Here is a 144,179-nt window from a genome sequence, read left to right as displayed (position 1 = left end):
TTTCCCAGAAGCATAGAGGGATAGGTTAATTAATCTTTACATTTTACCTACTATACACCAGACACTTTACAGATATTATCTCCTTTAGTCCTTACCACCACTCTGCAAAGTAAATATTACTATCTCCATTTTATAGATGAGAAAACTGAGGTATACAGAAGTGATGTACCTTGCAACAAGCCTCCCAGTTAGTAAGTGGTAGAACCAAGGCCTATCATCACATGAGAATTCTCAATGCTACACAACATTCCTCACAAAAAGATAATGGGTCTCAGAAGATTAACTTTCTTGTCCCACCTTATCACCAATGTCCTGGGACAAATCCTTTACTTCAATTTCCTTAGCGCATATAGACATTGTGTCTTCAGGGTTGCATCACCTACCTCATGGATAGAGACAAAATTAGAAGGGTAATGGTGAACAGAAGACAAACCATGCACTTCCTCGAAGATGGCAGAAGAGACACCATTTCTGAACACAGAATGGCATTTGGTAGTTGAATTGAGACATTGAAAAATTAATTTCAACTAACGACACTTCCGATGGTTAAAATTGTGTTCTGCAAAATGGAAGATCTTTGGAAAATAGAATTCATAGCTTCTTTTGATCCAAAATAGAATTTTCTGAGAAAGAAAATCCTACAAAATGAAATAAACTGAAAAGTCAGCCCTGCAAACGTGCTTTATTTTAAGTTTATATGTACCTAACACTCTTAAAGTAAACACAGAGAAAATCAGCCACATTTGAACCCACCTGAGGGATCTTTGGATTCACTGACAAATGTAAGACAACTTCCCCAAATGTCCATTTTAAACCAATATTTCGGTAAGATTTTTTTTTTTTTAACTTTAAGACATGCAAAAATATTCTAGGGAATACAATACAATAATTACATGAAATTTAAAGATAAAATTCAAAGCTTTTTGGCTGGTAGCTTCTTAAAAGGCCCCAAGACCCCCTCAGAAAAACGGATTTGCACATCCTGCTTCCCACAAAGGTACTTCCTTGGGAACCCTGTGGAAGTGAAGTGCTAGAATGGCCTTTCCTTAAGAACAAGAGGAGAACTTTGAGAAAGGAATCAGGATTAACTCAACCACTTAGATGAGGGAGCAATGGACTGGTCCACAGAGCTCATTCATGGTTTTCCCACAAAAAAAGATTTTTTCCGGTTGGTCAGAGTGGCTCATGCCTGTAATCCCAGCACTTTGGGAGACCGAGGCGTGTGGATCACCTGAGGTCAGGAGTTCAAGACCAGCCTGACCAACATGGTGAAACCCCCGTCTCTACTAAAAATACGAAAAATTAGCCAGGCGTTGTGGTGGGGGCAGGAATATCGGTTGAACCGGGGAAAGAAAAGTTGCAGTGAGCTGAGATAGCACCACTACATTCCAGCCCGGGTGCCAGAGCAAGACTATGTCTTAAAAAAAAAAAAAAAAAAAAAAAGATTTTTCCAGACTGTGTGCCAGAGAGCAGGAGCATCCCAGAGGAAGGAAACTAGGAGAGGCTGAGAATTTCAGGTGTCAAAAGTGACAAAGAGGCCGGGTGCAGTGACTCACGCCTGTAATCCCAGCACTTTGGAAGGCCAAGGGAGGCGGATCACGAGGTCAGGAGTTCGAGACCAGCCTGGCCAACACAGTGAAACACTGTCTCTACCAAAAACACAAAAAATTAGCTGGGTGTGGTGGTGTGTGCCTGTAATCCCAGCTACTCGGGAGGCTGAGGCAGGGGAATCACGTGAACCCGAGAGGCGGAGGTTGCAGTGAACCGAGATCGTGCCATTGCACTTCAGCTAGGGCGACAGTGCAAGACTCTGTCTCAAAAAAACAAACAAACAAAAAAAACAAAAAACAAAGATTATTTGCTTGGTGAAAGTTTGGTCAGGAATCCTCTACTAGGCCCATCTGTGCATTTCCTTGTAAAATCTAGCTTTAGAAAACTAGCTAAGTCACTTTAGCAAGAATCCCCATCCTTGATATCTGATTATCCTCAGTGATTATCTGATCAGGGTCCTCAATCCTCCCTCATTCCCCAAGGGATGTCTTATCACCCTGACCTGCTTTCAGCAAGAATCCTGTTGGGTTGGTTTAGCCAGAATACCCCTGCCCCTGCTGTGGCTTCTTAGCAATTTTCCATCCTGTGACCACCTCCACCCTGCTGCTTGGCTATTCCCACTTGCCCATGCACTATTTGGAGTTGAGCCCATTCTCTCTCTTCCACCTCAAGGCTCTGTTGCAGTGTACCTGTTGCCATGGTCCTAAATAAAGTCTTACTCATGGTGCTTTAATAAGTATCGTTGAATTTTTTAACATAAAAAAGGATATCAAGAATTATAGTTGGGGACCATGGGCATCTTATGTGATTGCTGCAATTTTATAACTTTCCCAAGTTAGTTATTTTTTGCTTACCTACTTTTCATAAGTAATTTGCTATAAAACTTTTCCAGTTTTATTTTGTAGTATTTTGGAGGCCTAGACTCCCTTGGAAGATCTGAGGAAGGCTACAGAACCCTTCTCACGCTTACTCTCATCCCTAAAGAATGCACAGAAACGCAAACAACAATTTGCATGCAATTTCCGGGAGTTCCCAGCCCATCTAAGAACTCCAGGTTAAAAATCCCTGTGGTGACATACTTAAAACAAGTGCCAGCTTAAGATAACAACGTGCCATTTTCAATTATCAGATTGGTAATAGTAATAAAAGGCACAATAATTCCCAGTGTGGAGAAACAAGCAAGTTCACATGCCACTGATGGGAGTATAGATTGGTGACAACTCATTGGAAATTTCTTTTTATGCACACCCTCTTTGAACTAGCATATCCAAGGATGAGAAACATCAATGTGTACTAATAAGAGGGGTATTAAATAAAGGCAGGAATAGCCATACTTGTAGTGACAGTGTTCGTTGCATTGTTAAGCAATGACACTGTCTCCTCTCTCTATAATCATTGTGGTGAATGGCTGGGGGTAAGAGAGGCAGAGTTGGTGGTGTGAAAAGACCACATTAGGTAGAGTTACCTGAAGTTCATACTAGGGGTTTAGTTGCTGAGTTACCTAACATGCCTCCATATTAGGTAATTCATGAGCCAGTGAGAGTAGTGGCTAGAAAGGAGAGCGACTGTGGTGCAGTCCTAAAGGGCTGTACTAATTAGGAGGGCAAGCATTTCAACAGTGGTTCTTAATCTTTTGGGGTTCAGACACTTCTTTGATAATGTAATGAGAGCTAAGGACCCATTCTCTGGAAAATACACATATGCATATTTTTTTGCATGTAAGTTCAGGGGATTTTTGGATCACCTGAAGTAGCAGGCCTTAGGTTTAAAACAAAAAGTTCCTTTAAGAGCAATAGACAGAAAAATAACTGTAAGTATCTTAGGACAGAGAATCCCCCCAATTCTGGGCAGCAAGTTTTCCTTAAAATTCATGATCTAAGTTGGCCAGGCGCGGTGGCTCAAGCCTGTAATCCCAGCACTTTGGGAGGCCGAGACGGGCGGATCACGAGGTCAGGAGGTCGAGACCATCCTGGCTAACACGGTGAAACCCCGTCTCTACTAAAATATAAAAAACTAGCTGGGCGAGGTGGCGGGAGCCTGTAGTCCCAGCTACTCGGGAGGCTGAGGCAGGAGAATGGCGTGAACCCGGGAGGCGGAGCTTGCAGTGAGCTGAGATCCGGCCACTGCACTCCAGCCTGGGCGACAGAGCTAGACTCCGTCTCAAAAAAAAATTCATGATCTAAGACCTCTAATGACCCCTCAAACATTACCCAGAAACCCTACTGTATCACTTTAGAAATATCTCCTTCCTACTTTTCAAGACAACTATTTCATGCCTATTCCAACATCCTACCCCCCCTCAGCTGTAACCTTGCTACTTAACTCATTGACAAAATAGAAGTCATCAAACAAAAATGACTTCTCTTTCTATTACAAACCTAAAAACAGAACTACACCTGCCCCCATATTTTCCTCTTGCAACAACTGAGGAAATGCCCCTCCTGTACAAAGCAAAGCCTATCACATGTGTTTCTGAATTCCTCCCTCACCAACTTTTCTCAAGGTAAAAATAAAGTTAAAATTAAAAATAAAGTTAAATCTCAATCAAGCCCTACAAGGACAGCACGCAATTTGATTTAAATTTGACAGACAACAATCTTATTTCTGTACATAAATCTGGGACAAGAAAGAGATCTGAGAGACTAGATACTTATTGAGCACTTACTGTGTATGTCTCAGGCAATGTTTCATCCTGGGGAAAAAGTAGTGAGCAAAACCAGTAAGGCCATTGTCTCATGGAGCTTCCAGTCCAATCAAAAAGCAAAAGAGCAAGGTGAAGGGGGGCTTTAAAGCCTCCCTCAGGCTCTACAATGTGTTCAGAACTGAGCAAAGCAAGGGAACCAAATAACAGATTCCACACTCTTTCCTGTAAAACAACAACATAATGTCTAACAGGCAAAAAAAAAAAAAAAAAAACTTTTTAATGTGAGCAAAGGAAAAAACACTAAAAAATAAGTATTAAACATACTAATGCTTTAAGTAGTGTATAGAAGTCAAGATTATAAGGTATTTTAAATTGTATTTTTTGTTTTACATATTTTCTAACATGTTCATTCTTTAATAATTTTGAAAATGTTAAATGTATTAAGTACTCCATGTAGAAACATAAAAAATGCTGTTGAGAAATAGAAAAAAAAATTCTAAAATTTGTATAGAACCAAAAATAAGCCTGAATAGCCAAAGCTATCCTAAGCAAAAAGAATAAAGACGGCAGCATCATATTATCTGACTTCAAAATATGCTAGAAGGCTATCATAATAAAAACAGCATGGTAAAAATAGGAACATAGACCTATGGCACAGAATAGAGAACCGAGAAATAAATTCACTTCAAGTTTACAGCTAATTGTTTGGTGTTTTGTTGTCGCTGGTTTGTTTGTTTGCTTTCTTTTGAGATAGAGTCTCACTGTGTTGCCCAGGCTGGAGTCCAGTAGCACAATTTCAGCTCACTGCAACCTCTGCCTCTTGGTTTTAAGCGATTGTCCTGTCTCAGTCTCCCGAATAGCTGGGACTATACTTGGATAATTTTTTGTATATTTTGTATTTTTAGTAGAGACGGGGTTTCATGATGTTGGCCAGGCTGGTCTTGAGCCCCTGACCTCAAGTGATCTGCCCACCTCAGCCTCCCAAAGTGCTGGGATTACAGGAGTGAGCCACCATGCCCAGTCAGCTAATTGATTTTTAACAAAGACGCTACGAAGATACATGGGGAAAAGGACCTCCTCTTTAGTAAATGGTGCTGGAAAAACTGGATATCCATGTGCAGAGGAATGAAACTGAATCTCTATCTCTCGCCATATACAAAAATCAACTGAAGATGAATTAAAGATTTATATGTAAGATCCAAAACTACTAAAAGAAAATATTGGAGAAATACTTCAGGACATTGGTCTAGGCAAAGATTTTATGACTAAGACCTTAAAAGCACAAGCAAGTAAAACAAGAATAGACAAATGGGACCATATTAAACTAAAAAGCTTCTGCTCAGCAAAGGAAACAATTAACAGAAGGAAGAGACAACCTGTTGAATAGGCGAAGATATTTGCAAACTATTCATCTGACAAGTGACTAATACCCAGAATGTACAAGGAACCCAACCAACTCAACAGTTACAAAAAAAGAAAGAAAAAAAAATAAACATTAAAAAGTAGGCAAAGGATCTGGATAGACATTTCTCAAATAAAGCCATACAAATGGCCAGGAAGTATATGAAAAAATGTTCAATGCCACTAATCATCAGGGAAATGCAAATCAAAACCACAATGAGTTATCATCCTACCCCAGTTGGAATGGCTATTATCAAAAAGACAAAAAATAACAGATACTGGCCAGGATGCAGAAAAAGGAAATTGTTATGCATTTTTGGTGAGAATGTAAATCAATACAGCCACTACAGAAAACAATATGGAGATTTCATAGAAAACTAAAACTGGAACTACCATATGATCCAGCAATCCTACTACTGGATGTTTACTCAAAGGAAAGGAAATCAAGCGTATCAAAGGGATACTTATACTCCTATGTTTATCACAGTCATATTCACAATAGCTGAGATACAGAATAAATGTAAGTGTCCATCAATGGATAAATGGATAAAGAAAATGTGGTAATTACATACACAATGGAATACTATTTGGCCATAAAAAAGAATGAAATGCTGTTATTTGCAGTGACATAGATGGAACTGAAGGTCAATATGTTAAGTGAAATGAGTCAGGCACAGAAAGACAAGTATCACATGTTCTCACTCATATGTGGGAGCCAAAAAATGAATCACATGGAGGTGAAGAGTAGAACGATAGATGCCAGAGGCTGGGAAGGGTGTGTGGGTTGGAAGGGCAATGAAGAGAGGTTGGATAATGAGTATACACATAACAGTAAGAAGAAGTAAGTTCTAATGTTCCATAGCAGAATAGGGTAACTATAATTTTTAAAACATGTACTGGATATTTCAAACTAGCTAAAAGAGAGGACTTGAAATGTTCTCAAAACATGGAAGTGCTAAATACTTGTGGTCATGGATGTCTAAATACCCTCACATGATCATTATGCACTCTGTGCATTTAATAAACTACCACAGGCCGGGCACGGTGGCTCATGCCTGTAATCCCAGAACTTTGGGAGGCCGAGGTGGGTGAATCACTTGAAGTCAGGAGTTCGAGACCAGCCTGACCAACATGGTGAAACCCCAACTCTACTAAAAATACAAAAATTAGCTTTGCCTGGTGGCGTGTGCCTGTAATCCCAGCTACTGGGGAGGCTGAGGCAGGAGAATCACTTGAACCCCGGAGGCGGAGGTTGCAGTGCGCCGAGATCACACCACTGCACTCCAGCCTGGGTGATAGAGTGAGACTCTGCCTCAAAAAAAAAAAAAAAAAAAAAAAAAAAAAAAAAAAAAAACCACACACAAGTACCAGACAAATATGTAAAAATATTATGTATGAATAAGAAATTTAATTTATTTTAAAATTCTTTTGATATATTACATGAAAAGAGCACATTATTTCAGCATGATTATAACTGCATAAACTATAAATAAGCAGACAAAGATTTGTAGAGTGATAGAAATGAAATTAGCTGTGCTAAGGCTTCAGAGTCAGAATACTTGATTGGGCAGGTTTCTTGCTCTCTTTGTACCCCTGTCTGTCAATTTTCCCATCTGAAAAATGGTAATAATTGTCTCTACCTCAAAAGGTTGGTATGATAATTAAGTTAATATATTAAAAATACCTATGCAGAGCACAGAGGTTTTTTAAGTGAAACTACTCGTATAACACTGTAATGGTGGATACATGCCATTATGCATTTGTTTGAATTTATAGAATGTACCACACTGTCTGTTTGCATTGCTGTAAACGAATACCTGAGGCTGGGTAATTTGTAAAGAAAAGAAGTTTATTTGGCACATGGTTCTGCAGGCTGTACAAGAAGCATGGCACCAGCATCTGCTTCCTAGTGAGGCCTCAGGAAGCTTACAATCATGACAGAAGATGAAGGGAGGCCAACATGTCACATGGTGGGAGATGGAGCAAGAGAGTGAGAAAAGAGGGAGGTACTAGACTTTTTTTCTGAGACGGAGTCTCTCTCTCTGTCACCCAGGCTGGACTGTGGAGTCCAGTGGCACAATCTCAGGTACTTCAACATGGGATTTGGAGGGGACAAATATCCAAACTATAGCACATACCAAGAGTAAACCTTAATGTAAAGTACAGACTTTGGATGACAATAATGAGTCAAAGTCAGTGCATGGATCACAACAAATGTACCACTGTAGTGGAGGATGTTGATAGTGAAGGAGGTTATGCATGTGTCCAGCATGGGATATATGAGAGCTCTTTTTGCTCAATTTTGCTGTGAACCTGAAACTGCTTTAAAAAAAATGAAGTCTAGGGCAGGCGTGGTGGCTTATGCCTATAATCCCAGCACTTTGGGAGGCCGAGGCAGGTGGATCAGCTGAAGTCAGGAGTTCGAGACCAGCCTGGCCAACATGGTGAAACCCCATCTCTACTAAAAAGACAAAAAATTAGCTGGATGTGGCAGCAGGCGCCTGTAATCTCAGCTACTCAGGAGGCTGAGGCAAGAGAATTGCTTGAACCTGGGAGGCGGAGGTTGTAGTAAGCCAAGATCGTGCCACTGCACTCTATCCTGGGCAACAAGGGAGAAACTTTGTCAAAAAAAAAAAAAAAGAAAGAAAGAAAGAAAGAAAGAAAGAAAGAAAGAAAGAAGAAAGAAAGAAAGAAAGAAAGAAAGAAAGAAAGAAAGAAAGAAAGAAGAAAGAAAGAAAGAAAGAAAGAAAGAAGAAAGAAAGAAAGAAAGAAAGAAAGAAAGAAAGAAAGAAAGAAAGAAAGAAAGAAAGAAAGAAAGAAGAAAGAAAGGAGGGAGGGAGGGAGGGAGGGAGGGAGGGAGGGAGGAAGGAAGGAAGGAAGGAAGGAAGGAAGGAAGGAAGGAAGGAAGGAAGGAAGGAAGGAAAGAAAAAATGAAGTCTATTTTTTTTTAAATTAATATTATACTTTAAGTTCTAGGGTACATGTGCATAACATGCAGGTTTGTTACATATGTATACTTGTGCCATGTTGGTGTGCTGCACCCATCAACTATTTTTAAAATGATTACTATACTGACTGGCACTTAAGAAACATTCAATAAATGTCAGTTAAAATTTTCTTACTATCATTATTATGTTATAACACTCTCTGGGTCCTGGTAGGTGTTCAGTTAAGTGTTATTAATGAATAGTTGCCAATGTGGTTACTTTCTTTCCGTTTAGACCCCTGTGCTGAGCTCCAGGGCTGATCATCCAAGAGGAATTCCCACTAAGCCATCCACCCCGCCCTCTCCATTGTCTGTGCTCCCAAGTTATCTAGCAGTTGCCACTTGGAGCACTTAGGTCTCCCCACTGTAATTATCTGTTTTCCTGCCTATCTCCTCCATGCCACTCCATTGCAGTCTCCCCTGGGGCAGTGATGTTCCTCATTCTTCTCTGTATCTCCAGCTCCTAGCTCAAAATCTGAAACCAAAGCAGAGACAATAAAGGTTTCATTGGAAGAATAAATGAAAGAAAAAAAGATCAAATGAATAAATGAATAAATAGCAGGCTCTGTCACTGCATGTTGAGTTGAGTCAATCTGAGCACAGTCTGAGCAGCTCTGGCTCAGTGGCCTCCACAGTTCCAACGCCTATCTAAAGGGTAAAAATGTCAACCAAGCATTGCTGAGGGTGCCTTTCCCTGCTGGAGAGCACTTTATTTTACAGTTCATAAAAAGCAAGAGATCCATTTTTGGTATTTGTGCCTATGAACCCAGATTTTAACTTCCCTTTACTACCCCTACCACATGGAGCAGCTCTGAGAATGTGACCTAAGAGTGAGCAACCTCCTTCGGAGCCCTCCTCCCAGTGAGACCATCATTATTATGCTCTCTGTGGAGCACTAAGGAGAGAAGAAACAAACTGCAAGATTTTTCAAGGAAATGGTCTGTATTACTTGCCTACTTCCAGCAGTGAGAGTCCCAAATAAAAAGACAAAGACTTTCACACTTCTCTCTCACACGCACACACATACACACCTTTATATGTATACATGTAAATTCGTATGTTTGTGTGTGTAGACGTATATAAAGGCACATGGTATGCAGCTATGTCATGGCATTATGATTCAGAATTGCTTTTGTCTCTGTTTTTCAATTTCTCATATTCCCTAATGTTTCCACCATAGGAAAGGCTCAATCAAAATAAAAGAGAATTTGACATAGACAGAGAGTAAAGAATAAAACCATAGTAGACAGGTAGGGCCATGGCAGGGAGAACAGATGCATGAAGGTTTAAAACAAACAAACAAAAAGGCATATGTCTTGCTATCCTTCAAGCTTGAACAGTCCATGTCCAGAAAGGCAGTTAGGAGAATGCTGAGGAAAGTTCCCTGAGAATTGGGAACTGGACAAACTGAGTATGGCATCTATTTCTGTAAGTTATTTAACTTCTCAGAGTCTCAGTTTCCCCATATGAGGATAATAATACTTCACAATATTACTATGATGGATATACAAAATGTTTCTAAAACATGCAATGTAGAGAGCTTTTTTTTTTTTCTGACAGAGTCTTGCTCTATCGCCCAGGCTGGAGTGCAATGGCATGATCTCAGCTCACTGCAACCTCTGCCTCCCAGGTTGTAACAGATTCTCCTGCCTCAGCCTCCCAAGTAGTTGGGGTTACAGGCATGCACCACCACGCCCAGCTGATTTTGTATTTTTAGTAGAGAGAAGGTTTCACCATGTTGGCCAAGCTGGTCTCGAACTCCTGACCTCAGGTGCTCCAACCAACTTGGCTTCCCAAAGTGCTGGCATTACAGGCATGAGCCACTGCACCCAGTCAATGTGAAGAGATTTTTTAAAATGTATCTAGATTAGAGGTTATCAAACTTTGGAATTTGAGAATACTTTTTGAATGTGAGGATATTTTATGGAACCGCCTCCTGCTATCCTACACACAGAGAATAGTAAGAACATATGCAACAAAGAGCTACTATGCACCTCCCACCTACTAAGATGGCTTACAAAGAAAAAAAAAAAAGAAAGAAAAGAAAAAATAACAAGTGTTAAGGAGTATGTAGAGAAATTGGAACCTTCACACATTGTTGGTGTGAATGTAAAATGGTACAGCCACTGTGGAAGGCAGTTTGGTGGTTACTGAAAGTTCAATATGCAATTACCAAATGACCTAGCAATTCCGCTCCTAGGTATATACCCCCAAAGAATTGAAAACAGAGACTCAGGCTTGGCATGATGGCTCATGCCTGTAATTCCAGCACTTTGGGAGGCCAAAGCAAGAGGATCACTTGAGCCCAGGGGTTCAAGACCAACTTGGGGAATCTAATGAGACCCCATTTCTACAAAAAAACACAAAAATTAGCCAGACATGGTGGTGTGCATCTGTGGTCCCAGCTATTCAGGAGGCTGAGGTGGGAGACTTGAGCCCAGGAGGTCAAGGCTGCAGTGAGCTGTGTTCGTGCTACTGGACTCTGGCCCGGCTGACTGAGTGAGATCCTGTCTCAAAAAAAAAAAAAAAAAAAAAAGAAAGAAAGAAAAAGAAAACAGGGATTCAAAAAAATAATTATATGCCAATGTTCATAGCAGCATTATTTACAATAGCCAAAAGGTGGAAACATTCCAAATGTCCTTCAACAGATAAATGGATAGACAAATGTGGCCTTTCCACACAATGAAATATTATTTAGTCATAAAAAGGAGTGAAATTCTGATACATGCTGCAACATGGATGATCCTTGAAAACACTATCTTAAATGAAATAAGCCAGACACAAAAATACAAATATTGTATTCCACTTACATGAAGTATATAAAATAAGCAAGTTCACAAAGATGGTAAGTAGACAAGAGATTACCAGAGGCTGAATGGAGGGAAAAGTGGAGAGTTGTTTAATGGGTACAGAGTTTCTATTTGAAATGATAAAAAAGAAGTTTTGAAAACAGCAGAACAGTATTGCAAATGCAATTAATGCCACTGAATTGTACACCTTAAAATGGTTAAAATGCCAAATTATATGTCTTACCACCATTTTAAAAAACAAATAAAAGAAGCTACTATGAATTCATAATACATTTATGTATGAAAATGAGATATACTGTTTAGTCAATTTGCATATGAATTTGTAGAGTACTTATATGGAATTCCTGCCTCCCACCTCTACCACCCACCTACCCTCAATAGAGAAGCATGGATAGAGATAATTCAAGTTAATACAAAAGTTACATCTCAAATGTCTGGATAATAGCCTCAATTATTCACTGTGATGAGAACACAGATTTTGCCACTGGAGTTTGGTACAAGGCTTTACACATGGCAAGTATTTACTAAATTCTTTCTAAATAAATGGGCCTCTGCAGTACAATACCAGGCACCAGTTCATATGAGCCAATTAGCGAGTTTGTGAATGAATGAGTATGTGTGTATGCATGTATGTGTGTGTGAGTGTGTGTGCGTGTGTGTGTATTCGGGGGAAAGGAGAAGTAGGCAAGAAGTGTTAGAAGAAACAGAAAGGGCCTACCCCTGAATCCTGGTTAATTGTTTCCTTTCAGGAAAAGCACCAAGGATGGAGCAGCCTGGCCTTTGCCCCACGCTGGTTCCTGCAGGTGCAAAGGGAGAACTACTGCTAATGGGACAGAGAAGGTCCATGCTGCACATGGTGCAGAGATCAACAGGTCTTGAGCCTCCAGAGCTGTCAGCCTAGTGCTTTTCATGCGTCTTAATAGTGAATCAGAGAGAAAACAAAGAAGGGTCACTCTTGAGATCTGCAGTCCCTGGCATAGCTGGAAGTAAATATGAAGCATCTGGGAGAAAGAGAGCCTATATTCAAAAGTTTGCATAAAACTGAACAGAGGAGGGAGGCGGAGTGGGTTGGCTGATGATGTTCCAGAATAAAAAAGAGAGAGAATCCTTTCAAAATATATTGAGAACTCCTACAGTAAAAGCTAATGGATCTAAATGTTCTCACAAGATAAGCTTTACTTCAAAATGATCCATTTTTTCTTCACTTTTTAAAAATTAACCAAAATCACAAGCTGATTTCTTTGGCCTAAATGAGTTTGATTTTTCCTCTCAAAATGCACGTGAAATGTATGCAAATAAAAAATATCATCGATTAATCTAAGTTGTTTCAAGTTGCTTTCAATGGCCATACCTTAAAGTGATCAGTCATTATACATTGGAGCAATTCAGACACATCATATTGTTTTCTGATCTCAATAAAGCTTAACCTATTAATAAAAGAAGTATATTTATTTATAGTTAGAAGAAAATTTGCCAATACATGAAATTCTGCTAAGTGATACCTATTTTTTTCCACTCATTTACATCATAGGATTAGAGACTGTTTTACCTGAGGGGGCATGGATCCTTCTATAAAATTAAATTGCCCTTTATAATATAGCAATTCTCTTAAAAAACTACTCATTTCTATATATGTCTATGTGTACACAAAGAAAGCTCTGAAATAATACACACCTGACTTTACTGTTGTTACTTCTGAGAAAGCAGGTGAAATTAGGAAGAAGTCTCAGTGAGATGTAAATGGGGACCATTTACTATTTACATATTCTGTATTCTTTGAATATTTTCATAATGAGCATGTGTTCCTTTTATAATTAATAATTTAAAAGTAAGGCCGGGTGTGGTGGCTCACGCCTGTAATCCCAGCACTTTGGGAGGCTGAGGTGGGCGGATCACCTGAGGTCAGGAGTTCAAGACCAGCCTGACCAACACGGAGAAACCCTGTCTCTACTAGAAATACAAAATTAACTGGGTGTGGTGGCGCATGCCTGTAATCCCAACTACTCAGGAGGCTGACGAAGGAGAATAGCTCGAATCCGGGAGGTGGAGGTTGCAGTGAGCCGAGATCGCGCTATTGCACTCCAGCCTGGGCAACAAAAGAGAAATTCTGTCTCAAAAATAAATAAATAAATAAATAAAAGTAAAGACAAATGAAGTCCCATGGGTGAGGGTAAGCTGATAAAACATTGCCTATACATCACGCAAAGTAATTCACAATTTTTTTCCTTTTTATAAAATATTAGAGAATAGTATCATGAACCCTAATGTATTCACTATCCAACTTCAACAATGATCACTTCCTGGCCACTGGCATTTCATTCATGGTCCCTCATATGCTTAAACACACAACATAGCTAAATTTGCTAAAGCAAATCCCAAACATTATAGCCCTTTATCTGTAAATACCCTATACTTGTTAGCTGAAAGTTAAACTAAAGAACAGTACAGGCCGGGCGCGGTGGCTCACACCTATAATCCCAGCACTTTGGGAGACTGAGGCGGGTGAATCACTTGAGGTCAGGAGTTGGAGACCAACCTGGCAAACATGGTGAAACCTCATCTCTACTAAAAATACAAAAACGAGCTGGGTGTGGTGGCCTGTGCCTGTAATCCCAGCTACTAAGGAGGCTAAGGTAGGAGAATCACTTGAACCCGGGAGGCAGAGGTTGCAGTGAGCTGAGATTGCACCACTGCACTCCAGCCTGGGTGACAGAGTGAAACTCTGTCTCAAACAAACAAACAAACAAACACACACACACAAAAATACAGTACAAGCAACTTTTCAGGATCATATTGACTTCCTAAAGATTTGTTTTCAAAACAAATGAGAAGACAAGTTTTATAAGAATGGCAAAGTGATTTTAAGAATCAACACTGTCCCTCTTATTCATAGAGTAAATTATTCAAATCCAGTCTACTTAATCAATAACTAAGAAAATATAATTAAATAGGACAGAACAAAATAACAGCAGGTAAGTTAGAAAAATAAGTTCAAGAAGGTACATCTCTCCATCTGCCATTTCTGAGCCTTAAAGCAGAGTGTAGAAGTGCTCACCTTCACCTTCTTGTCAGTTAATTCTTTTTTTTTTTTTTTTTTTTTTTTTGAGACGGAGTCTCGCTCTGTCACCCAGGCTGGAGTGCAGTGGCCAGATCTCAGCTCACTGCAAGCTCCGCCTCCCGGGTTCACGCCATTCTCCTGCCTCAGCCTCCGGAGTAGCTGGGACTACAGACGCCCGCCACCTCGCCCGGCTAGTTTTTTGTATTTTTAGTAGAGACGGGGTTTCACCGTGTTAGCCAGGGTGGTCTCGATCTCCTGACCTCGTGATCCGCCCGTCTCGGACTCCCAAAGTGCTGGGATTACAGGCTTGAGCCACCGCGCCCGGCCTTGTCAGTTAATTCTTAACAGCTAGGTCTAAGAATTTGAGAGAGAAAAACTGGTTGCTGTAACTTGACAAAATGACTGGTGAATTATTCATGCAGTTGCTGAACTGAAATCTGCAACCTATGGCTTCCCTGAGCTTCTGCGTGACAAATGACTCTAGCACCAAGCATCTTTTACAATTTAAGCCAGGACTCACACCTATAAATTGCATTGCTCATCTTACCAGAGCTAATGACTTCAAGGGATCTCTCTCAAAGCTGAAGAGTGCCTGGTTAGATGACCAGATTGTCCTTCCCACCATGCACCACTACCTCCGCTCAAGAATCAATTTATGGCCCATAGCTACTGACTTTAAAAAGACTACCTCTTCTCTTTAAAGCACATGCAGCCCTTAGTCTGGGGATGCTGCCCTGGCACACAACCTTCTAACATTTTGCCCAAATGTGAATGTCTTTTGGCTTTAAAGTTTCAAAAATTCCTTGAGTCTTTTCCTTAGGCTAATAAAGCTGGCAGAAAAAATAGCTCATTTTACCATCATCCCTGATGTGTATCAAAGCAACAATTACCGACTCAGACATTTGTCTAACGTTTGGCCTGTGTCAAAGGTCTTTCACATACACCATCATTCATCTCATTGACACAATTCTGTGGCACAATTATGGTAGGCATTTTTTTCTCTATGTTACAGAGAGGGAAAAAGAAGCCCACAGAGTGTAAACTAGTTCAACCATTGGGGAAAACAGTGTGGAGATTCCTCAAAGACCTAGAGGCAGAAATACTATTTGACCCAGGAATCCCATTACTAGGTATATACCCAAAGGAATATAAATCATGCTATTACAAAGACACATGCACGTGAATGTTCATTGCAGCGCTATTCACAACAGCAAAGACATGGAATTAACCTAAATGCCCATCAATGATAGACTGGATAAAGAAAATGTGGTACATATACACCATGGAATACTATACAGCCATAAAAAGGAACAAGATCATGTCCTTTGCAGGCATATGGATGGAGTTGGAAGCCATTAGCCTCAGCAAACTAGCACATGAACAGAAAACCAAGCACTGTATGTTCTCACTTATAAGTGGGAGCTGGATGATAAGAAAACATGGACACATCAGGGTGGGGAACAACACACATTGGGTTCTGTTGGAGGTGAGGTGGGGCCAGGGAGAGCATCAGGAAGAATAGCTAATTGACTCTGGGCTTAATACCTTAAACACACAACCTGGCTACATTTGGTGGTGGTGGGATGATCTGTGCAGTAAACTACCATGGCATACGTTTACCTGTGTAACAAACCTCCACATCCTGCGCATGTATCCCCAGAACTTAAAATAAAAGTTGAAGGAAAAAAAAAAGGAGCCCACAGAGATGAAGTGACTTGTCAAAGACCTCACAGGTATAGGGGATAGCATGCTTGAACCCGGGTCTTCTGATTTCTAGTCTACTGCTCTTGCTACTAAATGAGAGATTAATAATCTCCAAGCCAAACCAAGCCTCTGAGCGTGCACTGCCAGCACCTAAAGATCAGGAAGTTTTTCAGAAAAAAAATCTGGATTTTCAGGGGTTTTTCATTTAAATTTTTAATTTTTGTGGGTACATAATAGGTGTGTGTATTTATAGGTTACATGAAGTATTGTGATACAGGTATGCAATGTGTAATAATCACACCAGGGTAAATGGGGTATCCATTCTCTCAAACATGTATCTTTTGTGTTACAAACAATCCAATTATGCTCTTGTAGTTATTTTTAAATGCATAAGTAAATTATTTTTGACTGTAGCCACCCTGTGGTGCTAGCAAATACTAGGTCTTATTCATTCTTTCTATTTTTTGCACCCACTAACCATCCCCACTTTCCCACTACCCTTCCCAGCTGCTAGTAACCATCCTTCTACTCTCTATCTCTGTGAGTTTAATTGTTTTAATTTTTAGCTCCCAGAAATAAGCAAGAACAGGCAAAGTTTGTTTTTCTGTGTCTGACTTATTTCACATAACATAATGACCTCTAGTTTCATCCATGTTGTTGTATATAACAGGATCTCATTCTTTTTTTTTTTTTTTTTTTTTGAGACGGAGTCTTGCTCTGTCGCCCAGGCTGGAGTGCAGTGGCCAGATCTCAGCTCACTGCAAGCTCCGCCTCCCGGGTTCACTCCATTCTCCTGCCGCAGCCTCCCGAGTAGCTGGGACTACAGGCGCCCGCCACCTCGCCCGGCTAGTTTTTTGTATTTTTAGTAGAGACGGGGTTTCACTGTGTTAGCCAGGATGGTCTCGATCTCCTGACCTCGCGATCCGCCCGTCTCGGCCTCCCAAAGTGCTGGGATTACAGGCTTGAGCCACCGCGCCCGGCCAGGATCTCATTCTTTTTTATGGCTGAGTAGTACTCCATTGTGTATGTGTACCACATTTCTTTATCCATTCATCTGCTGGTGAACATTTAGGCTGCTTCCAAATGTTGGCTATTGTGAACAATGCTGCAACAAATATGGGAGTGCAGCTATGTCTTCAATATACTGATTTCCTTTGTTTGGAGTTTATATATATTTTTTAAATGATAGAGAGTAGCCACACAAGACCCATATTCCCAAAAGGCAGTCACTTGGCTGGGGTTAACGAATTTCTGGCCTTTGAAGATAGGACACATAGTCTCCACTTTGTCCCAGTCTTCCCTCAGCCCACTTTTTTCATTTACATTCCTGTCCTAGTCTAAAGGCCTGCAGGGGCAGGCCTTTAAGACCCTGGCTTAAAACCAAGCTTCTTATCAAATTTGTAGAATTTGATTTTGGAAACCTGCATGCTAAAAATATGAGGTGACTTTATTGCTCAATCTACTTTCAGTTTTTTCTTTCATGGCATATAAGCAAATAACAAGCCCGAATCATATGAATTTAGACCCTTAAGCTAAGAGCACATCCTAAGTGCCACATTGCAGACTTGACTCCTGCAGTGATTACAATGATTGCAGTAGTTTGGATAGTTAGGGAATCTCAATTTGTCCTTGTTAACTCTGTAAATTGTATGCTCTTGAAAGTAGACTTTGCTACTGCTTGGTCATTAGAATACTTTTTGATGAGGAGGATGATTTACCACAAGTAGACCGTCATTGATACCTGAGCATCCAACAATATGCTAGAAATGCACCCCAAAAAAATGGACACCAAATCAATAAATAAGTCTCCACTGCAAGGAGGCATTATAGACTCATAGCTGCCCATAATTTAGTTATCAATCTGGACAAATATACAAATGTTTTGCTCCCCAGTCCTGCTTAACCTGGCCTCTCTTGCTTCCAATGTAGCAAAGACTTTTTGACAATGTACTCTACACTTCCTCATGGAGTGCACGTCAGGAGTTAAGGATTTCTGCAGACCTGCCTAAGATGCACTTACGATGACAAACTGCTCTCCTAATTGGAGAAGAAGTAATAAGTGATAATATTTCTGTGCCCACATGAGTCACCAGGGTTTTTTGGCTGACAAATGCAATCCACATCACCTTCTCATTTCTTTTCTTTTTGTTTTATTTTCTTTCGTTTTGTTTGAGATGAGGTTTCACTCTGTCACCCAGGCTGAAGTCAAGTGGTACAATTATGGCTCACTGCAGCCTTGACCTCTCCAGCCTCAGGTGATCCTCCCACTTCAGCCTCCCGAATAGCTGGGACTAGAGGCACGTGCCATTATGCCCCACTAATTTTTGCATTTTTTGTAGAGACAGGATTCACTATGTTGCTCAGGCTAGTCTTGAACTTCTGGGCTCAAGCAATCCTTCCACCTCAGCCTCCCAATGTGCTAGGATTACAGGTGTGAGCCACTGTGCTTGGCCCCCCTTCCCATTTCTTTCACAGGCCTTGTGATCATAATGAGGACAGGGGTCAGCGTTTACTTATCAATAACTCATCAAATTATACAAAATTATACAAATTTAACACTATTGTGTTGCTCTAGCTATGGCTCTCACCTTTGATTTTTTCCAGCATGGTATTTGTTCCAGTGGAGAGAATCACCTAATGATGAAGTCATGTGACAATGTCGAAAGAGTCAGGTTGACTTTAAAAGGATAATTTGAGGCCAGGCACAGTGGCTCACACCTGTAATCCCAGCACTTTGGGAGGCTGAAGTGGATGGATCACTTGAGCCCAGGACTTTGAGACCAGCCTGGGTAACATGGTAAGACCCTGTCTCTACAAAAAATACAAAAATTAGCCTGACATGGAGGTGTGCATTTGTGGTCCCAGCTACTTGGGAGGTGGAGGTGGGAGGATCACTTGAGCTCAGGAGGTTGAGGCTGCAGTGAGCTGCGATTGCACAACTGCATTCCAGCCTGGGTGACAGAGTGAGACCCTGTCTCAAAAAAAAAAAAAAAAAAAAGATAAAAAGGAAAAGAAAAGGGATAATTTGAAACAATTCCTTTATATGAATCGTTTAAACACAGATCAAAAGCAAAACAAATTAGCTAATAGTGAAGTCATGCTCGGTCTTTGCCTTAGTCCATTCTGGCTGTTCTAACAAAAATACCTAGTTGGTGGCTTATAAACAGCAGAAATTTATTCTCACAGTTCTGGAGGCTAAGAAGTCCAAGATCAAAACAGATTCAGTACCTGGTGAGGCTCACTTCCTGAATCATAGGGTGCTATCTTAATGCTCTGTTCTCAAATAGTGGAGGGCAGAAGGGAGTTCTCTGGGCCCTCATTTATAAGGGCACTAATCCCATTAACAAGAGTTCCATCCTTGTAACCTTATTGCCTTTCAAAGACTCCACCTCCAAATATCAACATATTAGGAATAAGGTTTCAACATATGAATTCAGGGGGAACACAGTCAGTCTATAGAAGTTCTCATGCCCCTGGGCTATATAATATAGTAAGTTTACTGCGGAGTAACAAACAAAAGATAGTTGTCCTCAAGGGTCAATTCCAAGATACACCCATGCCACCATAAAGTTGTCACACTTAGGGTGTAGCTCAATGGGTCACCAGAACCTGTAGGTGTATAACTCAGATACCGATCCTTTTGGAAGTTGAACACTAGTGCCTAGGTTCTATCCCTGATATTTGGAAAAACACCCTGGTTGCTGTAATTGAACCTGAGAAGGCCTATGCATCAAGTAAAAAAGAATCATAGAGCTTCGGCATAGACATGCCCAAACGTTTCACAAATAATGTATGCTTATTAACTTATTTACAAAGAATGCCCTGCTACATTGTATCGCTTTAGAGTATTCAATAGCTGCAATTGCTGAAGTGAGAGAAAAACTGGTTAAAATTTCACTGATTTTTGTGTGTGGGATGGTTAATTTTATGTGTCAACTTGGCCACAGGGTGCCCCATCACCTAAATATCTATGTACGTATGAGGATGCTTCTGGATGGAGTTAATATTTGAATTGGTAGACTGAGTAAAGCAGATTGTCCTACCCAGTGTGGGTGAGCGTCATCCAATCTGCTGAAAGGCTGAATAAAACACAAAGGTTGAATAAGAGAGAGAGAGAGAATTCCTTCTGCCTGACTTCCTTCTAGCTGGAACATTAGTCGTTTCCTACATTCAAACTCTAACTGAAATATCAGCTTTTCTAGGCTGGGCATGGCAGCTTACACCTGTTATTCCAGTACCTTGGCAGGCCAAGATAGGAGGGTTGCTTGAGGCCAGGAGTTTGAGACCAGCCTGGGCAATATAGTGAGATCCTGTCTTTACAAAAAAATTCAAAAATAAAAAATTTAACCAGGCATAATGGCACATGCCTGTAGTTGCAGCTACTTTGGGGGCTGAGATGGGAAGATTGCTGGAGCCCAGGAGTTCAAAGCTTCAGTGAGCCATGACTGTACCACTGGACACCAGTTACAGAGGGAGATCGCTGTCTCAAAAAAAAAAATAAATAAAATAAAAATTAAAAAATCAACTTTTCTTCAAACCTGCTGGCTTTTCAACTGGAACTATATCATTGGTTCTCCTGGGTCTCCAGCAGACCTTGGGACTTCTCAGCCTCCATCATCATGTGAGCCCATTCCTATTGGTTCCATTTCTCTAAAACACCCTGACTAATACAGTTTTGGAGTACCTAAAAAAATTATGGAGTACAAAAATTTATAAATTTTAGAAATAGATTCATACATTTAAACTCTTTATCATGTGTCCACTATGTGCTAGGCACAGAGCAACTTACTTAAATAAGGGTGACCAAAACATTGGTCCGTCCATCAAGGAATTTACAGTCTAGTCAAACATCTGTGAGAAATTCATATAAGACAGAAAGATATATGTACCATAAGATGCAAAGTATTCAGAAAGCAGGGAGACCATTTCTGGCTAAAAAGAATAAAAAGAAGCTTCATGGAGGAGTGGCATTTGAGCTTTCATTTAATGAATTAAGAGGCCCAACACATGCAGTAATGGAATAAAATGCATTTTAGGTGGAGAAACTAGCATGGACAAAGACAGAAAGGTGGGAATGCATAGTCCTTTCATGGGGGAAAAGAGGACAATTTAGTACTGCTGGATTGTCAAGTCCATGTAGAAGTAAGAAACAAGGCTGGAGAGATTGGTTCAGGTTAGATTTTAGAGAATCACAAATGCTAGGCTAAGCAGTTGGGACTTTATTAAATACCAGGGGCATACTGAAAGGTTGGATCATATTTGTATAAAGGAGTCACAAAGAGTCTAGGCTAGTACACTAGTCTAGAAGAGAGATGAGATTCTGAACAAAATTTGAACAAACCTACCACTGTGTTGGATGTGTTAAATGAGGAAAAGAGAAGAATTTCAGATGGCTCAGGATTAGACTCTGAATCTAAGCATCGGATAATGCCCTTGATGTCATCTAGTCTTGTTCTCTGACTCTACAGGTGAGAACTCTGAGGCTGAGAGAGGTCAAGTGATTTATCCAGAAAGCAAGTAGGGAAGTCAGGACTAGAATCAAGATCTCCTGATTTTCACCTGAGGGCACGATAGAAACACTAATAAAAATAGAGAGAACAGATCTGGAAGAAAAGATGAGAAATGTATTTTGAATTATTTGAATTTGAGATGCCTCAACAACAGTGTGTTCAATCTTTTGGCTTCCCTGGGCCACATGAGCCCCAGGTTGGACAAGCTGGCTCTGCAACATCCAAGCAGAGACATGCAGGGCAATTAGCTAGGCAAATCCCGTATTAACCTCTGTAGGCCTACCTTGACACCTTCAGGAATCCCATCTCTCCATGTTGCACTCTGTTGTATTTTTAGCTCTTTCTTTTTATTTTCTTATAAGTAGTAAAGATGTTTATATCACTCTCTTGTTAACAACAAAAAACCATAAAAACAAACCTTGCTATCACTCTCTGATTGATTGATGCATTCCTTTATTGAACACATCCTTATTAAATGGCTCCTGTATATCCAGTACTGTTTTAAGCACTAAGGATAAAGCAATAGCAAGTCAGCCATGGTTCTTGACATCATGAAACTTAAATTCAAAGACAAATTTTGAGAAAGGAATTTACCAGACTGTTGAAAGTTAGAAAGCATGCTTCAGTGGGTCCTCATTATATTGCTCTCTTTACATTTGAATATGTTTGAAATGCTTTTACAATAGTGAATGTCTTAAATAAGAGATGCTAGAGGAATATATAAGAAAGGGATTTAATCTCAGTCTCAGTGTAACTCTCAGGGAAGACTTCTTGATTGAAGGGAATTTTAAATAGGGCTGTGAAGGATGAGTAGGAGCAAAACCAAAAAAAGATGGAACAAGAAGAGTATTCTGCAGTGGGCATAATAAATGGGAAGACCTTGAGGCAAGAAAAAAATTCTTTCACTAGCATCTGAATATTCAGTCATTAGTTCAATAGGATAAATGAGGGAACTGAAAGCCTTGCTCAGCACGAGAAAGGAGAGAAAGAGACAGGTACAAAGACACAGTGAGACTGACAGAGAGAGAAAACAGGCCTGGATGTGAGATCTTAAGGGCTTGTATCTTTAAAGGTAGAAAGGGATGAGGTCATTTGTGGGCCCTATGGTCAAATATAAGCAGTTGACCTTCCATAATCATGAGTTCCATATTCATGGATTTAACCAAACATGGATCAAAAATATTCCGAAAAAAATAACAAAACAACAATTAAAAAAAATTTTAAAACAGGCTGAGCACAGTTGCTCATGCCTGTAATCCCAGCACGTTGGGAGGTCGAAGTGGGCAGATCATGAGGACAGGAGTTCAAGACCAGCCTGGCTAACATGGTGAAACCCCATTGCTACTAAAAATACAAAAAATTAGCTGGATATGGTAGCGAGTGCCTGTAATCCCAGCTACTCAGGAGGCTGAGGCAGGAGAACTGCTTGAACCCAGGAGGTGGAGGTTGCAGTGAGTTGAGATCACACCATTGCACTCCAGCCTGGGCGACAGAGCAAGACTCCATCTGGAGGAAAAAAAAACAACAATGTAACAACTATGCACATAGCATCTACATTGTGTTAGGTATTGTAAATAATCTAGAGATTATTTGAAGTATGTAGGAGGATATGCATAGGTTACACACAAATGCAATGTCATTTTATATAAGGGACTTGAACATTTGTGGATTTTGGTACCCACAGGGAGTCCTAAAACCAATCCCCCATGGGTACCAAGAGACCACTTTATTTTATTTATGTATTCATCAACTATCTATTAATATGTGATGTATTACATAATGTGCATATTTTACATAATATGTAATTTATATTTTATGTCCACATATATGTGCCAAATTTCCCTATACTTGCTCTCCAGTTATATTTTAGATTAGAGGAAATGTGCATTTTTGCACAAACGTTTTTTGAAAGGCCTAGATTTATAGGCTGCAATGCATTAATTCTAGTCGCTTGTTAGTGCATTACTAAAAACTATTCAATAAACGTCCTAGGTTTTCCAGCTATTAGGCACAGGATACTAGAGTCTCAAATAATAAATTGCATATTGAATGTTTGAAAATATTAAAAGTTCTTTCTTGTAAAGACTCCTGACTCTTTCTTTTGAATACTGCTGCTGTCCACCCTCCCGTGGAGATGAATTGGTCTTCTTACCAAGTGGGAACACAATCCTGTTGTGAAACTTTCCTAATTGATTAGTGGCTTTTCCCTATCACATTTAGAATATCATGAGTGCCACTTTGGCATTAATCAACCACAAAAGTCATGTTTACTATAGGTACTCAATTCTGAATTGGTAACTCTTGAGCACCTGTAGTGAACTGGCTCAAAATAATCATTATTTACTTCTAGAGTCTAGACTTTATAAAGATGGGTCAGCACAAAGTAAAATATCTAGATCATATCATTTGAATATCTTTGAGAAACGTCTACACTGTTAAAAATTTTAACATTTTACCTTCAATCTTGCATTTGAAAGACAATCCATTTATTTAAATAGAGTTGCTGTACCTTCTGCAAAACTCTCACTGAAGATATTGTTTAATGTTATTCAAAGTGGTTTATAAAAGAACTGGTGAGATAAATTTCCTTTTGAGCTTAATCTCAGGAAAGAAAAACTGTGTGCACCCATAATTTTGTAAAATAGCTCTTCTAATATAAGGAAAACTGCAACCGAAACTATTTCCCTTTTTACCTTTGTTGTTTGGAAATAGCTCAGTTCACCTACCTGTCAGCATCTACTCTGCCTAATTTCTGTAAAACGCATCTGTTTATACCTGAATTTTCTTGTTTTGAACTATGTAGAAGACTGTAACTTGCATCACAACCTTGCTAAAGTATACATCTTAATTCAAAAATCTCCTCAATTTGAAACTATAAATACAACAGTTTTGACCTGCCCAGGAATCAGCAGAAATTAGCTATTAAGAAATAAAGCAAGACACATGACTGAGATCAAGTTTAGAAAATGCATTTCTCATTAAATGAAAAGCAGGCAGAAATTTTAACTTTCACAGTAATTTCTTAATTATCTAAATACTGATTATAAGGAGAAGAGGAAAAGCAAACACAAACAGCAGATCATCTCAAATTAACTTAGTTTAAATTTGGAATCAACCAATACATATTTCCTGAACCTCTGCTGTGTGCTCAATCCAGGCTAAACCCTATGTGCAATGACAAGAAATGTTTAGGCCTGGCCTCAAAAATTTACCATCTAGTTTAAGAGGCAACAAATCATTAGCTGTTTGAAAAAAAACAAAAAACCAAAACAAAAACAAACAAACAAAGAAAAAACAGTTAATTGGGAGGCAGTTAGGCTGAGAGAGCTCCAGCACCTTGAGTTTCTGGCAAACCAAAACCCAATTTAATGTAAATTATAAAATGAAACTTAAGCTTAACCAATTAGAAGCAACCAGTTAGCCTCAAACTAGACTTTACCAATCAGAAACTGCCAACTAACCTCTAAATAAAGACTTTCCACTTTAATCAATCAAATATTTTATTCACCCTATTTCTCCAAACACCTTACAAAAGTTGTCACCTCATGCCCCTTAGTGGAGTGCTGAACCTCTTGTGGTCTGGTGCTGCCTGATTCATGAATTGTTGACTGCTCAAATAAACTGTTTAAAATTGTAATATACCTAAGTTTATCTTTTAACAGAGCAAATTTAACAGCAAACCTGCCACATTCAACAAATATTAGCAGCCATAATATAATTAGATGCAAAATAGTATCTATAGGCAAAAAGTCTATTGGCTATTAGATAAGGGGGAGGTGGTCAATAAGGCATAAAGATAGAGATCTATATACCCACAATCATATAGAACCTTACCTACATACCCCTTGTCTCTACCCCATATTGCCTATGGGGAAAACAATCACTCCCTTTCCTGAATAACCAGAGAACTTAAAACTATTTACATAGGCATGTAATCTGGGGATGTGGGGACTTATCTGTCCTGCACAGGCACCTGCACACACCATCCAGGGTCCTGAGGACAGGACTGGCCTACCCACCATTACTACCACCTGCACCCAAGCATGCCATTCAGGAAATGGGGATTGACCCACCCCTCCTGCTGCATCTAGCAACTGTGTGCACTATTGAGAAAACCAGCAGATAAGTCTGTGAGCCCACCACTGGTGGCCATGCATGTCATCCAGAGGTCTAGGGATTGACCTGCCTGACCAGCCACCACAGATATTTGGAGACCTGGGGATTGACTGGTCTTGTCCACCACTGCAGATGCCTGCAGGCATCATCCAGGGACCTGAGGACAGGCCTGCCCCACCCACCACTGCTACTGCCAGTGCCTGTGGGCATTGTCTAGGGCCTGAAGAAAAGCCTGTCTCATCCATCATCAAAGCTACCTGCACCCAAGCATGCCATCCAGGAACCTGGAGATCGAACCACCCCGCTTGCTGCAGCCAGCACTTCTGCACACTACTGGGGAAGCATAAGGACAGGTCCATCCCTCTGACACTATCATCACTGGTGCCTAAGGACCAGTCTGCCCGGAGTTCCTGTCCCCAGTAAAGCCTTACCACAGTGTCCACTAATAACCACAGTCTAAGCTATTGATGAACTCACAGATGCCACTGGTGCTGATTACAGCCAAAGAAGTCATATAGAGACAACACTACTGTGGCCACCTGGAATCAAAGCCAAACCACCCTACCAAACCAGCACTATAGATACATCCATGGGAAAAAGTATTTTCCTATGAAAGCAAAGCAATAAAATTGGAGTGACTGTTACACCAGATGTGCAGATATCAATGTAAGGACACAAGAAACATAAAAAAGCACAGAGACATGCCATCTCCAAGAGAACACAATAATTCTCCAGCAACAGATTCCAATGAAATATAAATCTATGAAATGCCTGAAAAACAATTCAAAATAATGATATTAAAGGTCAGTGAGATACAAGAAAGCATAAATAAACAATGCAAAAAAACACAAAAACAACTCATGATCAGAATGAGAAATTTAAAAAGAGATAGATATAATAAAAGAGAATCAAACAAAAATCCAACAACTGAAAATCCAGTGAATGAAATTAAAAATATGATTATAGTTTCAACAATAGACTAAATCAAGCAGATGAAAAAATTTCTGGACTTGAAGACGGATCTTTTGGAAGAATTCAGTCAGACCAAAAAAAGAGAAAAAATAAAACCTGCTTGATATATGGGACATCATAAGGTAATTAAATACCTAAATTTTGGGTGTTCCAGAAGATGAAGTGAAAGCCAAAGGCATAGAAAACATATTTACTGAAACAATATCTGAAAATTGCCCAAGTCTAGCAAGAGATTTAAACATTCAGACATAGGGAGCTCAGAAATCCGCAAATAGATACAACCCAGAAGGTTTTCTTTCTTTCTTTTTTTTTTTTTTTAGACGAAGTCTTGCTCCTGTCCCCCAGGCTGGAGTACAATGGCGCAATCTTGGCTCACTGCAACCTCCACCTCCCAGGTTCATGTGATTCTCCTGCCTTAGCTTCCCGAGTAGCTGGGATTACACACACCTGCCACCACGCCCGGCTAATTTTTGTATTTTTAGTAGAGATGGGGTTTCACCATGTTGACCAGTCTGGTCTCGAACTCCTGACCTCAAGTGATCCACCCACCTCGGCCTCCCAAAGTGCTGGGATTACAGGCATGAGCCACTGCACCCCGCCTCTTTTTGTTGTTGTTGTTTCTGAGATGGAGTCTCGCTCTGTTGCGCAGGCTGAAGTGCAGTGGTGCAATGTCAGCTCACCACAGCCTCTGCCTCTCAGGTTCAAGCCATTCTCCTGCATCAGCTTTCTGAGTAGCTGGGATTACAGGAATGAGTCACCACATCTCGCTAATTTTTCTGTATTTTTAGTAGAGATAAGGTTTCATCATGTTGGCCAGGCTGGTCTCAAACTCCTGACCTCAGTTGATCTGCCTGCCTCAGCCTCACAAAGTGTTGGGATTACAGGTGTGAGCCACTGTGCCCAGCCGCCAAAAGGATTTTCTCCATGGCACATAAAATTCAAACTGCCAGGCCAGGCACGGTAGCTCATGTCTGTAATCTCAGCACTTTGGGAGGCCGAGGTGGGTGGATCACCTGAGGTCAGAAGTTTGAGACCAGCCTGGTCAACATGGCAAAACCCCATCTCTACTAAAAATACAAAAATTAGGCAAGCATGGTATCAGACACCTGTAATCCCAGCTACTCAGCAGGCTGAGGAAGGAGAATGACTTGAACCCAGGAGGCGGAGGTTGCAATGAGCCGAAATTGCACCACTGCACTCCAGCCTGGGTGACAGAGCAAAACTCCATCAAAAAAAAAAAGAAAGAAAGAAAGAAAAAAAAAGTCAAAATGTGAAAAGTCAAAGACAAGGAGAAAAGTATAAAAACAGCAAGAGAAAAGCATCTAGTCATATATAAGAGAACCCTGATCAGACTAATTATGGATGTCTCAGGAGAAACCTTTTGCCAGGAGAGAATGTCATGATATCTTCAAGGTGCTGAAAGAAAAAAATAAAACTGTCAGCCAAGGATACTAAAACAAGTAAAGCTAGTCTTTAAAAAATGAAGAAGAAATACTTTTCCAGACAAGCAAAATCTGAGGAAATTCATCACCACTACACTGGCCCTGCAAAAAAAAGCTTAAAGGAATCCTATATCTGAAAACAGAAAGGAAAAAGTCTACCATTATGAAACTATAAAACTCACTGATAAAGCAGATACACAAAAGAGAAGGAGAAAGGAGATAAATATCACCACTGCAGAAAACCATTGAACCACAATGATAATTAATAAGAGAGGAAAAAAAGAACAAAAGATATACAAAACTAACAGAAAAAAAATAAAGTGATGGAAATAAATTCTCATCTGTCAATAATAACCTTGAATGTCAATGGGTTAAATTCCTCACATAAAAGATATAGACTAACTGAATGGACAGAAAAAAATAAAAAGATCCAACTATATGCTGCCTACACGAAATTCACTTCACCTGTAAAGACACATATAGGCTGAAAGTGAAGATATGGAAAAAGATATTCCACACCAATGGAAACCAAAAGCAAGCAAAACTAGTAATACTTTTATCAGATAAAACAGACTTAAAGTCAAAAACTTTAAAATGAGCCTGGCGCGGTGGCTCAAGCCTGTAATCCCAGCACTTTGGGAGGCCGAGACGGGCAGATCACGAGGTCAGGAGATCGAGACCATCCTGGCTAACACAGTGAAACCCCGTCTCTACTAAAAAATACAAAAAAAAACTAGCTGGGCGAGGTGGCGGGCACCTGTAGTCCCAGCTACTCCAGAGGCTGAGGCAGGAGAATGGCGTAAATCTGGGAGGCGGAGCTTGCAGTGAGCTGAGATCCGGCCACTGCACTCCAGCCTGGGCGACAGAGCGAGACTCTGTCTCAAAAAAAAAAGAAAAAAAAAAAAAAAAAAAACTTTAAAATGAGACAGAAAAGGTCATTATGTAATGATAAAGGATCCACTGAGCAAGAGGATATAACAATTTTAAACATATATGCACCCCATAACCGAGCACCCAGATATATAAAGTTAATATTATTAGATCTAAAAGGAGGTATAGACTCCAACAAAATAATAGTTGGGAACTTCAACACTACACCCTCAACATTAGACAGATCATCTAGATAGAAAATCAACAAAGAAACACTAGATTTCAAATGTACTTTAGACCAAATGGACTTAACAGACATTCACAGAACATTTCATCCAACTACTGCAGAATGCACATTCTTCTCATCAGCACATGGAACATTCTCCAGGACTGACCATATGTTAGGTCACAAAACAAGTCTCAACAAGTTTTAAAAAAATCAAAATTGGGCCGGGCGCGGTGGCTCAAGCCTGTAATCCCAGCACTTTGGGAGGCCGAGACGGGCGGATCACGAGGTCAGGAGATCGAGACCATCCTGGCTAATACAGTGAAACCCCGTCTCTACTAAAAATACAAAAAAAAACTAGCCGGCCGAGGTGACGGCGCCTGTAGTCCCAGCTACTTGGGAGGCTGAGGCAGGAGAATGGCGTGAGCCCGGGAGGCGGAGCTTGCAGTGAGCTGAGATCTGGCCACTGCACTCCAGCCTGGGTGACAGAGCGAGACTCCGTCTCAAAAAAAAAAAAAAAAAAAAAAAAAAAATCAAAATTGTATCAAGTATATTATCAAGCCACAGTGGAATAAACCCAGAAAGAAGTAACAAGAGAAACTTTGGAAATTGTACAAATACACAAAAATTAAACAATATGCTCCTGAAAAGTCATTTGATCAATGGAGAAATTATAAAGGAAATCTTTTAAAATGTGAAACAAATGAACATGGAAATACAATATACCAAAACCTATGGGACACAACAAAAACAATGCTAAGAGGGAAGTTTTTTTTTTTGTTTTTTTTTGTTTTTTGTTTTTTTTTTTTTTTTTGAGGCGGAGTCTCACTCTGTCGCCCGGACTGGAGTGCAGTGGCCAGATCTCAGCTCACTGCAAGCTCCGCCTCCCGGGTTTTGCGCCATTCTCCCGCCTCAGCCTCCCGAGTAGCTGGGACTACAGGCGCCCACCACCTCGCCCGGCTAGTTTTTGTGTTTTTAGTAGAGACGGGGTTTCACTGTGTTAGCCAGGATGGTCTCGATCTCCTGACCTTGTGATCCACCCGTCTCGGCCTCCCAAAGTGCTGGGATTACAGGCTTGAGCCACCGCGCCCGGCCAAGAGGGAAGTTTATAGCAATAAAAGCCTATATCAAAAAAGTAGAGGCCAGGTGTAGTGACTCACTCCTGTAATCCTTGCACTTTGGGAGGCCAAGGTAGGCAGATTGCCTGAGCTCAGGAGTTTGACACCAGCCTGGACAACATGGTGAAACCCCGTCTCTACTGAAAATACAAATAATTAGTCGGGCAAGGTGGTGTGTGCCTGTAGTCCCAGCTACTCATGAGCCTGGGTGAGTGAGTGAGACTCTGTCTCCAAAAAAAAAACTAAAACAAAAAGTAGAATGATCTGAAACAAACAACCTAACAATGCACCTCAAGGAAATAGAAAAGCAAGAACAACTCAAACCTTAAGTTAGTAGAAGAAAAGAAATAATAAAGATCAGAGCAAAACTAAATAAAATTGAAGACTACAAAAACAATAATAAGGATCAATAAAATGAAAAGTGTTTTTTTTTTTTTTAGACAAAGTCTTGCTCTGTTCCCCAGGCTGGAGTGCAGTGGTGCAATCTCGGCTCACTGCAACCTCGGCTCACTGCAACCTCTACCTCCCAGGTTCAAGCGATTGTGTGTAGCTGGGATTACAGGCGTGTGCCACCACACCCAGCTAATTTTGTGATTTTTAGTAGAGATGGGGTTTCACCATGTTGGCCAGGCTGGTCTGAAACTCCTGACCTCAGGTGATCCGCCCGCCTCGGCCTCCTGGATGACAGGCATGAGCCACCGCACCTGGCCAAAAAGTTGTGTTTGTTTTGTTTTGTTTTTAAAAAAGAAAACAAAATTGATAAACTGCTAGTTAGACCAACCAAGAAAAAAGATAAATGATCCAAATCAGTAAAATCATGAATGAAAAAGGAGGCATTACAACTGATACCAAGTAATGCAAATAATCATTAGAGACCATTATAAACAGCTATATGCTAACAAATTTGAAAACCTAGAGAAAAAAAGATAAATTCCTGGGCAAATATAACTTATAAAGATTGAACTAAGAGGACACAGAAAACCTGGACAGACCAATAACAATTAGTGAGATTAAATCAGTAATAAAAAGTCTCCCAAAAAAGAAACGCCTAGGACCAAATGGCTTTACTGCTGAATTCTACAATTATTCTCAAACTATTCCAAAGAATTGAAGAGAAGGGAATTCTCCCTAACTCTTTCTATGATGTTAGCATTCCCCCTTACCAATACCAGACAAGGACATAACAACAAGAATGAAAAAATTGTAGGCCAAAATCCCTGATGAATACAGACACAAAATTCTCAACACAATACCAGCAAACTGAATTCAATAGCATATTAAAAAGACCATTCACCATGATGAAGTGTGATTTATCCCAGAGATGCAAGGATGGTACAACATATGCAAATCAACAAATGTATACATAGTATTAGCAAAACAAAGGACAAAAATCATGAGATTATCTTATAAATGCAGAAAAAGCATTTAATAAGATTCAACATCTCTTCACAATACTCTCAACAAACTAGGTGTAGAAGGAGTATACCTCAACATACTAAAAGATATATATATGAAAAACCCACCATTAACTTCATCTTGAATGGGGAAAAGCTGAAAGTCCTTCCTCTAAGAAGTGGAACAAGACAAGGATGCCAACTTTTACCATTCTTACTCAACAGAGTACTGGAAGTCCTACAGAACAATCAGTCAACCAAAAGAAATAAAAGGCATCCAAATAGGAAAAAAGAAAGTGAAATTGTCCCTCTTTGCAGATAACATAATCTTATATATACAGAAAAAACCTAAAGACTCCACGAAAAACTGTTAGAACTGACAAACGAATTTAGTAAACTTTCAGAATATAAAATCAGCATACTAAACTAAGTAATGTTTCTATACATCAATAACAAACTATCTGAAAAAGAAATCAAGAAACAATCCCATTTACAATAGCTATATAAATACCTAGAAATAAATTATACCAAGGAGGTGAAAGACCTCTGAAACAAAAACTACAAAACACTGATGACAAAAAATGAAGAGGACACAAACAAATCAAAAGATATCTCATATTGTTATAATAACCGCATTCCCTAAAGCAACCTATAGATTCAGTGCATTCCTTAAGAAAATACCGAGACATTCTTCACAGAAATAGAATAAATAATCCTAAAATTTATAGGGAACCACAAAAGACTCCAAATAGCTCAAGAAATATTTACCAAAAAGAATAAAGCTGGAAGCATCACACTACCCAACTTCAAAATACACTACAAGGCTATAGCAAGCAAAATAGCATGGTATTGGTATAAAAATATACACATCAACCTATGGCACATAATATAGAGCTGATAAATAAATTCATGTGTTTACAACTAAGATTTTTGACAAAGGCACCAAAATCATATGTGGGGAATGGAGATCCTCTTCAATAAATGGTGTTGGGAAAACTGGATATCTATGTGCAGAAGAATTAAACTGGACCTCTATCTCTCATTATATACAAAAATCAACCCAAGATGGATTAAAGACTTAAACATAAAACCTGAAACTATAAAACTACCAAAAGAAAGCACAGAAGAAATACTGCAGGACGTTGGTCTAGGCAAAGATTTTATGGCTAAGACTTCAAAAGCACAGGAAACAAAAACAAAAATAGACAAATGGGACTATACTAAACTAAAAAGCTTCTCTGCAGTAAAGGAAACATTCAACAGAGTGAAGAGACAACCTGTTAAATGGGAGAAAATATTTGCAAACTATTCATCTGACAAGGAACTAATATCTAGAAGATACAGGGAACTCAACTCAACAGCAGGAAAACAAATAATTTCATTAAAAAGTGGGTAAAGGATCTCAATAGACATTTCTCAGAAGATATACAAATGGCCAATACACACATGAAAAAATGCTCATCATCACTAATTATCAAGAAAATGCAAATCTAAACCACAATGAGATTATCTCACCTCCATTAGAATGGCTATTATGAAAAATGCAAAGAATAACAGCATAGAAAAGGGAACTGTTATAGACTTTGGGGAATGTAAATTAGTATAGCCATTATGAAAAACAGTAAGGGGATTTCTCAAAAAATTAAAAATAGAGCTACAATATGATCCTGCAATCCATCCACTGGGTATTTATCCAAAGGAGGGGAAGTCAGTGTATCAACTGGATATATGCACTGTCATGTTTATTGCAGCACTATTCACAGTAGCCAAGATGTGGAATCAACCTAAGTGTTCATCAACAGATGGATGGACAAATAAAAGAGTTTATAGATACATAATGGAATTTAGCCATAAAAAGAATGAAATCTCATTTGCAGTAACATGTCACCTGGGCTGGAGTGTAGTGATGCAATCATAGCTCACTGTAGCCTCAAATTCCTGGGCTCAACCTCCTAAGTAGCTGGGATAACAGGCATGAGCCACCATGCCCAACTAATTTTTTTTTTTTTTTTTTTTTAGACAGAGTCTTGCTCTGTCGCCCAGGCTGGAGTGCAGTGGCGTGATCTTGGCTCACTGCCACTGCAACCTCCATCTCCTGGATTCAAGCAATTCTCTTGTCTCAGTCTCCCGAGTAGCTGGGATTACAGGAGTGTGCCACCATGCCCAGCTAGTTTTTTCATAATTTTAGTAGAGATGGGGTTTCATCATGATGGCCAAGCTGGCCTCAAACTTCTGACCTTAGGTGATCCTCCCACCTTGGCCTCCCAATGTGCTGGGATTACAGGTGTGAGCCACCATCCCCTGCCTTTTTTTTTTTTTTTTTTTTTTTTTTTGAGACAGGGTCTCACTATGTTGCCCAGGCTGGTCCTGAACTACTGGCCTCAAGTGATCCTCCCACATCAGCCTCTCAAAGGACTAGGACTGTCATTTCATTAAGTGAAATAATCCAGGCATAGAAAGACAGGTATTGCATATTCTCACTCATATGTGGGAGCTTAACAAGTTTATTTTATTGAGATAGAGAGTGCGGCCGGGTGCGGTGGCTCACGCCTGTAATCCCAGCACTTTGGGAGGCCGAGGCGGGTGGATCACAAGGTCAGGAGATCGAGACGATGGTGAAACCCCGTCTCTACTAAAAATACAAAAAATTAGCCAGGCGCGGTGGCGGGCGCCTGTGGTCCCAGCTACTCGGGAGGCTGAGGCAGGAGAATGGCGTGAATCCGGGAGGCGGAGCTTGCAGTGAGCTGAGATCCGGCCACTGCACTCCAGCCTGGGCGACAGAGGGAGACTCCGCCTCAAAAAAAAAAAAAAAAAAAAAAAAAAAAAAAAAAAAAAAAAAAAAAAAAAAAAAAGAGATAGAGAGTGGAATTATGGTTACCAGGGGCTGGGAAGGATAGAAGTGGGGGGTTGAGGAAAGGTTGGTTATTAGTTAGAAATATACAGTTAGATAAAAGGAATAAGTTCTAGTGTTTGATAGTACAGTGGGGTGACTATAGTCAACAATAACTTGTTATATATTTCAAAATAGCTACAAGAGAATAGATGAAATGTTCTCAATACAAAGAAATGATAAATGTTTGAGGTGATGGCTATCCTAAATACCCTGATATGATCATTACACATTGCATGCATGTATCACATGGACCCCATAAATATGTTCAGTTATTTATGAATTTAAAAAGAATATTTAGGCCAGGCGCGGTGGCTCAAGCCTGTAATCCCAGCACTTTGGGAGGCCGAGACGGGCGGATCACGAGGTCAGGAGATCGAGACCATCCTGGCTAACATGGTGAATCCCCGTCTCTACTAAAAAAAATACAAAAAACTAGCTGGGCGAGGTAGTGGGCGCCTGTAGTCCCAGCTACTCGGGAGGCTGAGGCAGGAGAATGGCGTAAACCTGGGAGGCGGAGGTTGCAGTGAGCTGGGATCCAGCCACTGCACTCCAGCCCGGGCGACAGAGCGAGACTCCGTCTCAAAAAAATATATATATATATATATTTATACAGGTAATACCAAAAAAGTAAAAATTATAACAGTGTAAAAGAGTGTTTAAATAAAAAGACAAGGCCTCTTTTATTTCCTTCACACCTCCAATCCTAAAATCCAGATTTACCTACTATTCAGTTTTAAATTATTTTTACCATGTATGAATAAGTATATATGGATCATACTACTCTCCAGTTGCCTTTTATGTTGTAGTAATATATACATATATATATCATGAAATTTACTGTTTTTGGTCGGGCGCGGTGGCTCAAGTCTGTAATCCCAGCACTTTGGGAGGCCGAGGCGGGCGGATCACGAGGTCAGGAGATCGAGACCATCCTGGCTAACACTGTGAAACCCCGTCTCTACTAAAAAATACAAAAAACTAGCCGGGCGAGGTGGCGGGCGCCTGTAGTCCCAGCTACTCGGAGGCTGAGGCAGGAGAATGGCGGTAAACCCGGGAGGCGGAGCTTGCAGTGAGCTGAGATCCGGCCACTGCACTCCAGCCCGGGCGACAGAGCGAGACTCCGTCTCAAAAAATAAAAATAAAAATAAAAATAAAAAAATAAAAAAAGAGAAATTTACTGTTTACAGTAAATTTAAGCCATTTACAACAATGGCTTAAACAGCAAACATTATTTCTTATGATTCTGCTGGTTAGCTGGACATGATATTCTATTCTAGGCTGGCTCAACTGGGACTGGATGGTGTAATAAAGCCTCATTCACATTTCTGGGGTCTTATCTGGGACAGTTAAGATGACTTCCATAGCCAGGGCCTCTGTCCACATGATCTCTCACCTTTTCAAAGTCTAGCACAGGATTATTCTCACAGTGATGGATAGTTTCCTAAAAGTGGGAGGCAGAGAGTATCAATGTGCAATAATTTTCCAAATGTTTCCTTATGTCACATTTCCTAACGTCTCACTGACCGAAGCAAGCCACAAGGCTAAGCCCAGATTCACTGTAGGAGTGGACTACCCAAAAAGGCACGAGCAAATTGGGGCTACTGCTACAACTATCTAGCACAGTGGCTACATCTAGTTCTGAGGTTTGGCATTCCATAGTTACATGCACCTTCAAGATATAAGCCATGTCTTCTGACTTCACCATTTGTGAGAAATAAAGGTGACATTTTAATCTCTAAATGGAACTTCTTCATCTCTTTGCTTTTTTCCAAAAATAACATGAATTATTTATTGGACCCCCACAACTTCATTTTCCTTTTTATATAACTTCTAATAAGTGATAACATCATTTATTCATTCAACAAACATGTATTGCAAATCTATTTTATGGCAGGCACAAGAGATATGGTGGTAAGCTAGTAAAACATAGTCCCTACCCCAAACACGCTTATATTCCAACTCCCAGTTTAGAGGTCAGGTGATGATGAAGACGAACTGCAACTGGGGATAGCGAAGGGCCTAATCTTTTCATAATTTCTCTCAGTCAGCCTTCCCTCAGTGCCAATAGAAGAAAAGACAGAATCTGACTGGGCGCAGTGGCTCACACCTGTAATCCCAGCACTTTGGGAGGCCGAGGCGGGCAGATCACCTGAGGTCTGGAGTTTAAGGCCAGCCTGACCATCATGGTGAAAACCCGTCTCTACTAAAAATACAAAAATTAACCGGGCATGGTGGCACATCCCTGTAATCCCAGCTACTTGGGAGGCTGAGGGAGGAGGCGGAGGTAGCAGTGAGTCAAGATCACGCCATTGCACTCCAGCCTGGGCAATACAGTGAGATACTGTCTCAAAAATAAAACAAAATAAGTAAATAAAAGACAGAATCTATGAAAAAAGTGTGCATATTATGTAAACAGCCTCAGATCTAATATCCTACCCCCTTCCAACCAGATCCCTTCCCAAAGCCACTTCTACATGGAAATTCTAGAGTGGTCAACAAATTCAGTATTTCCTGAACTGTTTTTATGCCCAAATTACTTTGGAGGCCATGCAACTGCCCAAATTGCACCAGTGATCTAGTTTCACCACAACTTGAAATGCTTGCCACAGGGTAATGCCATAAAGTCACGATTACTTTTTATTTTCCATTTTTTGCAACGGCTTTGTTGAAATGTAATTCACATACCATATGCCTCACACACTTAAAGTTTGCAATTCAGTGTTTTTTGTATATTCATAAAGTTGTGCAACCAAAGCTCAATCAATTTTAGAATATTTTCATCACCTTAAAAATGAAGTACCGTGCTAATAAACAGTCACTCCTCATTCTTGTCCCCCAGCAATAAGCAACCACTAATCTATAATACTTTCTGTCAGTATGAATTTTTCTATTCTGGAAAAATTCTTTGGCCTTTTCTGTGACTGACTTCTTTCACTTAGCATTATGCTTTTAAGGATCATTCATGTCGTGGCATAAATCACTGCTTAACTTTTTATTACTGAATATTGTGCTGAATAGATAGTCAACATTTTGTTTATTCATTCATCATTTGATGGGCATTTAAGTTGTTTTCACTTTTTGGCCATTATGAATAATGCTGCTACAAGCATTCGCATAAAGTTTTTGTGTGAATATGTGTTTTCATTTCTCTTGAGTATATACCTAGGAGTGGAATTAGTGGGTCATATGGTAACTCTATGTTAAACTTTTTGAAGTACTGATAAACTGTTCTCCAAATGACTGTAACATTTTACATTCCCAGCAGCGGAGTATAAGGGCTCTAATTTCTTCACATCTTCAACAACGCTTGTTGTTATTAGTCATCTTAGTCAGTGTTTGCCTTTAATTTTTACTATGTACTAGCACCTAAATTATGGTCATCAACTTAAATGACTATACTCGAAGACCTTACTACCTTAAAGTGTGTTCTATGGCCCAGAAGTATAGACATCATTTGGGAGCTTGACAGTAATTCAGAAGCTCAAGTCCCGACCCCAACCTACTGAATCAAAATATAAATTTTAACAAGATCCTCATGATTTCATGTACATAAAATATCAAGATCAGATAAATCCATAGAGAATAAGTAAATCCATAAAGGCAGAAAATCAATAGTGGTTGCCAGAGGTAGACTAAATGGTGAATGAAAGCCACTGTTTTTTGGGCATGAGATTTGTTTTGTGGGGATGAAAATGTTTTGGAAGTAGATGGAAGTGATGGTTGCATAACATCGTGAGTGTCCTAAATGCTACTGAATTGTTTACTCTAAAACAGTTATATCTATGTTATTCACTTCAATAAAAAATTATTGAGCTGGGTGTGGTGGCTCACACCTATAATACCAACACTTTGGGAGGATGAGGCAAGGAGTTCAAGACCAGCCCTGGCAACATAGTGAGACTCTGCGTCTACAAGAAAACAAACAAACAACAAAAAAAATTAGCCAGGTGTGGTGGCATGTGCATGTGGTCCCAGCAACTCAGGAGACTGAGGTGGCAGGATCACCTGAGCCCAGGGAGGTCAAGGCTGAAGTAAGCTATGGTTGTGCCACTGCACTACAGCCTGGATGACAGAGCAAGACCCTGTCTCATAAAAAAATACATATATATACACACACACATATAATATATAATACATACATGTATATTATATATAATACATATATAATATATAATACAAAATAAATGTATATAATCTATATACAAAGAGAGAGAGAAGTTACATTGTATTCAGCTCTGTATTAGGGCCAAGGTAGAATCCTCGTATTCAGATTTGGGATTTGGAGAGCTAAATATTTACTTGTGGGAATAAGACTAAAACACATGAAACAATCTGTTAACAAGCCAGAAGTGTGGGGGTAGACAAGGCTGACTGATGCCAAGAGCCCAGCACTCATTCCTACATTCCTCTAATGTACTTTCCTGTACAGCAGAAGATGAAAAGCAAAAATAAGAAGAAAGAAAAAAATTATTGTGTTTTCCAGACACCTTTGCCACTAGCATTCTGTATACAAACTGGGTTCTGCCAATTTGATGCACTCACATTATATTTGGAAAGCAGAAGAGATGTGGAAGCCATGTGCCTGCTATTGCAAGCACACTTGTGGAGATGTGAGTTGTCCTCACAAATCACATTTCAGTATCCAGTCTCTTGCTTATTGGTAACTGTAGGCAGCTACTGGAGTGGTGATGGCAAGAGTCAGCATCCTCATGCCCAGTCACCAAATTCACAGGTGTTAAGAGACAGCAGAAGCAGTGGTAAAAGCCTCATGATCAAGATTTCCTGCTCCCGGCAGGGCGCGGTGGCTCACGCCTGTAATCCCAGCACTTTGGGAGGCTGAGGCAGGTGGATCACGAGGTCAGGAGATCGAGACCATCCTGGCTAACATGGTGAAACCCCGGCACCTGTAGTCCCAGCTACTCAGGAGGCTGAGGCAGGAGAATGGCGTGAACCCGGGAGGTGGAGTTTTCAGTGAACGGAAGGTCGTGCCACTGCACTCCAGTGTGGGCGACAGGGTAAGACTCCATCTCAAACAAAACAAAACAAAACAAAAAATTTCCTGTTCCCTATATTGTGGCTACAGCAGTAACTTCATGAGCTCAGTACTTCCAGTGGCACCCTCCTTTCTTTCCACCACCTTGACTGTGGCAGAGGTAGTGTACCTCCCATGATGGGAGTCATTCTGAGAAGTCAACTTGAACATGTGCTGCCAATCCTGATCACAGACTGCCAAACTGGATTTTATGTCAGTAAAATTGCAGCACTATTTACAATGAAGAAAAGTGGGAAACAAACTTAACTGTTTCTTGGTAAAAGAAAGGAAAAGGAACCTGTGATGTATTCATACAATGGACTACAATATAGCCTACTGAAATATATGAAATAGGCCAGGCGCAGTGGCTCACACCTGTAATCTCTGCACTTTGTGAGGCCGAGGTGGGTGTATCACCTGAGGTCAGGAGTTTGAGACCAGCCTGGCCAACATGATGAAACCCCATCTACTAAAAATACAAAAAAAAAAAAAAAAAAAAAAAAAATTAGCCAGGCGTGGTGGCACGCACCTGTAATCCCAGCTACTCAGGAGGCTGAGACAGGAGAATCACTTGAATCCGGGAGGTGGAGGTTGCAGTGAGCCAAGTTTGCGCCAATGCATTCCAGCCTGGGCAACAAGAGCAAAACTCCAAACTCCACCTCTCCCTCTCTCTCTCCTCTCTCTCTTCTCTCTCTCTCTATATATATGAAATGGATCAACACATATCAACGTACGTACATCTCATAAACATACTGAATGAAAAACTTAAATTGTGAAAAAATACAAACAGCATGATTCTATTTGTATGCAAATTATTAGAAACAACAGGGCTAGAAAAACATCCAGAGGTGGGAAAACTAACCCCCAATGGCCAAATCCAGGCCTCAGCCTCTCTTTGTATGGCAAGAGAGCCACGAATGCTTTTTACAGTTTTGAAGGGTTATAAAATTTTTTCTAATTTTAAAAGCAGAATATTCAACAGAGACCTGCAAAGCCTAAAATATTTACTATCTAGCCCTTTACAGAAAAAGTTGGCAGACTTCTGTGTTTTGTGGAGACACATGCATATATTGGAAACATACATGAGAATGATACTCGCTGATTTCTGGATTAGTGGTTACCTCTGGGGAAAGAAAGGAAAAGGAAATATATCCGCATCATTCAGTTTCTTTACAAAAAGAGATCAGAAGCAAGTATGGCAAAATGTTAACATCTGTTTTATCTTGGGGCTGCATAGGTGTCTGCTATATTACATTTAGTTTGAATGTTTGAAATGCTTTATAATTAAAAGTAACATTTTAAGAAACAAATGAATAAATGCATGCAAGAATATTGAAGCCAACAAACAAAAACTGGAATAAGAGCATAAAAAGTTGAAAAGTCACAGAGGCCAATGTTTCTGGAGAAGTGTGGAGAGCTAGGGAAGAGGGATGGAGATTAAGAGGGGTTTCGGGCCTTCTGGGTGTCCTGTAAGAAAGGAGGGAGCAGGTGCGGGAATTTCCCCAGCTTTCTGCCATTTTGTAGTTTCCTGGATTACTGTTTTTCTCACTTCTTATCTGCTTCTCCTTAGTGATTAGTTATACAAACCTTATTGTGCTTTTCAAAATACAACTTTCGATTCTCAAATCCAATTTGAGAAACTAGTTAAAGCTGCAGGTGCCTCTGCACAAGAAGAATGTATGCGCCCACTTCGCAGGTGAAGATTTACATAATGAGACTAGAGGAAAGAATGTTCCACCTGGCCCCAGGAATCACAGAATTTCACAGGCTGTGAGTCACTTCCTTTCACTTTCATTTGATTTCTCTCTTGGCAGGTATACAAAAAACAAAACAAAACAAAACAAAACAACCCTGAGGGGCCAGGCTTTCCCAGCCAATTTCCCCCCCCTAGCGAAGTGTAAGGGGAGAATATAGAAGGTGTCAATTTCTCCCCTTTCCGGGCCAAACACTGCCTGGAATTCCCTTTTTTCTTCCACTAAGGGCTTCTTGTCAGCCCCAAAGTCCCACTCTCACCCTGGACTCTAGTGTTGAGCTGGGAACTACAGCAGCACATTGCCACCTCAGCCTCTTTACTACAATCACAGAATTGGAGAGAGAAGGAAAATTCTAGTGGGACAAGAGACATGTTTCCCAGATGGTCCAGTTGTTTGACAGATGCTGAAAACTTCAATGAGCACCTTTCTCCCTATGGGATGCATATGTTCATGAACTACACATCCTGCTGGTCTTGAAAGCTTCTAAAGAAGTTTTCACAAGTCCTTTTGGTACCTTCCTCAGTGTTGAACACTCCCTCCCTGTCCAGAACTACTTTATGAATACCAAACGTGATTGTGTGTTTTGTTTTGTTTTGTTTTGTTTTCTTTTTTCTTTTCTTTTTTTTTTTTTTTTTTTGGCAATTCCAGTCCATAGCCTTTAAGTTCATCATTACTCAAAATGAAATAGACTCTCTTAATATTCACTTTTCATTACTAAAGCCACTAAAGAGTTAACTCCCTGAGTTTTTCTTCTCTTGGTTTAATAGACCTCATGCCCCTAGCCATATTTTGTTGCTTTATTTTCATCCTGGTGCCTAGTCCGTTGGCCTCTCTCCATATTGTTCATGTTGATGCTAGAACCTGTATGGTGAGGTATTATGTGACAAATCGGGCTTGGTCTGGGAATTTGAAGGCCTGGGTTCTAGTGCCAGCTCTGTCTCTTCCTACCCGTGGGAACTTTGCCAAGCTATTTAAAAATTTCTGAGCTTCAGCTTCCTCATCTGTAAAATTCAAATAATAATTGTCCTTACTGGGATACAGTCCAGACTAAATCAGAAAACAGAAATAAAGGGGCTTTCTGAACTAAAGAGCATTATAAAGGAGTAAACTATTACTCTAAAGTAAAGGTCTTTCCAGTGCTAAATAAAATAAGCATCAGATCTCCACTGCTTGTTCACACAGTGATAGACTTGTCTGATTCTGCTCAGCACATTTTTTGAGCCATGGTATATTCCTTCCTCACAATCAGATTGCGGTTTGCCATGACCCCTCTATTGGAGACAAGATTAGAAGCTGCTAAAACTTATTGTTGGAAAGATTAGAAGTTGTACTATTTAAAGCTGTCCATCAAGGTGATGTATCTTGTCATATATATATATATATATATATATATATATATACACACACACACACACACACATATATGTATACACCTGTGGCTGGGCTCAGTGGCTCATGCCTGTAATCCCAACACTTTGGGAGGCTAAGGTGGGTGGATCTTTTGAGGTCAGGAGTTCGAGACCAGCCTGGCCAACATGGTGAAACCCCGTCTCTACTAAAAATGCAAACAAATTAGCTGGGCATGGTGGCACATGCCTGTAGTTCCAGCTACTAGGGGAGGCTGAGATAGGAGAATCACTTGAACCCGGGAGGCGGAGGTTACAGTGAGCCAAGATCACGCCATTGCACTCCAGCCTGGGTGACAGAGCAAGACTCCGTCTCAAAAGAAAAAAAAAAAAAAATATATATATATATATATATATATACACACACACACACACACACACATATAAGCATAAATATATTCCTTGCCCACCAATTAACATAGCTATTCTCTTTATTAATAACTGTTTAAGATGTCTATGTATCTCCTTCTCTCCATCTCCATCATTCTCATTTTACTCTAAGCAGACAGCCAATAAAGTCAAGATAAGAACAATATAAGAGGTTATTCCATGTTTTCTAGGGTCTTTCCATGTTTTTGGTGGTTTCCTTTTCATGTTTTCATTTCATTCATTGGGAAACAGCATTTTAGCCTTTTCGAGGTCCTCTTCTTGGAAGTTCATTCTATCTACTTTTGTCACCACTTAGAGCAAACCCCATTTCTCCTTTGAGAAGTTGACCATTGACCTAATATTCAGGTACAATTTCATTTTTGTTCCACTGTACTGGAGGGACAAATTGCTTTTCCATAACCCTTCTTTTGACATTGACTCTGAAGAGCCTATATCTTACAGGAGCAGAACTTGACCAACTTCATCTTCTCTTTTCATGATATTACCATATTAATCTCCAGAGGCTTTAGTCCTTAAATTAAAACATAGACTCAGGGGGCTCAGGAGCATTCATATACTCTGTTCCTATTAACAATTGGGACTTTTCCTTGAGTGCCCTTTTGGGACAGGATCAAAGGGTCCCCATTCTAACACCTTTGACTACCACCTAGCATCTGCTTCTAAACACATCCCTGTCATAGATGAGTACACCTTCTGTATATCCTTTGATGGGATGAAAGTCAGGTAACTTCAGATAGGTAACTGGGGAATGATCAAAAGTTCTAAAAATTCTTAGGCTGGTGCCTCATGAAGAGTAAACAACAAATGTCATCATGACTGCTCTGGGACCATTTGCTGCAGAATGCATTTACCTAAGCTGCAGGAATTAATGGTATTTACAGCATTGAAAAACACAAGAGTTGTATGCCTTCTTCTTGAAACATAATTAGGGAGGGAAAAAGGTTGTAAGATTCACAGTTAAATTGTTTTAGGTGGCCATTACTAATGACCTAAAGAATGTTAGACAATACTTTTTTCTTTGGGCCACCTGTAACTCAACGGATTCCAGAAAGTAGAAATGCAGAAACAGCTAAAAAGAAAAGGCATATTCAGAGGTTCATAAAACAAAACAAAGAAATTAAAATAACTCATATTGGCAACCTCCTGATAGAGCAGCCAGCTCAAACTTTGAAAAATACAGCTATCACTTATTGAAAGACTGAACATGTCAGTCTTCACACCTACGTATTAACTACCATCAAGTTTATCTTGAGGTTATCTGAGCATTCATAGACTCTGTATATAATAACAATTGGGATCTTTCATTGAGTACCTACTATGTAGCAGGCACGTTAGTAACATCATCTTTGTTAAGCCTCATGAAAATCATCCAATTTAGGTGATGTCAGCCTCATTTTACAGACGCAGACACTGAGGCTGAGCAAAGCTTGCCCAAACTTCTACAGCTAGACAATGGATTTGCTGAGATTCAGGACAATTTGACCCCTAATGTCCATGATCATTCCACACTGCCCTTCTACCTCTCTACCCTACTGAGACAATAATATGCAGAAATGTACTGTTCTTTCTCCAGGTTAACTTATAAGCTTTTAGAGAGCCAGGTCCCAGGCCCTCAATTTTTTCTCTCTACCCTGAAGTACCTGATTTAGCAGCAGACTCTATCCTTGAACTGCTCAGTCATTGGTGAGTGAGTGCTGCAAATAAGAACTAAGTCCTTGTCCTCCTAAGAACTGTCTCTACTCCTTTGCTCAGCTCCTGCCATCACTTCTTATCTCTAGGGATCTAACCTGAGCAAAAGAGAAGAAATGAGGGCATCCATGAGCTAAAAGAAATATGTATAGATAAAATATTCTTCATTAGGTCAATTGAATTCCCATTTATTTGTTTTGCTGCGATTTTTTTGCCATAGCCCCTTTGGCCTTCTGGTGAAGTACATTGACCCTATTTTAGTCCATTGGGGCTGCTATAACAAAATATCTTAGATTGGGTAACTTTTTTTTTTCTTGAGACAAGGTCTTGCTCTGTCACCCAGGCTGGAGTGGTGCACTGGTGCGATCACAGCTCACTGTAACCTTGACCCCCCCAGGGCTCAAATGATCTTCCCATCTCAGCCTCCCCCCGAGTAGCTGGGACCACAGGTGCATGCCACCACACCTGGTTAATTTTGCAATTTTCTTTTTTTACAGATGGAGTCTCACTGTGTTGCCTAGGCTGGTCTTTAACTGCTAGGCTCGAGTGATATTCCCACCTTAGCCTCCCAAAGTGCTGGGATTATGGACGTGAGCCACCATGTCCTGGTGGGTAACTTATAAGTGACAGAAATTTATTGCTCACAGTTCTGGAGGCTAAGAAGTCAAGAACAAGGCACCAGGAGATTTGGTGCCTGGTGAGGGTTCACTCTGCTTCATAGATGGTATCTTCTAGCTGTGTCCTTACATGGCAGAAGGGGCAAACAAGCTCTCTGGGACCTCTTTTATAAGGTCACTAATCCCATCCATGAGGGCTCTGCCCTCACGACCTGAACACCTCCTAAAAACCCCACCTGTTAATGCTAGTGCATTGGGCATTAGGTTTAAATATGAATTTGGGGAGGATACAAACATTCAGACTATAGTAGACTTCTTCTCAGAATAATCTTTATAAATGAATAGGGTAACACAAATAGAATTATGAAGGAAACTGATTATATGAAAAAGTTTATCAAAATTATTTTAAAAATCAAGTTTATGATATAGTAATATGTGTGCTTCTTTTGTAACACATTAAATAATAACGATAATTATGGCCGGGCATCGTGGTTCACACCTGGAGTCCCAGCACTTTGGGAGGCCGAGGCGGGTAGACCACGAGGTCAGGAGTTCGATACCAGCCTGACCAACATGGTGAAACCCCATCTCTACTAAAAATACAAGAATTAGCTGAGCGTGGTGGCATGCACCTGTAATCCCAGGTACTCAGGAGGCTAAGGCAGGAGAATTACTTGAACCCGGGAGGCAGAGGTTGTAGTGAGCCAAGATCTTGCCACTGCACTCCAGCCTGGGTGACAGAGTGAGACTCTGTGTCAAAAAATAAAAAATAATGATAATTAAAGACCTAAAAGCAAGTGTAATAACAACCACAGTTTCTAAGTAGTGATGAGCAAAATGATATTTAGGTGTCTTTAACACCCTTAATATGATATGAAAATATCTGTGGTTTCCACTGGTGTCAAAGTCCTAGGCACTGCTAATATTATTGTAGTCTCTTGCCTACACTTTTCAAGAACCCCTAAATTTTATCCATGGATCCTTTGGAAGTGGATGGATCCCAGGTTAAGTATCCCCGGCTTAAAGAATAATAAGGCAAAGGCCTTTTCTGCATCTATTGAGATAATCATGTGGTTTTTGTCTTTGGTTCTGTTTATATGTTCGATTGCGTTTATTGATTTGTGTATGTTGAACCAGCCTTGCATTCCAGGGATGAAGCCCACTTGATTATGGTGGATAAGCTTTTTGATGTGCTGCTGGATTTGGTTTGCCAGTATTTTATTGAGGATTTTTGCATGATGTTCATGAGGGATATTGGTCTAAAATTCTCTCTTTTTTTTTTACTGTGTCTCTGCCAGGCTTTGGTATCAGGATGATGTTGCCCTCATAAAATGAGTTATGGAGGATTCCCTCTTTTTCTATTGATTTGAATAGTTTCAGAAGGAGTGGTACCAGCTCCTCCTTGTACCTCTGGTAGAATTCGGCTGTGAATCCGTCTGGTCCTGGACTTTTTTTGGTTGGTAGGCTATTAATTATTGCCTCAATTTCAGAGCCTGTTAGTGGTCTATTCAGGGATTCAACTTCTTCCTGGTTTAGTCTTGGGAGAGTGTATGCATCCAAGAATTTACCCATTTCTTCTAGGTTTTCTAGTTTATTTGTGTAGAGGTGTTTATAGATTCTCTGATGGTAATTTGTATTTCTGTGGAATCAGTGGTGATATCACCTTTATCATTTTTTATTGCACCTATTTGATTCTTCTCTCTTTTCTTCTTTATTAGTCTTGCTAGAGGTCTATCAATTTTGTTGACCTTTTCAAAAAACCAGCTCCTGGATTCATTTATTTTTTCAAGGGGTTTTCTGTCTCTATCTCCTTCAGTTCTGCTCTGATCTTAGTTCTTTCTTGCCTTCTGCTAGCTTTTGAATGTGTTTGCTCCTGCTTCTCTAGTTCTTATAATTGTGATGTTAGGGTGTCGATTTTAAATCTTTCCTGCTTTCTCTTGTGGGCATTTAGTGCTATAAATTTCCCTCCACACACTGCTTTAAATGTGTCCCAGAGATTATGATATGTTGTATCTTTGTTCTCATTGGTTTCAAAGAACATCTTTATTTCTGCCTTCATTTCATTATGTACCCAGTAGTCATTCAGGAGCAGGTTGTTCTGTTTCCACGTAGCTGAGCGGTTTTGATTGAGTTTCTTAATCCTGAGTTCTAGTTTGATTGCACAATGGTCTGAGAGACAGTTTGTTATAATTTCTGTTCTTTTACATTTGCTAAGGAGTGCTTTACTTCCAAGTATGTGGTGAATTTTGAAATAAGTGCGATGTGGTGCTGAGAAGAATGTATATTCTGTTGATTTAGGGTGGAGAGTTCTGTAGATGTCTATTAGGTCCTCTTGGTGCAGAGCTGAGTTCAATTCCTGGATATCCTTGTTAACTTTCTGTCTCATTGATCTGTCTAATGTTGACAGTGGGGTGTTAAAGTCTCCCATTATTATTGTGTGGGAGTCTAAGTCTCTTTGTAAGTCTCTAAGGACTTGCTTTATGAATCTGGGTGCTCCTGTATTGGGTGCATATATATTTAGGAGGGTTAGCTCTTCTTGTTGAATTGATCCCTTTACCATTATGTAATGGCCTTCTTTGCTTCTTTTGATCCTTTTTTGGTTTAAAGTATCTTTTATCAGAGACTAGGATTGCAACCCCTGCCTTTTTTTGTTTTCCATTTGCTTGGTAGGTCTTCCTCCATCCCTTTATTTTGAGCCTATGTGTGTCTCTGTACATGATATGGGTCCCCTGAATACAGCACGCTGATGGGTCTTGACTCTTTAACCTATTTGCCAGTCTGTGTCTTTTAATTGGCACATTTAGCCCATTTACATTTAAGGTTAATATTGCTATGTGTGAACTTGATCCTGTCATTATGATGTTAGCTGGTTATTTTGCTCGTTAGTTGATGCAGTTTCTTCCTAGCATTGATGGTCTTTACATTTTGGCATGGTTTTGCAGTGGCTGGTACCAGTTGTTCCTTTCCATGTTTAGTGCTTCCTTCAGGAGCTCTTGTAGGGCAGGCCTGTTGGTGACAAAATCTCTCAGCATTTGCTTGTCTGTAAAGGATTTTATTTCTCGTTCACTTATGAAACTTACTTTGATTAGATATGAAATTCTGGGTTGAAAAGTCTTTTCTTCAAAAATGTTGAATATTGGTCCCCACTCTCTTCTGTCTTGTACGGTTTCTGCCAGACATCCGCTGTTCGTCTGATGGGCTTCCCTTTGTGGGTAACCCGACCTTTTCCTCTGGCTGCCCTTAACATTTTTTCCTTCATTTCAACTTTGGTGAATCTGACAATTATGTGTCTTGGAGTCGCTCTTCTCGAGGAGTATCTTTGTGGCATTCTCTGTATTTCCTGAAATTGAATGTTGGCCTGCCTTACTAGGTTGGGGAATTTCTCCTGGATAGTATCCTGCAGAGTCCATTCAACAGCCCTTCATGCTAAAAACGCTCAATAAATTCTGTATTGATGGACATATCTCAAAATAATAAGAGCTATTTATGACAAACCCACAGCTAATATCATACTGAATGGGCAAAAACTGGAAGCATTCCCTTTGAAAACTGGCACAAAGCAGGGATGCCCTCTCTCACCACTCCTATTCAACATAGTGTTGGAAGTGCTGGCCAGGGCAATCAGGCAGGAGAAAGAAATAAAGGGTATTCAGTTAGGAAACGAGGAAGTGAAATTGTCCCTGTTTGCAGATGACATGATTATATATTTAGAAAACCCCATCATCTCAGCCCAAAATCTCCTTAAGCTGGTGAGCAACTTCAGCAAAGTCTCAGGATACAAAATTAATGTGCAAAAATCACAAGCATTCTTCTACACCAATAACAGAGAGCCAAATCATGAGTGAACTCCGATTCACAATTGCTTCAAAGAGAATAAAATACCTAGGAATCCAACTTACAAGGAATGTGAAGGACCTCTTCAAGGAGAACTACAAATCACTGATCAGTGAAATAAAAGAGGACACAAACAAATGGAAGAACATTCCATGCTCATGGATAGGAAGAATCAATATCGTGAAAATGGCCATACTGCCCAAGGTAATTTATAGATTCAATGCCATCCCCATTAAGCTACCAATGACTTTCTTCACAGAATTTGAAAAGACTACTTTAAAGTTCATATAGAACCAAAAAAGAGCCCGCATTGCCAAGACAGTACTAAGCCAAAAGAACAAAGCTGGAGGCATCACACTACCTGACTTCAAAATATACTACAAAGCTACAGTAACCATGTGCTGGGCGCGGTGGCTCACGCCTGTAATTCCAGCACTTTGGGAGGCCGAGGCGGGCGGATCACGAGGTCAGGAGATCGAGACCATCCTGGCTAACACGGTGAAACCTCGTCTCTACTAAAAAATACAAAAAACTAGCTGGGCAAGGTGGTGAGCGCCTGTAGTCCCAGCTACTTGGGAGGCTGAGGCAGGAGAATGGTGTGAACCTGGGAGGTGGAGCTTGCAGTGAGCTGAGATCCGGCCACTGCACTCCAGTCTGGGCAACAGAGGGAGACTCCGTCTCAAAAAAAAAAAAAAAAAAAAAAAAGCTACAGTAACCAAAACAGCAGGGTACTGGTACCAAAACAGAGATATAGACCAATGGAACAGAACAGAGCCCTCAGAAATAATACCACACATCTACAGCCATCTGATCTTTGACAAACCTGACAAAAACAAGAAATGGGGAAAGGATTCCCAACTTAAAAAATGGTGCTGGGAAAACTGGCTAGCCATATGTAGAAAGCTGAAACTGGATCCCTTCCTTACACCTTATACAAAAATTAATTCAAGATGGATTAGAGACTTAAATGTTAGAGCTAAAACCATAAAAACCCTAGAAGAAAACCTAGGCAATACCATTCAGGACATAGGCATGGGCAAGGACTTCATGTCTAAAACACCAGATGCAATGGCAACAAAAGCCAACATTGACAAATGGGATCTAATTAAACTAAAGAGCTTCTGCACAGCAAAAGAAACTACCATCAAAGTGAACAGGCAACCTACAGAATGGGAGAAAATTTTTGCAATCTACTAATATCCAGAACCTACAAAGAAAAACAAATTTACAAGAAAAAAACAAACAACCCCATCAAAAAGTGGGCAAAGGATATGAACAGACACTTCTCAAAAGAAGACATTTATGCAGCCAACAGACACATGAAAAAATACTCATCATCACTAGCCATCAGAGAAATGCAAATCAAAACCACAATGAGATACCATCTCACACCAGTTAGAATGGCGATCATTAAAAAGTCAGGAAACAACAGGTGCTGGAGAGGATGTGGAGAAATAGGAACACTTTTACACTGTTGGTGGGACTGTAAACTAGTTCAACCATTGTGGAAGACTGTGTGGCAATTCCTCAAGGATCTAGAACTAGAAATACCATTTGATCCAGCCATCCCATTACTAGGTATATACCCAAAGGATTATAAATCATGCTGCTATAAAGACACATGCACACATATATTTATTGCAGCACTATTCACAATAGTAAAGACTTGGAACCAACCCAAATGTCCATCAGTGACAGACTGGATTAAGAAAATGTGGCACATATATACCATGGAATACTATGCAGCCACAACAAAGGATGAGTTCATGTCCTTTGTAGGGACATGGATGCAGCTGGAAACCATCCTTCTCAGCAAACCACTGCAAGAACAGAAAACCAAACACCACATGTTCTCACTCATAGGTGGGAATTGAACAATGAGAACACTTGGACACAGGAAGGGGAACATCACACATGGGGCCTGTCATGGGGTGGGGGAGGGGGAGGGATAGCATTAGGAGATATACCTAATGTAAATGACGAGTTAATGGGTGCAGCACACCAACAGGGCACATGTATACATATGTCACAAACCTGCATGCTGTGCACATGTACCCTAGAACTTAAAGTATGATAAAAAATTAATTAATTAAAGAAAAGAATAATAAGGCAAGAGGTTCAATTACACAGTTTGTATTCAGAATAGTCCACCCCATGTTCTCTTGCCTCAAGTAATTTAGAATTACAGCTCCCATAATTTTCATGCTGTTTCTTTGGATCTCTGAATGTTGTGAAAAGACAGTCTGAGATTTACAGTTGTCTTTGATTAACTATCTCAGTTTAGCCTGTGTTCTGGGAGCATTTTTAATGAAAGTAGCAGCCAGTTGTCTTCATTTCCTACCACATTTTTATTACTGCTATTCAAATATTCCAATCCTGCCTGGCCCTGATTTTCAGCTCAGCCTCCAACTTCCTGAAGGGGTCATTTAGAAAGCAGGTAGGGTCTGTATCCCCCTGACACAGAGGCAGTGCTGGGCCCCAGAAACAAATTTAGGATCTGAGATAAGAAGGCCCAGACTTGAATTCTAGCTCCACCAGCTACTCTTACGGCTGCAGAACTTTCTGCAAGATTCTTTGAGTCTCAGTTTGCTCATCTATAAAATGGACACATTAGGAGTACATATCTCACAAAACTGTTGTCAGGAATCAAGCACATGCAGACACATAGTACATAGTAGCTGGCCATTAGTATTAGCAGCCCTCTTTGAGCCTCAGTTTCCTCTTCTGTAAAAGTGGAAATATAAACAATGTGTTATACTGGCAAGTTTTGAAGTCAAATTGAATGTACAGTGTTCCCTCCCCGATGGGCATATAACAAAACAATCTTTCCCCTTTCTCCAGGAGCTAGGGAAATGTTTTGTTTGTTTGTTTGTTTTTGTTTTTGTTTTTAAAGCAAAGATGAGGTTTTAGAGCCTTATAGAGAAGGAGGGAGAGGGTGGATGGATGAGGTTTGGGGGAGGGAGCAGGGAGACATTTATTGCTGTAAGCCTCTGATTCCTCAAAGCCTCTCTGAGGACTGGCTACATTAGCATCACTGAAACAGCTTACTAAAAAGATTTTCATTTGGGTGCAGTGGCTCATGCCTGAAATTTCCACAACTCAGGAGGCTGTTGGGAGGATCACTTGAGCCCAGGAGTTGAGGCCAGCAGGGACAACATAGCAGGACCCTCATCTCTTAAAAAAATGTTTTTAATTGAAAAAAAGATGTATTTTCAGATTCTTACCCTAGTGATGATGATTTCTGAGCCCATTCCTCAAAGTAGGGACTAGTACTTTAGAAACCAAATCTGTGATCCTTAACCAAAGTTGATCCCACTTTAACCCCAAGGGCCTTGTAGAAATGGACATAAGGCATTTTTGTTTGTCAGAAGCAGGGACACTAAGAGGGCAAGGCCAGTGCTAAATGCCATGTATATTAGTCAGGGTTCTTTAAAAGCACAGAACTAATAGGATAGGTGTATATACGAAAGGGAGTTTATTAAGGAGTATTGACACACATGATCACAAGGTGAGGTGCCACAACAGACCGTCTGCAAGCTGAGAAGCAAGGAAGCCAGTCTGAGTCCCAAAATCTCAAAAGTAGGGAAGCTGATAGTGAAGCTTTCGGTCTGTGGCTGAAGGCACGAGAGCCCCTGGCGAACCACTGGTTCAAGTCCAAGCGTTCAAAAGCTGAAGAACATGGAGTGCAATGTTCGAGGGCAGGAAGCATCCAGCACCACAAGAGAAAGGTGAAGGCCAGAAGACTTGCAAGTCTGCTCATTCCACCTTCTTCTATCTGCTTTTTCTAGCCATGCTGGCAGGGGAGGGGATTGTGCCCACCCAGATTGAGGGTGGGTCTGCCTCTCCTAGTCCACTGACTCAAATGTTAATCTCCTTTGGCAGCACCCTAACAGACACACCCAGAAACAATACTTTGCATCCTTCGATGGGATCAAGCTGACACTTAACATTAACCATCACACAATGCAATGAGCAGGATAGCCCCACACAATGAACAATTGTTCCACCCAAAATGCCAACGGTTCCTAAAATTATTTACCCACCATTAAAAGGGTACTTTCATTGAAAAGCTGAAGGATAAGTTTTGCTCATAAGGAACTAACTGCAGCTATTTAGCAAATATACCACAATCCACCCATCTAAAAGAGAGCTGTCCTCTTGAACAGAGTCCCCTTGCAAAGCTGCACTCGTATTCCATATATACTTGCAGTAATTTTAACCTTTAAAAAGGGTTTTCTTTTGGAATTAACCAGTCTACTCCCCAATAATTGTTACAGCTTTCTGTTTTTTGTGGTTTTTGTTTTGTTTTGTTTTGTTTTGTTTTTTCATTTCTCTCAATAGCTAGCAATTATTCATGATTTTGGGATGGTTTAAATTTGGGAAATATTCAAACCTCATTCCAAACACCAAAGATAAGGCTAGGTGACACTGTTTAGGGTCCAAAGGAAGTATGTCTAAAAAATGACAAGATAATTTTTGTTTTCCCCTCCTGCAGCATGTAAACTTGCTGAGATGTGGAAAAAGCTGGAGAAACAGTATTAAATGATGATCCAAAAGTATATTAGCTGTTGAAATCATCAAGATTCGGCTATACTTACTGTTGGGGTTAGAATGACCACGCAGTAGACACATTATAGTTGGTTTTCAAAATTTTTTAATTTGTATACCCTGGGATTTCCTGGTTTTCCCATAATTACCGTGTACTACTTTTATAACAGGGGGAAATAGATTCAAGTCATAAAGTAATAGTATTTTTCTCGGTATGTTCCATCCTTTCTTTCCCACCCTCCTCTCCTTCACCTTCCAGAAGGGGACACACCATCATGATAGCTTGCATTACCTACCGCACACCACCATAGGAGAATGGCTTAATAAAGGAGCACACATCTACTCACTGTGATGTTACCCAACCATTAACATGATCATTTTGAAGATTGTGCAGAAACATGGGAGCACATATGTTTAAGACAGAATGCAACAGGAAAATTCAGACTGTACAATATTATTTATCTAATGGTTGCAATCATGGAAAAATATGCATATGCATAAGTAGTCTTCAATGATACTAAACAAAATTTAAAATATTATTAATAGGTTCTGGCGATTGTGGGTGGTTTTCTTGTCATCAAAATTGTCCTGAATATTTTATATCATCCTTCTACTTATATTTTGAATGTAAAAGGGAGATATCTGTGTTCATTGTATTTATTCCAATTATTCCAATGAAGCATTTTTGCCATTTAAAAAATGTCCAATGACTGATAACTCAGTATTAAATTGGAAAATACAATGTGATGATTACATGGATTCATTTTATGTAAAAATCATAATAAGTTAGTGAAACATAGACTGTAAAACCTTCTACTTTACCTACCATGGAAAACAACATTCTCTTCTCTTTCAGTGTATCTGGGGGCTGAGTGTTTGTGCAGTACTTTTACATTTTACATTTATCAATCTTTGAAAAATAAACAAAGTGATTGAAAATAAAGATGCCACAATAGCAAAGACTTGGAATCAACCCAAATGTCCATCAGTGACAGACTGGATTAAGAAAATGTGGCACATATACATCATGGAATACTAGGCAGCCATAAAAAAGGATGAGTTTGTGTCCTTTGTAGGGACATGGATGCAGTTGGAGGAAACCATCATTCTCAGCAACTATCACAAGAACAGAAAACCAAATACCGCATGTTCTCACTCATAGGTGGGAATTGAACAATGAGATCACTTGGACACAGGAAGGGGAACATCACACACTGGGTCCTATTGTGGGGAGGGGGTAGCAGGGAGGGATAGCATTAGGAGATATACCTAATGTAAAGACGAGTTAATGGGTACAGCACACCAACATGGCACATGTGTACATATGTAACAAACCTGCACGTTGTGCACATGTACCCTAGACCTTAAAGTATAATAAATTTAAAAAAAAAGAAAATAAAGATGCAAGATTTTTGCCTATTTTTTTGTGTTTGTTTTTCCCTTGAGGACTTTAAACAATCCACATGAAAAACAGAAGCAAACATGACTGTCTTTGAAAAGATCAAAGCTCAAATCAAATTATGATTTGTTCTCAGTATTACAGGAAGTGTGGCTTAGGGCAGGGCGTGGTGGCTTTTGGGACCAGGCGCGGTGGCTCATGCCTGTAATCCCAGCACTTTGGGAGGCCGAAGCGGGTGGATCACCTGAGGTCAGGAGTTTGAGACCAGCCTGACCAATATGGAGAAATCCCATCTCTACTAAAAAATGTGCAAAATTAGCCAGGCTAATTTTGAATGTAAAAGGGAGTGGTGGCTCATGCCTGTAATCCCAGCTACTCGAGAGGCTGAGGCAGGAGAATTGCTTGAACCTGGGAGACAGAGGTTGCAGTGAGCCGAGATCGCGCCACTGCACTTCAGCCTGGGCGACAAAGCCAAGCTCCATCTCAAAAAAAAAAAAAAAAAAAGAAAAAGAAAAAGAAGTGTGGTTTAATTACAAAGAAGGAAAAGACGATTTATGATTTCCATTTTCTAAATTATCACTATCTTTTTTCATGATTCTGTGATCTTAGAGTAGCACAAACTTTTGGCTTTTATTTTTCTCTGCTGAGACTACAAGTAACTAGAAATGCATATCCTTTTAATGTGATTTACTATTTGAAAAGAGTCATATGGTAATACATCTATTAACAAGGGAGATATGTGCCAGTCCCACATTTTGCTGCTAAAAACCTCATTACCAAAGGCAGAGAAAATATCCAGGATGAGGGAATGAGTCCAGAATATAGATTACCTCCCTGTCATGCCCTTGCAAACCATTGACCACTTTCCACCTAACTCCAGTTGGCACACATCAGCCTCTTCACAAGGTGGAGAAGAGATAACTTCTACTTCAGCACAGGTCCCTACCCATCAGAAACCTCAGGTGGGAACCTCTTTTCCCCTAGTTGCCACCACCCTGACCCAACTGCAAACCAACTGGTATTTCCCCGAGTGCCTTCCATGCCCAGGAAGCCTCTGTAAAAAGGTGCTTTCTTGCCAGGGGTGGTGGCTCACGCCTGTAGTCCCAGCACTTTGGGAGGCCAAGGCAGATGGATCACTTGAGGGCAGGAGTTCGAGATCAGCTTGCACAATGTGGCAAAACCCCGTCTGTACTAAAAATACAAAAATTAGCTGGGTTTGGTGGTGCGTACCTGTAATCCCAGCTAATCGGGTGGCTGAGACAGGAGGATTGTTTGAGACTGGAAGTTGCAGTGAGCCGAGATTGAGCAACTGCACTCCAGCCTGGGCAATAGAGTGAGACTCTGTCTTTAAAATATATATATATATATATATATCATATAAATTTTATAAAATTTTAAAAGATGCTTTTTTTTTTTTTTTTTTGAGACGGAGTCTGTCGTCCAGGCTGGAGTGCGGTGGCCAGATCTCAGCTCACTGCAAGCTCCACCTCCCAGGTTTACGCCATTCTCCTGCCTCCGCCTCCCAAGTAGCTGGGACTACAGGCGCCCTCCTCGTCGCCCGGCTAGTTTTTTTTTTTTTTTGTATTCTTTAGTAGAGACGGGGTTTCACCGTATTAGCCAGGGTGGTCTCGATCTCCTGACCTTGTGATCCGCCCGTCTCGGCCTCCCAAAGTGCTAGGATTACAGGCTTGAGCCACCGCGCCCAGTCTAAAAGATGCTTTCTTTACTCATTCATTCACTCACTCAACAAACATTTATAGAGCACTTACCGCATGCCTTGTCATATTGGATTCAGGTTTCCTGGACCTTTTATTCTGCCTAAAATTCCAGTAGTTTTAACCTCTACATTTGTTGTCTTTTGTAATTGACCAGCCCACCTCCCAAAATTCATATACAATTTGTAGGGCTGTCACTAAGAAAAATGATACCAAAAATGTAAAAACAGAATTCAGTAACAAAATGAACATTTACCTAGAATTTAGAAAACACAACAAAGTACATACTTTCAAAAGCTGAAATACCACAAATATTAGAAAATCCATTAAAATGACATAATATTTATATGAATCAACTGCTTCACACATATCTACAACATCTTTCTTTTTGTTTTTGTGTTTTGAGACAGAGTTTTACTCTTGTCGCCCAGGCTAGAGTGCAGTGGCGTGATCTCGGCTCACTGCAACTTCCGCCTCCTGGGCTCAAGCAGTTCTCCTGACTCAGTCTCCCAAGTAGCTGGGAGTACAGGCATGCACCACTGTGCCCAGCTGATTTTTGTATTTTTTTTAAGAGATGGAGCTTTCCCATGTTGGCCAGGCTGGTCTTGTACTCCTGGCCTCAATGATCTGCCCACCTTGGCCTCCCGAAGTGCTGGTATTACAGGTGTGCACCACCGTGCTGGGTCCATTTTTCTTTCTTTTTAAGCTGCATATTCTTAGATTATCTCTTCCTATAACAATAATTTTACAATAGACATCTCCATAGAGAAAATAGAATGATTACTCAATCTTTCCTCTAGCATCTTTAATCAAATTATTATTATTATTGACAGTTTAGAAAAGTTTTTTCAACATCAAAGTTCTTTATTATTAATATCGTGTAATTTTTTATGAAAATAAGAACATTATCAAGTATCTTTCATATATAACCTGCAATATTGAGAAGAATTCTCCACAGACCAGCTTCTGGTTCTGTACATTTCAACTTTGTTTCTCCTTCATTACTCAAATACTTCCAATGACGAGCACCAAGGGACACATTCATATCAGGATATAAGCTCTAGGCCAGCAATTCCATGACATGTGCCAGGTGAAATGGCACAGTGAGTGGTAGAGAATTTCTGCCAGCCTTTCCTATCCTTGACAGGTAACAATAACATACTTATACCCCTAGGTGACCGCAAATAACATAGACATATTCCACTAAACTTTAGCTAAATGTATCCCCATTTCAAATTCCCCTTAGCCTGATCCCCAACATTCCTGCAGCCACTCAGATGCCATTCGACAAGAAGGAGTGTGATGAAGACGTCTAAATGGAAAGAGACAGTGGCCTTAACCATTTGCAAATTTTGCAAAAACAAGACAAAATGAACACATTCCTAAGGCCCATCCTAGGACTTTGGGAGGGGCCATCTATGTGATGGGTCCTGAAGCTTAAGCCTCATTTGTTTTATGGTAAATATGCCACTCCTGATTGTATAACTTTGAGTAAGTCACTTCATTTTTCTATTCTAACTACTCGCTTATAAAAGGTTTAATTCGCTGGGCGCGGTGGCTCAAGCCTGTAATCCCAGCACTTTGGGAGGCTGAGACGGGCGGATCACGAGGTCAGGAGATCGAGACCATCCTGGCTAACACGGTGAAACCCCGTCTCTACTAAAAAAATACAAAAAACTAGCCGGGCGAGGTGGCGGGTGCCTGTAGTCCCAGCTACTCGGGAGGCTGAGGCAGGAGAATGGCGTAAACCCGGGAGGCGGAGCTTGCAGTGAGCTGAGATCCGGCCACTGCACTCCAGCCTGGGTGACAGAGCGAGACTCCATCTCAAAAAAAAAAAAAAAAAAAAAAGGTTTAATTCTACCAATTCATTCATTCATTCATTCATTCAACAAATAGGTACTGAATGTGTGCCAGGTCCTGTGCTAGGTACTAGCATCTGGATATTAGGTACTATGGATACAACTATGAACATCACATCACTACTTTTCTCAAGGATTTAAAGAAGGATACAAGAAAATTAACAATTACAATGCAAATAGGAAATACTATGCTGGGAGAAGTACAACTACTCATGAAAGGCCAGAAAGGAATCAAGTATGATAACTAGGTTTCAACTTGAATAACTAAATGGTTACTAGCATCATTCTCTCTGAGATCTGGAAGACTGGAAGGGGTGCTGGCTTGTAGGGGAAGATGATTAAGTTTGAGGTATCTCGAGTTGTCAGCAGAGTGTAGTAGTCAAAGGCCTAGTCTCTGTTATCAAGGTGCCAATGAGACCAACTGTGTGACCATGGACAAGTTGCTTAACTTCTCTGCGTCAATATCCTGAGCTGTAAAGCAAAAAAGTAATAGTAAAAAGAGCTCCCAAAGAGCTGTTGGGAGGAATGAAATGAGATAATACATGTGAAGTATTAGGGGGAAAATGCTTGCAAAATAGAAAACACTCCATAAACATTTTTATACTATTATACTGTTTTTAAGGCAGTTGGATATATTGTCTGTGATGGTTAATTTTAGGTGTCAACTTGACTAGAATAAAAGATATCCAGAAAGTTGCTAAAACATTATTTCTCTATCAATTTTACAAAATAGCAATTCATAGGACTATGTTTTGATTGATTGATTGATTGATTGATAGATAGGGAAGAAAAATTCTTCCATACAGTAGGATGCCAACTAATAAATGTACAAAAAGATAATATTAGAAAATCACCAGTGGAACAGGATATTTATACAGTCTCAATATATTTTCCCTCAAAATGCTTGTTTATTACAAAGGGAAAATAGAAACTTTTCAGTGGGAAAATCTGATAGATGCCACTTAACCAGCAATTAAAATTAAGATCAACAGTAATGGTACAGTTCAAAGTGTCTCCTGATATGATACACTGACAAAAACACAATATCAGTTCCGTGATATTCCTGCCAAAAATACATTACTGAATCTACTCATATGGAATATCAGACAAATATAAACCGAGAGACATTATACAAAAAACTGTGGTCTAAAAATGTCTACGTCATGAAAGACAAGGAATAACTGAGGAACTAGTTCCAGATTGAAGAAAACTGAAGAAAAAGAACAGTTAAATATGACACATGATCCTGGACAGATTCTGGACCAGATGAAAAAATGTATTTTATGTATTGACTAATTGATTGCTATAAAGAACATTATTGAACCATTGGTGAAATTCGAACGGGATCTGTGGATTAGATGGTATTGTATACATGTTAATTTCCTGATTTTGATGGCAGTACTGTGACTATATATGAGAGCACCCTTATCTTGTAAAAAATGCACACTGACATATTTAGGGGCAGCGAGCATCATGCCTGCAACTTTCCATTAATTCAGAAAAAATACTAATATATTTACCTAAAAAGAATTATTTTAAAAAGCATATTACAGAGAGTTTAATTTATTCAAAGAAAATTGGAATCAACTAATCAGAAGGAAGAGGAGAATGCATTATGTATATTTATATAACTATTAATAGCATATAATATATAGAAATATTAATTACATATATTATATATAAATATATATTTAAAGAGATTATAAAGCAAATGTAAATAATTGGGGAATCTGAGTGAAAACTATATAAGAGGTTTTTTTACTTTTCCTGCAACTTTCCTGTAAGTTTGAAATTACTTCAAAATGAAAAATGTAAAAACAAAACAGCTGGATCCACATGTTAAAATAATATATACAATATATTAAGTGCTTACTTTGGCAACACATATACTAAAATTGGAATGATACGGAGATTAGCATTGTCCCTGGTCAAGGATGAACCACAAATTCATGAAGCATTATATATATATGTTTTTTTTTTTTTTTTTTTTTTTTTGAGCCAGTGTCTGGCTCTGTCTCCCAGGCTGGAGTGCAGTGGCACGGTCTCAGCTCATTGCAACCTCCGCCTCCCAGGTTCAAGTGATCCTCCTGCCTCAGCCTCCCAAGTAGCTGGGATTACAGGCACCCGCCACCGTGCTCAGCTAATTTTTGTATTTTGGCGGAGATGGGGTTTCACCATATTTGTCAGGCTGATCTCGAACTCTTGACATCAGGTGATCCACCACACTCGGCCTCTCAAAGTGCTGGAATTACAGGCATGAGGCACTGTGCCCAGCCTGGATTTTATATTTTTCAGAAAGAAAAAGAAAAAAAAAAAAAATACATTAGGGAGTGGATTGTCTACTTAATCAAACAAGTCTACTTTAAATAGTACTACATCTAGCTCATTAACTACTTTGAGTAGTAAGAGATGTCAAGAAAAACCATTCATGAAGGATTTTAATGTAATTATAAGGGTCAGTGTAAAAGTATTGTTCCCCTCTTGACCAGTTCTTAATCATACAGAACTTCTCTAAGAACACTTCTGGAGTATTAAGTGAGCTCTATACTGATTTCTACTGATCAGCCATGTCAATTAGCCCTAAGCCAGAGGTACTGGGTTTATTAAGTGAACAATAGAGGCAGGTGAGACATGAATAAAAAATAGAGAGGTGACTGTAAGAGTAGCATTGGCATTCTTTTTTGTCAGGGCTCAAAACATGATATCCCAAATATGGTGCCTTGGCATGCTGAGTATTTTGAGCTGAAAGAAACCCTGAAAGGACCTCAGAAGCAAGAAATGTTCATTGACGAGAGTCTTAAAAAGTTTGAAGTCAACCGGGTATGGTGGCTCACGCCTGTAATTCCAGCACTTTGGGAGGCCAAGGAGTTTGAGACCAGCCTGGCCAACATGGCAAAACTCTGTCTCTACTAAAAATACAAAAATTAGCCGGGCATGGTGGCATGTGCCTGTAATCCCAGCTACTCAGGAGGCTGAGGCAGGAGAATTGCTTGAACCCGGGAGACAGAGGTTGCAGTGAGCCGAGATCGTGCTACTGCACTCCAGTCTGGGTGACAGAGTGAGTTTCTGTCTAAGAAAAAAAAGAAAAAAGAATGAGTTCTGTTAAATACATAAATATATAAAAGTCAATAAAACATGCTGCTGAGAACTCTCAAATGTTTAGAAGGAAAGGGCTACAAAATACCAACTATGGTAGTGATCTTGTGACTATTGTCATTATGTTCGTTAATAATTTTCTCATGAGGCTGGGTGTGGTAGCTCACACCTGTAGTCCCAACACTTTGGGAGGCTGAGGCAGGAGGATTGCTTGATGCCAGGGGTTCAAGATCAGACTGGGCAACATAGCAAAACCCTGTCTCCAGAAAAAAATAACAACAACAAAAATAGCTGGACATGGTGGCGCATGCCTGTAATTCCAGTTATTTGGGAGGTTGAGGTGGGAGGATCACTTGAGGCCAGGAGTTAGAGGCTGCAGTGAGTCATGATTGTGCCACTGCACTCCAGCCTGGGTGACAGAGCAAGACCTTGTCTCAAAACAATATAATAAGAATTTTCTCATGAACATGGTTGCATTACCTCTGCAGTGTGTCCAAGTGGAATGAGACCAGGTTGTGGAGGTTGGAGAGGAACAAGAAAATTATGTTTAGGGATTTCTGTTTTGGTCTGGAAGTCAAAACTTAAAATGGGACCACAGTTTGGGACCTTATCTCAACCCTTGTTAAGATGCCTCATGTGTAAAAATAATGAGGCTATACAAGCTGGGAGGGTCCCACTTAAGAGACTGCTACAAGATCTTGACTTTACAGAAACTGGCTAGTGGCAAAGTTAGAACTTAAACACAGTTCTTCCTGACTCCATTCCCAGCCTTCTTTCTACTACACTACTCTGCCTTTTTGATGCAAAGAAATTCTTTTCACAAATCAAAGGTTTCCTTTAGAAACCTGTGGCACCCTGGGAAAAAAATTTTAACTTCCCATGCCATCTGTAGATGCTGGCGCTTGTGGTAAGCAGTGGCAGTTAACATGAGCACTATTATTAGGGAAGATGTTTATGCCACTTCTCTCCAACCTCGCTGAATGTTTACTCCCCAAATCTCAATAAAGCAAAACTAAATGGATCTGCTACCCATCTCCATAATTCAAGTTGGAAGGACAATTACCAATGAGCAACATCAACAGAAACTCAAAGATCTTCTTTAAACACATCACTCGCCTGAGCTATATTACAAGGAAAATCAGTCTTTTGTACAGGAGAAAAATCTCTGTGAGAAATATGCAGAGGAATAACTTCATTTCTTTGCATCTGCCCTCCTGGTGGGAGGTATCAGGGCTTGGGTAGCCCAAGAAGCTATAGGAAGCATATTACAGAGAGTTTAATTTATTCAAAGAAAATCAGAATCAACTAATCAGAAGGAAGGGGAAAATGCATTAATTAAACAGCTTTACTCATGCAGAAAAGCTGCCAGCATGAGCACTTCAAATTACCTGGGCACACCTAATGCATTTGCATTTGCTCGGGAGAAATGTGTTCTGCCCTACAAAGCCACGAACATTTCATAATTCCATTTGAGCGAATAACAAAAGGGAATTGACAGCTAAGAACCACCTTCCACACTTGGGGGCTATAGCCTTTTCCTAGGAATTTTTAGCTCAAGTAGAAATGCTCTTCCTGACTAGATGTGGAGAGAGGAAGTTTAAAGTCTTCTGTAAAGTAAAAGGCTAAAAAAGAATCCCCCTCCTCTCTGCCCTTCCAACAAAGGAGGTGGGCTTTTACTGGCAGGAGGCTAACAGCATTCTTTTGTTAGATATTAACATAAAATAAGGCAGTAGAAATGGATGTCCATCAACAGAATTAGAAGGAACTAAGTAAGTTTTAAGAACAAAAGGTTTACTTATTTAAATTACAGGAGTTGAGAAACAGCTGGGAATGCAATTTCTTTCCCAGAGTTAAAAAACTACAAATAGTTAAATGTAATTATGTTGCAATATAATTTTATCATTTCACATTGAATGTGTATAATCATTCTAACTAAAATAACCCTATGGGCAATACTTAAACATATATTTTATATATTTTATCTTAGCTTTTTTCAATTCAGCTTATTCATCAACTAACTTAATATTTTATTTGCGTATTTACTCCTGAGAAAGCTTTCTAATGTGACTTTTAAAGCACCTGATCTTACCCAACGATCACTACCTTAAAAATATTTTAAAGTTGCCTTATGCTTTTTATTACTTTACATCATGTGTTTATATTGCATTTTGCACAATAAAATATACTACAATTAGTAGTAGAGTTTATTAATCTGGAATTTTAGAGTTGAGAAAAATAGAAACGTCTGTTAGAAAACTTCTCAGAAGTTTGTTTTCTACTTCAAAGGAAAACATCAATTTGAAATGCAAATGAATTGTAATAAAACCTAAGGTTTACACAACTTTGGTCTAATTTAATAGATAATGTATACGGTTTATACTCAGAGGAAGCTTTAAAAAAATTAATGTATATTGTCACCTAGTGCTTAGTTTAAAATATTCTATAATTTTGTCTAAAATGGCTTATCTGTACAAATTTTGGGATCGAGCTTCTAAACAGATTGATTGTCTTAGACCTACTTGTAAAAGTGCATTCTAGGATTTCTACACCATGAAAGATTGTGGTTAAAATGGGCAAGGATGAACTGTCAATACGTATGCAGGGTATTTCCTCAGAATCAAAAAGACTAATGAAAGAGAAGTTAGGCAGAAAGTAGGTATTGCAGAGGTCTGGGAGAAACCTTTCCTCTAGACTATGAAAATTTTTGGAAAGCTTTATTTTCACATGATCTGATCACATTCGATAAAGCTTTTTCATGTGTTTTTACTCCCCAAACTAAAATAAACTGCTTTTGTGGAATATCTTTCTATGAATTCCTTTGAATGCTATCATCATTGATGGTAGATAACAGACTATAATTTCAAATACTAATTTCAAAGCCACCAGTGAGTGGAGTGGCTGCTTAATTGCAAACACCTTTGCAGAACACTGTTGACCTTCTACTATTTAGGATCTTTCAATGCATTTAGGATCTTAGCGGTAAAAATATTCTATAGCAATGAAATATACTCAGGTATAAGTGTACTGATGAGACAGGCATCTAAAATATGAATGAAGGTTTGAATATTCAGTTTTAAATATGTTGATAAAAGAAACTACAAAGAAATGTCATTGATCTAATACTTGTTTGCACATTCTTCAGAGCTATGCATGAAGCATAATAGGATTTCTACGAACCCAAACAACAAAAGGTGTAAACTGCCTTTTCAATTGCAAACTTTGTTCATTTATTCCATTGGTAAAAGAATGTAAATCTGAAGTCATTTTTTTGTTAACTGACACCAAGTCTTTCTCATTAAACTTTTTTTTTTTAAAGAAACAAGGGTAAATAAAGGTCAGAATAAAGTCAAGCTTCTTCCCCTGGGGGGGTGGGGGGGTGGAAGTAGTATAAAGAAATTTCAATAAATCGTTCCTGTCAATTAGAATCTGACATTTAAATTAATTCTAGTGCTTGAGGTATTTTCACACACTTACAGTTATGTATAATTCAGGCAAGATAAATATGGGTATTTAAGAATCTCGGCCGGGCACGGTGGCTCACGCCTGTAATCCCAGCACTTTGGGAGGCCGAGGCGGGCGGATCACAAGGTCAGGAGATCGAGACCACAGTGAAACCCCGTCTCTACTAAAAATACAAAAAATTAGCCGGGCGCGGTGGCGGGCGCCTGTAGTCCCAGCTACTCAGGAGGCTGAGGCAGGAGAATGGCGTGAACCCGGGAGGCGGAGCTTGCAGTGAGCCGAGATCGCGCCACTGCACTCCAGCCTGGGCGACAGAGCAAGACTCCGTCTCAAAAAAAAAAAAAAAAAGAAAGAAAGAAAAAGAATCTCAACAGTACTTTCTATAAATCTTTGTAATACAAATATAAATCAAATGATAGCAACATCTTTCATTGAGTTTGCATAAACCAAAACATTCATATATCTTGATTTAATTTCCTAGTAAACATTTAACTAAAATATGAGCGAGTTAAGATATTTTGGGCCGAGTTCAGTGGCTCACTCCTGTAATCCCAGCACTTTGGGAGGCCGAGGTGGGAGGGTCACCTGAGCTCAGGAGTTCGAGACCAGCCTGGGCAACATGGTGAAACCTCATCTCTACTAAAAATACAAAACTTAGCTGGGCGTGGTGGTGCATTCTTGTAGTCCCAGCTACTTGGGAGGCTGAGGCAGGAGAATCACTTGAATCCGGGAGGCAGAGGTTGTAGTCAGTCAAGACTGTGCCAAGCCTAGGAGACAGAGCGAGACTCTGTCCAAAAAAAAAAAAAAAAGCTACTTTGTTCACTGTTATGATCATTACTAAAGAACTAAAGAATAAACAAGATAATCAACAGTAGGTGTTTAATAAATTTTGAACAAATTGTCCAATAGTCAACGTAAAGCCAAAAGGAAGGGAGGGGACCCAGAAGACAGAAGAAAGGAGGGAATGGTGAAAGTGTCAAGAAAAGGCAGAGAAGTAGTGGAGAAAATATTTGTAACTACAGATTTGTTCATTTCTCTCAACTGTTTTAAAACATTATTTCAAGTGAAAAAAAGTCTGATTTTATTAATGTTAAATTCAGTCGCTAGCTGGGCCTGGTACTCGTAACCACAGCTACTCTGGAGGCTGAGGTGGGAGGATCACTTGACCCCAAGAGTTTCAGACCAGTTTTACCTGCACTTCAAGGTCTTGTCTGTAACTACCTCTAAGCACCAAGACTTAATACCTCAGTTAATTCAGAAGTAAATTTATCTGTTCCAGATTGGAGACTAAGGAGACATGACAACAAAATGCAATGTGGGTTCTTACTCTGGACCAAAAACCTACACTGTCCAAAATACAGTGGTCACTAGCTGTGTGTGGCTATTGAACATTTGAAATGTGGATAGTCCAAATTGAGATATGCTCTAAACGCAAAATACACACCAGATTTTGAAAACATAGCATTTTAAAAAGAATGTAAAATATATTGTTAACATTAATTTCATCTGTTTCATTTTACTATTTAAAATATGGCTGGTAGAAAATTTTAAACTATACACAGAGCTGGTCTAGAAATCCAAGCTAAGGAGTTTGTACTTCATCCTCGGAAGCCATTGTAGGTCCTTGAGTAGGAATGTGAGATTGTTTTTTTGGGGGGAATTTAGTCTGGCTGTGGCGTGGAAAGTGGCCAGGAGGAAGAGCACATTACAAAAGTCCAGGAGGGAGGTTCTGGACTAAGGTCATGGCTATGGGGCTGGAGACAAAAGATACAAGAGACATTTAGATGGAAATACCAACAGGTCTTTGTTATTTTCTGGATATAGAGGGTGGTGAAGAAACTAGAATCTCTGTTTCATGGTTTCTCACCTGAAAAACTGAGAGAATTTTGGTCTCCCTGATAGAAATGGAGTAATCACAAAGTTTTAGGAGTGATGAGTTAATATTTTTTAACATTTTATTTTGAAATAATTGCTGACTTACAAAAAAGTTACAAAAGTAGTTCATAGAGTTCTCATACACCCTTCACCCAGTTTTCCCACATGTTAACATTTTACACAACCATACTTTATATTTAAAAATCCTTAATTTATGAACTAATCTATAGACAAAATATTACTAGTTTCACATACAATCAATATAAAAATTATTAATAAGATATTTTATATTTTTTGTGGAGGAGATAAAGTCTTAGAAATCTGGTGTGTATTTCACACTTCCAGCCCATCTCAATTTGCGGCAGCCACATTTCAAGTGTTTAAATAGGCATATGTAGCTAATAAACACAGCATTCCTAGACCATCCACAATCTACTCCCAACCTTTCTTTTCAACATTACCTCCTGCTGTACTGCCAAGAAAACTCTCTGCCCTAGCCAGTTTGTTCTGGGGCAGGATGGCAAAAGGTTGACCTCATGTTCTTATTACCTCCCTCCCACAATCATAATAGACATTAATAATCATTCATATGACACTTACCTGCTGAGTCTCTGAATACTTCCCAATATGATGCCCCAGACAACACCAAAAAATGACTAGAGTTGGCACTTAAAATGAAACCCTTTTTCCATCCATTACCTAGTCACTGTCCCCAGCAACATCTAGCTCATTCCTACCTCTAAATTTGCTCCTGCAACTTAGCCAATCTAACAAATTCCTATTTGCCTTGAGAGCCAAACTCAAGTCTCCATTCATACAGTCCTCTCCAGCTCATATTGAACATTTTTTTTTTAAATAGACGAGTCTCACTCTATCACCCAGGCTGGAGTGCAGTGGCACAATTTTGGCTCACTGCAACCTCCGCCTCCCAGGTTCAAGTGATTCTCCTGCCTCAGCCTCCTGAGTAGCTGGGATTACAGGTGTGCGCCACCACACCTGGCTAATTTTTGTATTTTTAGTAGAGACGGGTTTTCACCATGTTGGTCAGGCTGGTCTCAAACTCCTGACCTCGTTATCTGCCCGCCTCGGCCTCCTAAAGTGCTGGGATTACAGGTGTGAGCCACCGCACCCAGCTCGTATTGAACATTCTTTCTTCTAATTTCTTTTTTTTTTTTTTTTTGAGACGGAGTCTCGCTCTGTCGCCCAGGCTGGAGTGCAGTGGCCAGATCTCAGTTCACTGCAAGCTCTGCCTCCCGGGTTTACGCCATTCTCCTGCCTCAGCCTCCCGAGTAGCTGGGACTACAGGCGCCCGCCACCTCGCCCGGCTAGTTTTTTGTATTTTTTTAGTAGAGACGGGGTTTCACCGTGTTAGCCAGGATGGTCTCGATCTCCTGACCTCATGATCCGCCCGCCTCGGCCTCCCAAAGTGCTGGGATTACAGGCTTGAGCCACCGCGCCCGGCCTCAGCCTTGATTTTTAAGACTGTATTCTTTCCATTGCACCATGTCTCGTCAGGTGGATAGACATCCAAGAAAGACACCATTCTTTCTTCAGGACTGTGTAAGGCAGAAGTGAAAAGATTTAGAAAAAAACTTCAAATTGTGTACTTTGACACTGAACGTATACAGAAAATAACAATTCTTTAGCCAGATCCCGTATGTTCATGAGCAGTCACTTGGACCAAACCTATAGGAGAAAATAAAACTGGCATAAATGTATACCACTTGTCATTGACTGACGCCTCCCACATCTTTTGCAACTGAATTATGTGACATGATGTATGGGTCTTATAAAAACACTTATTCCAAATCATTTACATTAGCTGTCGAGTCCTCGTGATAGTGATGGACTAAATGTCTTTAGAGGACTATGCACAAACTGACCTTGTATGTTTTCTCATTGCAAAAGCAGATATAATAACATCAGCCTCCTGCTTATATTTATGTGATAAAGTCCATCCAATTAGTATTTTTTCACAAGCATGCTGACTCTGTGAGAGCAAAGAGATTGTTGTCCATTTTGTTTACTGCTCTGCTCCATTGCCTAGAAGAACAGGTGGTATTTTCTGAGTCCCAGTTTCATATTTAGATTTCCTTCTTATCTTGACTTAATTCAATAATAGTTAAAATGAGTCTATGATGTAATTATTGCATAAAAATAAGCAAAGTACCCAAGCTGAAACTGTACACTAGAGATTTTCTCATTTTCTCATGAACTTATTGAGCCCTCACAGCAATTAGAGACCTTTCCAGGACTTTCTTAAGACGTAGTACTTTTATGATTTTGTTTCTTTTTTTTGAAATGGAGTCTCGCTCTGTCACCCAGTCTGGAGTGCAGTGATGCAGTATCGGCTCACTGCAGGCTCCGCCTCCCAGGTTCATGCCATTCTCCTGCCTCAGCCTCCCAAGTAGCTGGGACTACAGGAGCCCGCCACCACTCCCAGCTAATATTTTGTATTTTTAGTAGAGATGGGGTTTCACCATGTTAGCCAGGATGGTCTCGATCTCCTGACCTTGTGATCTGCCCACCTCGGCCTCCGAAAGTGCTGGGATTACAGGCATGAGCCACCGTGCCCGGCCACTTTTATGATTCTTAATCAGAAACTCCAATCAATGAGGAAGTGGGTCCAGAGTCTGTCCTGACTCACATTCTTCCACGTGTTTTCTCTCTCTTTAAACAGCGAAACTAGTAATGGGAAAAATGTCTAATTGCATCTTTTATATAGCACCTTATTATATAAAGCAATGAATTCTAAATGAAGTCAAGTGAATTCTAAACATGAAGCAATAAAGTAGTAAAACCACGAGGAACCCACAGAATGCAAAAGCTATTTATAAATAGGATTTTTGTTTCTTTTCTCTTTTTTTGTGGCACTTGATGTTACAAATGTGATTAATCTCACATAATTCTATCATATTTAAACTAGAAGCATAGAGTAGAACAAAGGGAAGAATACTAAATAAGATAGTGTGGTACTTAGGATGGGAACTGGAAGCTAGCAGTGGGAGGGGAGGTGGAGAGATGGGAGGAGCAGCTTTGCAAGTGGTTCATAAATAATGGCCTGCATCCCATCTGACAACATATAAAAATAAAAGAGAGTAATACAGTTTGTTACTGTTTAGAAATGAAATGAAATTTTAAAACGTTTCAAATGAGCAATTTTCTCCTCACATTAGTACTCTGGGGACTGATAAGGCTTTTTCTCTTGTCTCTTCCGGTTGCCTTGAATGGTGATCAGCAATGCATGATCAGCCAAGTGGCATCAGCTCTAATGCTATCATCATATGCCAGCCAGAGGGAATGTGAAAGGGGAAATGGGATTTGCCACTGCAAATACCATCTCGATTAATAAATATCTGAGACACACCAAGAGAGAACAAAATCTATCTTCCTCTTTTTGCATGCACCATGCCTTTTCAGTTATATTACTTGATAATAAACCCTCTTTTACAGCCTGTTGTGTTTCCACGCAGCTGACAAGCAGATCAAATCTCCCCAAAAGGGTCATGTTAATCACCGTTTCAAACAGCTATCCAAAAAAAATGCATTCTAACATGCCTTTGCAAAGGTATAATTCAAATGATTACCTCATGTGTTCCAAAGGGGAATCGGGTGCTGTCCTGTTTCCATAGCACTCAATTTCACAACATTTTGCAAAACTGCTCTGTGAGATATCTTCCTTCAAGAGTAGCAATATCACAGTCATAACTTTCTAAATTTGGGCCTGCAGTAATGACAGACTTTGAATGAATGCTTTCCTATGGTATGGGAAGGAAGAATAAGTTCAAAAAATTAGACTTTTCTCAGCTTTAAGCTCTAAGCTACACTAAGCTGACTTGTCTTCCTTTTTACCTATGTGAAATGCTTATCCTTTGACTGGAATGGAAGGCCAAAATTCACTCTGCTTTCTGCACTGGCTGTTGTTTGAATATTTTTATAATGATTACTTTTAAAATCATAAAAGAAATAGAGAATATATGTTTCAAGAATATATGTCTTTGTGTACATATTATCCTTACCCATGATAGAATCCTGTCTCAAGGAGGCAAAATGATAGTGAAGAGACATGAGTTCAAATTCAAAGTCTGCCAATAACTAGTTTTGTGATCTATGACTTGTTATTAAACTCTCCAAGTCCAAATGTCCTGATTGGCTACTGAAAAGGTCTCTAGAGACTTCTCCTGCTCTTTAAAACAAAAGGTAGTAAATAACCTCTGGACAAAAAAGAAGGCATTTGTCTTCTACATGTTGAGTTTCTAGATGTACTTTAACTTGAAATTTAAAGATTTTTCATGTTACGTGTCTGTTATTCGGGAATTTTAAAATCCAGTTTTATATTCAGTTATTTCAAATGAATTACAATTCAGTTTCATGATCAACTATTTTTAAATTGTCAGGGAAAAGTTCATTTTCTACTCTTTCTTGCCTCATTCTGTCTAAAACACTAAAATTAAAATGAGTAGCAATGGAATCCATTTTTCTGCTCAAAAATTATTGACTTATAAAATTTCTTCTTCACCAGGATATTTTACAATATTTTCTCATTAGGAATTGTATGTATAAAACAAAAGTTCAACTAACCTATGAAGTAAAGTATTATGATCCTTAAATATTTTGTCTTGTTGTGAAACTCTGTTCTGATAAATCTGTTCTCTCATATCTTATATATTCAACATGGCTGTTCATCTAGTTCTCTGTGAAGTGTCTGAGAACTAGATCCAGAAGACCGAACCAGGAAAAGCCAGTAAGTTCCAAGAAAACAAAACAAAAATAACTTCCCAAACATGATCGTGAACCTAGCCAAAAGCATACAAGTTTCTGAAAGCTTAAACTGTACAAAGATTTGCTTAAGTAAGTAAATGTTGTTGTTATCCTTTCCTTTATGATTTCAGAGTTTTCTGAGGAAATATTCCTTTTTTAAGATGTCGTGGTTATACTCAGTTAATACAGTCTACAGCTCTCTAAATATTCTCTCTTGCATTCCATATCCCAGGTCTTCAGAGAGAGAGAGAGATATATGTATATATATATAGACACACATATACATATATATATCTTCAGATAAATTTATAGGGGTGTGTGTGTATGTGTGTGTATATATGTATGTGTATATATGTATATGTGTGTGTATATATACTCCTTAACGTAAAGAGCAAAAATATGTCTACGTTACATAATAGGCAAAATATGGCTGGCCTGTATTTTTATTTTTGTGCATGCAAATAGCAGCAGTCACATAAAGCAACTTAAACTGACCACCTAAGACATCATAAAATGTGTCAGACTGTTAGAAAGCAAAGTGTAGAGTGTATTTACTAGATATGTTTGACCATGAAAGGTTCAGTGAGTCCCAGAATAAAGGAATACCTCTCATGCAAGTCTTAAACAAGAGCCAATCCAAATACTTTGATTGGAAGTCTGGTATGCGTGTTTATTTTTAACATTTGACTTCAAGTGCCTAAGATGTGGATGAAATATGGAATTGATTTTTTCTTTGACAAACTTTTGTTATTGTGACTTAGGTTGTAGTACTTATTCTTTTACAAGATGCCTATGACTCAATGGTTAGACATGGACTCTCTTAACTTTTAGCAGTTTACTTTTGCATAATATATTATAACTAACCAGTGTTAATTTCCTTGTTCTTCACAATGCATTAAACTTAGAGGCAAACTAGAATCTAGAGTCTTGATCTAGCTAAAAAAAAAATAAAAAAATAAAAATAAATGTTTAACTGAGGATCCAATAGTGAACAAAATAAACACACTCCCTACTGGTAAAGAAACAGTACATGCAGAAGACCTGTAGCTGGGTCAAATTGATCTGTTATAGACTTTCAGACTCTCATAATATACAGTCATGCATTGCTTAAGGACAGGAGTACCTTCTGAAAAATGCATCATTAGGCAGTTTTTGTCACTGTGTGAATATCACAGAGTGTCCTTAGGCAAACCTAGATGGTATATGGTGTGACTCCTAGGCTACGAACCTGTACATCATGTTACTGCACTGAATACTGTAGGCAGTTGTAACACAATGGTATTTGTGTATCTAAACATTTCTAAACATAAAAAAAATGTAATGCATTGTGCTATAACAATATGACAGCTAAGCTATCACTAGACTACAGGAATTTTTCAGCTTCATTATCATTTTATGAAACTACCACCACATATATGGTCCATGTGTGACTGTATTTTGTTGTACCACTTATCAAAGTTGAAACTTTACATTTAGGTGTGTAATTAATTAAAGCAGAATGCTATTAAGAGACTTCAATGATATCTTAAGGATTTTAGTCTTCACAGCTAACATCATACTTAACCACGAAAAGCTGAAAGCGGCCGGGTGCAGTGGCTCACGTCTGTAATTCCAGCACTTTTAGAGGCCAAGGTGGGTGGATCACCTGAGGTCAGGAGTTCGAGACCAGCCTGGCAAACATGGTGAAACCCCGTCTCTACTAAAAATACAAAATCAGCCGGGCATGATGGCACATGCCTGTAATCCCAGATACTTGAAAGGCTAGGCAGGAGAATCACTTGAACTCAGGAGACAGAGGTTCCAGTGAACCAAGACCATGCCCTTGCACTCCAGCCTGGGCAACAAGAGCAAAACTCCATCAAAAAAAGAAAGAAGGAAAGAAAGGAAGGAAGGGAGGCAGGGAGGGAGGGAGTGGAGAAAAAAAGAAGAGGAAGAGGAAGAAGAAGAAGAAGAAGAAGGAGAAGGAGAAGGAGAAGGAGAAGGAGAAGGAGAAGGGAAAGAAAGAAGAAGAGAAAGAAAAGAAAGAAAGAAAGAAAGAAAGAAAGAAAGAAAGAAAGAAAGAAAGAAAGAAAGAAAGAAAGAAAGGAAGGAAGGAAGGAAGGAAGGAAGGAAGGAAGGAAGGAAGGAAGGAAGAAGGAAGGAAGGAAGGAAGGAAGGAAGGAAGGAAGGAAGGAAAGCTGAAAGCTTTTCCTCTAAGATCAGGAACAAGACAAGGATGCCCAATCTTAATTCTATTCAATATAATATAGGAAGTCCTCACCAGAGCAATTAGGCAAAAAAAAAAAAAAAAAAAAACCAAACAAACAAAAAAAAAAAAAAAAAGAAAGAAAAAGAAAAAGAAAAGGCATCCAAATTGCAAAGCAAAAAGTTCAGTTCTCTTGGTTTGCAGATAATACACCCTTATATACGGAACACCTAAAGACTATTAGAACAAATTTAAAAATTCGGTAAAATTGCTGGATACAAAATCATCGTACAAAAATCAGTAGTGTTTCCATACACTAACAACAAATACCTGAAAAATAAGAAAATAACCCCATTTACAAAAGCATTAAAAAACTTAGAAAAACATTTAAGAAACAAGGTAAAATTTCTGTCTACTGAAAACTATAAAAATACTGATGAAAGGAATAGAAGAAAAGACAAATATTTCACATATGTGATTCAGAAAAATTAATATTGTTAAAGTGTCCATGGTGCCAAAGCAACCTACATATTCAATGCAATCTCCAGCAAAATTCAAATAATATTTTTCAAAGAAATAGGAAAAAAATCCTAAAATTCACATAAAACCACACAAACAAAAAAACCCCGAATACCCAAAGCAATTGCAAACAAAAAGAGCAAAGCTAGAGGCATCACACTACCTGATTCCAAAATATACCAAAAAGCTATTATAATCAAAATAGCATAGTACTGGCATAAAAACAGGCAAATAGACCAAAGGAGTAGAATAGATAGCTCAGAAATCAATCCTCACATTTACAGTCAGTTGATCTTCAACAAAGGTGCCAAGAACACACAATGGGGTAGAGAGAGTCTCTTCAATAAGTGGTGTTGGGAAAGCTGGATATCCACATGCAGAAGAATGAAATTGGACCCTTATATCTCATCACATACAAAAACCAAGTCAAAATGAATTAAAGACATAAAGGTTAAGGTCTGAACCCATAAAACTACTTGAAGAAAACAGAGAAAAAGCTTCTTGATGCTGACTTTAGCATTTTTTTTTACATCACCCAAAAAGCATAGACAACAAAAGCAAAAATAGACAAATGGGATTGCATCAAACTAAAAAGCTTCTGTGCAGAAAGGAAACAATCAAAAGAGTAAAGTGGCAACCTACAAACTGGGAGAAAAATTTGCAAACCATATATCTGATAAGGGGTTTATATCCAAAATTTATAGGAAACTTAAAGAATTCAATAGCAAGAAAACAACCAAATTGGAAGTAGGGCAAAGGACCCAAATAGACATTTCTTAAAAGAAGATATAAAAATGGCCAACGGGTATATGAAAAAAATAAAAAACTCAACATAACTAATCATCAGGAAAATGTAAATTAAAACCACAGTGATATATCACTTCACACCTGTTAGAATGGCGTCTATTAAAAATATAAAAGATAAGTATTGGTGAGAATATAGAGAAAAGGGAACCCTTGAACACTTTGATGGGAATGTAAATTAGTAGAGCCATTATGGAAAATAGTATGAAGGCTTCTCAAAAAATTAAAAATAGAACTACAATATGATTCAGCAATTCCACTACTTGGCATATATCTAAAGGAAATGAAACCAGTATGTTGATGGGATATCTGCACTTTTATGCTTATTTCAGCATTATCTACAATAGCCAAGGTATGGAATTAACCTCAATGTCTGTCAACAGATGAATAGATTGAGAAAATGTGAGATTTTATACACACACACACACACACACACACACACACACACACAAAGCCTTATAAAATAAGGAAATTCTGTCATTTGTGATAACATGGATGAACTTGAAGTATATTATGCTAAGTGAAATAAGCCAGGCAAAGAAAAACCAATATCTTCCAGGGAGTTATAATCTTTTTGCTAGTGGAGGGTGTTGCCTCAATGTTGACGGCAGCTGACTGATCAGGATGCTAGTTGCTGATGGTTGAGACGGCTGTGGCAACTTTTAAAAATAACAATGAGTTCCATGACGACAGAGCCCTCGCTGAGCTGGCAGGCCCCTCCATGGATCACCGGCACCAAGGCGCTGTCCAGATCATTCATGTACTGCGAGGGAAGGTGCTGGCCATTTCTCCCTGCTTGATAGCCGACCTGATCTGAGTCAAGTGTCACACGTAGTCCCAGTTTGGTCATTCCATCTTCCTTCAGAAGCTTCAGGTGAGGACAGAGAGCAAGGCAAAAAGCCTTGGTAACATGCTCAGTCAATCTACTGTGATCTGCAGGATCACTGAAGCAATTGTGCTGGTCATCATTTTCTAGGAAAAACACCTCTGTCCATCTGATGACTTTTCCATTTGCTTTACATTCTGATCCATGGAATATCTTCACATTTGTTATAGTCTCCATGGACTTCCCATCTATAGGACTTACGACACCCTTGCTAACGTTCTTGTCATCATCCACCCACTGGATGTGGATGTGTTCCTGGGGATCCTCTGCGTCCGCCTTCCCACAGGTGATGCTGAAGTCCTTCATCTCTCACAGTGGCTACCTCAAGGAATCCATGTTCTCTGCAGTGATCTGGACCATAACGCCATCTTCCATAATACTGGACTTGGCAAGGTATCCAGAAGAGGATTTCAGAGTGCCACTGAACACAAAGAAACTGGCACCAGTCACTTTTCTGGGCTGATTGTGAATACTGATAGGCTGGGTCTGATCATTTCCATCATCATTCTGCACATACACAAGATGAGAATCTGCCTTTTCATTGAAGCAGGCACCTCCTGCCAGGACATGCTCATTGGACTTGTTCATGGCTTTCATCATCTCATTTTATCTGTTGCTGGGAATTTTTATGCCGGTTTTCTAAACTTCCATATCAATCACCAACCTTGAACTACTGACAAGGTATACTGATAATTTCTGAACTCTGCAAGAAGATTCATGATGATATGCCCCATCTCTCCAAATAATGGCTTCTGAGATCTGAAACTGAATAGTGGGCATGGATAAAATCGATATTCAGCTCCAAGTCTCAACATCAGATGGATAGGAAACACTTTAGCCCTAGGAGTTTGCCATTTCTGGATAAGAATCCCAAAGAAGTAAGGTGGGGTTGGGAGTACTAGGTCTTGCAATGACTGGTAGGTAGATGTCACATATAAGAATCCACCATGTGTCCGGGTGCGGTGGCTCAAGCCTGTAATCCCAGCACTTTGGGAGGCCTAGGCAGACGGATCACGAGGTCAGGAGATCGAGACCATCCTGGCTAACACAGTGAAACCCCGTCTCTACTAAAAATAAAATAAAAAATAAAAAAAATTAGCCGGGCATGGTGGCAGGCGCCTGTAGTCCCAGCTACTCGGGAGGTTGAGGCAGGAGAATGGCATGAACCTGGGAGGAGGACCTTGAAGTGAGCCGAGATCACGCCACTGCACTCCAATCTGGGTGACAGAGCAAGACTCCATCTCAAAAAAAAAAAAAAGAAAAGAAAAGAATCCACCATGTTTTTTACTGCCAAGGAAACATTCACTAAAGAAGGAGTGTCCCAAGTTGCCCACCACATTCCCTGCCAGAGCATCCCGATAAAGTCACACAAAGTGATTAAAGATATCCTTTGGCAAACACTTTCCATCCAGTAGACACTGTAGAAGAATGACTATCTCAGACTGACCCACTGCATGCATTCCCGTGGTTGTAAAACACCAGCACTTCCTGTTCATATAATTTACAATTTTAAGCATTGACAACAAATTTGCATTTAAAACAAATACAAGTGGGTCAGAGCCACCATCCTCCAACTGCTGCATTACTGAAACAAATCTGTGATGGTTTCTCTTCCACAGTATAGTCTCCTTTTACACCAGTGGAGATGAGAATAGGAAGAAGGCCATCTTCAGGAATAAGGCTCATTGCACTTCCAGCAGGACTTCTGACCTGAGTTATACTGCCAGAGAATAGAGGAATATCCGTCTCTGCTGGTAGAGGACTGGTAGTTACTGGCTTGACTGGGTCATGTGACACAGCTAGGGTTCCTGCAGAGGAAGCTCCATTCATTGTTAATTTGGCTGCATCTCTTTTGCTATTTCCACCACATCTCAAGTTACTCCGTCCGCTGACTTCTTGACCCTCTCAGTCAACCATAGTGATTGGAATCAGCTACTTCAAAACTCCAGTTAATGTAATATTTTAACTTCCTCCCATGAATCACAAATTTACTTAATGGCATCTAGAATGGTGAATAAGGAAAACCAGAGGTTTTTCTTTTACTTTACCCAGATTCATCACAGGAATCACACTCTATACTAGCTACATATAGCCTTATAAAATATATTTCTTAAGACTTGAAAGTCAAAATATCCCCTTGATCCATGGGCTACAGAATGGATGTTGTGTTAGCAGGCAGTAAAACAATATTCATCTTCTTGTACATCTCTACCAGAGTTCTTGGGTGTATTGTCAATGAACAACAACAATATTTTGAAAGGAATCTTGTTTTTTCTGAGCAGTAGGTCTCAACAGTGGACTTAAAATAATCAGTAAACCATGCTGTAAACAAATGTGCTATCATCCATGCTTTATTGTTCCATTTATACAGTACAGGTAGAGTTGATTTAATGTGATTCTTAAGGGCTCCAGAGTTTTTGAAATGGTAAATGAGCATTGGCTTCAACTTAAAGTCACCAGCTGCATTAGTTTCTAACAAAAGAGTCAGCCTGTCCTTTGAAACTTTGAAATCAGGCATTGACTTCTACTGTCTAGTTATGAAAGACTTAGATGATATCTTTCTATATAAGGCTGTTCCATCTATATTGAAAATCTGTTGTTTAGTGTAGTCACCTTCCTCAGTTTTCTTAGATAGATCTTCTGGATAACTTGCTCCAACTTCTACATCAGCATTTGTTGCTTACTTTGTACTTTTATGTTATGGACATGGCTTCTTTCCTTAAACTTCATGAAGCAACGTCTGCTAACTTCCATCTTTTCTTCTGCAGCTTTCTCACTTCTCTCAGACTTCATAGAATTGAATAGAGTTAGGGCCTCGGCCTGGATTAGGTTTTAGGTTAAGGGAGTGTTGTGGCTGGTTTGATCTTCTATCCAGACCACTAAAACTTTCTTTATATCAACAATAAGGCTGTTTTGCTTTCTTATTATTTGTGCGTTCATGGGAGTAGCACTTTTAATTTCCTTCAAGAACTTTTACTTTGCATCCACAATTTGGCTAATGCAAGAAGCCTAGCTTTTGGCCTGTATTGGCTTTCAACATGCCTTCCTCATTAAGCTTAATCATTTTTAGATTTTGACTTAAAGTGAGAGACTTGAGACTCTTCCCTTTAACTTGAACACTTCAAGGCAATTGTAAGGTCATTAATAGGGCTAATTTCAATATTGTTCTGTCTCAGGAAATACGGAGTCCCTGAGGAGATGGATAGAGAGGAGAGAATGGCCAGTTGGTGGAGCGGTCAGAACATCTACAACATTTATTGGTTAAGTTTATTGTCCCATATGGGCACTGTTTATGGTGCCCCAAAACAATTAAAATAGTAACATCTAAGATCACTGACCACAGATCTTCATAACAGATATAACAATAATAAAAAAGTATGAAGTGTTGTTATAATTTTTTTTTCTTTTTTTGAGATGGAGTCTCACTGTGTCACCCAGGCTGGAGTGCAGCAGTGTGATCTCGGCTCACTGAAGCCTCCGCCTCCCGAGTTCAAGTGATTCTCCTGCCTCAGTCTCCCAAGTAGCTGGGATTACAGGTGCTTCCCATCATGCCTGGCTAATTTTTGTATTTTTAGTAGAGATGGGGTTTTACCATGTTGGCCAGGCTAGTCCCGAACTCCTGACCTTAAGTGATCTACCCGCCATAGCCTTCCAAAGTGCTGGAATTACAGGCATGAGCCACTGCACCTGGTCTGTTGTGATAGTTACCAAAATGTAACACAGAGACATGAAGTGAGCACATGCTGTAGGAAAAATATTGCTGATAGACTTGCTCGATGCAGTATTTCCACAAAACTTCAACTTATTTTAAAAAAGGCAAAATCTACAAAATGAAATGAAGCAAATAAAATGAGGTATGACTATACTAAAATCCATTGAATTGTACAACTTAAATGGCTGTGTTTTATAATACCTGAATTAAATCTCAGTAAAGCTGTTACCAAAGAAAGTCTACTGCAATAGCTTGACTGAGTTGCTACTAATAAAGATGGAGATAAGTGGATGAATTTGAGAGGTATTTTCAAGGTAAAATCAACAGGACATGTTGATGAATTTGATGTGGAAGTTGAGAGGAAGGAAAGTATTGAAGATGACTCAAATTCCTAGCTTACACAACTGTAAGTAGCTGTTTTGGTACTCTGATACAAAACATGAGGAGGAGCAAGTCTGAGAGAAGAAATCTAAGTTCACACTCAGGCCAGTTCAATTTCAGATGCCTTTGAGATATCCCAGTGGAGATGTTGAGTTGGACATAAGGGTTTAAGGTTCATGGGAGAAACCTGGGTTGGAGATATAAATCTTTATTTATGCTCCGGAGACACACTGAGCATGAAGATATTGTAAGCCATGGGAATAGATTAAATCATTCAGAGAAAGAGTATGGAGTGGGATGGTAAAAATATCTAGAACAGTGCTCTGGTGAACTTCAATGCTTAATAACCAAGTAAAGGAGGATAAATCTGCAAAGGAGCAATACAAAAGTGGGCAAATAAAACAAGGGGACTGCAGTTTCATAAAAGGCAAGGGCAAAATGTACTTCAAGAAGGAAGGGAAGATTGTCTGTATCAAATGCTACTGAGGGATTGAATAAGATAAGGACTGAAAATTATTTGTTAGACTTAGTGACTTTATTGTCATTGGTGACCTTAGTGAGAACTATTTTAGCAGAGTGGTATGGGTGGAAGTTTCAAGAACCATACAGTCAAAAGACTCACTATTGTATTAGGGCTGGGGGAGCTGGGGAAAGAAATTATCCATAAATGTGTAGGAAGAACGTGCTACTGTGATAAATATCAATGATTATTGACATACGTTTATTGAATTTCATATGCAGGTTCTTCATGTCAAAACATCATATTTGTATGCTTTCATAGGATTATCATGTTAGAAATGCTATGCTATGAAATAGCCCACAACCTACCTTGGAGGTCTTTATAGACCACTCATGTGTTTCAAGCATCTGTGTTTAAGAAATCTATGCATCAAAATAACTGCTAGAAAAAAAGAAATTAAACTTAGTTATGGAAGCCTGAGAAAAAAAGTTACTTCTTTTCACTGGGCCTCAGAGTATTCAAATTTAAAATGATAAAGGTGGACTAGTCCACTTTCAGCTCTCCCATTGTATCAGCATTATCTATGGTCATTCAACTTGTAAATAAGCACCTCTATACCCTCTGTGTTTTCACAGAACACCTCTTTCCTGCCCAAATGAAGAAGACTTGGCTCTTTACAAAGACAATGAGCCTCACCATGCAGCTCTCTCCAATTAAAGCTGCTTGAGCTCTAAACAACAAATTCTGGGATGGATAGGGTCAGGTAGCATAGGGAACCAGCACCATCCTGCCTTCCCATTGCCCTTACCAGGCCATTGCTCCAGCTTCATGAAAAGCCTCACTGCCCATGAAGTTCACACCATCTGCAGATGCCATCTTTTACTCCTTCCCAGGATGATCATCTACCTCTCTTTTGGACATTTTCCTTCATTCACTGAGGACTCTGGTATCTGGTTTACTGGCATCTTCTCTACCTCAATTCCTGGCACCATTGTCCAGTTGGAAGAGCTATTTCACATCCTATACTCACATTCCTTCACCTGCACAGTTCTCAGGGTCACATCCTGGATATTGCCACCTTCCAAAATGGCTTTACCTTGAAGTCATAGATTCATACATTCAATTTTCTGACCAAGACTGCCCATCTTTCAGTCTAGGCCTTCTCCTTGGTCAAGTCTTTTCTCCAGGTTTCAATGTATTCTGTTCATGACTCTACCTTATTACTTACTAGATCATATTGAAAGTCTGTTAATATATCTGTTTCCCATGAGTACCTGGAGAGAAGAAACTGTTTCAGTCACCCTGTAGGCCTAGTATCTGGCACGTGGTAAGCACTCAAATCTGAATAGATGTTTCTGAGTGACGTTTATATTCAAAGCACTGTGCTTGGTATTTGAGATCTACCCAAAGCTGAATGAAAATAGGTTTTGATTGCAAGAAGCTTAGAGACCAATAGAAGATGTAAGATAAATGAATTAAAAACAAAATTTCAAGGTGGAAAGCGAGAGGGGCCTCAAGAACTATAAAAATAAAATTCTATAAGATTGCTAATGCAAGAAAGGTGCGGATGGAGAGACACAAAAGATACTGCTTCTGTGAGGGGATCAGAGGCACTTCACAGAGGATGTGACATCTGAGCTAATTTGGAAGAATGGGTTGGGATTTGGATATATGTAATTCTAGGAAAAGAGAACAGCATGAGGAAAGACACTAAGTTACAAAAGCACAAGGTGTATCTGAGGATCAACTGATTTAATTGGAGCAAACGGTATGTGAGGAGAAAATGAAAACAACTAAGTTAACCTAATTTTAGAACAACTTATCCACCCATTTTGATGTTATTTTGGCAGTTGGTAGCCATAGGTACAGTTCCTTGGTGTCTGATTTATCAATTAACCCTTAAGCCACATACCTTTCTTCAAAAGAATATTTCAAGGATCAAAAAGGCTCTTACAAAGGCTTTTCATCCAAGATGATATTTATTATTCCTACCTAAGCTTACCTTCTTTTTTATAAACATGGTCATTGTTTCCTATAACAACGTGATAAACAGGTTTGTTTATTTTGTAAAGGAAGGTAAGGCCAAACAACAAAGATGGGAATCATTTTCAATTCTTTAAATACTTTAGATGATATTTTATTTCTATGAACATATTTTCCTGTTATTGTAAATTTATACTAAGTAAATAATGATGGCATTAACTGGCATTCTTGGTGTGCTTTTGATCATCTTTCTCAAAAAGCAACTGCCAAGAGAATTTTCTAACAGACATCACTTAACCACTAAGTGCCTGCAAGTGTTAAAGGCAATTAAGCAATCATTATTTAAGAAACACAATGAAAATTACCTAGTTTCTCTACTAAAGAACTTAAAGCATATTACACACACACATACACTCATACCACAGAGTCCTTGGATGTATTATTTTACCATACATTTAAAAAACTGGACCAGGTCTTCATCCTCAGAGGTATTGATTCTAATCTTATTAAGAGCCCTCAGGCCAGGGATTCACTTCAGAATTCTGGCGCTGCCCCTTATTATATGTGTGGCCTTGGGCAAGTTACATAACCACTCTGAGTCTCTCAGTTTCCACATTAGTAACAAGTAGATAATTTCACCTCCTTCACAGGGGTTTTGTGAGAATTAAATTAGACAATGCGTGCAAAGTGTTTAAGCACAATGCCTGACATATAAAACCTGCTCAATAATTGGTAACTGTATTGTTATTATAGACAAAAATAGACTTTTTGGCAAACAACTCTATTTTACATAATGGATTTGTATCTGCACGAAAACACACACACACACACACACACACACACACAAAACCTCTATATGAAACTGAACTGCCCTTAGTATTAGGTTCCTGTACATTTCCTGTCTTTTACATCACTATATAACTAAACTATTGCCAGATTTAGGATGATTCTAGTTTTGAGATGTTTTTAAACTCAGCCTGAATGGATCATATATTCTTCTTATTTATTTATTTATTTATTTATTTATTTATTTTTGAGACGGAGTCTGGCACTTTCACCCAGGCTGGAGTGCAGTGGCCTGATCTCGGCTCACTGCAAGCTCCGCCTCCCGGGTTCACGCCATTCTCCTGCCTCAGCCTCCCGAGTAGCTGGGATTACAGGTGCCCGCCACCACGCCCGGCTAATTTTTTGTAATTTTAGTAGAGATGGGTTTTCACTGTGTTGGCCAGGATGGTCTCCATCTCCTGACCTCATGATCCGCCCACCTCGGCCTCCCAAAGTGCTAGGATTACAGGCGTGAGCCACCGCGCCTGGCTTCTTCTTTTAATAATACATCAAGCTCAAACTTTTCCAATGCATTCTTTTCTTTTTATTCTCATGAAACAGGCACCTCTTTCCCGTAATTTCAATACAATGTCAAAACAAAATGACATTTACTAGTCCCTGATCTGATCCACATGCTAAACTGGTCAGTCCAGATCTAAGTACACAGGCAAAACTGCTGAGCTCTTTGCAACCACTGGCATATCTCCAGATTCCCAACAAGGACATACAGTTCTCCTTCACTGACTGAATAAGGAGCTATGTTAAGGCACTGATGGAACTGGCAAAGTATAAATTACCAAGCTCTCTCTTGCCTCCCTTGCTTTTAGAAAATACTACATATTTTCATAAACCAACATATTACTGAATGAAGTAAAGGAGGTGGGTGGTAAATAGAGATTATATTTCCCTTCCTGCATCAGGCATAAGACTTAGAAAACTTATGGCTATTCCCTTTTACCTACCCCAAGCATACACATGGACCCCACCCAATTAACCTCTGCACTCCCTCTCCCCCCAAAAAATGTTACGTAGAAACTTGGGATAGCCCTGTCTGGCTGGAATGGGAGTAATTATGTAATATCTTAGGGTTTAGAAATTGAGTTCAAGTCAATTCAACATTTATTGAGCATCTAGGCTGTAAGACTATTCTGTGCTTTATACTGAGGGGAATATAAAACTAGGTAAGGTTATGATTTCCACGTTCAAGAAATATGAGAAATGAATTTTTATCCAGAGCAGTTATTCACTGTTTCTGCCTGGATTAGCTGACATCTGTTTGAGCCCTAAAATCTTCTGTATTGGGAGATTTTAATAATGAAAGCAAAATAGAAGATAGACCACCAGAGAGGGAAAACATGGAAAGATAGCAGATCTACCATAACAAATCCAATCAGATTGCAATATAAGTGAGGATTGTGGATGCTGAAACCAACCTTTAAAGGCAACATAAAGTGGTAAGAGGGGCTCTGGGATCAGTCAAACTTGTGTTCTGATCCCACTATACCAGTAACTAGCTGAAATCTTTAAGCAAATGATTCAATCCCTCAGAAGCTGCCTTCTTTCTGTAAAATAGTAATATTAATAATATGATTACCTGATCCATAAGATTATTTTGAGGCTTAAATAAATTAATGCAGATAAAGCACAATGCCTGGCACATAGTAAGTGCTCTGAAGTATTAACTATTAATATTATTATGATTAAGGCTTGAAGCCTTCCTGGTGAAAATGTACTGCTTAAAAGCTCACCTTAGCAAAAGAGACTTGTTTCTGAGACATCACTATCACTAGGAAGCCAGGAAAGTCTTACCCAATCAGGGTCTGAATGTAGCTGTACTTGAAAATTAAGGTTAGACCTAGAAAACCCAAAAAGGAAGCCACTGCTTTTTTCACCCCTTAAATAGAGATGCCTGCAATGTTCTGTCCCAGCACAATTTATTCCAGCTATCACAACCCACATATACACTCAATAAACACTTTCATCAATTTGCCCTGGCATCACCCCTAAAACACTTAAAATATGGAATATGCTATTAGTACATGTTATCTTCTCCAGCTGTACTTCTAGCTTGTGTGTTCATCAACATCATCAAAACACACCCCTCCTCTTCCTTTTTTTTTTTTTTTTTTTGAGACAGAATCTTGCTCTGTCACCCAGGCTGGAGTGCAGTGGCGCAATCTCAGCTCACTGCAACCTACGCCTCCCGGGTTCAAGCGATTCTCCTGCCTCAGCCTCCCAAGTAGCTGGGACGACAGGTGCCTGCCACCATGCCCGGCTAATTTTTGTATTTTTTTTAGTAGAGATGGGGTTTCACCAGATTGACCAGGCTGGTCTCGAACTCCTGACCTTGTGATTCACCCGCCTCGGCCTCCCAAAGTGCTGGGATTACAGGCGTGAGCCACCATGCCCAGCGACACCCCTCCTCTTCCTACACACACACACACACACACACACACACACACACACACTCTGAGGCTCTGTCACTGTGCTGAGCACTTCATACTAAAATGCCCAAGCCCCAGTCCATGACTCAAGGTGGATCTCTCTGTCCAGTTTGCAAGACAGGATATACTTAGCAAACAATAGCTTAGGATACCTTAGTGCCCACTGGAAGCCAATGAACAGTATAGAAAGTAAGATCTGCAGGGCTCCAGAGGAGACAGAGACTGAAATATTCCTTGGCTTAAAGGCCTTCCAATGCTTCCCATCTCACTTGGAGTAAAATCCAATGTCTTTACTGTGGTTTGAAAGGCTCTGTACAATCAGGCTTCTTCCAAGTTGTCCAGCTTTATCTCCCCCCAATTCTGTACCCACTGGCTCTACTCCAGCCACAATGGCCTCCTTGCTGTCTGTTCAACGGGCCAAGCATGTTGCACCTAGGGGCCTTTGCAGTGGCCATTCTTTCTGTCTATAAATTTCTGTCTCCTGATCTTTGCATGGCTGATTCCTTGTCTCTGCTCAGGTCTTAATTCAATGTCTCATCCTCAGAGAGGCCTTCCCTGACCCCTTATTTAAAAGACTTGCCCCTTCCCCCACCCCTGTCACTTCCTATCACATCATCCTCTTTTATTATCTTCATAGCTCACTACTCTTTAGCCAAAATGGCCTCTTCTTGATTGTTTTCCTTCCTGCCTCTGGGTCTTTGCATATGGTATTTACTCTCCATGGAATGCCCTTCCCCTTCTCTTCATGTGGCTCTTTCTCAATCTTCAGATCTCAGCTGAAGTTTCACCTCCTCAGAAAGGACTTCCCTGATTACTTAATATAAAGCAGCCCATTCTGTCCCCCTGAAACACTATCATTAGTCCCCATCAGCGGCCTCTTCACTTCCTTCATGACACTATGGCAATCTGCAATATTATACGTATCTGTTTTCTTTCTACTCTCACCCTAGACTGAAAGTTCCATGAGGACAGGGATTTTTGTCTGCTTTGTTCGCCACTGGGGTTTTCAGGGAAGACTTCACTGAGAAGGTGAAATTTGAGAAAAGTCCTAAAGATGGGGCGAGTACTACTGTTACTAATACATTGAGTGCAGATATCCTATCTGACTTTTAAAGCCCTCCATAACCTGGACAGACCTTATCTAGATAGTCATTTTTCTCACTCATCCACTAGGACACACTGTGCAATCGCATCAGACCTGTCTCTCACTTACTCCTACCTAGAAAGTCTTTCATATTTCCTGACCACAATCTTTAAAATGCCATGATAGAGGTATTATCATTACATTAATTTTAACCGTGATGAAACTGAGGCTCAGAGAGGTTAAATAACTTGTCTAATTTCACACAGCCAATAAGTGCTGCAGCAAGATTGGACCCCAAATCTATTTGAACTTCAGAGCCTATATTCTTAAAATACTACGGGATACCAAAAACATAAGAGAATAGGCAGCGTAAAGAGAGCAAAACAGATCCTCAATTAACTCAAGTCTGTCTGACTCCAAAGTTTGCTCATAACCTCTATGTAGGGTCACATATGTCCAGGTTTGTCTTGAAAAATCGTGGTTTACTTCTGTTTTCCCAGCCTAATTATCAGCAGTGTACCCTTTCACTCTCAATTGTAATTTTTAAGAAGATTACATATATTTTTTTAATTTTTAATTTTAATTTTAATTTTTTTTTTTTAGATGAAGTCACCCTCTGTCACCAAGGCTGGAGTGCAACGGTGTGATCTCAGCTCACTGCAACCTCCACCTCCAGGGTTCAAGCGATTCTTCTGCCTCAGCCTCCCGAGTAGCTGGGTTTACAGGCACATGCCACAACACCCAGCTAATTTTTGTATTTTTAGTAGAGATGGGGTTTCACCATGTTGGCCAGGCTGTTCTCGAACTCCTGACCTCAGGTGATCTACCCACCTCAGCCTCCCAAAGTGCTGGGATTACAGGCATGAGCCACCGTGCCCGGCCAGAAGATTGCATAGTTTACACTTAACAGTACATCTGGCCTTCCCATCTCTCACAGCGCCATTTCTCTCACTGTTGAGAAATTAAGAAAAATGAAAAAAGAAAAAAAAGTTCTTCTTTTGTGTTTTCTGGCACCACATTTCCATTATGGAAATGAATTGTGTTTTCCATATGTTACATTAGCATTCCTTGAAAACCATATTTGACAATAAGGGTATAGGAAGGAATGCATCTGTATGAGCAATAAACATTGGTTGAATACTATCAGAAAATAGTAAAAATAAGTCAAAATTGGTTTCAATAAGTGATCTGTCATTATAACACTTAATACTCATTGAGAGTTTCATATGTGTTAGTCATTTTACATGCATCACTCCAATCAATCTTCACAAGAACTATCATCATCTCCATTCTTTTGTTTTTATATTTTACTTTTTTAAAACGACAAATAAAAATTATATATATTTATGGAGTATAATGGGATATTTTGATATACATATGCATTGTGGGATGATTAAATCAAGCTAATTAACATATTCATCATATCATATACTTAACATTTTTTTGGTGACAAGAACATTTAAGATTTACTCTCTTAGCAAATTTGAAGTAGACAATAAAGTATTATTAAGTATAGTCACCATGCTGTATATTAGATCTCTGGCACTTATTTCTCCTAGCCGAAATTGTGTACCTTTTGACCGGCATCTCCCCATTCCCTCTCTCATACCCAGACCCCAGCCTGTGGTAACCATCATTCTATTTTCTACTTCTATGAGTGTGAAGTTTTTAGATTTCACATATAATTGAGATCATGCAGTATTTGTCTTTCTGTACCTAGCGTTTTTCACTTAGTATAATGTTCTTCGGGTTCATCCATGTACTCAAAAAGGACAGGATTTTCTTATTTTCCAAGGCTGAATAGTATTCCCTTGTGTGTGTGTGTGTGTATGTGTGTGTAGCATATAAAGAACAGTATTCCATTGTGTGTGTATATGTGTGTGCATGTATATAACATATAAAGAAAACGCAACACACACACATATATATGGACACTTAGGTTGATTCCATATCTTGGCTATTGTGAATGGTGCTGCAACAAACATGAAAGTGCAGATAACTCTTTGACATGCTGATTTCATTTCCTTTGGATATATATCAAGAAATGAAATTGCTGGATCATATTGTAGTTCCATTTTTAATTTTTTGAGAATCCTCCATACTGTTTTCCATAATAGCTGTGCTAATTTGCATTTCTACCAACAGTGTACAAGGGTTCCCTTTTCTCCACATCCTTGCAAACACTTGTTACTTTTTGTCTTTTTTTTTTTTTTCTTGAGCTAGAGTCTCACACTGTTGCCCAGGCTGGAGTGCAGTGGTGCGATCTTGGCTCACTGCAACCTCCATGTCCCAGGTTCAAGTGATTCTCCTGCCTCAGCCTCCCAAGTACCTGAAATTCCAGGCACGTGCCACCACGCCCAGATAACTTTTGTATTTTTAGTAGAGACAGCGTTTTGCCATGTTGACCAGGCTGGTCTTGAACTCCTTACCTGAGGGGATCTGCCGGCCTTGACCTCCTGACGTGCTGGGATTGCAGGCATGAGCCACTGCACCTAACCTCTTTTGTCTTTTTGATAGATGCTCTTCTAACAGGTGTGAGGTGATATCTCACTGTGGTTCTAATTTGCATTTGCCTGATGATTAGTGATGTTGAGCACTTTTTCATATAGCTATTAGGTAGTCTATGTCTCCTTTTGATAAATGCCTATTCAAATGTTTTGTCCACTTTTTATTTTTTTATTTTTTTATTTTTATTTTTATTTTTTTTTTGAGACAGAGTCTCGCTCTGTCGCCTGGGCTGGAGTGCAGTGGCCGGATCTCAGCTCACTGCAAGCTCCACCTCCCGGGTTTACGCCATTCTCCTGCCTCAGCCTCCCGAGTAGCTGGGACTGTAGGCGCCCGCCACCTCGCCCGGCTTGTTTTTTTTGTATTTTTTAATAGAGACGGGGTTTCACCATGTTAGCCAGGATGGTCTCGATCTCCTGACCTCGTGATCCACCCGTCTCGGCCTCCCAAAGTGCTGGGATTACAGGCTTGAGCCACCGCGCCCGGCTTGTCCACTTTTTAATTGGATTATTTGGTTTCTCGCTATTGAGTTCTTTGAGTTTCCTATATATTTTGGATATTAACCCCTTATCACATGTGTAATTTGCACACTTTTTTCTTATCATTAACCCCATTTTAAAGATAAAATAACTTGAGGTTCAAGGAAGTAAAGTGACTTACCCAAGGTCCCAAAGTTGCTAAGTGGCAAAGCTAAAATTCAAACCCAAATCAACCTGATTCTGAAGCCTACATGTTTAACCACAGGGGTGTACTACCCCTACTACATTGCATTGCCTCATAACTGCATTCAAAAGTCAAAATCGGCTGGGCGCAGTGGCTCATGTCTGTAATCCCAGCACTTTGGGAGGCCGAGTCAGGCAGATCACCTGAGGATATGAGTTCGAGACCAGCCTGGGCAACATGGTGAAACCCCCTCTCTACTAAAATTACAAAAATTAGCTGGGCATGGTGGCATGTGCCTGTAATCCCAGTTGCTTAGGAGGCTGAGGTACGAGGATTGCTTGAACCCAGCAGGTGGAGGTTGCAGCGAGCCGAGATCGTGCCATTGCACTCCAGCCTGGGCAACAGAGTGAGACTTCATCCAAAAAAAAAAAAAAAAAAAAAAAGTCAAAATCACTACAGAATGCCCAATATTTATCAACAAAAGAAATATAAAAGGAAATGACTTCCCTAAAGTCTTACTCAAGCACCTTTATTGACACATAAAGATTTCTATGATCTCCCTCCCAAATTATAGAAATGTAGCTAATGAAAAAATAGCAAAACCTACAATGAAATGTTGTGTATTCAATCTCCTCTTTGCCTTTGTGACTGTATCCCTACCTAAGGCCACACAAGGGAAGGAGCCCAAGTAGAGCTCTCCAGCAAATTTGCAGTTAGGGAGTGAATGGAACATGATGTGGTACAAGTCCCAATTGTCCTGCCTTCCTGCAAACAGTCACTATATTCATCTCTACCCACATCTCTGAACACCTGCTATGTGCTCACAACACTGGGCCAGTCACTGAGGATACAGAGGTGAAAAAAAGACAGTTTCCATGTTCAAGTCCCTGGTTCCTGTGTTTAGAGGACGGAGGGAGAAGAGAAGAGGAACAGAACAAAAAAGACCAGTATAAGAGCTTCATTCCTCCTCTGAACTCCCTTAGCACATTTGTTGTACCTCTTTTCTGGCACTTTCACTTATTTTCTATCTGCTATTTTATAGAGAGGCAGTGTAGAGAAGTAGCAAGCAGTGAGCTTGCCAACCACACTTGGCCTTAAATTCCAGTTTCTCTACTTGAGCAGCTGGGTGACCTTGAATAAGTCATTTAACCTCCTTTGACCTCAGCTTCCTCACCCTGAAAATGAGATTTATAATATCTATCTTACAGGATTGTTGAAAGGAGTCAATTGGAAAGGTACTTTTGTAAAGTGCCTCACACGGGACCAGGCACATAGTAGTTATTCAATAAAGAGCACCACTTAATGTTCTTATGACATGTTTTATCTCCTGTACTAGCAGATAAGCTCCTTGTAGGCTCTACCTAAATGTATTTATCTGTGAATCCTCAGAATATTGAGCACATGGTCTTGCATATAAGAAACTCAATAATAGCTATAGAGAGAATCAAAGAATGAACAAATTATTATAGTTCAAGTACAGTAATCTGTGATCAAAAGTATTGCAAACAATGTAATTATAATTTCAGGGATTCAAAGAAGGGCAGAAACACATGTAGTTATAGAAGGCAAAAGAGAAAATGAAGGGTCAGGAAAAGCTTTAAGTGAAAGATGGATATTGCTAGTGGAAGAAATGACATGGAAAACATTTCTGCCTGAGGGGGTTTAAGCCCATGTCTGTCTGGCTTCAATGTCTCACTGTTCCCAAAGTTATGCCAGACCATCCCTCCTATAGCTAAAGTGTAAAGTTGTGGCATACTAAAAAGCCAAGAAACACAAGTCCTAGTCTGTCAAAGACTTGTGTTATCTTAGGCCTGGTACTTCATCTCTCTAAGCCTAACGTTCCTCATCCGTAAAATTAGGACTTAAAAACAAGGACATCTATCTCCATAGTTATTTAGAGACATGTGCTCCACAAATGGCAGCTGCAATTTCTATTCTATTTTCTTCCCAGTGTTGCAAATGAATCTGTTCACGTACACTTCAAATTCGGCAAAGCAAGTCCAACATATATGTGTACTAAGTTGGCCAGGCATCCTAGTTGCCTGGCATGTTTGATTTTGCATAAAGCTTTGTATGTTGCTTTTTAGCAGTTTTGATAAATGCTATAAGATCTTGGAGCATCTGAACTCTTTTTGGCATGACTAGAACTTCATACTGCATGAAGTTGTGGTAAAATGATATTGCTGGGTAATTTTATAAGACTTTAGGATCATTAACAAACTTTGGGAAACATTTCCTCTAAAGGAAAATAAAATGAACCAAAAGCTGGCCAAAATGCTGATTCAGCTTGCTGATAGCAGTCCTGATGAAGAAAGTGAGAGCACTGCCATCATGCAGTAAACAAGGAGCCACACCTAGAAGGCGATGACACGGGCACCAATGGGGAGTTTTGCCTGTTCATTTTTATATCCAGCATTTTTGGTTTCAAGGTAAATAAAGCTATAGACTATATCAGACAAAAAGGAGGGAACTTCCATAACCATGATGATATATTAAATTCCATCCCAGGCTCAATAAACTATGACTTATAAGGCTTGTAAAATCTTTACAGGGCTCCTGACAACTCCATATGTGCTGATGACCAGAAGAATGGAACCTTTTGCAAAACATCTGCTAAATCATGCATCTTGGTTTGAATTTTTCTGTCTGCCCATGATGACAAAATACAGAGTGAGTGGAGTGCATTGAGATTTGAGGGAGTAGATGTGGGTGTTTCTGCACAATATAGAGGCTGCTTATTTAAAGTGGCATTTCGTCATAGCTTCCATCTGTAAGATGCATTTTTGACCATATTGGATAAAAGCTGCTCTCTCTTAACTTTAGTCATACCTGAACAACATGACTTTTTCGTCACATATTGAATTATATTAAGGGTCTACTAGAAGACACAAAGCTTCTAGTAAGTTCTGAAAAACATGAGCTTGAATAGATTACACTCAGCAGGCTAAAAGAGTTTCCTAATAATTTTAAGTGGAGTTCATGTCTAGATAGGAAAAAAACAGACTTTCGCAGACAAGCAAATAGTTTTCCGTTGTCCAGAAAAATTGCAAATAAGAGTGATTGGAACTTTTTCACATCATGCTGAGTTTTGCTTCAGGACTCAAATGCTTGTGGGGTGAGAACATCATTGAGAAGTGAGCTGATAAAAGGGTCTTTCCTCTTTCACCTTTCCAATGCTATGTTGTGAATTTTCAAGGTTTTAAATAGTATATTGCTCAGATGTTTGGCATGCGAGTAAGGAAAAAAAGGAATTAAAATGGTGTTCTTCTTTCTCTCCACTCTCCTCTCAGCTTTTACTAACTGCTTCACTTGCTGGCCTCACAGGACTGTGCAGTGTGGGAGAAGAAACATGCTTGGTTGGGACCCCTGAAACTGAAGTCAATACCTTCCACCCCTCCAATCTCTAATCATATCCTTTGGATTGAGACTAGCCAGGTTTAACAATGGTGCCACCTTTCCAACTGTCCATTGAATTTGCTTAGTTGATTACCTTCTAAAAATACTGGAGCAGGAGAAGGTGGTTTCCACTGTGTCTGATTACAAGCACAAGAGAAAATTTCCACTGGCCCCTATCTCAGAAGAATGGATCCAGTCGGAAAGCAACCAAATCCTAAAGTTCAGTGGCCATTTACTAAGCATCTACCACATACCAGGCACCATGGTTGGCCCAGTATGTAGGTACAGCAGTAAAGAGGTGGCATGAGCATGAACTCATGAAGTTCAGTAGAGCAGATAGGCAAACAACCAGATAAAGTGCAAGACAGAGGGATAACTGCTATGATAGGGGGTACAAAGGTGAGGCTGATATAGTCTGTGCTCACAGGGAGCTCAGGGCCTAGTGGGAGATATGTACTAGCAAATAAACAATTACAATACAGAGTGATAGTCTATGGGAGAAGGGAGCTCAGGGACTGTGGGGGCACAGAAGAGAAGATGACTCCTTCCTCTATTTCGGGGAGATGGGATAGTGCTTCACATAGGACGTATCATTAAACCAGATCCTGAAAAATGAAATGGTTCAAGAAGTAGGGAGTTTAGGATCACAGCATACTAGCAATCAAAATTTTCCACCTTCAAGTGACTGTGACCTTTGAGTAATGACTGATGTAATTTTCACACAAAGAGCAGTAAAGAGTTAAATCTCACTTCTGCCAGTCCTTTTAAGGTTCTTGCAATCCCAGGGGAGGAAGGACTCTAATCCTGCCTCATAGCAGTAGTAGGAATGCTTCAAAGGGAGGAAACTAAGAAACATCAAAGACAGGGTGTGTTTCTGGGTAAGGGGAAAGAGCCCTGGGTTTGAGTTCCAGCTCCACTACTAACTAACTAAATAATTAAATAAATAACTCCATGATCTTCAAGAAAACTTTGGACTTTCTCTCAGACTCAGTTTCTTGATCTGTAGAATGGTAATAATCTTGTCTGCCTCTCAATATGGTTATGAGGATCAAGTGGAATGATACAGGGAAGGGGCTTTGTAAACTATAAAGCCTCATACAAATGTTAGCTATTGTTTCCTAGAAGGGGAGTGGTGGCCAGAGGTCAGGGGAGCAATTGGGGTTTATTCCTGGTGTCCTCTACCAGGAAATTGGTCTTTTTTCAGTGAAACAAGCAGGCTTCCTGAGGGAAATGCACAGCCCTTTCCATCATTCATGCAGAGAGTGAGAGAGACAACAGTGACCTGTGTGGCCAGGCAGCCTGGATGGCTGCGTTCGTGGTCTGAGGGATGCAGTGAGTCCTGCTGTCTTGGTCTGGAGGACAACAGAAAGTACCCAGAAATCCATACAGCATAGTAAAGATTCAGACCAACTCAGAAGGAAAGGAGATGGGAAAGCTAAAACAGATAGAAGCTGAACAGGTAATAAAGAGCACTGTTAAGAGAGTGTGGGGGAAGCAAAGGCCTAACAAAGTGGAGCCAGCATAGCAAAGTGCTTAAGAGCACAGACTTCAGAGCACAAAACCCTGGACCTCAAGACCCATCATGCAATCTTAAATCAAGTGGCAAATTGGTTTACTAGCTTACTAGTTTTCAATGATACACTGCTTCCCTGAACATGTCTTCCCTTCCTGTCCCATTGACTTTGGACTTGGCCATATAACCTGCTATGGAAAAAGGAATATGAGTGGACATCACATATGCTACATATAAGCAAGGGAAAGCTTTAAATGGGTGCCATGGTTAGAATGTGTCCCCCAAAAATTCATATGTTGAAATTCTAACACTGAAGGTGATGGTACTAAGAGGTGGAGCCTTGGGAGGTGATTAAGTCATGAGGGCACAGCCTTAAGGCATCATGAGTGAGATGCCTTAATAAAAGAGGCCCCAAGGAAGCTCATTCACCCTTTTCAACATGTGAGGACACAGCAAGAAGGTACTGTCTATGAACCAAAAACAGTCCCTTGCCGGACAATGAATCTTCCAGAGCCTTGATCTTGAACTTCCCAGCCTCCAGAACTGTGAAAAATAAATTTCTGTTGTTTATAAACACCCAGTCTATGGTAGTTTTGTTAGAGCAACTTGAATAGACTAAGACAATGAGCTTGCATAATTTGACTCTGCCCCTTTTATTCCTGTCCTATGAAAATAGCATGCCTCACATAGTGGCTACGCTTTCAGCCTGGATTCCAGAATGAGAAGAGTTGTGGGGCCAAGAACAGCCAAACTGAATAAGAGCCCAGCAGATCTACACCTGAACTGCAGCCTTCACGTAATGTAAACAAGAAATAAATGGGAGTTTAACTTAAGGGTCCACAAACTACAGCCAATGAGGATAAATATGGTCCACAACTGTTTTTGTACAGCCTGTGAGCTAAAAATGCCCTTTACATTTTAAAAAGGTTGAAAACACATCAAAAGAAGAACGATATTTCATGGCACATGAAAGTTCCATGAAATTCACATTTACGTGTTTATCAATCAAGTTCTTTGGAACACAGTCATGTTTATCTGTTTACGCAGTATATATGGCCACTTTTGTGCCACAATGGGAGAGTTGAGTAGTTGTGACACAGACTGTATGGCCTACAAAGATTAAAATATTTACTATCTGGGCCCTTTTTTTAAAAAATTGCCAGAGTCTAGTTTAAGCCCAGAGATATTGGGATTATTTGTTTGTAACGCAAGCAAAGATAACTAATACAGTAAAATGCTTAAGTTCACCAAACCTCAGTTTTCTCATCTGCTAAATGGAAACAAAAATAGAACCAACATCATTGAGTTTTTAGAAAATTAAATAATACAGTGCGTCTAAAACACTTAAGATGATGCCTGGCACTTAGCAAGCATTCATAATTATTATTAAGGGGTTGTAAGCTTCCTACAGCAACTATGAGAAGAAAGGAGAAAGACAAATGAAAGGAAAACAGAAGATGAGAACAAATGTAATAAATTGTCAAGTTGACTTCAACCAGTTCATAAATCTGTTTCAAAATCATTCACGAGGTGTATCTTGTTCATCAGATCTCATTCAGGCTCAAGTCACAGGTTAAGAGCCCCCACAGGTACATTGTTAATGTCAAAAATGTCTTCCCCTGACTATCTTTCTGCTCCTTGGGCTGGTCCCCAGATGGTAATCCATCTGGGACCCTCCTACTTGATAGCAAAATAATTGTTGAAGGGAAAATGAATAATACCCTGAAAAGGAACGGTCACACTGAATGAGGATTGATAGTGCAGCCGAATCCTAGTGGTTAGAAAATTGTACATAAATTATTTCAATACAGTTTTGCTCCTTAACACACACACACACACACACACATACACACACACATATATATATATATATAGAGAGAGAGAGAGAGAGTCATCAATATAAATCATCATGTTCCATGCTTACTCTGTTGTGGTCTTCATTCTCTGGGATCCTAGAAGAAAAAAGCAGCACAAAGATTTAAAGGGTGATCACGAAGGGCTTCAGAGGGCATTTCAGGGCCCTTTGGATCTCAGAAGAGAAAATCCATTAAAATCCTTTAGAAAAGAACAAAAGTGCTAGACCATTCTACTCCACCGTTTCTGGAGCCCTGGGAGACCTTTCTAAAATTAAATTAATTCCCCCTCTCTCTTTCAAAAAGCAGATCCAGTGGCAAGCCTATGTGAGCCACCTGATTCAACTCCACATTTTCCCTGGCGTAATCTATGCTAGGCAGAATATTGAAAAGAATTCCCAAAGTAGTAGAGTTTGAGTTAATTACTTACTTTATTTAACTTCTACAGTTCTAAAACTGAAGTGTCTCATAGGTGATCTTTTGAAGGCTAGATGATGTGGAAATATTTTAGTCATTGGCCAAATATTTTGTTCTTTTCTCCTTTTCCAGATGTAAAATCCATTAGTTGCTAAGGCTGCCTCTGTGTTGCTGTAAAATGGGAACCAGAATGCTTTTCTCAGAAATATTAGATACTCCAAAAGTTTCTTTGGAAGCTCACCATTCAGAGCATCTGTAACATAAGGCTGAAAACTCAAAGGTACCTCTCCCTTGATACTTGCTATGAAGAATGTATCAGGCTCTTCTGAATCTGCTAAATCATCTTGACGGTTTGCTGCAACGTTTTCAAAAACACATGCACCATTTTGTCATGGAGATCACCTTTTTATTTTTTATAAAGAGTCTAAACAAGCCAAAAAGCTTCCAAGTAATTTGGGACTAAAGAGAAAAACATTTCCAAAAGGTCCCAGTGCAGCCCCTCTGCTGACACCCCAGGACAGGCTCCACAGGGCTGAGCAGGCAACAAGACCTGTTGTGCTGATTGCAGTGGCTTGGGTAGAGCCCCAAAGACATTACTGTTTCTTTCTTCCTTTTTTCATTGAGGATATGAGGGTGATCTGGCTGCAACATCTGTCACCTCATTGATTGCTAGGGTTGACTGGGCTGATGTGGATGGCTCTGTGTGTGTGTGTGTGTGTGTGTGTGTGTGGTATATAGTATACTACATATACATATATACACATATGTATATACACACATGTATATATAAACATGTGTGTATATATATACACACATATATATACACACACGTGCACATATACACACATACATACAGTCATAAGATATAAGATATAACATATTTTTACCATACATTTTCTATGTTTAGATATATTTAGATACACAAATACTTAGCACTGTATTACAGTTGCCTACAGTATTTAGTACAGTAGCATGTTGTACAGGTTTGTAGCCTAGGAGCAACAGGCTGTACCATATAGCCTAGGTGTGTAGTAGGGCTATACAATCTAGGTTTGTGTAAGTGCACTCTACGTTGTTCACAGAATGACAAAATTGCCTAATGACACATTTCTCAGAATGTATCTCCATCATTAAGCAATGTGTGACTGTATGTATATGTGTGTGTGTACACGTGCACTTGTGCATGTGGAATAAAAGAATGAATGAATGAACGAACCTATCAATCCATCGATGAATTCAGGTATTCAAAAGAAAATGAAACCAGCTATTGAGAACCTATGAAAGAAATGGCTAAGCATTAATTGCGGAGATTTGTATCTCTTCCTGGGTTTCTCAGAGCCTTTTGGTTAAATTTCTGGTTCTCTGTGATAAACTTGACAAGGAGGGTTGTTAAGCAGTGAGTGGGCAGGATTATGGGTACATAACCTACTACTTCATTTGCTAGGCAACTGTAATTCTAGTAAACACACTACAGTGTGGCTGGAGGAGTATAAGAGACATGCTCCTGCTCCCACTAGGATTGTGAAAGCATTGCCTTCCTGTCCTGTCCTTCAGCTTCTGTCCTTCTTTGGCTGGCCCTAAAGAAGACTCACATTCATCAACCCAATTGTGTCTTTGGCACCAAGAAACCTACTTATTATATCACCTTATCACCTTCTTGATCTCTCTCTCTCTCTCTCCCTCTTGCCTTCCTCTGCCCTGAATCAGAACAGGTGATAGTCCTAGTGGTGGTGGTGATGGTAGGTGGGTGACATGGAACTGGGCAGTTCTGAGGGGCCTCAGTTGACTTTCTGATGGAAATTTAACTACCCTTATTTTTTTTTTTTTTTTTTTTGAGATGGAGTCTCACTCTGTCGCCCACGCTGGAATGCAGTGGCGCCATCTCGGCTCACTGCAACCTCTGCCTCCCAGGTTCAAGCGATTCTCCTGCCTCAGCCTCCCGAGTAGCTGGGACAACAGGCACCTGCCCCAATGCCCAGCTAATTTTTGTGTTTTTAGTAGAGACGGGGTTTCACCATGTTGGCCAGGATGATCTCGATCTCTTGACCTCGTGATCCGTCCACCTCAGCCTCCCACAGTGCTTGCATTACAGGCCTGAGACACCGGGCCCAGTCTTCAAATTTTTACCCACCTCTTACAATATGTATGCACATTAAGGCAGCCCTTTCCTTTCTACAAAAATTCCTCTCTTATGAATAATCTCAGTCCTAACCCACTGCATTAAATTAGGGTTTTACTTATTATAGTCAGTTCTAAATGTGGATTATGCAAACAATGGATTATCTACAAAGGGTTTGAAACTCTAAACTGGCTTTCTGCTTGTTCCCCCAACCTTCCACCCACTCCCGCCCCAACACATACACACTCACACGCCTTACCTGTTTTCTCTTAATTGGTGTGACCTCAAACAATACAAACCAATTTTATCATTAACCTATGAAAAAAACTAATTGGATGTCAAATATGTTGTGCAAAACTTCTATAATCCGATCAAACGTTTGGCTCTGGATTGTTTTGCTTGTATATGAGGTGATTAAAACAAAATGAGTGTGTCAGGCACTCTGGGAGTTGTTTCAAATTTCTGAAGCCAATAAGGTACCACTCTGTAAATTACTATTTCAGTACGTTAAACACATCCCTGGTCATCTTAATGAAGAAATGTTTCTCCAAGAATGCCAGTTTACTCAGCGGAATAACTTCCCAGGTTAATAACTATTAGCATGTGATCACTTCTATAGGTAGGGAATATTTTATACTATATTGGGTTCATTGTTTAATTGGCTGGATGCTATTATGAAGCTTCTGAAAAGAAATAAATTTGCAATTATTAACTATAAATTTTAATGATTTATATTAATAACTTGGGCCTGATTACATGTTCAACTGTGACAGTAGGAACAAAGTACTGGTAGAGCAGATAAGGTTCAATATTCAGGAAAGAGCATTTATTAAGAGGATGAGACACCTTGAAATGATCAATCAGAGTGAATAGTAATATGAACTGCTTCCAGTTACAAATTAATGATTTGATGACTGGGTGCAGTGGCTCATGCCTGCAATCCCCGTAATTTAGGAGGCGGGGGTGGGTGGATCACTTGAGGTCAGGAGTTCAAGACTAGACTGACTGGCCAACACGGTGAAACCCCATCTCTACTAAAAATACAAAAATTAGCCAGGCACGGTGGCATGCACCTGTAATCCCCGTTACTCAGGAGTCTGAGGCAGGAGAATTGCTTGAACCCGGGAGGTGGAGGTTGTAGTGAGCTGAGATCACACCACAGCACTCTAGCCTGAGTGGCAGGGCAAGACTCCATCTCTAAATAAATAAATAAATAAATAAATAAATAAATAAATAAATAAGATTTTAACACTTCCCCAGAGCAGTTAGGAAATTATTTACATGTAGTAATCTTAAAATGAATCATCCCTCTCTGCGGTAATCTTACCTATCTGTCAAGTCCCAGCTCAAATGCTGACTTCATGAAGCATCCTTGGGTTTCCCAAAAGGACCATCAAGAAAGAACAGAGTGGACAAATGTCCAAATATGGGATAGAGTTTGGCTTGTTCTTGGAGCTGAAAGGAGGTCAGTATTGCTGGCAACTGGTGAGCAAGGATGAAAGTGGGAGCAAAGGAAACTGGCATGGTAATGGAGGCAGTCTTCACTGTGGAAGTATTAGAAAATAACTGAAAAAACTTTACAGTATCTAGGGGTATAGATAAGGATAGAATTAGGTGGGAAATATGATCTCACCTACTTTCTCAAAGACCATTCTTGCTGCAGTTTAAAGTACAGGTAAAAGGAGATAATGGTGGAAAGAGGACCAATTAATAAGCTTATTGAGTTGGCCAGGTGAGACATAATGATAGCTTAGATGAGGGTTGTGGCAGTGGAGGTGGTAAAAACAAACAAAAAAAAAAGTATACAGATTTACTACATTTTGGAGGTAAAAATGTCAGGACTTGATGAATGAAATCCAAAGCGTGTAGTTTAAAAAATAACCATGAAGGATATTTTTCAAGGTATGGACATTAATTGCTAGTTCTTTGGTTATGACACAGAGATAGAGAACCCTGGAGGCTCAAAAACAGTGTTTGGGGGATATCTTTCAATTAAGAGGTGTTTGTAGAATAAGGGTCAATCATATAACTTCTGTGCTAAAGCATCTAGGATTAATTTTGTTCCAATCAGCTGGATTCACCCTCCTTAGTCAAGGTTTAACCAGTGAATTTATTAAGAAATATTTATGGAGGGTCTATTGTGTGGCTAGTACTACTCATGATCAATGTGAGGGCAAAAGATAGCCCTCAAAAAGTAAACCAGAGCTTTTCTAAAGTCCAATTTATTAACTAGCATTCCTATTAGCAATACACAACCTTAAAGAACAAGCCACTCTCTAGTTAGAAATGATATTCTGGGTCAAGTAACATAGTTATTGATGAGAAGAAAATCTTTTAAAAATATACAAATTGGATGAATATTTCAGCAGATGTAAAAATAAGTTGGATTTTGGGTTCAATGTCAGGAATTAGGAAAAAGGTGAAATAACATGGCAGGTAAAATAAACAAGGAATGTTATATTTGAAGCACTAAACTCCAAGTCAGTTAGAGTTCCATTTCTGCTACTAACTTTTTGACCTTAAGCAAAAAGTCCCTTTTGTTTCTGGGCCATAGTTTTCTCATTTACCAGATAAGGAAGGTAGATTAAATGATCGCTAAGATTTTGTTCAACTCTAACACTCTGTGAGTCTGATTCACAAAAAGTCTAACTGAGAGTTTCAAGTCTAGAGATAGAGTTAGGTTACTATAATAAGCTTTTCCTAAGACAATAAGGAGATGAAATATGCACAACATAAAATGATTTCTTAAAATTATATATTGTCAAGGCATAAAAGAGTTAGAAACATGGAAATTAAAAGTTGTAGCATCAACATGTAATCCAGAAAAAGGAAATTTATAGAGTAAAAGAATAAGAAGTTCTCAGTGTTTCTACAGCATAATCAGGAGAGACTGATCTGTTCTAGGTAGCAATTTTAGTTGTTTAGACAGAAATGTACCAAGGGTAAAGAACAGGGAGTCTTTAGGATCCCAGAACTTGACAGAAACATACTAGAAACCCAATTTGTCTTTCCCTTTACTGTGATTCTCTGTTCGTGAAGCTTCCAAGTGGTAGATTACATTACCAAGTGGGGTGCCTATCAGCCAGCTGGTCCCATTTATCGGCCTAGGGGCCACTCTCATAGTAAACTAATTAACCAACTTTCTGATTTACATTTAGTCTCTTGTGGGGAATTTAAGAGTGAATTCATTCACTGGAACCAGAACACCCCTTGGTCACGAGAATAAAATGTGTTTCTGTATCCACAAGGATGAAAACCAGCCCCTGGAGCCAAAGTGGTCTCAAAGGCATAGGAAACATAAAACCCTCAAAGGAAGTAAATATACCACATGAGTCAGAGTTGTTTTATATTTTGGTTGAGATGCAGCATGTCATGGTGGTGGTGATGATTGCTGTTAAGAACTGAAACACTGGCTTCTCCAGCTTTTCAAGTGCTTGTGAACAGCAAGCAGCAGCCTTGCAAGGGCTGGTCTCAACCCATTTCTTTCCTCCCGTGTCTAGTTTACACATTCCTTTGGCACCAAGTTTCCATAACCCTTCAAACTGTGAGAAAAGTACACTCTATAGTAGTAAAAATCAACAGACAATTTCATCTTCAAAATGGAAAAAGCACTTGGCAGACATCATTAATTCATCCTTACCACATTCCTATGAGATGAGCATCATCCTTATTTTCTAGGTGATAAACCAAAACTTGTCTTACAGGAGTAGGAACGCATTAGTATATTAAATAGATCTCAAATATATTCTTCTTTCTTACTTAAATTTCATACTTCTTTTTAAAAGGCAACTAAACTCAGAATTCTTTTCAGTTTACAAGTCATTTACATGTCATAAAGTGATTTTCCCTTTGTCAAATATGCAGAGTAATTATTAAGCAATGCAAATAGGAGGAGCACTTTGCTGTGTAGCCTCTATTTAAAATTCTAAAATATTTGGAAAGCAAGACCGCGAATTATACTGTATTATCAGCAAACTGATTGTGAAAATATTATAAGGAAAAGGATTCTAGAATATAGCTTCAGCATGTCTTTATGTGAACAGCTTCGAAATTACTTCTTCACACAATGTTTTATCATCAGCAAAGAACTTGGTTCAGTTACAACAAAAAGTGACAAAATGAAAACCAATTAAATGACATGGGGGGAGGGGCTGTCTGGAAACATCTTGTTTAAATTGTGCAGTAAACATGTGGTTTCTAATTCTCTTGGTTACTGGGTTTCCTCTAAAAGGATGAGAAACCCTTGTTTCCCAGTCCCCTGGTCCTGTACACAATTTTTGTTCCATTTCTGGAATCAACTGGAGCCCGGATTCTTTTACAGAAAGAAGAAAATAAAGACCAAGAAACATCAAATTTTTTGGACTTGCTTTGCTTTTCCTTTTTTAAATTTGAATGCAGAAAAGTACACAGGAAAATAAACTATCTGATAATTTGATGTCTGGGCTCTGGGACCAAGAGTTTTAAATTGGGTAAGCCAGCCTGAAAGTACACAGGCTAATGAAAGGTGGCTAACCCCAGAAAAAGCCAAACCAGAAGTTGAGCCCTGGGGAGTAATTAAACCGGGAAAAGACCAAAAATACTTCTACTAGAAAGAAATGAAAACACAAAAGTATAATCTCTCTCCAAACAGACTGATCAACTGTCTTAAATAGTGAATGCCCTCTACGATAATTTACTTTCCCAATCTTGTAATTTTCCTCAGTTCATTTTGAAGAAAAAGTTCAAAGTCTACTTTCTGTTGCTGTCAGACATACTTTTCACACCTTGAAGGAAGGGAATTCAAAATTGGTTTTGAAGTGTCTTGCAGACTGAGACCTTTTTTTTTTTTTTCCTAACCACTTTAGTCTGCTCCTTTTAACAATTAGCTACTTATTTAGGAGTGTGGGGGTAAAGGAGAACAGTACCCCCCATGGAAAATAAAATTGTACTTCCACTTTTGAGGCTTTTAAGCTACATTGGACTCAACTTCAATAAGCATGCCAAAAGACCTATTTGAAAGAATAGATTTTCTCTGCCCCAGGCCAAATCCATAAAAAAATACAATTGATCCATCTTTAGGATATCTTCTAAACTCCCTGAAATAAAAGACTACAGCTTCTTTAGCAATTAAATAGATCCTGGATTAGAAATATATAATATAGAGATATATTTAAAGTTATCAAAGTATATGGTTTATAACAAATTCCTAATCAACCCATGGCTATTCTATTTGCAAGCCTTCTTAATGATTTTATTCAAAGGATCCATTTCATTGAAATATGTTTCCAGATAATAACAAAAAGAGAACAAGGCAGTAGTTTCAGATTTAGACATTAGCTTCAGAAGTTCAGTAGATTGTAGCCAAGTATAGAACCCTGGAGGTTGTCAAGGAAACAGAGTGGTTTTGTGTAAGCTTTCTGGTAGGCTTCTCTTTTGCCTCTGCCTTTGCACTTCTACTGAAGCAGTATTTGGGCGTTAGGAATGTTCCAAACCATGAGACACATGTGTTCAGAAATATACCAAAGGAAGAATAGGTTCTTAGACGCCAAGAAATTCCTAGATAAAGTATAATTTAAAGTACACACACCATTCCGAAATGTTTTTCAAAAATTACATTTTCCTTCAACCAAGAGTCTCTTGAAGTTATTCCTCAAATTGAGACCATTTGAAGTTGTAAAATGTTCAAATATTACTCTTAAAATTCCTCAATATCTACTCTTAGAGAAAAAATAGAATGTCATAATCCTCTGTCTAGTCATCACGAAATTACCTATTACACTTTATCAAAAACCCTCTGATGGTGCTTCAACTCATGAATGGATAAACTGTGGTATATCCATAAAATGGAATACAACTCAGCAATAAAAAAGAAGGAAAGCAATATGGATGGATCTTTAAGCATTATGGTAAATGAGATAAGCTAGACTCAAATGGCTACATATTTTAAGATTTCATTTCTATGTTAATCTAGAAAAGACAAAACTATAGATTAGAAAACAGATTGGTGGAGAGGGAGCAGTTGACTATATAGAGATATGGGGGAGTTTGGGGAGGTGATGAAATGCTCTATATCTTAATCAAAACTCATAGAACTAAAAAGGGTGAATTTTACTGCAGAGAAATTATAACTCAATAAACCTTTTAAAAATTAGAAATGTATTTTAAGTTTCCCCTGCCCCCAGAAAAACAAATGCACACAGGTGGTAATTTAGATTTAGTGTATAACTTCTCCATATAGTCATATGACAGATCACACATAACAGTATATAAAATGAACCCAGAGATTAAAATTATTCCAATACAAGGGCTCTGAAGCAAAACTTTATTACAATAATCTTTATACTATTTTTCACCAAAAATGTTTTAAAGTCTCAGTGGAAATATTATACTACTAAAAGTCTCACTTATACTTTCCAAATAAAAGGTACCTAAGGCTACTTCAAAATGAACTATAAGGGTAGCTCTTTATAATATGATATAATGTGTGTGTATGTGTATGTGTATACACATAATATATATACATAATCTCCAAATCTAGATTAAGTTTTCCAATCTATGGTATACTGATCCATCAATAAGGTAATATTTAGAAACTTTTTACCATTTGATCCATATTACATATGTGATGGTTAATACTGAGCGTCAACTTGATTGGATTGAAGGATGCAATATTAATCCTGGGTGTGTCTGTGAGGATGTTGCCAAACAAGATCAACATTTGAGTCAGTGGGCTGGGAAAGGCAGACCCACCCTTAATCAGGTGGGCACCATCTAATCAGCTGCTAGCGAATATAAAGCAGGCAGAAAAACGTGAAGAAGCGAGACAGGACTAGCCTCCCAGTCTACATCTTTCTCCCATGCTGGATGCTTCCTGCCCTCAAACATCAGACTCCAAGTTCTTCAGTTTTGGGACTCGGACTGGCTCTCCTTGCTCCTCAGTTTGCAGAAAGCCTATTGTGGGACCTTGTGATCATGTTAGTTAATACTTAATAAACTCCCCTTTATATATATATATATATATATATATATATATATATGGATATATACATATATATATATGTTCCAAACCACGAGACACATGTGTTCAGAAATATACTAAAGGAAGAATAGAATTTAAAGTACACACACCATTCTGAAATTATATATCTCCTATTAGTTCTGTCTTCTAAGAGAACCCTGACTAATACATTATACTTCTGGTAAACCAATATTTTCTTCTAAATTGTATTAGCATTGTATTACATTGGAAGCTTTAAAAAAATTACCTTAATCCGGAGAGTTAATATAAATGAGACAAACATTTATGATATACCTACTATGCTTCTGGCACTGTACTAGCTCTTTAATATTGCAATTAATTTTAAAATCAGCCTCTAGGAAGAGTGGCTAGAGCCTGTAATTCCAGCACTTTGGGAGGCCAAGGTGGGCGGATCACCTGAGTTCAGGAGTTCGAGACCAGCCTGGCCAACATGGTGACGTCTCCACTGAAAATACAAAATTAGCCAGGTGTGGTGACGCACGTCTGTAATCCCAGTTACTCGGGAGGCTGAGGCAGGAGAATCGCTTGAACCCAGGAGGTAGAGGTTGCAGTGAGCAGAGATCACGCCACTGCACTCCAGCCTGGGTAACAGAGTGAGACTCCACCTCAAAATAAATAAATAAATAAATAAAAATAAGAAACAGCCTTATGAAGTACATGCAATCTATCTTCATTTTATAGATAAGAGAAGAAAGGCTGAAGGAAATTGAATGACTTGTCCCAAATTACCCAGCCGGTTTATGGTACAGTCTGGATTCAAACCCCAGTCTGGCTGGCACTTTAAGGTGATTGAGCAATGAGTAGGCTTTTGAAGGGTGAACTGAGTGATGAAACAGGCCTGAGACTATTAAAGGCTTACACTATAAAGTTGGAACACCAGTATTTGATTCAAATTACAGCAAAAGCACTTTTCATTCAGTCAAGAAATCTTATTTAAGGATTTTTCTTGGGTTTGACTGTCCTAACTTCATCCACTTGTTTTTCACTGTCTCAGTTGATTCCCTCAGTTTCACAGGGTTTTAGAAAAGATATTTAATCTTCCAAGCCTGCAAACGCAGTCAAACATTTGAATGTTATTTAACGATGTGTTTGTAAAGGAAAAAGCCAGGACACTGATTCAAACACACCCTGAGAGGGAATGTTCAGTGTTATACCTAGAGTTGCACTCCAGGAAAAAAAGTAACAAAGATAACCCTGGAGAAGACAGCACTGGCACACGGTTTCAGGCATGCATGTTTTAAGAGAAAGTGGGTGCATACAAAGCACACATTACAGTGTGAAGAAGACAGCAACACCTCAAATTGCTCCCCCTTTTTCTTTCAGATGATTAAAAGATTAAAGAGAACATGACTGCCTTTTCCCTGTACTAAGAACTCTTCACTTGTGCAGAGAACCATGGCTCAGCTAACTTTTCTAATTATCCAGTAGTCTTAAACAATAAAATCTTTCCACTCTACACTGAAGTATTTCTACCTCATCTGTGTGTTCCTGGAGTCTTAAGGTATTTTATTTCAGGATATGATTGAAATTCCCACCATTTTAAAATCAAGTCAAATTTCCAAACTTTGCAATTAAAGGAGTGACTACTTTCCCAAGCTAAATTATATATTTTATCTGACAAATACCTGTTTGAAATATGTCAGAAAGACATAACACAAAAGCCTATTAACACAAAACCTATCATACACAGACCCTCAACATTCTTTTTTTTGGCATATGAACCCCAAAGTTGCTAAACAAAATGATTATACAAGACTGATCAGAACGAATTAGTCTTCTCTAGATGAAGTGCTAGGAAAAAGTGAATGAAAAATTCAGAATAAATTTCCTGGAAATAAAACAGAAGCATCATGTGTGGTTATGTATACTCTGGTTATGGTTAGGGTTATGGTTAGCCCATGGATCTGTAGGAACAGTATTTTGGCTTCATAACTATACTTATTAGTAAATCCATGTCAAGCGACTGAGTTTTCAGCTGTGCAACTCCTTTGGCCTACCTAGTCTACATGGCAGTTTAAAAATTATTTTTTTAAGAAGCTAAAATTCTGAGATAAGAAAACAGCCAAGTTCACACTATGTTTTGAAACTTTCTGACTTTTAAGTGTTTTGAATCCTCCTCTAACACTGCTTTGAGTCCATTTTTATTTAGTTTGCCCTGACAAGTCCCCTGAATTTGAAAAGAAAATTTTAAAAGACAGTGAAGCTGTGAAGTCCCTCCTATAGTTAGCTTTAATTACCGACAAATGTTTCCCATACTTACCATACCCTTCTACTGCTGAGAGAACAAGCACCCCTTGAGAGAAGCATGACTAAATATATTTGTGTGTGCATTTGTGAGTATGTGTGTTTTTGAGTGAGTTTGTTTAAGTCGAGGGAAAACCACTTCCTTGGTGTAGACAGCCAATCTAACATACACAAGAAATCTGCTTAGGTTGGTTCAATACTAAATTACTATTATTGGTGTTTTCAGCACTTTGTATTTTAAAGGACCTAACTCTAATGTTCATTTCCTTTAGGGTATTTTCATATGCCAAAAGTCTCTCTGGCAACCAGATGTCATATTCTATTCTCTTAAAATCTCATTAGGTGGCCTTGTTCTCATCTCTACTGCACTGTCTTCCTTGGATGTATAGGGGAGGGCCAGATGCTCAGAGAAGAACCAAGGGATAAGGTAATGAGACTTGTTTCTTACAAAACAGTACTGGACCGTTAGCTTACTAAATAAATAAATAAATAAAATAAAAGAGGTTTAAATATATATATACATGAGCTACACAAAACACTTTCAAAAGAAAAATAAAGCAACACACACATACAATAAACTAGAAAAATAAATATCGAAATGCTAAAAACAAGTAGTTGCCCTAAGACTGGGAATATGAAAGATGATTGTCTTCTTTCTTTCAACTTCCCTTTTCTAATTTTTTATGAGTATGTATGTTCTTTAAGTGGAAAATTAAATTCTAAAAGAGAAATGGCTTCTTTACATTATAGAGAAAACAGCTACGCATTTACTGGCCAGGTCACTTTTTTGGCAACTACAAGGGCCTCTATGGACACCCTTTGGTTTTCTGATAGGTAGTAGTGATTCATGGTTTCAGGTCTCCTCAAACATTCTGACTCTATTTATTCCATAACTATAATTCCTTGCTCACTGCAATTTGAAGCCTATAAATTTCATTCTATCTATAGAGATAAAAATAATCATTTTCATCATCAAGGACACATTTTCACAGGGGGCCTACAAAATAGGGATTAGTAGCTTCTCCCTCCTTGGAATGTCTCTGGAACTTATTGTTTATAAACCTTATTTGGCATTTAGCATTATTAATGATTTATATTTTATTTATTTTTGATGTACACGTTTCATCTACCAATTAAGTAATAAACTCCTGAGAGAGCAGCAATGTTTCTTGTCCAAAGCTCCACATTATAATGCCATTAAAATAAAATTCCCAGTTGGGCATGGTGGCTCATGCCTATAATACCAACGCTTTGGAAGCCTGAGGTAGGAGGATCGCTTGAGCCCAGGAGTTTGAGGCCAGCCCGGTCAACATAGTGAAACCCCATCTCCACAAAAAAAAATTTAAAAATTAGCTGGCCATAGTAGTGTGTGCCTGTAGTCCCAGGTACTGGGGAAGCAGAGGTGGGAGAATCACTTGAGCCAGGGAGGTTGAGGCTCAGTGAGCTGTGATTGCCCCACTGCATTCCATCCTGGGTGACAGACCAAGACCCTATCTCAAAAAATAAAATAAAATATTCGCTCGGTGTTTGTGATAATGTGTCAGCCTCATGCAATTACCGAGGTGGATCTGGGGGGTTAGGAGGGTGATGAAATGAGCATGATCTATTAGGATTTGTCCTGAATCACCCCCTTGGGGACTGAGGAAGGTGTCACTTTGCCTGAGCATATGGGAGAGAGCACATCAAAACAAAAGAGGGGCTCTACCAACAAGGAGGAAGGGACTGACCTTGTCAGAAATAGCTGCACCTGCAGCAGCAGCAAGTGATGATGTTCATAGTACAATGATGGTGTCGAAGACTTCAATGGTGAGAGGATTAATTGTTCAAACACTGGGATATAGAACAAGGAGAGAAAATGAACAAATATAATAAGAAATATGTTGCTCTGGCACTGATGTGGACAACACAGAATATATAAGCACATATTAGTACCTACAATAAATATCCACAATATAGTTGGTTATGTATCCAGTACAGTTTAATTGTGCTGTGCCACTAAAAAGTTCCTATGCCAGAGACATTTCTGTCAATTATTTTATTTCTTATGTGCAATTGATAAAATAGGAAAAGGACACCTACTATCAGTTTGACAATTATGATTTGATAAGCCCAAGAATAAAAATTTATTAATAATATAGACTCAATTGATGTGTTGCAGTACATTCTGGTCTATTTTTTTAATGTGCATCATTTCACTTTTGCATTATGCATTTTTGCATATTCCTCAGGGTTTACACATGCCTTTGCACATAATAAACACTGAATAAATATCTAATGAATGAAAAAATGAGTGATTGAACAAATTAGCAAATTGTGGAAAGCAGAAAATATAATTCTCATGTGTAAAGGAAAAAAAGCAATATCTTTTCCTCACCCGTCACAAGGTTTCTGGCTTATACACCTACAACAAAAGACAGATTAACAGAGAAAAGTATAAAAATGTAGGTTTCATATGAGTTTGGCATGACATGGGAGCCTCAGAAATGAAAACCCAAAGAAATAGGAAAGCTTGTGCATCCCCATTTATGGTTGTGCAGAAGTACAATTGGACAAAAGGGATGTGATCCAATGGTAATCAACTGGAAGGAAGTCAGCAAGGCTGTTTGTTCAGATTCCTCCCTGTATCCCTATGTCCTCAGAGACAAGGGCATTTGTTTCTTCTGAGTTTCAGGAGGGCACCTCTGGAGTGAGCCTCATGACTTAATTCAGGGAAGGTCAGCTAAGTTTGATGGCCTACTTCAGGGGAAAGGGATGAGGGAAATGTAAGAGTGACCCTCCTGATCTTGTTATTCTTTCAAATGCCAAGGTGCCATACTTGGACAGCATGCCCCACACCCTATCACATGCCATTCCAGCACTAGTATTATGCTTCTGATGATATTTAATATTATTTTTCCATCACTTTGATGCAATTAAAAATACACCGAGGCCAGGCACAATGGTTCACACCTGTAATCCTAGTACTGTGAGAGGCCGAAGTGGGAAGATCCCTTGAGCCCAGGAGTTTGAGATCAGCCTGGGCAACATGGTGAAACCCCATCTCTACAAAAAAATACAAAACTTAGCTGGGTATCATGGCACACACCTGTAGTCCCAGCTACTCGGGAGGCTGAGGTGGGAGGATCATTTGAGCCTGGGAGGCAGATTGCAGTGAGCAGAGATTGCACCACTGCACTCCAGCCTGGATGACAAAGTGAGACCCTGTCTCAAAAAAAGAAAATACACCAAGATTCAGGAAAGATGTGAGATTGTACAATGTAGACTGGAGCCAATCTAAAGTTGAGCCAGCATCAGATATTTCCCTTCCATTCCAAAAAAAAAAAAAAAAAAGACATAGTAATTGAAAAGCATATACTTCAGAAAACTGTTTTTGATTGTAGAAAGGCTTTTTCCATCTGGCTTTAAGTAAATTTAAAAAGACCTTTTCTCATTTTTTGTGTTGGATAAACACAACAGTAGCATGACAGCAATATAAGGTTGACTAACCAATCATCAGTGAATAGCTCATTCACAGAAAAGACACATACACACACACACACACACACACACGGTAAAGACTATATCAGACGTGCATCTACGTATGCCTCTGTATGTTTGCCAGGATGAAGAAGTAGAGAGGAAGAGATTAAGGAAATTTCGGTAGGATGGATGCACAAGAAGATAACACTCTCAAGTAATTTTACTGAAAAACATCAATCACTGGCCAGGCGTGGTGGCTCACGCCTGTAATCCCAGCACTTGATGGAGACCATCCTGACCAAGATGGTGAAACCCCGTCTCTACTAAAAATACAAAAATTAGCCGGGCGTGGTGGCACGCACCTGTAGTCCCAGCTACTTGGGAGGCTGAGGCAGGAGAATTGCTTGAATTAGGGAGGCAGAGGTTGCAGTGAGCCAAGATCACGCCACTGCACTCCAGCCTGCCAATAGAGCCAGACTCAGTCTCAAAAAAAAAAAAAAAAAAAAAAAAAAAAAAGAAAAACAAAAAAAAAAGGAAAAAAGAAAAGAAAAGACAAACATCAATTACCTAGGAGGGAAAGACTGGGCATCTCCCAAAGTCTACAGACCATTGTAAAAGAAAGAGTAAAGTAATTGAAAATGTACACGCAGCCGTGTGAATTCTCAAAATAAAATGTAATGAAATACTTTTCTTTGGGCACAACTAGGGAATAGCATATTTCTCTGAAATTGATACTAAACAGAAACAAGATATCTGATAATAATGTATATATAGTTCAGAACACTTTCATTCTCAAAGTATCATCAAGTAAGAGATGGTGGTGCTGTGTGCAATATGGAAAATGACAACAGATATGACATGGCTAGAAAGTAAGAAGACTGTCTCCCTTAAGTCACATGTATAGATGCATCTTCTTAGCCCATCTACTGAATTCTTAAGGGAATTCAAAGTCTGTCTTTCAGAAGGCAGCAGCAGAAGGGTGTGTCAGGCATGTTACCAATTAACAGTGGAGGCAATTCATTTAAAAAACTTCTGGCAAACTTTCCATATGCATGAAATAGGAATGAAGACACATCTCAATGGGAAAAAAATGAGAATAAATGAAATAATGTAAATGAAAGACTTAAGACTTTAAAAGGAATGAACCGTAGAAATGGGAGGTGGGAGAATGTAGTAGTGAAGAAGCAAGGTTCCAGAGGCAGACTATTCAAGTCCAAAAGTCATATCTCCACCATTTACTACCTGGGTGAGTTCCTTAAGGTCTGAGACTCAGTTTATTAATCTCTAAAATGAAAGACTAAATAAACACCTACTTCACAGAAATGAAAACACCCAGCCTAGTGTAAGGAATATAGTACTTAATAAATATTAGATTCTTCTTTCTACTACTATATCCATATATATAATAAAAATATTGTTGAGGGACTACTGTATTATATGGATTGTAAGTAGATAGGGCTTTTTTCTACATATTAAAATCAATCTCCTTCACATGTGAATCAAATGATCCAAATTATTCCATATGTTTCAGCAGAATAAAGGAAATGGCTTTTTATGAAATAGCATTTCTATTGAATTTAGTAATCATTCCATAACAAATTAATCTCGATGACTTGGTGAGTTGTTCCATAAGGAATTCCTTTTGTATTGGTGGCAAAATACCAACATTTCCATTTTAAAATATTTTATTTTATTTTCATATTTTCTTTCCTTTTTAATTTCTTTTCATTTTTATTTTCTTTAATCAAGAAATGCTGTAGATTGTGTACTATGGCAATAGGAGCTGATACTGACCATGAAGGTGACTAGAACAGAATGTGCATGAACAAAGAGAATGGTTTCTGCACCAGTGACATTTGTTTAGTTCCCTTATGTGACCTTAAAAATAACATTGTTTAAGAGAAGGGTCAAAGGAGAGATCAGATGTACAGACAAGAAAGTAGAGGAAGCAAGAAAAAGAAAACATAAATTTTTTACAAGGAGATATGTGTTAAATAATGAAATACTATTCTTCCCTACCCTATAATGCACGCGTGCAAGCACACACACATGCACACACACATATTTCTGTTCACTACTCATTCCCAAACTTAGATGACAGAGGGATGCAGCTACCTCCACCCAATATTCATTAATCTCATTTATGACAAATCTGAGCCTGCACAATAAATCATAATTAGATAGTTTGTCCTGGAAATGAGAAGGTTCATCAGAAAGAAACTACTATCTATTAGTTTTCTCAGTCCCCTTATCATTTAGTGATCTTTTTGGTAGATGGCTAGAGTCAGAAAACTCTGAGGAACATAAAAATAAAACAAGTGAGGAGATAATTAGGCAGAGTGGTTAATATAAAGATAATAAAGCATAATGGTTAAATTAGACAAATGTAGCCAGTGTTGTGCTGGTAAATAGATGGGGGTGGAGGGTGGATTTTCCACAGTTTAAATAGATCCACCGGCCGGGCGCGGTGGCTCACGCCTGTAATCCCAGCACTTTAGGAGGCCGAGGCGGGCAGATCACGAGGTCAGGAGATCAAGACCATCCTGGCTATCACGGTGAAACCCCGTCTCTACTAAAATTACAAAACATTAGCCGGGCACGGTGGTGGGCACCTGTGGTCCCAGCTACTCGGGAGGCTGAGGCAGGAGAATGGCGTGAACCCGGGAGGCGGAGCTTGCAGTGAGCCAAGATTGTGCCACTGCACTCCAGCCTGGGTGACAGAGCGAGACTCTGTCTCAAAAAAAAAAAAAAAAAAAAAAAAAAAAGAGAGAGAGAGAGAGAGAGAGATAAATAGATCCACCATGCTGATTCCAGGTTCACAACATGGTGTCAACCATCTCACAAAATTCTTCAATATTTAACAATTGGCTCTCAGGAGCTAGTTCGAGCCAGCTCCAGCACACCACTAATTATAACTGTATGACCATATTGCAAGTCACTTAATCTCTCTGAGCTTCACTTTCTTCTTCTGTAAATCACAGTCACCATAATTATGATCATATCCTATATTATTATCATAATTATCACCCATGATGGTCATCATCACTATTATCATTTCAATTATTTCAATTAGACTTAAAGCCATAGCTTCTAATCTTTATGCCAAAGGCACCCAAAGTCTTATAGCAAAGTCTCTAAGAAAGACTATGCCTTTTCACCTCATGATTAGCAAAGTAGCATAGTCCAACGTAAAAATCCAAGACTATGTTGCCTATTGCAGATCATCTCAAAAATGTCCCTTATTAATGTATTTGTTTTTAACCAGAGAAAAGGGAGGAAGAGAGAGGAAATAAAGGGATGATCTTGACTTGACAAATCTATCTTCATTTTCCTGAATATTTTCTGCGTTATCCTTCTATTCACCCATTCCTCTATTAAATTAGTATTCACTGAGTACCTACTATAGTATGTGTAAGTCATGCTGGACACTGAGAACCTAACGATGGGCAAAACAGGCAAAGTCACTGTTCTTGATGAGTATACTGCCGAGTGGGAGAAACAGACATTAAACAATCATCAAACCTACATGAGTACTTGGAAGAAAAAGAATAAAAGCAAAGGAATATAACAAAGGAGGCTGACTTAGGTCAAGGATGGTGTGGGAGGGTACAAATGTGCCAAAGAAGGCATTCCTGAGAAAGAGATCATTAAGACCACTATTACAGTGGTCTGAACTGGATGGCAGTGTTGTTAATGCCAGAGCAGTGTATGGCTGGAGCTGCCACTCTAATAATCTGGCAGAATGGGAAGAAACAAGTTTTTGGTGGCAAAATTAACCTATGCTTCCAAATGCCAAGCACCTGTGTACTCTGGCTGGGTGGGCTTACAAATGGTACCCAAAGAGGGGATGGATTTCAATTATACTGATACAAGACATGGGTTAACCTGGTTATGCTCATGCCTACTGCCTATCATGGGGTTAGAGGGTGAGTTGTGGTGGTACTTTCTTTAGTTAACTTCCATGTATTAAGCTATTACTATTTGCCAGACGCTGTACTAAATACTTCACATGCATAATTTTACTTAATATTTACAGCAACTATATAACAGGTACTGTAATTATCTCATTTATAGAGGTTAAGTGATTTAAAATAACTTTTCAAAGGTGACACACCTGGAAAGGTAGAAATCTAAGATTCAGACTCAAGTTTGTTTGACTCTGAAGTCTCTCTTCTTAGTCTTTACATAAGATGTCTCTCCAGGTTTAATATGGCTAAGCTTAGGAAAATCTAGTTTAAGAGACTGGAGGTAGAGAAGTGAGGCCCAACTAGTAGAGAATGCAGCTATTAAAATAAGATCCATTAAATGTTCTTCGAGATACAGTCCTAGTTTGCCTTTTTACTTTTACCCTTTCTCTTAGCAATCTTATCTAGCCCATGGGAGAGGTGCAAAAATAAATAATTTAACAGGTTTTATTCCACAACTTTTAAAAACAACCCTTCTACAATGCTGTATTCACAACTAACACAGTTTGTTTTCAAAAGTATAGTAAGGAAAAAAACATTTTCTATGTATATAGCTGCAGGAAAAAAACAGAAAATATTACACTGCGTAAGTACATCACATACCAAAGTTTGCAACCAAACTGATTAATTTTGCTATATGTATATCCAGACATATTCTGAATCACAGTTTAATCCCTTAATTAACAGAATGTGTTTGGGAGATGTACGCAGATTTACAAGATAAATTGAATGGAGTTGGCTTTGACCTATATTTACAGAAATTTTAACTGTGCTGATAAAAAGTACTATTTTAGCTTTTTACTAGAAATCAAATGTATGATTAAAGACAGGTTTTTCAATCACTCTATTAGAAGCAAGAGGTTACCCAAAAATGATAAACATAAACACAACATTGGGAACAAATTTCTTCTTCTTTGATAGTCATTATACCATGTTCTCAAATTTAACTCCTTTTCTTCTCCTGTAGTATGGCCTACTTCCAAAATGATTACTATGCAATTCTACAATTCCCTCTCCTGTCTAACTCCCTCCCCAGCTTTGTCCACGTCTTTTCACTTCAGCTTGTCTTACTGAAATGGTGTCTTTTAACAAGTATTTCCTCGTATCAGCTCTTTCCTTCCATCTACAATGTTTCTCAGGGCATGCTCATGTGTTCTAAAGACATATGATCAAACCCAAATTCTAGTAGAAGCAGAGCTTATGACTTACTCAAACACCTCCAGAAAATTATTATACAGCTAACTCAATCGGATATTCAAGCACTGCACAAATTGGATGCACGAAGGAAATAGAAATGGTTGATCTCTTGCAATAAAACTAGAATTTTGAGAGTGAGATGTGCAAAACCTATGGCACAACAGTACAAGCCAAGTGTGTTAGCTAGACCTGAATCTCTCTGCATGAAATATTTCTGGAAATAAGTAGATCACTGGCTGGGTCTTAGACATTTTTAAAAAGTATTGTTATATAAAGAGTTTCATTGTAAAGGCTTTTTTGGTAATGAAATTTAATGCCAAGACTAAAATGTCTGTATATCTAATTAAATATATATAGATTTATATATATTATATATTTAATATATATTATATATTTATATATTATAAACATATATAATATATTAAACATATCTATATTTAATTGGGCATACAGATATTTTAGTTTTGGCATTAAATTCCATATATATATATGATTTGCGACAGGGTCTCACTCTGTCATCCAGGCTAGAGTTCAGTGGCACGATCTCGGCCCACGACAACCTCAACTCCCGAGCTCAAGCAATCCCCTCACCTCAGCCTCCCAAGAAGCTGTGACCACAGGCATGTGCCACCATGCCTGGCTAATTTTTTGTAGAGATGGGGTTCTGCTGTGTTGGCCAGACTGGTCTCGAAATCCTGGGCTCAAGTGATCTGACCACCTCGGCCTCCCAAAATGCTGGAAGTACAGCTGTGAGCCACTGCACCCAGCCCCAATCAAACATTAAAAGTTGATGTATTTCTCATTGTATTTATTACTTGAGTCATTCAATAAGATAATATAAGAACATCTTTGGTTTCATATGCCTTATCTACGTTAGAATTTTGCAGCTTTGAGAACACTACAAATATATACCAGCTGCCCAAATTTAATTATAGTAGTGTGTCTTAAATTCAGTGAGGAATTCTATACAGGCGCGGTGGCTCACGCCTGTAATCCCAGCTCTCAGGGAGGCAGAGGCGGGAGGATAGCTTGAGCCCAGGAGTTCGAGACCTGCCTGGGTAATACAGCGAGACCCCGTTCTCCACAAAAAGGAAAAAAAAAAAAAAAAAAGACAAAAAAAAAATTTAAATATCCTGTATACAGTTGCCATAATCTGAAACTTTCGGTATAAAATCTAAGCTTGGGGAGACTTTTATGTGTATATATGAGTATAAAATTTCCTTAAAATTACTACTTTTAAGGCTGGGCATGGTGGCTCAAGCCTGTAATCCCAGCACTTTGGGAGGCCGAGGCAGGTGGATCACCTGAGGTTGGGAGTTTGAGACCAGCCTGACCAACACGGAGAAACCCCATCTCTACTAAAAATACAAAAAACACAAAATTAGCTGGGTGTGGGGGTGCATGCCCAGCTACTCAGAAGGCTGAGGCAGGAGAATCGCTTGAACCTGGAGGCGGAAGTTGCAATGAGCTGAGATCGCGCCATTGTATTCCAGTCTCGGCAACAAGAGCGAAACTCTGTCTCAAAAAAAATAGAAATTTAAAAAAAACTGCTTATAATTTTTAGACTGCAGAGTCCTAAAAGTTAAAATTCTTTTTTATAACTACTCCAATTTGTAGAAGGATGAAGAGAGAATTCACACTGATATGAAATATTGTATATTGGCTGGGGGTGGTGGCTCACACCTGTAATCTCAGCACTTTGGGAGGCCAAGGTGGGCGGATCATTTGAGGCCAGGAGTTCGAGACCAGGCTGGCCAACATGGTAAAGCCCCATCTCTACCAAAAAGAAAAAAGAAAAAAGAAAAAAATATAGCTGGGTGTGGTGGCACGTGCCTGTAATCCCAGCTGCTTGGGACGCGGAGGCAGGAGAATCACTTGAACCATGGGGGAGGATGCAGTGAGCCGAGATTGCACCAGTGCACTCCAGCCTGGTCATCAGCGCAAGAATCTGTCTCAAAAAGAAAAAAAGAAAAAAAGAAGAAGAAAAGAAAAGAGAAGAAAAAATAAATCTTGTATGTTGATAGTCTTGTGCTTAGTCATTTTTCCATTAATGTTTATTGATTTTATTTTTATTTATCATTACCTCATAATATAAACTCGGAAACTTTTGCTTAGCAGCAATTTTAGTCTTTAGAAAAATTTGAAATATGAAATTGGATTTTTTTTAAAAAATGATGTCTTGCAACTACAGATTTGAAGCCAGGCACGCGACTGTAGTCCAGGCTACTCAGGAGCTGAGACAGGAGGATTGCTTGCGGCCATGAGTTTGAGGCTACAGTACTATGATCACACCTGTGAATAGCCACAGCACTGTGGCCTGGGCAATATGGTGAGACCCAATCTCTTAAAAAATACAGATTTGGGCCAGGCACAGTGGCTCAGGCCTGTAATCCCAGCACTTTGGGAGGCCGAGGTGGGCGAATCACGAGGTCAAGAGATCAAGGCCATCCTGGCAAACATGGTGAAACCCTGTCTCTGCTAAAAGTACAAAAAATTAGCCAGGCGTGGTAGCAGGAGCCTGTAGTCCTAGCTACTCGGGAGGCTAAGGCAGGAGAATGGCTTGAACTTGGGAGGCAGAGTTTGCAGTGAGCCGAGATCGCACCACTGCACTCCAGCCTGGGCAACAGAGTGAGACTCCGTCTCAAGAAAAAAAAAAAAAATACAGATTTGTAGATTCAATATTTTTAGGGATAATAAAGAACAATATATCGTTATTAGAGTATGCCTCACGGTGTAAGCATTAGTCAGTCATCCATAGCACAGCCTGAAGTATTTGCCAGTGAAACACAATAAACAAGCAGGTCACTGGTTCTGACTTTGTAACTTAGGAGTTTCTCATAAACAATTTCTAAGGTTTCTTTTCTTTTACAATAACCGTTCATAGCAATGAAATTAAAGTTGGCAATTGACCTTCCAGTTCATGACATGATGGAGAACTTACATGGGTTGTTGGCCCCTTCTGAACTCAACCCTGGAGATCTAGAAATGTGTATGTGTTGAGAAAAGGAAGTTTGTGATATCCCAGAATGCAACAAGAAAACTGTGGAGAATCCCTAGAGACACAGAAAGTGGATGGATCCCATTGCTGAGGGTGGAGGTGGGGTTGAGTCTAAAACTACCCATCACAGAGTCAGGAATGACTGGAAATAAACTTTCCAGTTAGACTTTTCAGTCTCACCAACATCTTCTGGGAAGGTCTTTCCTGATCCTGGCACAACTGCAGGGGAGAAAATAATTAGGAACAGAACCATTCAGAAGATGCAGGGTAATATCTGGGCAGCACTCAAGCCCAGCTGTCATCAGAAGCAGATAACCACAGCTATAGGCAAATAAGCATTCTTTTCCACCTCAACTTCATGGGTTGTTTAAAACCCAGAGACAAGAGCAATTCCTAGGGTAGAAGTAGAGAAAGGTTTCCTGAGAATCAGGATCACTTGATGGGGGAGGCACAACAAACAGAGAAAAGGCTCATATTATAAAATCAGAGGCTCTCTTCTTTGAGACAAATCCCTAACACCCACACACAAACATGCATTAATGGACAGTACATGCTGGGAGTCAGGTTTCTCACTATCCATGAAGGAAATTACAGATAAGCAAGAATGGGTGGCTAAAATGGTCCATGTAATAATGGGCTAGAGTTGGAGCCATCAGACTAAATTCATGTTCAGCTTAGTATAGATACCCATAGATAAATATTAATAAGTGGCCGGGTGTGGTGGCTCACGGCTGTAATCCCAGCATTTTGGGAGACTGAGGTGGGCAGATAACCTGAGGTCAGGAGTTCAAGAAGAGCCTGGCCAACATGGTGAAACCCCATCTCTACTAAAAATACAAAATAAGCCAGGTGTGGTGGCACACTCCTGCAATCCCAGCTACTTGGGAGAATTGCTTGAATCCGGGAGGTAGAGGTTGCAGTGAGCCAAGATTGTGCCACTTTACTTTAACCTGGGTGACAAGAGTGAGACTCTGTCTCAAAAAAAAAAAAAAAATACTAATAAAGATGTGGGTTAGTATACACATACATTTCCATGCTGTTTAGCTGAGACAATATAGAAGCAATGACACCTCTATAGCAATGAGCATACCTAGACTCCGGATCTACCATTCTCCAATAAAACAAACTCCTTAGAGAAATGGCCAATTCTAGGGCTGGAACAAAGAATATACCAGATAAGCCCAGAGCAGCTTGTAGTGACAAAAAGTAAGGAAGTGCTCAAAAAACCCCACTATCAGCTGGGCGTGGTGGCTCATGCCTATAATCATGCCTATAATCCCAGCACTTTGGGAGGCTGAGGAGGGCAGATCACTCGAGGTCAGTTCAAGACCGGCCTGGCCAACATGATGAAACCCCATCTCTACTAAAAATACAAAAAACAGCTGGGTCTGGTGGCACATGCCTGTAGTTCCAGCTACTCAAGAGGCTGAGGCAGGAGAATCACTTGAACCCAGGAGGTGGAGGTTTCTGTGAGCCGAGATTACACCATTGCACTCCAGCCTGGGCAACAAGAGCGAAACTCCATAGCAAAAATAAATAAATAAATGAATAATAAAATGGTGGGTATTTTAATGTGATAGATACATTAAATTACACTCTAAATACAATAGATTTTAATGTGACAGAGAACACAAATTTTGTTTATATGATCTCGGATTCCACATTGCAGCTTACTTTTAAGAAACTAACCCTTGCAAGTTTTGGTGTAGCATCAAAGAAAAATATTCATCATTACCTGGAAATGCTAATAAAACACTCCTCCATTTCCAACTTCATATCTGTGTTAGGCTATATTATCTTCCTATACATCAACCAAACCACTTATTGCAATAGATTGAATGCAGAAGCAGTTATGAGAATATGGCTGCCTTGTATTAAACCAGACATTAAAGAGATCTGCAAAGATATAAAACAATGCCACTGGGCTCACTAAATTATTTTTTGCTTTAGAAAACTTATTTTTTATTAACATATGTAATTTTGTTAACATGTAATCAGCTTATAATTATATTTATAATACATAACTACCATGATACTAATATATTATACTAATTATGCATATTATAATTATTAATTATAATATACATATTATATTTAATATTACAATTACCAATACTTCAAAATTTTCTTAGTTTTAATTTCCAATATCAGAAATATCAATTGATATAACCCACAAGAACCAAAGTTCTCCTGGGTTTTTGTCAATTTTTAAAGTGTAAAGTGGTCCTAAGACCAGAAAGTTTGAGACTAACTGCATTGCCCCAAGCTGCTTCCTATGATGGATGCCATATTCCTATGATGGATATATGAAAAATAGGAAGGGAGGTGGCTTGCTGTTCTATTGCTAAAGTTTCAAAGAAGAAGAAAGTACTTAATCACTGCCTTGCCATGCAGTTGGTGCAAACCTGACTTATGAACGGGAGGCATATTAAGCACACATCTTACTCGCTCCAATGAGCCTTTTTTCTCTACAACTCCCTCTTCCTTCCTTTATATTATTTTCCCTTTGCCTTTAATTAACAATAGATCTTTTCCAATCTACATCTTGTCCAATTTACATCCCTCACCTCCCCCTCTCTTCTCTCTACTACCATATTTCTTTAAGTTATTCTGCCTGCTATTACTATTTTTTTTATACTCTCCCACGCTTCCAAGAATGACTTTCAGCTCCAACTTCATATGAAAAGTACTCTTTCAAAGATTAGGCATCACCTTGTTATTGCCAAATCTTTGATCTTCAGTCTGTTCTAGTTTCTCTAGACCTCAATCCAGTGCCATGTTAAATATTGGTAATATTAGGGGACCTCATTCTTCCTGAAAGTCTGTTACCATGTTATTACAGACGAGGCCTACCTCTAAATGATCTTCTGCTACAAATGAGGCCTACCTCTAAATGATCTTCTGCTTCATTCACTCTGTCTTCCTCCTCTTTCTCTTGCCAATTCTCAATCATCAGTTCTTCTCTTTATATACTTATTTCCTTAAAAAAGCATCTGTGGAGAACACCTACATCTACAAATGTAGATGGAGAGCATCTACATTTTAGCACGTTTTAATATCTTCTTTGGTCCTAGGTGCTCTTATCTCAAAGGTCCTACCTCATATTATACCAAATATATTAAAATAACTGTAGTCAGTAAAATGCACCCATAAGCATTAGTGTATTATATAAGCTGAGTTGTATTAATAGTTGACTACTTGACACATTATTTTATAGATATTTAATTAAATATCTATATAAAATATTTACTGATTTTCATTTTTCAGTTTTCATATTTTAATAACTTTTTGAAATCATTTTAGATTTACAGAAAAATTACAAAGCTAGTAGAGAGTTCTTATATATCCCACACCCAAGTTTCTCCAATTAATATCTTACATTAGTATGGTACATTTATTATGATTAATGATCAAATATTTATAGATTATTATTAACTAAAGACTAACTGTACTCAGATTTCCTTAGTTTTTATGCAAAGACTTTTTTTTTTTTTCTTTTTGAGACAGAGTCTTGATCTGTTGCCCAGGTTGGAGTGCAATGGCGCGATCTCTGCTCACTGCAACCTTCAGCTCACTGCCATCTCCTGCCTCAGCCTCTCGAGTAGCTGGGATTACAGGTATGAGCCACTACACCTGGCTAATTTTTGTATTTTTAGTAGAGACAGGGTTCTGCTATGTTGGCCAGGCTGGTCTCAAACTCCTGACCTCAGGTTATCCACCCACCTTGGCCTCCCAAAGTGTTGGAATTACAGGCATGAGCCACCACGCCCGGCTGCAATGTCTTTTTTTATACTGAGATCCCACCCAGCATACCACATTTTATTTAGTTGTCATGCCTCTTTAGGTTCCTGTTGGCCATGACAATTTCTCTTTTTTTTTTTTTTTTTTTGAGACGGAGTCTTGCTCTGTCGCCCAGGCTGGAGTGCAGTGGCCGGATCTCAGCTCACTGCAAGCTCCGCCTCCCGGGTTTACGCCATTCTCCTGCCTCAGCCTCCCGAGTGGCTGGGACTACAGGCGCCCGCCACTTCGCCCGGCTAGCTTTTTGTATTTTTTAGTAGAGACGGGGTTTCACCGTGTTAGCCAGGATGGTCTCAAACTCCTGACCTCGTGATCCGCCCGTCTCGGCCTCCCATAGTGCTGGGATTACAGGCTTGAGCCACCGCGCCCGGCCTGACAATTTCTCAAACTTGAGTATTAACCTTTGGAAAATATTGGTTGACCAAGCTATGCAAATCTTACAAGTATTAACATATTCCATTATACAATATCAAAAATTAACATTTATGAATATCACCTCTGATCTGCAATACATTTGGAGTTACTCTATGTAAAGGTAAGAGGTTTAGGTTGAGGTTTGTTTTTCCATTAAAAAGCTGTGAACTTGAGAATTTCATGTAGTTCTAGAAGCTTTTTTAAAGGATTCTTCAAGACTTTTATGGAGACCATCATGTCCTCTGTGAATAGGAACAATTTTATTTCTTCTTTTCTAATCTATATGATTTTTATTCTGTTTGTTGCCTCATTACATTCAATAGGACAGTCAGTATCACTTTGAATGGGAGTGGTAAGAGTGGGCATGCTTGACTTGTTCCTAATCTTGGGAAGAATATTATTGTCTTCCACCATTATGAATAATGTTGGTTGTGGGTTTTTTTGTGTGGCTGCCCTTCATCAGGTTAGTGAAATTCTCTTCTATTCCTAATACATTGAGAATTATTACCACGAACGGATGTTGAATGTTGTCAAATGTTTTCTCTATCAATTGCTATGATCATGTGAGTTTTTTCCTTCTATAGTCTGTTAATATGGTGGAATACATGGATTGACTTTCAAATACTGAATTGGCCTTGCATTCCCAGGATAAACCTCACTTATTTGTGACACATTATTTTTATCATATATTGCAATATTCAATTTGTTATTTTGTCGAAGATGTTGCCCTTTTATTATAAATCTTGGTCTAAAGTTTTATTTGCTTGTACTATCTTTGGATTTGACTACAGGAGAATGCTGGCCTGATAAAACGAGTTTGAAAGTGTTCTCTCCTCTTCTATTTTCCAGAAGATCATGTAGAGTTAGTTTTATTTCTTCTTCAAATGTTTGATGAAAGGTCAGGCATTGGTGGCTCATTCCTGTAATCTCAGGACTTTGGGAGGCTGAGGTGAGAGGACTGCTTGAGCCCAGGAATTTGAGATCAGCCTGGGCAAGATGGTGAGACCCCATCTCGACAAAGTATTAAAAAATTAACCAGGTGTGGTGGCATGCACCTGTGGTCCCAGCTACTTGGGAGGCTGAGGTGGAAGGATAATTTGATCCCAGGGAGTCAAGGCTACAGTGAGTTGTGTTCACACCACTGCACTCCAGCCAGCCTGGGTAACAGAGCAAGACCTGGTTTCAAAAGAAAAGAAAAGAAATGTTTGATGGAATTTACCAGTGAAATTACCTGGGTCTGGAGATTTCTTTTTTGGAAGATATTTGACTATGAACTCAATTTATTTAATAATGATAGTAATATTCAGGTTATCTATTTCATTTTGGATAAGTTTTAATAGTTTGTAGATTTTTACAGATTAATCCATCTCATCTAAGTAATCAAATTTATGCCTATAGTCATTGATGGTATTCCCTTACCATCTATTTCATGTTAGTGATGTGTATAGCGATAGTTCCTTTTATTCATGATATTTGTGTCACCCCCCCTCTTTTTCCTATGTTGGTTGGACATTTGCCCATTTTATTTATCTTTGCATAAAAAGAGCTTTTGGTTTCATCATATTTCTGTATTGTTTTTCTGTTTTCCGTTTTACTAATTTGTTCTATCTTGGTGAATCTTGCATTTTCGGTGGAAAAGAATGTGTATTCTGCTGTCATTTGATAGAGTGTTCTATAAATGTCAATTAGGTACTATTGGCTACTGGCTAATGATGTTGCTCAGTTCTCCTATGTCCTTGCTGATAATATGTCTACTTGTCTTATCTATTATTGAGACAGAAGAGTTTAAAACTTTAAATATTATTGTGGATTTGCCCATTTATCATTTCAGTTTTATTATTTTTGGCTTCATATATTTTTAAATTCTGTTGTTAGTTGCATACACATTTAGGATTTTTTTTTTAGGCTTCTTTTTTTTTTTCTTTTTTCCTTTTTTCTTTTTCTTTTTTTTTTTTTTTTTTTTTTTTGAGATAGAGTCTTCCACTGTCACCCAGGCTGGAGTACAGTGGTGTGATCACAGCTCACTGCAGCCTTCACCTTCTGGGCTCAAGTAATCCTCCCACCTCAACTTCCTGAGTAGCTGGGACCACAGATATGCACCACCACACACACCTAATTTTTGTAGTTTTTGTAGAGATGGGGTTTCACCCTGTTGCCTAGACTGGTCTCAAACTCCCAAGTTTAAGCAACCTGCTCACCTCAGCCTCCTAAAGTGTGGGATGACAGGAGTGAGCCACTGTGCCCAGCCCACATTTATGCTTTCTTGGTAATTTGACTCTTTTATAATTATGTAATGTCACTCTTGATCCTTGGTAATTTTCCTTGCCCTTAAGTCTATTTTGGCTGATATTAGTATTGCCACTACAGGTTTATTTTGGTTAGTGATTGCATGATACATATATTTTCCCATTCTTTTATTTTACATTAACTATTTGTTTACACTCTAAGAGGCTTTCTTGTAGACAGCATACCACTGAATCTTTTGAAAAATCCATTCTAAAAATCCATGTTTTTTAACTGGCGTTTTTAGACCAATTTCACTAATAGATTTATTGACATGTTTCTATTAGCTCTAATATTTTATTACTTGTCTTTTCTCTTTATTTCCTATTTTTCCCTTACTGCCTTCTTTTGGATTAGTTTAATATTGTTTAGTATTCCCTTTTAATTTATCCACTGAGGTTTTTTTTACTCTATCTCTTTGTATATCTATTTAAGTGGTTACTCTAGCGGTTACCATATACGTACTTAACTTGGCACTGTCTACTCCAAATCAATATTTTTTACTTCAAGTGCAGTGTAGAAGCTTTATCACCATATAGGTCCCTTTACCCTCCCCACTTTACACTGTACTTGTCTTACACATTTCACCTACATACATCGAAAACCCCATCAGCCAATGTTATAATTTTTGTTTTCAACCTTCACAATATGTTTGTAAAAACTAAGAGGACAGTGTATTAGTCCATTCTCACACTGCTATAAAGATACTACCCAAAAATGGGTAATTTACAAAGAAAAGAGGTTTAATTGACTCACAATTCCACATGGCTGGGGAGGCCTTAGGAAACTTACAATCACAGTGGAAGGGGAAGCAGGCATGTCTTACATGGTGGCCGGCAAGAGAGATAGTGAAAGAAGGAGTCACTTCCAAATACTTATAAAACCATCAGATCTCATGAGAACTCACTCACTATTATAAGAACAGCACAGGGAAAACCACCCCTATGATCCCATCACCTTCTTCCCTTGACACATGGGGATTACGGGTCCCTCCCTCAACAGGTGGGGATTACAATTGGAGATGAGATTTGAGTGGGGACACAGAGCCAAACCATATGAGATAGTTTACTATATTTACCCAAATATTTACCATTTTGTTGCTCTTCCTCTATCTCTGTTATTCCAAGTTTACCTCTGGTATTGTTTCCCTTCCATCTGAAGAATTTCCTTTAGCATTTCTTTTAGAACAGTTGTTCTGGTGGTTATTTCTCTTAGTTTCCTTTTCTTTGAGAATGTCTTTATTCAACCTACATTCTAGAAGGATATTTTCATTGCTTGTAGAATTCTGGATTAACAGTTTATTCCCATAAGCACTTTTAAAATGTAATGACAGGCCGGGCGCGGTGGCTCAAGCCTGTAATCCCAGCACTTTGGGAGGCCGAGACGGGCAGATCACGAGGTCAGGAGATCGAGACCATCCTGGCTAATACGGTGAAACCCCATCTCTACTAAAAAATATAAAAAACTAGCCAGGCGAGGTGGCGGGCGTTTGTAGTCCCAGCTACTCGGGAGGCTGAGGCAGGAGAATGGCGTAAACCCAGGAGGCGGAGCTTGCAGTGAGCTGAGATCTCGCCACTGCACTCCAGCCTGGGCGACAGAGCAAGACTCCGTCTCAAAAAATAATAATAAATAAATAAATAAATAAATAAATAAATAAAATAAAATAAAATGTAATGACATTTCTTTCTTGCCTCCATGGTTTATAAGAAATTTACTCTCGGCCGGGCGCGGTGGCTCAAGCCTGTAATCTCAGCACTTTGGGAGGCCGAGGCGGGCGGATCACGAGGTCAGGAGATTGAGACCATCCTGGCTAACATGGTGAAACCCCGTCTCTACTAAAAATACAAAAAACTAGCTGGGCGAGGTGGCGGGCGCCTGTAGTCCCAGCTACTCGGGAGGCTGAGGCAGGAGAATGGTGTAAACCCAGGAGGCGGAGCTTGCAGTGAGCCGAGATCGCGCCACTGCACTCCAGCCTGGGTGACAGAGCAAGACTCCGTCTCAAAAAAAAAAAAAAAAAAAAGAAATTTACTCTCATTGTTCCACTGTATGCAATGTAGTGTTTTCCTCTGGCTACTTTTAATATTTTTTCTTAGTACCTAATTTTAAGCAGCTTAATTATAATGTGTCTGTATGTGAATTTTTTGAGTTGATCCTGGGTGGGATTGACTGAGATTCTTGTACATGTCACTTCGTGTCCTTTGCTGGATTTGGAAAGTTTTCATCCATTATTTCTTCAAGTATTCTTTCTGTGCTACACTTGTTCTCCTCTCTTTCTGGAATTATGATGAAGAAAATGATAGACCTTTTGATATTGTCTCATAGGTCCCTGAGTCTCTATTTATTACTTTTTCAAACATTTTTCTATATTTTGTTCATTTTAAACAATTTGTATTAATCTGTGTTCAAGTACACTGAGCTTTTCCTCTTAAAACTCCATTCTGCTATTGATCACATCCAGTAAATGTTTTACTTTGATGACTGTATTTTTCAGTTCTGAACTATTTATTTAGTTCTTTTTATTTTCTATTTCTCTGCTGAAGCTTTCTTTCTTTCCACTTTTTTAAAGAGTATTTTACTTTTTCAGACAGAAAAACTGAGGCTAATTTATCATCAGTAGACTTATCTTGCAATAAATTTTAAAAGAAGTTATTCAGAGAGGCCGGGCGCGGTGGCTCAAGCCTGTAATCCCAGCACTTTGGGAGGCCGAGATGGGCGGATCACAAGGTCAGGAGATCGAGACCATCCTGGCTAACACGGTGAAACCCTGTCTCTACTAAAAATACAAAAACTAGCCGGGCGAGGTGGCGGGCGCCTGTAGTCCCAGCTACTCAGGAGGCTGAGGCGGGAGAATGGCGCAAACCCAGGAGGTGGAGGTTGCAGTGAGCTGAGATCCGGCCACTGCACTCCAGTCCGGGCGACAGAGCGAGACTCCGCCTCAAAAAAAAAAAAAAAAAAAAAAAAAAAAAAAAAAAAAAAAGAAGTTATTCAGAGAAAAGGAAAATAGTATGCATCAGAAACTCAGATCTATATAAAAGAAGAACATTAGAGAAGTGATAAATGAAGGTAAACGAAAATATTTTATTTTTCTTGTTCTTAATTGATGTAACTGTTAGCTAACTAATAATTTCAGCAATGTATTTGGTGATTATGGCTTATCAATAAGTGAAATGAATGGCAGCAATGTTATAAGGGACAGGAAGGAGGAATTGGGAATACTCTGTGCTATAGTCTGAATGCATCCCTCCACAATTCATATGTTGAAACACAACATGCAATGTAATAGTATTAAGAGGCAAGTCATTTGGGAGATGATTAGGTCATAAGGGCCCTGCCTTCATCAATACCATTAATGTCCTTATAAAATAGGCTTGAGGCCTGGCACGGTGGCTCACTCCTATAATCCCAGAACTTTGGGAGGCTGAGGCTGGTGGATCAATTGAGACCAGGAGTTTGAGAGCAACCAGGCCAACATGGCAAAGCTCTGTCTCTACTAAAAATACAAAAATCAGCCAGGCGTGGTGGCGTGTGCCTGTAGTCCCAGGTACTTGGAAGGCTAAGGCACAAGTATCGCTTGAACCCAGGAGACAGAGGTGCAGTAAGCCGGGATCATACCACTGCACTCGGCGCCTGGGTGACAGAGTGCAACACTGTCTAAAAAACAAAAAAGGCTTGAGGAACCCCTTTTGCCTTTGTGCTATATGACACAACCAGAAGGTGCCATCTCTGAGAAATGAGCTCTCACCAGTCACTGAATATGCTGGCATCTTGATGTTGCACTTCCCAGCCTCCATAACTGTGAGAGGTAAATTTTCTTTGTTTATAAATTACCAGTCTGGCCAGGTGGGATGGCTCACATCTGTATTGCCAACACTTTGGGATGCCAAGGCAGGAGAATTGCTTGAGGCCAGGAATTCTAGACCAATCTGGGGAACATAGCGAGACCACATCTCTACAATAAAAAGAAAATGAGCCAGGCATGGTGGCATGTGCCTGTGGTCACAGCTACTCAGAAGGCTGAGACAAGCGAATTGCTTGAGCCTCGGAGGTTGAGGCTGCAGTGAGTTGTGATTGCACCACTGCACTGTGGTGTGGGCAACAGAGAATTTGTCTCAATAAATAAATAAACAAATAAATAAATAACCAGTCCAAGGTACTTTGTTATAGCAGCCTCAGAAAACTAAGACACTCCTCTATAAGATACTAGTACCACCTGTGAAGCGGTAGAGTATTATTTGAAATTGGATTAGCTGTAAATGTATATTGCAAACTGTAGGAAAACAAATGTAAAAAGTAAAAAATATACATAATTGATATGCTAAGAGAGGGAAGCTAATGGAATCATATAAACTGCATAATTAAAACCAGAAAAGGCAGAAAAAGAGAAGACAGTGTATTTGCTTTTATTTATTAGACAATGGCTCTAACAGATGCATCAAAGTATTTGATAATTTTAGATAATTCTAAAATCTGTGTCACCTTGGGATTGAAATCTGATAATTATTTTGCTTTTTTTACTTGCAAATTGAAATTCTTAATTTTTTACATGCTAAGTCATATTGAATTGCATCCTGTACATTCTAAATATATTATGAGACTCTAGATCTCCTTTGATTTCTAAGGAAACTGTTGTATTTGTGTGCGTGTGTGTGTGTATGTGTTTCTGCTTTGTTTTTGTTGTTGTTGTTTCTTTACCTCCATATTAACAAGTTATTTTATTTTTTAAAGTATTATTATTTTTAAATATTTGCAGGTAGATAGTAGGTGCATATATTTATGGTGTGAGCTGTTTTGATACAGGCATGAAATGGGCAATAATCACATCATGGAAAATGGGATATCCATCCCCTCAGGCATTTATCCTTTGTGTTACAAATAATCCAATTAAATTCTTCTGCTTATTTTTAAATGTACAATTAAAGTATTATTGAGTATGGTCTTCCTGTTGTGCTATCAAATACTAGCTTTTATTCATTCTTTCTAACTATATTTTTGTACCCATTAACAATCTCCACTTCCCTTCCACCTCCCCCAGCCCCCACTAACCTTCCTAGCCTCTGGCAAACATCCTTCTACTCTTTTTTTTTTTTTTTTTTTCCTTTTTTTTTTGAGACGGAGTCTCGCTCTGTCGCCCAGGCTGGAGTGGAGTGACTGGATCTCAGCTCACTGCAAGCTCCGTCTCCCGGGTTTATGCCATTCTCCTGCCTCAGCCTCCTGAGTAGCTGGGACTACAGGTGCCCGCCACCGTGCCCAGCTAGTTTTTTGTATTTTTTAGTAGAGACGGGGTTTCACCGTGTTAGCCAGGATGGTCTCGATCTCCCGACCTCGTGATCCGCCCGTCTCGGCCTCCCAAAGTGCCAGGATTACAGGCTTGAGCCACCGCGCCCGGCCCCTTCTACTCTTTATCTCCATGAGTTCAACCGTTTTGATTTTTGAATCCCACAGATAACTGACAACATGAGAAGCTTGTCTTTCTCTGCCTTATTTTACTTAACATAATGACCTCGAATTCCACACATGTTGTTGCAAATGACAGGATCACACGGTTTTATGGCTGTATAGTATGCCATTGTGTATATGTACCACATTTTCTTTATCTAATCATCTGTTGATGGACACTTAGTTTGCTTCCAAACCTTGGCTATTGTGAATAGTTCTGCAACGAACATAGGAGTGCAGGTATTTCTTCAATATTCTGATTTCCTTTCTTTGGGGTATATAGCTAAGACTGGGATTGCTGGATCTCACAGTAGCTCTATTTTTAGTTTTTTTTTTGTTTTTTGTTTTTTTGTTTTTTTGAGACGGAGTCTTGCTCTGTCGCCCAGGCTGGAGTGCAGTGGCCAGATCTCAGCTCACTGCAAGCTCCGCCTCCCGGGTTCACGCCATTCTCCTGCCTCAGCCTCCCGAGTAGCTGGGACTACAGGCGCCCACCACCTCGCCTGGCTAGTTTTTTTGTATTTTTTAGTAGAGACGGGGTTTCACCGTGTTAGCCAGGATGGTCTCGATCTCCTGACCTCGTGATCCACCCGTCTCGGCCTCCCAAAGTGCTGGGATTACAGGCTTAAGCCACCGCGCCCGGCCTCCATTTTTAGTTTTTTGAGTATCCTCCAAACTGTTCTCCATAGTGGCTGTACTCATTTACATTCCTACGAACAGTGTACAAGGGTTCCCTTTTCTTCACATTCTCTCCAGTACTTGTTATTGACTGTCTTTTAGATAAAAGCCGCCTATTTATTTATTTATTTATTTTATTTTATTTTATTTTATTTCATTTTTTGAGACGGAGCTTTGCTCTTGTTGCCCAGGCTGGAGTACAATGGCATGATCTCAGCTCACCACAACCTCTGCCTCCTGGTTTCAACCGATTCTCCTGCCTCAGTCTCCCGAGTAGCTGGGATTACAGGCATGGGCCACCATGCCTGGCTAATTTTTTTTTTTTTTTTTTTTTTTTTTGAGACGGAGTCTAGCTCTGTCGCCCAGGCTGGAGTGCAGTGGCCGCATCTCAGCTCACTGCAAGCTCCACCCCCCAGGTTTAGGCCATTCTCCCGCCTCAGCCTCCCGAGTAGCTGGGATTACAGGCACCCGCCACCTCGCCCGGCTAGTTTTTTGTATTTTTTTTTTAGTAGAGATGAGGTTTCACCGTGTTAGCCAGGATGGTCTTGAACTCCTGACCTCAGGCGATCCACCCGCCTCGGCCTCCCAAAGTGCTGAGATTATAGGCGTGAGCCACCACACCCACCCTAAAAGCCAAAAAAAAAAAAAAAAAAAAAAAAAAGCCGTTTTAACTGGGGTGCTGGGGTGCGATGATATCTCACAGTAGTTTTGATTTGCATTTCTCTGATGACCAGTTATGTTAAGCAACCTTTCCTATGCCTATTTGGAATTTATATGTCTTGTTTTCAGAAATGTCTATTCAAATATTTTGCCCATTTCTTAATTGTATTATTGGATTTTTTCCTATAGACTTGTTTGAGCTCCTTATATGTTCTGGTTATCAATGTCTTCTTGGATGGGTACTTTGCAAATATTTTTTCTCACATTTGCAGGTAGTCTCCTCACTTTGTTGATTGTTTCCATTGCTGTGCAGAAGCTTTTTAACTTGATGTGATCCCATTTGTCCATTTTTGCTTTGGTTACCTGCACTCCTGGGGGTATTACTCAATAAATTTTTGCACAGACCAATGTCCTAGAGACTTTCCCCAATGTTTTATTGTAGCATTTTAAGTTAAAGGTCATAAATGTAAGTGTTTAATTCATTTTCATTTGATTTTTGTATATGGCAAGAGATAGGGGTCAAGGTTCATCTGGATATCAAACTGGATATTCAGTTTTCGAACATCATTTATTGAAGAGACTATCCTTTCTCCAGTGTATGTTCTTGGCACGTTTGTTGAAAATGAGTTCACTGTAGTTGTATGGATTTGTTTCTAGGTTCTCTGTTCTGTTCCATTAGTCTACGTGTCTGTTTTTATTCCAGTACCATGCTTTCTTGGTCACAATAGTTCTATAGTCTAATTTGAAGACAGGTAATGTGATTCTTCCAGTTTTGTTCTTTTTGCTTAGAATACCTTTGGCTATTCTGGGTCGTTTGTTGTTCCATATAATTTTAAGATTGTCTCTTTTATTTCTGTGAAGAATGTCATTGCTATTTTGATAAGGATTGCATTGAACTTGTAGATTACTTTGGGTAGTATGAACATTTTAACAATATTGATTCTTCCAATTTATGAACATGGAGCATCTTTCAATTTTTTGTGTCCTCTTCAATTTCTTTCATCAGTGTTTTATAGTTTTCATTGTAGAAATCTTTCACTTCTAGCCGGGCGCGGTGGCTCAAGCCTGTAATCCCAGCACTTTGGGAGGCCGAGACGGGCGGATCACGAGGTCAGGAGATCGAGACCATCCTGGCTAACATGGTGAAACCCCATCTCTAATAAAATACAAAAAACTAGCCGGGCGAGGTGGCGGGCGCCTGTAGTCCCAGCTACTCAGGAGGCTGAGGCAGGAGAATGGCGTAAACCCGGGAGGCGGAGCTTGCAGTGAGCTGAGATCCGGCCACTGCACTCCAGCCCGGGCGACAGAGCAAGACTCCGTCTCAAAAAAAAAAAAAAAAAAAAAAAGAAAGAAATCTTTCACTTCTTTAGCTAAGCTAATTCCTAGGTATTTAATTTTGTGGCTATTGTAAATGAGATTTTTTAAAATTTGTTTTTCAGATTGCTTGCTGTTGGCATATAGAAATTCTACTGATTTTTGTATGTTGATATTGTACATCCCACAACTTTTTTTTTTTTTTTTTTTAGATGGAGTTTCACTCTTGTCACCCAGGCTGGAGTGCAATGGCACTATCTTGGCTCACTACAACCTCCACCTCCTGTGTTCAAACAATTCTCCTGCCTCAGCCTTCTGAGTAGCTGGAAATACAGGCGTGCACCACCACGCCCAGCTAATTTGTGTATTTTTAGTAGAGACAGGGTTTCACCATGTTGGCCAGGCTTGTCTCAAACTCTTGACCTCAGGTGATCCACCCACCTTAGCCCCCCAAAGTGCTGGGATTACAGGTGTGAGCCACGGCACCCGGCCTATCCCACAACTTTACTGAATTTGTTTATCACTTCTGGTTTTTGGTGGAGTCTTTAGGATTTTCCAAATATAAGATCATATCATATTATCTGCAAACGAGCATAATTTGACATTTACCTTTCCAAATTTTATGTCATTTCCTTCTCTTGTCTGATTGCTCTACCTAGGACTACCAAAACTATGTTGAATAACAGTGGGGAAAGTGGACATCCTTGTGGTGCTCCAAATCTTAGAGAAAAGGTTTTTCCCCATTCAGTATGATATACTAGCTGTGGATCTGTTTTTTATGGTTTTTATTATGTTGACATACATTCAATCCATATCCAGTTTTTTTGTTTGTTTTTAATTTGAAATGGAGTCTCACTCTGTCACCCAGGCTGGAGTGCAATGGCGTGATCTCGGCTCACTGCAACCTCCACCTCCTAGGTTCAAGCAATTCTGTCTCAGCCTCCCACCAAGTATATAGCCAGGTTTTTGAGGGTTTTTATCATGAAGGGATGTTTAATTTTATCAAATGCTTTTCTGTCATCAGTGGAAATGATCATACAGATTTTGTCCTTCATTCTGTTAATATGTATCACATTGATTGATTTACATATGTTGAGCCATTCTTGTATCACTGAGATAAATCCCACTTGGTCATGATAAATGATCTTTTTAATGTATTGTTGAATTTGATTTGCTAGTATTTTGTTGAGGATTTTTGCATCAATATCCATCAGAGATATTGGCCTATAGTTTGTTTTCTGTTTTTTGTTTTTGTTTTTGTTTTTGTTTTTTTGATGAGTCTTTGTCTGGTTTTAGTATCAAGGTAATACTGGCCTTGTAGAATGAGTTTGGAAGTATTCCCTTCTCTTGCATTTTTTCAGAATAGCTTAAGTAGGATTGGTATTAGTTCTTCTTTAAATGTTTGATAGAATTCACCAGTGAAGCCATCAAGTCCTGTGCTTTTCTTTACTGAGATAATTTTTATTATGGCTTTGATCTCATTACTTGTTATTGTTATGTTCAGGTTTTGGATTTCTTCATGGTTCAGTCGTGGCAGGTTGTATGTATCTGGGAATTTATCCATTTCCTCTAGCTTTTCCAGCTTGCTGGCATATAGTTGCTCATAGTAGCCACTAATGATCCTTTGAATTTCTGCAGTATCAGTCATAATGTCACGTTTTTCATCTCTGATGTTATTTATTTGGGTATTCTCTCTTTTTTTTTCCTAGTATGGCTAAAGGTTTGTCAATTTTATTTACCTTTTCAAAAAAATACAACTTTTCATTTCATTGATTTTTTTTTTTTTTTTTTGAGACGGAGTCTTGCTCTGCCGCCCAGGCTGGAGTGCAGTGGCACGATCTCGGCTCACTGCAAGCTCTGCCTCCCAGGTTCACGCCATTAATGTGGAATATAAAAAAGTTGATTTCATAGAAGTAGAGAGTAGAATTGGTGGTTACTAGAGGTTGGCATGACTATGGAGGAGGGAAGGTTGGGGAGATGTTGCTCAGTGGGTACGTAATCATAAATAGGAGGAGTCTCCCAAGCAGAGATTTTTCCACATGGCCGCTGCCAAGTGAGGAGTGGCCCAAACACTCCCTTAGCTGCCCCAGCTGCCTCAGTAGGTTGCATGTCCCCACCCCCACAGCCCACTGGCTCTGAGCCCAGCTCAGCACTAGGACTTGGAATCTTTGTAGACTAGACTGCCCCTTCACATTCACTTGGGGTCCTAGAGCACTCCAAACCACATTCAGGCTTGCCAAAACTGAAGCTCTGACCACTGGGATGGGTGACTACCCACTGTCTAGGGCCAGAACAAATTCTCCCTCTGTGGGCAAATGTGAACTAATACTGCTTGGTTCTACTTTCCGCTGTGACAGTGCACCACTGAGTTCAACGCAAAGCCTCACAATCTTTGTGCTCTCCCTCTCCCAAGTACACAGAATGTCCATGCCACAGGGCTGCTGCCACAGGATAGGGGAGAGGTGACATTGGCAATTCAAGACTGTCTTTCCTGCTCTCTTCAATGTCTCTTTCAGCAATATGAAGTTAAAACTAGGTACTGTGATTGGTCACCTAATTTTTGGTTATTATAATGGTGCTTTTTGTATGTAGTTAGTTCTCAAAATTTCGTATTTTCCTTGGGGAGGACAAATGGTATAGGCTTCTATTCAGCCATCTTGCTCCCACATTCCCTCTGTGTTTTGTTGTTGTTGTTGTTTACTGTAGAAGGTAAGAGATCTGGTTAGGTTTAGGCTGCAAATTCCAACCGAATATCTGTGAGTTGTGGTTCCAGTGTCAGTTTAATTTTCAGTGTTCATGTGTTATTTGGGTCTGTCCTGCATATACACTACTAATCGCCAGTCTGTGTGTGACTAAGCAATGGTCTAGCCCATAGTTTAGCTCTTAAAGTCTTTCTTTGATTTGCAACTCAGAGATGTGCCCAGTCACAAACCCCTTTACAGGATCTTTCCCTTGAGCTCCGTCCTCTTGGTGATCTCCTGGACAATTTTCTGGCTCTCTGGGGCCCTCCTTCACAGTCCTCTGGCCAGAAGGCTGGGGCATCTGTTTTCCTGTTCTGATGTGACACTCCCCATTGTCTACTTATGGGATCAAAAGTAGGGCAGTGATAGAAATAGTAATATTTATACACTCCACACTCTTGAGACCACACAGTTCCTCTGCATTGCTTGGTAAAGGGTACCAAGTAATGCAGAGAAATTTTTAAGAAACAAAGTTGTCTTTAGCATCCCTCTGTCATTTTACTAACACCTGTCTCTCTAGTTTAAATTATATTAGATACTTCTGAAGTTCTTTCCCACAAAGATAGGCTGTGATTTTAAGTAATTAAAAGTGGTAAGGAGCACAGTACCTGAGGCTCAGGATGCCTTTTTGGGACTCTGTTTTTGTTTGAATCCAGCTTACTAATTGGATGACCCTGGGCAGATTACTCAAAGGACTTTGCTGTTAATAGTACCTAACCTACCTCCGGAGGTTGCTGTGAGTTTCAAATTAGATAGTGCATATAAATTACTTAGCACAGTGCCTGGCACATTGAAATAGTAAATACTTAATAAACAGAAGTGGAACTTTTTAACTTAAGGAGAAAATTTGCTATTCTGGGACAAATTTCAAATTCATTATATCATTATTTGCAAGTATGCTATTTTATGTATTATGTGTTTTTGAATTTTAGCACAAAAGTTCTAAAAGTGCTTTACACAGCCACATAATATATACATATATGCACAAGCACCCACATATCTTACTGAATTGATTAATTTGAATTTTGTCAGATCAAATGTATAGAGTCTGAATAGAGCAGGTCTCTATTTTATTTGCATGCACTACATTTCAAAGTATGAATCCTACTGATCAACATTTATTTTTGTAATTATTGCATATTTATTATGATTATACTGAATGTGTTTAATTCTTTTTTGAGATTTAGCCCTGGGAATGTTTATTTTTTATTTTGAGGCAATATTCTTTTTAGCAAGGCTCGAAGTCCAGAGTGATTTAAAGAAGAAATATAAGCAATACAAAGTTGAACTCTATGCCTCTGCAATACAACTCAGTAATAATAACAATTTGCATTTGAACAGTGCTTTTATAATTTCCAAAGCATCTTCACATAGCCTCTTTTGAAATGTAGTCAAATTGCACATTTTATCCCAATAGTGAAAACTCTAACTACACTTTTTTTTTTTTTGTAAGTCCAATATTTTATTTCCTACAAAGTTACCTAACATTTTTTTCTCGACTACATAGCACTCATACAAATGATTTCTCTCTTTCTTACATGCACACACACATTGTTTCACTAATTGTTGACTGCAACTAATATTTTATCAGATGTAATTATTCAAGAATGACATCATTACAGTGAATTATAATGTTTCTGAAAACAATAAGCAGAAAAGATGATTAGTACATGTTAGCATAAAACGAAATGAAATGTGAAAGTGGCTGATATCTGGGTGCCTAAGGACCTTGTCTCACAGAGTTCTCGAAGTCAGCAGCCAGTCTCAGGGCCTGCTCATAGTACTCCAGGGCTTCATTCATATTTCCTTTCAATTTGTAGACAAACCCAAGGAGGCTCAAGCTTTCCAGATCTAATGAATTTCTCTGAAGTTTCCTTAAAACCAATTTCTTCAAAGAATTGATACTTTTATCCCTTATGAATGATGCCTGTTCTATTTTTATGGCTTTTAAATAATGGATAATTGCATTGATTTCTGATTTCTTTTGAAATTCCTGAAACCGAGCATACTGCAAATGTATGTCTTGCATTGTTTCTTCTACCACTGGTTTCATGCATAACAGTTTTTGAAAAGTTTCTTCAGCTTTTCTGTGATTGCCTGCTTCTATATACATTCTTGCCAGGTCTAGATGAGCCACCTCAAATGTGGGCTTTTTTTTCCACTGCAGATTCAAAATGAAATATGGCTGATCTTATCATTTTGTCTATCTTTTCTCTATTCTGCCCTCTAGGCTGCCCTTTTGTAGCCTCCTTGATTTGAATCATTTGTGCCTTATAGCAAAGCCCTATCTGGTGATGCAGTAAGACAGAAGTGGGTGTTTCCTGCAAGGCCTTTTTTAATAACTCAAGAGCTTTATCCACAGAGCCTTTTCTTCGGTAAAACTTGGCTGCATATCGAAAGACGTAGGTCTGTGAGGACATGTTGGCCAGAGCTTCTTCAAGGTACTTTTCTCCTTCAGCTTCCTGTCCATTATCCTGAAGCTTCAGGGCAAGGAGAACCTTAATATATCCATTGTCTGGATTTAGCCTGACAGCTTGCCTTAGGGGAAGCAAAGAAAACTGCCTGTAACCCTTTGTGGCTAATTTAAAGCCGTCCAGGCGATAGGCAGAGATCGCATACCCAGCGCTGAATTCAGGGTTTTCAGGGTCCACTTCAAGCGCCTTTTCAAAGCAGGCCTTGGCCCGTTCATAATTCTTTCCTCCACACTTCAGCAAGGCCCATCCTTCTTCACAGTCTATTTCCGGACACTCCATTCTATAGCGGAAAGGATTTGAAGGCTTCTTGCAAATGTTCTCCACCTTGTCCAGGTAAGCCTGGGCTTCTGCCAGTCTGCCCATGTGGTAATACACCCAGGCAAAGTTGCTCCAAGTCACCAGACTCCTCACACTTGCTTGGTAGGCATGTTCTTTCTGCATTAAGTCTGTAATCCATAAGACAGAACAGCCAGATCTCAGAGGAGCCTGGCTAAGCAAAACCCTGCAGAACAGCTGCCTAATTCACAGCAACCATGAGTACAAATGGTGATAATCATCAGGTCAAGGACAGTCTGGAGCAATTGAGATGTCACTTTACATGGGAGTTATTCATTGAAGATGGTGAAATGCCTGATTTAGAAAATAGAGTCTTGGACCAGATTGAATTCCTAGACACCAAATACAATGTGGGAATACACAACCTACTAGCCTATGTGAAACACCTGAAAGGCCAGAATGAGGAAGCCCTGAAGAGCTTAAAAGAAGCTGAAGACTAACTACACTTTTTAAATGGACTGAGGTGCCGGGCGCAGTGGCTCACACCTGTAATTCCAGCACTATGGGAGACCAAGGCGGGTGGACCACGAGGTCAAGAGATCTAGGCCATCCTGGCCAACATGGTGAAACCTCGTCTCTACTAAAAATACAAAAAAATAGCTGGGCGTGGTGGCATGTGCCTGCAGTCCCAGCTACTTGGGAGGCTGAGGCAGGAGAATCCCTTGAACCCGGGAGGCGGAGGTTGCAGTGAGCTGAGATCTCGCCACTGCACTGCAGCCTGGCGACAGAGCAAGACTCCATCTCAAATTAAAAAAAAAAAAAAAAAATGGACTGAGGCTGGGTGCAGCAACTCACACTTATAATCACAGCACTTTGGGAGGCTGAGGCAGGAGGATTGCTTGAGGTCAGGAGTTCAAGACCAGCCTGGGCAACATAATGAGACAGTGTCTCTACACAAAATTTAAAAATAAGCGAGGCATGGTGATGTAGCTCACTGCAGCCTCTGCCTCTGGGGTTCAAGCGATTCTCCTGCCTCAGCCTCCTGAGTAGCTGGGATTACAGGCATGCGCCACCACACCCAGCTAATTTTGTATTTTTAGTAGAAGTAGGGTTTCTCCATGTTGGTCAGGCTGGTCTCGAACTTCTGATCTCAGGTGATCCACTTGCCTCAGCCTCCCAAAGTGCTGTGATTACAGGCGTGAGCCACTGTGCCCGGTGGGAAAACTGTATTTTTATGCTTAGGTTCTATGAAGAATGGACAGTCATGCAGGAGTATGACTGGACAAAAGGAGGTTATGATCTAATGTGAATACACTGGGGGGAACTTAGCAAGGCCTGTTTGTTCAGATTCTTCTTGGCTTTTAGTTACAGGGCAGGATCCCTCTGGATTAAGGGTCTTATGACCCAATTTCAAGCAAGGTAGGTCAGAGAATTTATGACAATGCTTTAGGGGAGAAAGGTGGGAGAAGATCAGACTGACCTTCTTGCTTCTGTTTTTCTCAATTGCCAAGGTGCCATATTGTGGGCATCATGTTCTGAGCCCTAACAATATGTTTTTCTTCCTGCCTCAAAAACAACAGCCTGATGCCCAACTTTGGCTAGACTTCACTTGCCTATCAAATAAGAGTATATTCGCCAGGAATGGTGGCTCACACCTGTAATCTCAGCACTTTGGGAGGCTAAGGCGGGCAGATCACTTGAGGTCAGGAGTTCGAGACCAGCCTTGCCAACGTGGTGAAACTCCACCTGTACTAAAAATACAAAAAAGTTAGCTGGGCATGGTGTCCAGCACCTGTAATTCCAGCTACTAGGGAGGCTGAGGCTCATGAACCCGGGAGGCAGAGGTTGCAGTGAGCAGAGATTGTACCACTGCACTCCAGCCTGAGTGACAGAGTGAGACTCCATCACACACACACATAAAGTATATTCACTTGCCATGTAATGTTCTTTATTCTCAGATCTAGTCTGATCTTTTACTCTACCCCTCCTCAAATCCTGATGCCAGCCCACCTGAACTGTTCTGGATTGTTTTTTGTTCTGTGGGCATAGTCATGCTTCCCCTCAGCTTATGTGATTTCTTTTGCTAGAAATGTTCTCCCTATCTTCAGCTTACCTGTGGAATCCTACCCATTTTTAAAGATAAAACAATTTTTTAATACTCATGAATCTTGTGAGTCAGACATGTAGCAGGGATAACTTATATCTGCTCTACAGTGTCAGGGACTTCAGCTGGTAAGACTTGAATGGCTGGGGTGATTCAATGACTGGAAGCTGGAAATATCCAGAGGTATCTTCACTCATTGGAAATTGCCCTGCCGGAAATTTCACTCATATTTGCCACCTGGGCTGGGTTAACTAGCAAGATCTGCTCTGCTGGGCCATTGACAGAAGCATCTACATGTGGACTCTCTTTGTAGCCTCACCTTCCCACAGCTTGGCCTTGAACATTCCAAAAGAAAGTGCTTAAGTGAACAATTCCTACCCGTTCTTGGAATCCCTTCTTACTTGCATCTCCCTCAATGAAGCCTTTCCTTATTTTTCCATTAACCAGATACGTTTTCTCTGTTTTGAATCTTCATCATTGTTTCTTTGTGCTCATCTTTAAGCACCGTTCTCCTTCTGCCTCAGTTTTATAGCCATTTTTATATTTATTTTCATACTCATCCTATATTCTTGTCTGTCCCCTATGAGCACCTTGAGGGCAAAAATCAGGTTTTACTCCTCCATGTATTATCTGAAGCAATTAACAAGGTAACTTCCTAGTATATTGTACATGTTCAAGAAATATCTGCTGAATCAAAAAGAAAAGAAGAGATAGTTTCCTAATCCTCCATTAAGTATTTTAATTTCTTAAATACCCACGAGAGGAAAAAATGATTTTACTTGACACATACATGTGTTAGGAAATATCATGAGTTATGTCAAACCATAACAATCTTACAAACAGGAATGCCATTTGGCAGTTGGCAGACAGGAATCGGGTAACCACTGTGAAGTGGTTATTTCCAATCAACCATGCATCCAATGCATCCATGGATGGTTTGTGAACCATGGTTAATTTAATATCCACACATGCTTATTAGAAGTATTCAGCCTCTTGCTATAATCAACTTGTTTATATATTTACAAGTAATGACTTTCTGGTTATTTTAATTAAGAAACCCTTCATTCATTAGGATCTGTTGACTAATATAAGCTCTTCCAATGTGGCAAACTAGTATTTATTGCAGTTGTAGAAAGGGCAGGTTGACAAATTGCCACAGACATGCACGAAGAGGTCTTGATTAACCTGTTAGTGGAAGAATTAAATCAGATAAACATTCCAGAGAGCAGTTTTGCAATATGTATC

The 144,179-nt window shown here is 39.4% G+C and overlaps 1 protein-coding gene, 1 non-coding gene and 1 pseudogene across 2 annotated transcripts; 1 reads left to right on the top strand and 2 right to left on the bottom strand.

Moving 5' to 3' along the window:
* The first annotated feature begins 60,803 nt into the window (after positions 1-60,803).
* On the top strand, positions 60,804-60,907 carry LOC115898845. The gene has a single exon (XR_004058509.1). It is a non-coding gene; the product is annotated as a U6 spliceosomal RNA (small nuclear RNA).
* Positions 60,908-69,010: 8,103 nt separating this feature from the next.
* Positions 69,011-123,712, bottom strand: LOC104659900 (annotated as a pseudogene).
* A 15,945-nt stretch (positions 123,713-139,657) lies between these two features.
* LOC104659898 (interferon-induced protein with tetratricopeptide repeats 1) lies at positions 139,658-140,995 on the bottom strand. Its single transcript, XM_010360060.2, is given in 2 exon segments — positions 139,658-140,235; positions 140,237-140,995. Coding segments are annotated over 2 exon segments (1,194 nt in total). The 3' UTR covers positions 139,658-139,800.
* Between the last annotated feature and the right edge of the window lie 3,184 nt (positions 140,996-144,179).

Source organism: Rhinopithecus roxellana, chromosome 7 (genome assembly GCF_007565055.1).
Source record: "Rhinopithecus roxellana isolate Shanxi Qingling chromosome 7, ASM756505v1, whole genome shotgun sequence".
NCBI lineage: Eukaryota > Metazoa > Chordata > Mammalia > Primates > Cercopithecidae > Rhinopithecus > Rhinopithecus roxellana.
This window is presented reverse-complemented; position numbering and strand designations above follow the sequence as displayed.